The 144,179-nt window shown below is 41.4% G+C and overlaps 2 protein-coding genes across 11 annotated transcripts; one reads left to right on the top strand and one right to left on the bottom strand.

Moving 5' to 3' along the window:
- Positions 1 to 23,634: 23,634 nt before the first annotated feature.
- On the bottom strand, positions 23,635 to 32,464 carry ZPBP2 (zona pellucida binding protein 2). 2 transcript variants are annotated; one of them, XM_025362413.1, is made up of 8 exons: positions 32,214 to 32,464; positions 31,996 to 32,061; positions 29,975 to 30,100; positions 29,169 to 29,330; positions 28,300 to 28,518; positions 27,660 to 27,742; positions 25,310 to 25,490; positions 23,635 to 24,102 (listed from the first exon to the last, which is right to left on the bottom strand). In XM_025362413.1, the coding sequence occupies exons 1-8, from the start codon at positions 32,260 to 32,262 to the stop codon at positions 24,008 to 24,010; spliced, it is 981 nt and encodes a 326-aa protein (XP_025218198.1). In that variant the 5' UTR covers positions 32,263 to 32,464; the 3' UTR covers positions 23,635 to 24,007. The 2 variants fall into 2 exon arrangements, with proteins under 2 accessions (XP_025218198.1, XP_025218199.1); XM_025362414.1 differs by lacking the exon at positions 31,996 to 32,061 and having other exon boundaries at positions 32,214 to 32,424.
- A 3,807-nt stretch (positions 32,465 to 36,271) lies between these two features.
- IKZF3 (IKAROS family zinc finger 3) lies at positions 36,272 to 131,790 on the top strand. 9 transcript variants are annotated; one of them, XM_025362314.1, is made up of 8 exons: positions 36,272 to 36,526; positions 64,483 to 64,536; positions 67,653 to 67,754; positions 103,664 to 103,924; positions 105,008 to 105,175; positions 108,023 to 108,139; positions 118,947 to 119,063; positions 130,239 to 131,790. In XM_025362314.1, exons 1-8 carry the CDS (start codon positions 36,520 to 36,522, stop codon positions 130,940 to 130,942), a joined length of 1,530 nt encoding a protein of 509 aa, XP_025218099.1. In that variant the 5' UTR covers positions 36,272 to 36,519; the 3' UTR covers positions 130,943 to 131,790. The 9 variants fall into 9 exon arrangements, with proteins under 9 accessions (XP_025218099.1, XP_025218103.1, XP_025218100.1 ...); XM_025362315.1 differs by lacking the exon at positions 67,653 to 67,754 and having other exon boundaries at positions 36,464 to 36,526; positions 130,239 to 131,787; XM_025362317.1 differs by lacking the exon at positions 103,664 to 103,924 and having other exon boundaries at positions 36,464 to 36,526; positions 130,239 to 131,787.
- The last annotated feature ends 12,389 nt before the right edge of the window (positions 131,791 to 144,179 follow it).

Raw genomic sequence — 144,179 nt, 5'->3', positions numbered from 1 at the left:
TGTTAAAATGTTAATTCTTCTCAGATTGATTTATGGATTCAGTACAATCCCAATAAAAATCCCAACAGTTGAGTAAATGAGTGTGTTTGTGTGTGTGTGTGTTTATGTAGGTGTGTAATTTAATAAGCTGATTCTAAAATGCAAAGGGGCAAAAACAGCTATGAGGCTCTTGAAGAAGAATAAGGTGGAAAGACTTGTTCTACCAGATCCAAGACTGATTATGAAAGCTGTAATATTTCAGTGTGGCACTGGAACAGGGATAGACAAAAGCAGAATGAAAGAGAGATCTCAGAAATAGATCCCCATGTAAAAATGGACATTTGATATATGAGAAAAGTGTCACTGAAGATTAGTGAAGAAAGGCTAGACTTTTCAATAAACGGCGCCAAGACAACTGGATAAACATGTAGATAAAAAATGAAATTTGGCTGGGCATGGTGGCTCACACCTGTAATTCCAGCATTTTGGGAGGCTGAAGTAGGAGGTTAATTTGAACCAGAAGTTTGAGGTTACAGTGAGCTGTGGTTGTGCTACTGCACTCCAGCCTGGGTGACAGAGTGAAACTCTGTCTTTAAAAAGAAAAAAAAAAAATGAGTCAGCTGTGGTGGCTCTCGCCTGTAATCCCAATACTTTGGGAGGTCGGGGTGGGCAGATCACCTGAGGTCAGGAGTTCAAAACCAGCCTGGCTAACGTGGTGAAACTCCGTCTCTACTAAAAATACAAAAATTAGCTGGGTGTGGTGGCAGGCGCCTGTAATCCTGGCTACTCAGGAGGCTGAGGCAGGAGAATCGCTTGAACCTGGGAGGTGAAGGTTGCAGTGAGCCGAGATCATGCCATTGCACTCCAGCCTGGGTGACAGGTCGAGGCTCCATCTCAAAAGAAAAGGATCCCTATTACACAGTATACATAAAAATTAAATTCCAGATGGGTTATAGATCTAAATGTGAAAGGTAAAATGATAATTATATTAACATTAAAAACTTCTGTTCATCAAGATATATCATAAAGAGGGTAAAAAGCCCACGGAGTGGGAGAAGATATTTAAAACACATGCAACTTACAAAGGGCTAGTATCCAGAATGTACAAGGAACTAATACAAATCAATAACAAAAAGATGACCCATTAGAAAAATAGACAAAATATTTGAATGGCGCTTTCCATAAAGGAAAAGCCAAATGGCTAACAAATGTATAAACTGATGCTTGACCCCATTATTAATCAGGGAAATACAAATTAAAACCACTATGCAATAACATTATTCCCTCACCAGATTGGTAACATCTAAAATCTGACAATATCAAGTGTTGGTGAGCACCTGGACAAATGGGAACTTTCATACACTACTTCTAGGAAGGTAAACTAGTACAGCCACTTTGAATAACAGTTTGGCATTACAAATCAAAGATTTGCCTACCCTGTGATCCAGAAATTCAACGTTGAGGTATAAACCCTAGAGAAATGTATGCACGTGTCGATCAGTGGGATACACTCATAAGAAAGTTCTTTAGTAGAATGTCGTTAACAGCCAAAAACTGGAAACAACTTGAATATTCATCAACAATAGAATATGGATAAACAAACTAAGGTATATTCATACAATGGAATACTATACAGAAATTGATATAAATGAACTAAAGCTACACAAGATTAATCTTTGGAAAGAAAGTACAAAAGAATATATTCAATATTATTATCTCCACATAACATTCAAAAAAGTAACCATATTGTTTAGGGATCTACACTTTGGTGGTAAAATTCCAAGAAAGGTAAGGAAATAACTATTATGAAATCATCCTTTTTGGTGGAAAAGTGATATGATTAGGAGAATCATATCTGAAAGGGGTGGAGCATGTGAAAGGGGTGAGTTTCAAGAATGCTAACAATATTTTATTTCTTCACCTGGGTGGCAGGTAGCTCAGGAGTTTATTTGATAATTATTCATTAAGCTACAGTTTTATGTTAAATATACTTTTCTGTATCCATGATGTACTTCACAATATAAAAGGTGAAAAAACAAGAGAATGGTGATGCTTACTGTTCTCTTTGAAGTTTTTGTGTGTGTTGTGGCAGTGTAAACCCCTTCTCCATCTGCTTTCTGAAATCTTTTCTCAAGTCTATCACCCATATCTCCAAGGGACAGAGTCCTAAGCTGCCATCTAGGTTACAGTGGCATCTAATGAAACAGTACAGTACTGTGCTGTACTGACAAAAGGGATGAGAAAATGGTCTTTGCCAAAGATATACTGTACTAGAAAATGATAGAGCCAGGGCCCGGCATGGTGGCTCACGCCTGTAATCCCAGCTCTTTGGGAGGCTGAGGCAGGTGGATCACTTCAGGCCAGGAGTTCAAGACCAGCCTGGGCAACATGATGACATGATGAAACCCCATCTCTACTAAAAACACAAGACTTAGCCAGGTGTGGTGGTGCACACCTGTAGTCCTAGCTTCTTGGAGGCAGGAGGCTAAGGCAGGAGAATCGCTTGAACCGGGGGGACGGAGGCTGCAGGGAACCGAGATCACGCCACTGCACTCTGCCTGAGTGATAGAGCAAGACCCTGTCTCCAAAAAAAAGAAAGAAAGAAAGAAAGAAAGAAAATGATGGAGCCAGGACCAGAATCAGAAAGTCAGGGTCCTTCCATTTATGTTACAGATGTCTTCCTCACTTGCTTTCTGTCACCCAGGGTAGACATGCTTTGGGAGATGCTTTAAAAACCACTGGGGCCAGGCGTGGTGGCTCACGCCTGTAATCCCAGCACTTTGGGAGGCCGAGGCAGGCAGATCTTGAGGTCAGGAGATTGAGGCTGGCCTGGCCAACACGGTGAAACCCCGTCTCTACTACAAACACAAAAAGTAACTGGGCGTGGTGGTGCGCACCTGTAATCCCAGCTGTTTGGGAGGCTGAGGCAGGAGCATTGCTTGAACCAGGGAGTCAGATGTTGCAGTGAGCCGAGATCGTGCCACAGCACTCCAGCCTGGTGACAGAGCGAGACTCCATTTCAAAAACAAAACAAAACAAAACAAAACTAAAACATTGGATAGTAGGCTCAAACAAAGCTGGGCCATAAGGAAAGAAAAGGGAGGCACATGTACATATCTCCAGCTTCAATTTAGTCTTTCCTCTCCATTTAAAATTTGGTTCACTTCCTTCTAAGTGAGCCACACTCCAGGAAACCCCAGAAATAAGGTAGGGTCCAGGAATCTAAATTGGAGCTGTTCAGCCAAAGCTGTGCGAACTACATCTGCAGAAAAAGGACTTCAAGCTCATTTGGACTGAAGTGTGCTTCCTCTGCTCTCTGCACTGCATGCAAAACCTCAATGGTTGGTGTTAAAAACCTACTTTTGGCTGGCCGCAGTGGCTCATGCCTGTAATCCCAGCACTTTGGGAAGCCGAGGTGGGCAATCAAGAGGTCAGGAGATTGAGACCATCCTGGCTAACATGGTGAAAATTGTTTGGGTGAGGGAGAAGGGACAAGATGGAGGAAGGTGAACAAGAGGGCATAATCCATGTTGCTTCCAGGTTCTTCCTCACCAACTTTCCCGTGCACGGGAAAATGCAGCCTGTCCCGGGAAGATGCAGATCAACCAAGCATGCACCAGGTAATGTCAATCCGAAGAGATCGAAACTTACCCGGCCACGCCTACAGAGATGCCCCTATCACACCCTTATCCCGCCCACTGCCCTCCCCCTTCTAGTACCAATGCATAAAAGTCTGCCACTGGCAGGAGCCCGCGTGACTTCTTTGGCCCCTGCATTCGTGGACCGGGGAACCTCACCCGAGAGCCGGGCGTGACTTCCCTGGCCCCCCACACCTGAGGACCAGAGAACCTTGCCCAAGAGTGTGTGCATATTTGCAATAAAAGACTGCCACTTTCTTATGTACTTTGGCCTCATGTTTAATTATTTAGCTCTCCTAAATTAAATTAAATTAAACAAAACAAAAATCTGTCTCTACTAAAAATATTCTAAAAAATTAGCTGGGCGTGGTGGCTAGTGCCTATAATCCCAGCGACTCGGGAGGCTGAGCCAGGAGAATCACTTGAATTAGGGAGTCGGAGGTTGCAGTGAACCGAGATCGTGTCACTGCACTTCAGCTTGGTGACAAAGAGAGATTCCATCTCAAAAAAAAAAAAAAAAAGCTACTTTTAAACTTTTTTAATTTGTTGCTTCCTGTTTCCTTATCTTGTTTTCCAAACAGCTTCATTGCTCTTTATTTGCTTCTAGATTCTGATACCAGATATCAATGTGTCATTACCCTGGGATGATCCAAAGTGATAGCATAGCATCTGTTTATCAAACGCCACCTCACAGCTGACCCCATTGCAAGCAGTCTTTGTAACATGAGATCACTCTGGAACTGTACTTTCTTCTTTTTATTATTTTATTTTATTTTTTTGAGATGGAGTCTTACTCTGTCACCCAGGCTGGAGTGCAGTGGCGCTATGGGAGGAGACCACCCCTCATATCGTTTTATGCCCAATTTCTGCCTCCAAAGAAAGAAGAAGTAAAAACTAAAAGGCAGACAGCCCGGTGCCGCACCCTGGGCCTGGTAAAGATCGACCCCTGACCTAGTTGGTTCTGTTATCTATAGATTACAGACATCATATAGAAATACACTGTGAAAATCCCTATCTTGTTTTGTTCCGATCTAATTACCGGTGCACACAGCCCCCAGTCATGTACCCCCTGCTTGCTCAATCAATCAGGACCCTCTCACATGCACCCCCTTAGAGTTGTGAGCCCTTAAAAGGGACAGGAATTGCTCACTCCAGGAGCTCGGCTCTTGAGACAGAAGTCTTGCTGATGCCCCCGGCCGAATAAACCCCTTCCTTCTTTATTCCGGTGTCTGAGGAGTTTTATCTGCAGCTCGTCCTGCTACAGTGCAATCTGGGCTCACCGCAACCTTCGCCTCCTGGGTTCAAGCGATTCTCCTGCCTCAACCTCCCGAGTAGCTGGGATTACAAGCTCCTGCCACCATACCTGGCTATCTGTTAAATTTTTTTTATTATTTTTTAATTTTTGGTTTTTAGTAGAGGCGGGGTTTCATCTTGTTGGCCAGGCTGGTCTTGAACTCCTAACCTCAAATGCTCCATCCACCTCAGCCTCCCAAAGTGCTGGGATTGTAGGCATGAGCCACCATGCCCGGCCTGGAACTTTACTTTTACATCAACCATGTTTCTACAACTGCAGGGCCTTCAGACCTACAAAACTCCTTCTTGTGCCATAGCTGTCTAAAGCTATATTACCTCCTGGCAGCTACAATTCTCTGACTTAAGGAGAAACACAAGTGTTCTTTCTTTGACTATTTAATGTTCAATTCTGAGTAATGGATGACTGGTGAAATAAGCAGCTTGCTACAGTGAGACCCAGAATTTCCACTCTAGGCCACTGACATCTGCACAAACCTGGCAGTGATATAAACGTTTTCCCCCATTTATAACGTTAAAAATATTTTTTCTTGAGATCAGGTTTTGGTTTTGACTGTCAAGCTTTCCACTCACAGAGCTAAAGGTAATCACACTAATCTGACAGTTTATCTATGCTCTTCCTTCTAAGGGACTGAAGAAGCTTATGAAACACAAAAGGAGGAAGGAGGCAGGAGGGACCCTGAAGCACATTTATCAGATGCATGGGTATGGGTTGTGGGGTAAGGAAAGCTTGCCAAAGGGGAACACAGCTCAGATGCAAATAAAGCAGCAATTTAAAGAGTAAAAGGAAACTGGAGGATGAAAAACAAAAGATAGAAGGAGAAAACAGCTTCCTGGTTTAGGAAAAAGAGAAATTCACAAACTCGACAGCAGTGCCTACATTCTGTGGGATTTTCTAAGGAGAGGGGAAGAAAAGTCAAAGCAGAATAACATCAGACAGAGGCTGGGCGCGGTGGCTCACGCCTGTAATCCCAGCACTTTGGGAGGCCGAGGTGGGCAGATCACCTAAGGTCAGGAGTTTGAGACCAGCCTGGCCAACACGACGAAATCCCATCTCTATTAAAAATACAAAATATAGCCATACGTGGAGGCGGGCACCTGTAATCCCAGTTACTCGGGAGGCTGAGGCAGGAGAATGACTTGAACCCGGGAGGCAGAGGTTGCAGTGAGCCGAGATCGCGCCACGGTACTCCAGCCTGGATGACAGAGCGAGACTCCATCTTAAAAAAAAATAAAAAAATAAAAAGAATAACATTAGACAGGAGCAGGTGGCAATCTCTCGGAATGCAACACCATCAGTAGTTCACCCTTTGACCTACACTGTAAGTTTTCCCTCAAGGGTTGGTTAAATTTTGTATTTGGTTGTATCTTATTTACCTAACAGCCACTTCCCATTAAACTGCTTTGTTTCAGGAGCTCATGTGAAATGTTAGAAATAATTACTGGTGTTTAAGATAAAACTTACCATGAAAGACAGAATAGTTAGTAATGAAGACAGCCTAGATACTGGAGATATCCAATGACAGGTCTACCACATACCAGCTGTGTGACTTTGGGCAAATTACTTCCCTATTGTGCCTCCGTTTTGATGTGTATCACATGTGAATAATAAGAGTATCTGCCTCCTATGATGAACATGAGGACTACTGAATACATCGGAAACACTCTGTGAAGTTCCTGGCGTGTAGTACTATATGTACATGTGTTTGTTATAATGTGGGAGTACATGCAGCTTTTCCTTTTGAACTCTGTAGGCACGTCTGTTTTTTTTTTTTTTGAGACGGAGTTTCACTCTTGTTGCCCAAGTTCAATGAGTGATCTCAGCTCGCTGCAATCTCCATCTCCCAGGTTCAAGTGATTCTCTTGCCTCAGCCTCTTGAGTAGCTAGGATTACAGGTGCCTGCCACCAGACCCAGGTTTTTTTTTTTTTTTTTTTTTTTTTTGTATTTTTAGTAGAAACAGGGTTTCACCATGTTAGCTAGGCTGGTGTCCAACTCCTAACCTCAGATGATCCACCCGCCTCAGCCTCCCAAAGTGCTGGGATTACAGGCGTGAACCACTGTGCCCGGCCGGGCATCTGTCTCTTTAGGATGGTTGGGGTGGTAGTTCTACCTTCAAGAAGGAAACATTTCCTTCTTAAGGGGACAGAATCACTTTAGAATCTTACCATTAAAATGTTCATGCTCTCTCACTTTTACGAAGTTCTGCTGTTTCAAAATGAGACATGTTATTATCAAAAAAATAATGCATTAACCTATTTAAGGATAACCTAGTCATTAACCTGCCCATTTTTTTTTTTTTTTTATGCTGACAGAATAAAACTATCCGAACCACAGAGATTCATCCTCACTGGAATAGACACATATTTTGGATGTGGGTTTGCCTTCCCTGCTCATAATGCTTCAGCCGGCGCTGCCCCCCGTGGACTCACAGAATGCCTTATCCACCATCAAGGCATTCCACACTGCGTTGTGTCTGATCAGGGGACTCGCTTCACTGCAAAGGAAGTGAAGCAGTGGGCTCACAGCTGTGGAATTCGCTGGTCTTACTCCACTCCCCATCACCTAGAAGCAATTGGCCTAATGGAAAGGTGAAATGGCTCACTAAAATCTGTTACAGTGTCGGTTGGTAGACAACACCCTGAAAGAAATGGGTTCTGGTTTACAGGATGCAGTTTAGGTTTTGAATCAGAGGCCACTATCTAGTGCTGTCTCCCTCATAGCCAGGATAGTCTAGGAATCAAAGGGTGGGTGTGGGAGTGGCTTCTCTCACTATTCCACCCAATAACCCACTTGTAGAATGTTCGCTTCCTATCCTGGCAACTTTGAGCTCTGATGGTTTGGAGATTTTGTTCCCAAGAGGGGGATGCTTCCACAAGGAGACACCACAATGGTTCTTCCCTGGTTTGGAAGATGAGACTGTCACCTGGACATTTTGGGTTCCATATGCTATTGAACTAAGCAGGGAAAAAAGGGGATGAGGTGGGAAGGAGAGTTAATCTACTGGCTGGAGAGAATGATCCTGATGACCAAGGGGAAACTGAGTTGCTACACAAGGGTAGAAAGGAGGACTATGTCTGGAACCCAGATTCTCTGAGGTACCTCTAGTTCTTCCATCTCCAATAGTAAAGGTTAATGGAAAACTACATAGCAACCAAAAAACAGGTGCGGGGAGAAGGGGTAAGAACAATGAAGATTCAGACACTTTGGCAATAAAATGTCAGTCATTCCACCACATAAAGAACCCACAGCAACTGAAGTTCTGACGGAGGGCAAGGATAATATGGAGTTAGCTTCCTGCAGAAGGAAGTCATAGGTATAAACTACAACCTTAATGACCAATTACAGAAACAAAATAGCTCTGCATATTTTCTCTTTGCTTGTTGTATTCATATCTTTATTTATTTATTTGTTTATTTATTTTGAGACAAAGTCTTGCCCTGTCGCCCAGGCTAGAGCACAGTGGCACGATCTCAGCACACTGCAACCGCTGCCTCCTAGGCTCAAGCAATTCTTCTGCCTCGGCCTCCTGAGTATCTGGGATTACAGGCGTGCGCCACCACACCTGGCTAATTTTTGTATTCTCAGCAGTGACAGGATTTCGCCATGTTGCCTGGGCTGGTCTCTTACTCCTGACCTCAGATGATCCACTACCACCGCCTCCCGAAGTGCTGGGATTACAGGTGTGAGCCACTGCACCCAGTCAATACCTTTATTTTAATATGCTATCCTTCTTCTCTCTCCTTTCCATTTTTTAATATACAAATGGTTGGAAGATAATTTTACAGTTTAGTCTTTAGGGAAGAATATTCAGTGGAACTATGACTGAATTTGAGAAGTATTTAAAATAGCCAGCAATAGAAACAATGACTGTTGGGACTATGCATCTTTACATTTTGGGGAAACAGCAAGTACCTTTAAGATGGATAGATGTATCTTTTTTTTTTTTTTTTTTAAGATGGAGTCTTGCTGTGTCGCCCAGCCTGGAGTACAGTGGCGTGATCTTGGCTCACTGCAAGCTCCACCTCCCAAGTTTACGCCATACTCCTGCCTCAGCCTCCCAAGTAGCTGGGACTACAGGCGCTCGCCACCACGCCCAGTTAGTTTTTTCTATTTTTAGTAGAGACGGGGTTTCACCATGTTAGCCACGATGGTCTCAATCGCCTGACCTCGTGATCTGCCCGCCTCGGCCTCCCAAAGTGCTGGGATTACAGGCGTGAGCCACCAAGCCTGGCCGGATAGATGTATCTTCTTAGACAGAATATAAAATTGTGGCCAGGTGAGGTGGCTCACGCCTGTAATCCCAGCACTTTCGGAGGTTGAGGCGGGAGGATCACTTGAGCCCAGGAGTTTGAGAGCAGCCTGAGCTCTAGAGAGAGAACTTGTCTCCACAAAAACATTTTAAAAATTAGCTGGGTGTGGTGGCACATGACTGTAGTCCCATATACTTGTGAGGCTGAGGCAGGAGGATCACCTGAACCCAGGAGTTCAAAGGCTGCAGTGAGCTATGATCGTGCCACTGCACTTTAGCCTGAGTGACAGAGACCTTGTCTCAAAAAACAAAAATTGTTTTGCCCATGAACAAGAGTTCAAATGTGTATAGAAAGGTGCATGTGAAAACTGAATAGCCGAAAGGTTAGACTGTGACAGTTAGCAACTTATTGTCTCTCAGCTCCAAATTCATCCTTTTTGCCTGCTCTACGAAAATGAATCTGGGCTTTGAAAATATTTTTCCTTTGCCAGCTGGCACAACAATGAACTGTCAGAAAGGGGTGCTGGAGAGACACTGTAGGGTCTGAGTTCTTGCTTTGGCAGGCTATGGTAGCATGTTCAACTGCTCCATTGTTCATACCCTGCAGTGCCTGGTGGACAGCAGCATCATTGACAACTCCTCCTCCTTCTGTGGATTTATTTATTTATTTAGAGACGATGTCTCACTGTTGCCCTGGAGTGCAGAGGCATACTCTGGCTCACTGCCATCTCCACCTCCTGGGTTCAAGCAATTCTCCTGCCTCAGCCTCCCAAGTAGCTGGGATTACAGGCACCCACCACCGCACCCAGCTAATTTTTGTATTTTTAATAGAGACAGGGTTTCACTATGTTGGCCAGGCTGGTCTCGAACTCCTGACCTCAAGTGATCTGCCTGCTTTGGCCTCCCAAAGTGCTAGGATAACCGGCATGAGCCACCACGCCTGGCCTCCTTCTGTGGTTTTACCCCAGAGTGTCTCTAGTGAGAAACTTCACTATGTACAGCTTTTCCTGGCACCCCAGAGGGTGGGTCTCTGGCAAGTTCTAGAGAGTGCATTTTTAGCACTACAGTGACTTTTCTTCCATCTGGTGACCCATGGCTATGCTCATTTTAACAAGCTGGACCTCACCCCTAGGGGATGGTGGATTGTCTTAGACACTCTCAGTCCTAGTGGTATTGCCTTAAAAATATATGTATATCTGCTATTCCTCTATTCTTTAGAGTTCTCTTTACATCTTACTAGCCAATTCCTTAGTATTCCAGTCCCCTGTTATATTTAATAATTCCTCATATTAAACTTCCTCTAATCAAATTACTATGTATTTTCTGTCTCGAGATTGGACCCTGACTGATGCACATAAACTGTTAATAGGTGGAAAATAATACTTATTGCCATATTAATGTAGTGGAATAGAGGAGGAATGGAATCAAATCTTCACGTGTTAACAGAATGTTTTAAAATATGGGTAAAGAAAGTTGCAAAGCATACACATTACACCTTTGATGTAAAAATTAAATGATTAAAAAACTTAAGGCCAGGCATGGTGGCTCATGCCTATAATCCCAGCACTTTGAGAGGCCAAAGTGGCAGATCACCTGAGGTCAGGAGTTCGAGAGCAGCCTGGGCAATATGGTGAAACCCTGTTCCTAGTAAAAATACAAAAATTAGCTGGGCGTGGTGGTGCGCCCCTGTAATTCCAGCTACTCAGGAGGCTGAGGCGGGAGAATTGCTTGAACCTGGGAGGCGGAGGCTGCAGTAAGCTGAAATCGCACCACTGCACTCCAGCCTGGGCGACAAGAGCAAAACTCAGTCTCAGAAAAAACAAAAACAAAAACAACCCCCCGACCCCAGAAAAAAACTTAGATAGGAGGGATACCTACCAACTTCAGAGTAGTGATTAATTATTGGGGGGAATAAGAAAAATAGTGGTAGAAGAAAAGTATAAAGAGGCTTTAAATGAACCTGTAATGTTTTGTTTTTAAAGGTCTGAAGTAAACAAAAAACTGTAAGAATATAATGAAAATGAAAGGCAAGAGTCCATAATCTGCCACTGAAGCAATTTGGCAGGCAAAGGTCAGCCTAGATTACATTTGAACATCTTCTTTTCTGGATATTCTGAGCAGGTTAATACACAGGTAACCTAAGAACACATATGTTGGTAAGAATTTAAGGATAGTCTGCTTTGTAGTTGATAAGAAAGCCTAAGGTAAGATAAAAATGTCCAGTGACAACACACAGGCTCTTACAGGAGACTTTATTAATCATTGATTAGAAAGATACATAAACTATTAGTCTTTTGTTCCCCAATAATACCTCAGATAGGCTAGCTAATAAGTCCATAGAGGCTAAATGTTTGTGTTCTTGAAAGTTTGTAATCAGTGATTTTCTTATACTTCAATAAATTAATGTTTCACATATGACCAGAAAATTTTACTAAATCTGAACTAAGTAGATCCGTTAGTTTTTCTAACTGCTTCAGGAAGAAACATTTACAATACATGAAGATATGGCACTTGCAGTTCAAAGCATTAAGCTATTAACACCACATACATGCCAAAATGGTTGTTGAAACAAGCAAATGAAAACCAAATGTTCATTAGTTTATTGTTAATAATACATTAATGTTGGAAAACACTCTTGCAGAAGTACAAAATACAAAATTCTCAGTACTGATTATTTTGGTAGGTACAATCCTGTGAAATGTGACTTCTAAGTACTACAAATGTACACATATAGACTGAAGATGAAAAAGAGGGAGGCCAGGTGCAGTGGCTCATGACTATAATTCCAGCACTTTGGGAGGCTGAGGTGGGTGGATTGCCTGAGCTCAGGAGTTTGAGACCAGCTTGGGCAACACGGTGAAACCCCATCACTACTAAAATACAAAAAATTAGCCAGGCATGGCGGCGTGCACCTGTAACCCCAGGCTACTCGGGAGGCTGAGACAGGAGAATCACTTGAACCCGGGAGGTGGAGGTTGCAGTGAGCTGAGATCGTGCCACTGCACTCCAGCCTGGGCAACAGACAGAGACTCCATCTCAAAAAAAAAAAAAAAAAAAAAAGGGGAGAGGGTGGGATTTTTTTCAGCAGCAAATTGTAGGAATGCTGTTACAACTTCTGTTTCCATTGAATAAGTCAGAAGATGTAATAACTTTGTTGCCATTTTAGGGCTTTGTGTCTCTGCTAATGAGATAAAGAATATTACATTCATTTAATTTTGTTATTAATGGGTTAATATTTGCAAAATATTAATTCAACACATGCTTTTAATTCTGCTGTGTTATAATATTTAAATAGTTTACTATGGATCGGGGTTAGGGGATGGAAAAATAGTGTGAATCAATATATCAAGAGGCAAATATTACCTCTCTCTTTTTCTTTGTTTTGAGATAGAGTTTCACTTTGTCACCCAGGCTGGAGTGCAGTGGTGTGATCTCGGTTCACTGCAACCTCAGCCTCTAGGGTTCAAGCAATTCTCATGACTTAGCCTCCCAAGTAGCTGGGATTACAGGTGTGTGCCACCACATCTAGCTAATTTTTTTTTTTTTTTTAGTAGAGCTGGGGCTTCGCAATGTTGGCTAGGCTGGTCTCAAACTCCTGGCCTCATGTGATCAGCCCACCTTAGCATCCCAAAGTGCTAAGATTACAAGCGTAAGCCACCACACCTGGCCTTTTTTTTTTTTTTTTTTTTTTTTTTTTTGAGACAGGGTTGTACTTTGTTGCCCAGGTTGGAGTGCAGTGGTGTGATCTTGGCTTGGCTCATTGCAACCTCCACCTCCTGGTACCCAAGCGATCCTCCTACCTTAGCCTCATGAGCAGCTGGGACTACAGGTGTGTGCCACCACACCCAGCTAATTTTTGAATTTTTCTGTAGAGACACGGTTTTACCATGTTGCCCAGGCTGGTCCTGAACTCCTGGGTTCAAACCATCTGCCCGCCTCAGCCTCCAAAAGTGCTGGGATTACAAGCATGAGCCACCATGCCTGGCTGCAAGTATTCTCAAGGTTCAAAGTAAGTAGCAAGTAGGATATAACCACAAGTTTACCTCTGAATGCAGACTCAATTTAATCAGTTCAATTAATTATTACAGCTGTTTTATGTGTAGAAATGTGGGGGGCATTCAAAGGTTAGTATGAGGAAGTTCCTGCTCATAGGAGTTTATTATCTAGTAGGGGATGGTGGGGAAAAGGATACAGAAGATGGAAAAGACATTAAACCTAGATTCAGTGCTGGAAGATATATTATGGATTTAATATAATCCTTTCATTTTACAAATAAGGAAAGAGGCTTAAAAATGTTAAATACCCAGCCTGGGCAACATAGTGATGCCTCATCTCTACAAAAAATTTTTAAAATTAGCCAGGTGTAGTGGCACATGCCTGTAGTCCCAGCTACTCCAGAGGCTGAGGCAGGTGGATTGCTTGAGCCCAGGAGGTCAAGGCTGCAATGGACTGTGAGCATACCACTGCACTCCAGAGAACAAGATCCTGTCTCTAAAAAAAAAAAAGAGAGAAAATAAATTATAACAAAAATGTGATTTGCTAACATTAGCATTAGCAGACAATACATTAATGGAAGAAATTGATCAGCGTGGGTAGAAGTGTTGTGAATAACGTGGAAACAAAGATGGGAGGGCATTCTACATAGAGGAATGAGTATAGTCTGTCTAGGAGAAAGCAAGATGAGTGGTTACAGAAAAGGGTTCAAACTGAAAAGGCCTTTACATTCTTAGAGCTGGAAGAGAGCTTAAGAGATTTAGTCCAATCTGTCCCCCAGTGTAGAAATGACAGGAATCAAGGTGGAAAGGTCAATGGAAACCAGACCGTAGAAGGCTTTGGAAGCCAATTTTGGGTTTAATCTTTTATGGCAGGGGTTGCCAGCCGCTTTTCCCCTCCTTTATTGCCCTCCTTTAGGAAGCTTTTTTTTTTTTTTAAGACTTTCCCCTACAACTGCCTTCCCATGAAATTTTAATACCACAGATTAACTGTGCATCTGCTTATATAACATGTGATCCTTTTTATGTGTGTGTGACAGTCTCCCTGTTGCCCAGGCTGGAGTGCAGTGGCACAATCTCGGCTCACTGCAACCTCCACCTGCCGAGACTCTCCTGCCTCAGCCTCCCGAGTAGCTGGGATTACAGGTGTGTGCCACCATGCCCAGCTAGTTTTTGTATTTTTAGTAGAGACAGGGTTTCACCATGTTGGCCAGGCTAGTCTCAAACTCCTGATCTCAGGTGATCCACCCGCCTTAGCCTCCCAAAGTGCTGGGATTACAGGTGTGAGCCATTGTGTCCAGCCGCGTGTGACCCTTTGAAGAGCCACAAACATATGAAAAAATGCTCAACGTTACTAATCATCAGGGAAATGCAAATTAAAACCACACTGAGATAACACCTTACCCCAGCCAGAATGGTCATTATTAAAAAGTCAAAAGACAATAGATGTTAGTGTAGATGTGTTGAAAAGGGAACACTTACACACCACTGGTGGGAATGTAAATTAGTACAACCTCAATAGAAAACAATAGCAGATTTCTCAAACAACTAAAAGTAGACCTACCATTCAGTCCAGCAATCCCACTACTGGGTATCTACCCAAAGGAAAAGAAGTCATCATATCAAAAAGACACCTGCATGCATATGTTTGTTTGTTTGTTTGTTTTGAGATGAGGTCTCATTCTGTCATCCAGACTGGAGTACAGTGGCACCACAGTGGCTCACTTCAGCCTCTGCCTCCCAGGCTCAAGTGATCCTCCCACCTCAGCCCCCTTGAAGGAACTGGGACTACAGGTGTAAGCCAACAAGCCTGGATAATTTTTTGTATTTTTGGTAGAGACAGGGGTTTGCCACATTGCCCAGGCTGGTCTTGAACTCCTGAGCTCAAGCAATCCACCAGCCTTGGTCTCCCAAAGTGCTGGGATTACAGGGGTGAGCCACTGCATCCGGCCAGCATGCATATGTTTATTGCAGCGCAATTCACAATTGTGAAGATATGGAACCAACCTAAGTGCCCCTCAACTGACAAGTAAATAAATAAAATGTGGCATGTATACAGCATAGAATACTACTCAGCCATAGAAAAGAACAAAATAATGTATTTTGCAGTAACTTGGATGGGATTGGAGGTCACTATTCTAAGTGAAGTAACTCAGAAGTGAAAAACCAGGCTGGACACAGTGGCTCACGGTTGTAATCCCAGCACTTTGGGAGGCCAAGGCAAGCGGATCACTTGAGGTCAGGAGTTTGAGACCAGCCTGGCCAACATGGCAAAACACTGTCTCTACTAAAAATACAAAAATTAGCTGGGCATGGTGGTGCGTGCCTGTAATCCCAGCTACTTCGGAGGCTGCGGCACGAGAATCACTTGAACCAGAGAGACAGAGGTTGCAGTGAGCCGAGACTGCACTACGGCACTCCAGCCTGGGCAAGTGAGACTCTGTCTCAAAAAAAAAAAAAAAAAAAACACCCCAAAAAACCCCCCCAAATACTGGCTGAGTGTGGTGGCTCACACCTGTAATCCCAGCACTCTGGGAGCCCAATGTAGGCAGATCACTTGAGCTCAGAAGTTCGAGACCAGCTTGGGCAACATGGCGAAATCTGGCTCTATCAAAGAAAAAAAAAAATTAGCTGGGTGTGATGGTGCATGCCTGTGGTCTCAGCTACTCAGGAGGCTGAGGTAAGAGGATTACTTGAGCCTGGGAGGTGAAGGCTGCAGTGAGCCGAGATCGTACCACTGCACTCTGGCCTAGGTAACAGAGCAAGACCCTGTCTTAAAACAAAACAAAACACCATATGTTCTCATAAGTATGAGCTAAGTTATGAGTATGCAAAGGCATACAGAGTGGTATAATGAGTATCAGTATTGGAGACTCAGAAGAGAGGAAAGTGGAAGGGGGATGAGGGATAAAAAAACTATATATTGGGTACAGTGTACACTACTTGGGTGAGGGGTGCACTGAAATTTCAGACTTCACCACTATACAATTCAACCATGAAACCAAAACCACTTGTACCCCTAAACTTATTGAAATAAAATTAAAATAAAATAATGCCTAAAAGTAGCATCAACATGTCATCAGAAGTAATAAATAGCTCTATGCCAGAGTAAACTTGTCTATTTCAAGAGACAAAACTGTAAATATGTAACACACTTAGAAAACCATGGCAGGATACATAAGCAGTATAGGTAAAATTTAACCCCCAATATGTGGTGGAATTAGAACTGTTTTCTTTTGGAAAGCTACAGGTTGAGTATTCCTAATTTGAAAATCTAAAATTTGAAACTTTTCTAAGTGTCGACATGATGTTCAAAGGAAATACTCATTGGAGCACTTTCGATTTTGGATTAGGGATGCATTTTTTATTTTTGCATTAGGGATGCTCAACCAGTAAATATAATGCAAATATTCCAAAATCTGAAATCTGAAACACTGCTGGTCCCAAGTTTTTTTTTTTTTAAAGAGGGTCTTCCTGTGTCACTCAGGCTGAAGTGAAACGGAATAATCATGGCTCAGCCTCCTGAGTATCTAGGACTACAGGTACATGCGACCATACCTAGCTATTTAAAATATTTTTTTGTAGAGATGGGGTCTCACTATGTTGCTCAGGCAGGTCTCAAACTCCTGGCCTCAAATGATCCTCCTGCTTCAGCCTCCCAAAATGCTGGTACTACAGATGTTAGCCACCATGCTTGGCCCCAAGTATTTTGAATAAGGGATACTCAACCTGTATGGTGATTGGAAAAAGTAATCAGATATATTTATCAATGTTAATTAGCAATCTGTTATAGTTATGCAGGAAACAAAGACAACTGACAGTGAAAATAAAACATCACTATCTTGACAGAAAGTCCTCATTTCAGAATAGCTGATCTATTAGCAACTGGTTATCATTAGGTTAAAGGAAAAGAAAAAAGTATACCATGCTAACACTAATCAAAGGAAAGCTCGAGTAGCTATATTAATTATAAAGACAAAGTAGACTTCTGAGCAAGGAAAATTATCAGGGATGAAGAATAGTATTACATAATGATAAAGGGGTCAATTCTCCAGGAAGACATAACAGTCCTTTATAGGTGCCTAACAACAGAGCGTCAAAATAGGTGAGGCAAAAACTAACAGAACTGCAAAAGAAGCAGACAAATCCATTATTATTCTTGGAAACGTCAACACTCTTCTATCAGTGATAGACAAATGCAGCAGGCGGAAAATCAGTAAAGATACAGTTGAACTATAGCATCATCAATCAACTGGATCTAATTGACATTTACAGAATCTCCATCCAATAGCAGAATATACATTCTCCTAAAGCTCACATGAAACATTCACCAGGATAAACAACATTCTGGACGTAACAGAGCACCTGAGCAAAACATTTTTAAGAGGGGCTTATGTTGCCCAGGCTGGTCTCAAACTTCTGGCCTTAAGCAATCCTCCTTCCTCAGCCTCCTGAGTACTGGTCACATTTAAAACAATAAAAGTAAGCCAGGCCTGGTGGCTCACGCCTGTAATCCCAGCACTTTGGGAGGCCGAGGCGGGCAGATCACAATGTCAGGAGTTCAAGACCAGCCTGGCCAGTATGGTGAAACCCCATCTCTACTAAAAATACATAAAAATATTAGCCAGGCATGGTGGCAGGGGCCTATTGTCCGAGCTACTTGGGAGGCTGAGGCAGGAGAATCACTCGAACCCGGGAAGCAGAGGTTGCAGTGAGCTGAGATGGCACCACTGCACTCCAGCCTGGGTGACAGAGTGAGACTCTGTCTCAAAAAAAAAAAAAAAAAAAAGCCATACACAGTATGCCTGCAGACCACAATGGAATTAGACTAAAAATCAATAACAGAAAGATAGCTGGAAAATTAAAAAATATTTGGAGGTTAAACAACAGGCGTCTAAATAACACATGGGTCAAAGAAGTCTCAAAAGAAATTTTAAAATATTTTAAACTAAACAAAAATGAAAATACAACTTATAAAAACTTGTGGGATTCAGCAAATGTTTAGAGGGAAAGTTACAGCATTGAATGCATACATCAGAAAATAAGGAAAATACAAAATCAACAATCTAAGCATGTGCCTTAGATTAGAGGTACAAGTTTCTGGAAACTAGAGGACGAAGAGCAACATAAACCTAAAGCAGGCAGAAAAAAAGAACTAATTAGAATCAGAGCAACGATCAATTAAATTGAAAGCAGGGAATCAACAGAGAGAATCAAGGAAACCAAAAGCTGGTTCTTAGAAAACATCAATAAAATTGATAAAACTCTGGCCAGGCTAACCAAGAAAAAAAAGGGGAAGACACAAATTGCTAATATCAGAAATAAAACAGAGATTATCACTGCTAAACATTAATGTCATTAATGACATTAAAAGGATAATAAAGGAATATTAGAAATAATCCTATAATTTGATCATTGAGATGAAATGAACAAATCACTTAAAGGACAAAACCTACCAAAATGTACACCAGAAGAAATAGATACTCTGAATAGGTTCAGATCTATTAAAGAAATTGAATTTTTTATTTTTTATTTTTATTTATTATTTTTGAGACAGAGTCTTGCTCTGTTGCCCAGGCTGGAGTGCAGTGGCATGATCTTGGCTCACTGCAACCTCTGCCTCCTGGGTTCAAGCAATTCTCATGCCTCAGCCTCCCAAGTGGCTGGGATTATAGGTGCATGCCACCATGCATGGCTAATTTTTGTATTTTTAGTAGAGACAGGGTTTCACCATGTTGGCCAGGCTGGTCTCCAACAACTGAGCTCAAGTGATCTGCTGGCCTCAGCCTCCCGAAGTGCTGGGATTACAGGTGTGAGCCACCATGTCCAGCCAGAAATTGAATCTATAATTAATAACCTTCCAAGACAGAAAGCATCAGGCCCAGATAGTTTTTTGTTGTTGTTGTTTTGCTTTTTAGTGGCTTAAAACAACACAAATTCCCCAGGAGTTCAAGATCAGCCTGGGCAATATAGTGAGACCCTGTCTCTAAAAACAAAACAAAACAAAATCACAAAATTTTGCTATCTTAACATTGTGGAGGCCAGAAATCCAGTATGAGTCTCACTGGGCTAAACACAAGGTGTTTGCGGGACTTTGTTCCTTTTTGGAGGCTCTACAGAAACCATTTCCTTGTCTTTTCCAGCTTCTAGAGGCCACCCGCACTCCTTGGCTCATGGCTGTCTTCCTCTGTGTTCAAAGCCAACAACATAACATCTCTTTGACTCTGCTTCTGTCATCCCCATCTCTTTCTCTTTCTCATTTGTTTCCTTCTTCCTCTTTCATAGAGACCCTTGTGTTTACATTGGACCCACCAAGATAATCAAGTATAATCTCCCTATTTTAATGTTTAGCCACCTTAATTCTGCTGTAACTTTATTTAATTCACCTTTACATGTAATTTAACATATTCACAGGTTTTGTGGATGAAGATGTAGACATCCTTGAGGGGCCTTTATTCTGCCTACTACACTATCCCAGCCCCTTCACTATGATTTTTAAGTACATTCCAGTATTTGTTAGAGGCCCAGACAGCTTTACTGGTGAATTCCACCAAACATTTAAGAAAGAAATGATATTCTCTATAGTCTCTTCCATAAAAACTGAAGCAAAGGGAACACTTCCTAACTCACATCCTATGAGGCCAGCATACTCTAATACTAAAACCAGATAAAGATATTACAAAAAGTAAAACTCCAGACTAATATATCTCATGAACATAAATGCAAAAATCCCTAACAGAATATTAGCAAATTAAATCCAACAATGTATAAAAATATTTATTCACATAGCCAAGAAGGATTTATTCCAAATATGCAATGCTGGTCCAACATTTAAATATTAATTAATGTAATCCATAACATTAACAGGTTAAAGAAAAATCATATCATCATATCAATAAATGCAGAAAATGCATTTGACAAAGTCTACTACCAATTTGTGATAAAAATTCTCAGCAAACTAGGAATAGAGGGGATTTTTTAACTTAGCAAAGAAAGTCTACAAAAAGTCTGTAACTAATATCACACTTAATGGCAAGAAACTAGGTGTTTTCTCTTTCTTTTAGACTGGGCATGAGGCAAGGATATCCCCTCTCACCACTCTTATTCAACATTATACTCAAAGTCCTAGCTGATGCGATAAGAAAAGAAGGAAAATAAAAGGTATACAGATTGGAAAGGAAGAAATAAAACTGTCTTTGTTCACAGATGATATGATTGTCAATGTAGAAAATCCCAAAGAATAGGCAAAAAATTCCTGGAACTAAGTAATTACAGTAAAGTCACAGGATATAAGGTTAATATACAAAAGTCAATTGCCTTTCTATATACCAGCAATGAACATTTGGACTTTGAAATTAAAAGCACAATATCATTTATATTAGCATGAAAAAATTAAATATTAAGGCATAAATACAATAATATATGTACAGGATCTATATGAGGAAAACGACAAAACTCCAATAAAAGAAATCAAAGAATATCTAAATAAATGGAGAGAGATTCTATTCATAGATGGGAAGACTTAATATTGTTAACATGTTAATTCTCCCCAACTTGACCTATAGATTCACTGTAATCCCAAACAAGCTCCCAGCAAGTTATTTTGTGGTTATCAACAAAATGATTCTATGGTTTACATGCAGCAGCAAAAGACTCAGAATAACACCAAACTAAAGAACAAAGTCAGAGGACCGATGCTACTCAAATGTAAGACTTACTATATGGTAATCGAGAGAGTGTGGTATTGACAAAATAATAGACAAAATGATAATGGAGCAGAATAAAGAGCCCACACATAGACCCTTATAAACATAGTCAACTAATCTTTGACAAAGGAGAAAAGGAGCAAATGTTATTCAATGGAGGAAGAACAGTCTGCTCAGCAAATGGTGCTGGAACAATTGGATATCAATATGCAAAAAAATGAATCTAGACATACAATTTATACTTTTCATAAAAATTAACTCCAAATGGATCTTAGAATTATATATAAAACATAAAACTATATAACTTCTAGAAGATAACAGGAATATCTAGTTACCTTAGGTTTGGCAATGAGTTTTCAGATATGACAACAAAAGCATGACCCATGAAAGAAAAATTATTAAGTTGGACTTTATTAAAATTAAAAACCTTCTCTGTGAAAGGCATTATTGAAGGAATGAAAAGCTGAAGGAATAAAGAGAAAGAATTTCTTTTGCAAATTTTCACAAAGAACGTGAAAAGATCTTTGCAAACGTGTATTTAATTAAAAATTTGGGAAAAAAGAAAAAAAAGATGCCACCTCTATCACCTTGTCAGATGTCAGTCAGCTCGAGAGGGTTGATAATGTTGTCTATGTCTTCTACATCCTTTATGGCTTTTGTACCAGCTGTTCTATCAATTATTGAAAGTAAATTATTGAAATATTCAATTATTGTTATCAAGTTATCTATTTTCCTTTTTTTAATTCTTTACATTTTGACTTGAATATTTTGAAGCTCTGTTGTTAGGTGCAGATACATTATTTCTCCTTGATGTATTTAACCTGTGTTCATTATGAAATACCCCTTTCATGCTGAGTAGTACGTGTTTTAACATCGATTTTGCCTGATACCAATATATCACTTGAGCTATATTATGGTTACTGCTTGTACAGTGTCTATATTTTTTATTTTTACTTTGGGACTATTTGTGTCTTTGAATCTAATGTATGTCTTTTGCAGTTAGTGATGATTGAATTTTTCTTTTTACTCAGTCTGTCTGACAATTTTTGCTTTTTGATTGCATTATTAGAACTATAACATTTAATACAATGATTGATATGGTTGTACTTAAATTTACCATTTTGCTAATTGTTTTCTGTATTTCTCCTGTCTTTCTGTTGTTGTTGTTGTTCTTTCTTTCATCTTTAATTGGCCTCTTTTTTCTTAAATAATATTTTCCAGTGTAGATTTTTAGTGTTTCTGTTTTCGAGTTGTATTATTTCAGTTGTTTTCTTAGTGGTAGCGCCAGTGATTGCAATATGCATATTATCCTATCACAGTCTACTTCAGATTAATACATAAACTTAATTCTAGTAAAATACAGAACCTTGCCTTCAACATTGCTTCACTTTCTTTCTTGTCTTTTGTAATTTTATCGTCATATATATTACATGCATATATGTTGCAATCTGTTAATATAGTATTTAATTTATTGTGTTAATAAACTTAATGTCTTTTAAAGTTACTAAGAAAATAAATTGGAAGATTTATTAAAAAGAATTTGTATCCAAAATATACAAAGTCCAGCCTGGGTGATGGAGCAAGACTCTGTCTCAAAAAACAAAAAAATTGTGTAATATATATATATATATATATTCTTAAGAGTTCTTTGAGTCACTTCAATAGAAATCACTTCAATAAAAAAAGCACAGATGGCAAATAACCATATGAAAAGATGTTCAACATCAGATGTCATTAGGAAATTGCAAATTAAAACAATAAAATACCACCATACACCTATTAGAATGGTCAAAATAAAAAAAACTGACAATACTAAATGCAGGGAAGGATAAGGATAACAGGAATACTTTTTCATTGCTGGTGGTAATGCAAAATGGTAAGCCACTTTGGGAGACAGTATGGCAGTTTCTCATGAAACTACACAGTCACACTCCAGCAGTCACACTCCTAGGTTATCTACACAATTGGGTTGAAAACTTATGTTCATACAAAAACCTGCACACAAATGTTTATAGCGGCTTTATTCTTAATCACCAAAAACTGGAAGCAACCAAGATTTCCTTTAATGGGCGAATGGATAAACACACTGTGCTATATCCATACAATGAACATTATTCAGCAATAAAAAATGAGCTATCAAGTCACAAAAAGACATGGAGGAAGCTTAAATGCATATTGCTAAGTGAAAGAAACCAGTCTAAAAAGTCTATATACTGTATAATTCCAACCAGCTACATGACATTTTGGAAAAAGCAAAACTGTAGAGACAGTAAAAAGATCAATGGTTACCAGGGCTCAGGGGAAGGGATAAATAAGTGAAGCAGAGAGGATTTTTAGGGTGGTGAAACTATTCTGTATGAAACTGCAATGGTGCACATATGCCATTATGAATTTGTCAAAACCCACATAAACTTACAACACAAAGAAAGAACCTTAATGTGAATTATGGACTATAATTAATAATAAATTAATATTGGTTCATCATTCGTAACAAATGTGCCACACTAATGCAAGATCTTAATAATAGGAGAAATTGTGTAAGGAGGAATGAGGGTATGGGGTACGGTGGGTGTATGGAACTCTATGTATTATCTGTTCTATTATTCTATAACCTAAACCTATACTTTAAAAAATACAGTATATTAATTTATCTTAAAAATAAAATCATAGGGACCAAAATAAATAACTTTTTTGGTTCTAATACAAAGATAATATACACGCCTTTATATCATACGAGAGTGATTCCAAACAAATAAATATATGGAGAGTATAAAATTTTTATTTTATTATACTTTGATACCCTTCTTGACCTTACTATACTCCTAGGTACAAAGCAACATACTGTTTGTAAACAATAAAACATTTCATTAAAACTCATCCATTAATACTTCAAGTTTCCTTTGTACACTGGAGATATTGGATTAAATGCCTTCTTAGAAATGCCATGTTAACCATTTATTTTAAAGTTTCTAAAATGCATGTTTTCCAGTGGTTTGGTCTTAGTGATTTTACTTAATGGAATTATCTGTGATGCTCTGGGATGTGAAAATCATCTTGTGTCCCCCACTTCCACAAGTAAGTAACAATGCTTTCACCTCTAATCTTCATGTGGCTGATTTTTGTTTGAAGTTTATGGGCAAGATTTAGCTCCGTAGATAAGGACAGAAACGCAGGTCTGACAAGTTACATCAACATCAGGACTAAAAGTCGCAGGACTACAAACCACTGCAGAGGAAAACACAGGGAGTAATTATAATTTAGAGGTATTTTATGCCTCTACCACTTGGAGGTATTTTATGCCAACAATGTAAATCTGCCTTTAATGTCACACCATTTCAGTGCCTATATTATACCAAGTAATGTTCAGCTCATTTAAGTTGTGGAAGATTATTTACGAGTTTCAAACTTTATAATTTGATGATCTTAATAGGAGAAAGGGAGAATCCTATTTTTTCTTTTACTATCAGCATTTTACAGTATCTTCTGAGTTCCTATTTCTAGTTTTCTAGTTCCTATTTCCTAGTTCTCTGCTTTCTAGGTAGGACAATTCTGTTTTCCTTCATTGTACAGTAGCTTAAGACAGAACATTATAGAAATGTTTATAATACAAGAGAGTACATCAGGAAGAATTAATATACATTAAAATAGCTATATTTAAGAAATTTGGGCTTTGGCTGGGCGCAGTGACTCATGCCTGTAATCCCAGCACTTTGGGAGGCCAAGGCGGGCAGATTGCTTGAGCTCAGGAATTCAAGACCAGTTGGGGCAACAGGGCAAAACTCTGTCTCTACTAAAAATACAAAAATGTTTATGCACACCTGTAATCCCAGCTACTCAGGAAGCTGAGGTTGAAGGATGGCTTGAGCCTGGGAGGCAGAGTTGCCGTAAGCTGAGACTGCGCCACACTGCACTGCAGCGTGGGTGACAGAGCCAGACTCCGTCTCAAAAAAAAAAAAAAAAAAAAAAAAGGGCCAAGCATGGTAGCCCACACCTATAATCCCAGCACTTTGGGAAGCCAAGGCAGACGGATCATTTGAGGTCAGGAGTTCAATCGAGACCAGCCTGGTCAACATGGTGAAACTCTGTCCCTACTTTTTACAAAAATTAGCCAGCTGTGGTAGCTACTGGGGAGGCTGAGGCAGAAGAATAACTTGAACCCAGGAGACAGAGGTTGTGGTGAGCTGAGATCGCGCCACTGCACTCCAGCCTGGGTGACAGAGTGAGACTCTATCTCAAAAAAAAAAAAAAGAAAAATATTGGGTTTTTGTTTTTATTATTTTTTTTTTGAATATATATATATATATATATATATTTTTTTTTTTTTGGTAAGAGAATCACTGTAAAGATTCTATTCAGTTATGCCAAGTGAATTACTTATATATTCTTCTGACTCTATAACCTAAATATTTAGATATTTATATTTTATAGTTACCACAACAGCTAGCGCAATTACTGTGTAGACTTTCATCTTTTCCAAAGCCTGGTCGACAGCTATCCAGACGTACTACTTGCAAACTGTGGTCCACAAAATGCATTGCTGGTAGAGTTTTATTAAAGTTATGGTAGAAAATATATGCTTGGCTCCAGAAAAATTCTTCTATTCGATCTCTTGCCTAAGGTTGAAAAATACCAGAGAAAGGTACAATTACTAAACCATGAACCAAATTTATCCTGCAGTATCAGAGGCAATAATGTACTGTAAGCATGCCATACTTTACATAGAGAAATTCCTGAAAAGGTGTGTGCTAACACCAAAATTAGTCTAGCCTTGACCTTATCAATTGTTGTTAATTAATATGTGCAATGGTTAAGAAAAATTGGCTGGGCGCGGTGTCTCATGCCTGTAAACCCAGCACTTTGGGAGACCAAGGCGGGCACATCAAGAGATCAAGAGATGGAGACCATCCTGGCCAACACGGTGAAACCCCGTCTCTATTAAAAATTCAAAAATTAGCTGGGCGTGGTGTTATGTGTCTGTAGTCCCAGCTACTCAGGAGGCTGAGGCAGGAGAATCCCTTGAACCCAGGAGGCAGAGGTTGCAGTGAGCCGAGATCATGCCATTGCACTCCAGCCTGGGTGACAATGCGAGACGCCATCTCAAAAAAAAAAAAAAAAAAAACCCAAAATAAATAAAAATTAAAATTAAAATTAAGATTAGGCTGGGTGCGGTGGCTCATGCCTGTGATCTCAGCACTTTGGGAGGCAGAGGTGGGCGAATCACTTGAGGCCACGAGTTCGAGACCAGCCTGGCCAACATGGTGAAACCTCGTCTCTACTAAAAAATACAAAACTTAGCGAGGTGTAGTGGCAGGCACCTGTAATCCCAGCTACTCGGGAAGCTGAGGCACAAGAATCACTTGAATCCAGAGGCAGAGGCTGCAGTGAGCCGAGACTGCGCCACCACACTGCAGCTTGGGTGACAGAATGAGACTCCATCTCAAAAACAAAACAAAACAAAATGAAAAGAAAAATTAAGACAAAAAACTTGTTTTGAATTATTTGCAATGTCTATCCCATATGTAGATAATTGGGTGTTCATTATATCTAATTTCCATGATCATCAAAGAAAAAGAGTCAAGCAAAACGGAAAGTAAGACTTTTCTTGGCCGGGTGCGGTGGCTCACACCTGTGATCCCAGTACTTTGGGAGGCTGAGGTGGGCAGATCTCTGGAGGTCAGGAGTGAGACCAGCCTAGCCAACATGGTGAAACCCGTCTCTGATAAAAGTACAAAAAATTAGCTGGGTGTGGTGGTGCACACCTTTAGTCCCAGCTACTTGGGAGGCTGAGGCAGGAGAATTGCTTGAACCTGGGAGATGTAGGTTGCAGTGAGCTGAGATGGCCGCCACTGCACTCCAGCCTGGGCAACAGAGCAAGACTGTGTCTCAAAAAAAAAAAAAAAAAGAAAGAAAAGAAAAGAAAAGAAAAAAAGACTTTTCTTTAATCAGCATTATAAACTGATGATGTAAATTTTGGGTTTTTGAGCACAGAATTTAATAATAACTAATTTTAACTAAGTACTTCTCATAAGCCATGCACAGTATCAATTAAGGGTATGAGCTCAGGAACTAGACCAGAGAGTGAAGGGATTTTTAAGACTATGTCCTTAGCCTCTGAGGATGGTAGAGGGGAGAGCAACTATTATGACAAATGTAGATATAATTTTGGAAGCACCATTGGCTTAATGTAGGGTGACATGTTTGTGAAATTGTTCTTTAAGTTACTATTTAATCATCACTTGGGGAACAAAGACCGGGATCTATCCTTCTGTAATAGATAAAATACATAATACTAACCTTGGGAACTATCTAATATTACAGATGTGCTACTCCAGAATAACACATCTTGATACTCCAGCTCTCTTTTGATAAAGAAAAAAAAATCACACATTGAAATAACTAAGAATCTCACAATCTCAGTTTAAAAAACTGAAACCAAAAATCGATACTTGAAAAATCAGTATTTTTAATACTTTATATTTGTTTTTTAAAAAATAATTTATTTCCTCCTTTGAAATGTTTTTATTATTGATAAATATTCACAAGATGGAGAAATAGGTTTTTAAAGAAATGTTTCAATATAACAAAGTATTTACAAAAAATTTTAAAATAGCTTTATTGATTTTCAAATACTTCTTCCTTGGCTGAGGCAGGAAGATCACTTGAGCCCAGGAGTTTGAGTCTGCAGTGAGCTATGGTCGCACCACTACACTCCAGCCTGGGTGACACCCTGTCTCTAAAAGAAGAAAAAGACAAATACTTCTTCCTTACCATGAAATTCTCACCTGGAGGATATTACGATTAGTGATATCTTCACAGTCAACAGATCCATTGCAAGCACCTTTCCACCCTGGTGCAAAAGGATTAACTGAAGAAAAAAAAACCAATAGATTCACAAACGGATTCTGAAAAGTTCCAAACATTTCAATAAAGGTCCAAGTGCTGAATTCCTTGTGCATGCAGGCATGTGTTTAGTCCAGCTATCTAATCCTAGTAATAAAACAAGGTGCACAATTTGAATAATTTATACTTGATGGTTTCACTCCATCTGGGGGCTAATGTAAGTAACTACAAGGCTTTAAAATGAATAGAAATAAATGTGGTTTGGTTATTCACTTTTACTAAGTTTTCAAAAATGCAATTTAAAATTCTATAAGAAGTTATAAGTGAAATATTAGCTGCATAAAGGCTGTATTAATAAAATATTGATTTTAAAGAAGCAACAATATGTCATTTGAAAGTAATTACTTGGTGTGTTAAGTTTTAAAACCATCAACAGGCTAAGGTCAACTACATACTTTAGTGCTTAACAAACATTTAAGACCTATTACTTTAAAAATATCTTATATTAATACGGTAATTAATTTTGCAATCTATTGTGGTTCAGGACTAAATTCAAAATTAAAGAAATTTTTAAAATTTTACCTTGAAATGCTATAAATAGCTCATGTATGAGGCCATGTTCTGGAATTTCAACAGAATGGCATTTATATGATGGCTCTATGACATGGCATGACAAATCAGACATTAGATTATCCAAGATTTTCTTCAGCACTCTAAAGAACACATCATTGTATCTCCCTATGCAAGACTTTGTGGTAAAACGTACAGCCATCTGATATGAATAATCAGGTTCCCGATAGGCTTTAAAAACAGAAAGATGAGAGTAAAAGCAATGGTGCCTAGCATTAATTTCCTCTACCAAACAATTTTCAAACACTATGTAATACTCAATCCCACCAATCTTGCAATCAGCATAGAAACTTATCTAATAACATGTTTTATCAGTTAGTCCTCACAAAAATACACAAAACTGTTAACTTTAATGAAAAATGTTGTTTTCATCTGATATATTATCTACTTGGTACATCAAGAGAAATGGCTTCTGTGGGTTGGCTATATAGATAACAGTATCAAGAAAAAGAAAGACTTTTTGGGGAGGGCCTTAATTCACAGAAATTATTATTGCTGTCAGCACAGCCCAGTGAAAGGATCATTAACTTGCTTTTATAGAATTAAAGATCAGTTTTAAAAGTACCTGCTAAATTGTGATAAAGTAGATGTGCTTGTATATCTAGACAGAGGCAAGTAGGGAGTTGAAAGAAGATTATTTAGGATAAACTATCTTGATGTCAACTTAAGAGTTTGCTTAGTCAAATACATCCCGAAATATTTTGTAAGTCGTAATTGGTGATAGTCACCTATTACAGACTCTTTTTCATTAAACGGAGAAACCATACACTTAATTATGATCTGAACTAAATGTACAAGTTAAAAGGTGCCTAAATTCTTACCAAAAACCATAAAGTCATATCTCTTTTTGACTGTCTTTTCTTCTTGGGTTTCTGCTTTAACAGTCTTATAAGAAAGAGTACATGTGTAAAGTCCAGACAAAGGCTCCAAAAAATCTTTCACCATCAGCTGTCCAGTTTTAGTTATATTTATTCTATTATTTCCTAAACAGAATAGTAAATTACTTATTTAACATATAACATATCAAGCATTATTTAGTACACTTGGAGTTACAAATAGATACAAAATTTTAAAAAATTAATGAACTATCTCAACTTTAAGAATCCCACAAAATCTTAATTCTGTCATATTACTCTATGGAAGACTACATAAGTACACTTTTGAAATATATTTTGGTTTTCTTTGTTTCTTGGCATCTAGTTTCAATTGGCTCATACCAGTAATTCAGAAAAAGAGATTACATTGCTCTGTAGTACTATACAATTTCTTCAGACAAGTTGGAAGCTAATTAATAATATTTATGTTCCAAGGCACTCTTAACATCATGAAAAATTATATATTAGATATTTCATCTCCTATTACTGGTGCTACAATGATAAATTTTAGGTTTTATAAAGATCTTTGAATTAATACAGCTCTGAGAAGTAGGGCACAAAAATTACTGCTTCAGTTTTTGCATAAGGAGAAAATAAGGAAGTGGCCAAAATATAACATGATTTTTCTAAGTAGGGAGCAAGAGAAACTGCCATTAAAATTAAATTTCAATTTATTATTTCCAATAAGCAATAGTGATTTTCTAAAAATATGTTCACATCATTAAAAAAGTACATATTAAAATCAAATTTACCTGTTAATGTCTTTTCATTAGGCCCAATCCATAAGTAGGTGGGGTCCACTATTTCTTTTTTAGAAAGCTTAAAATCCATACAGATAAGGACTGGGCTATTTTGGTGTAACTTTACATATATTTTGCCTGTGATGAAATAAAATAATGTATAACTACATTATATAGCAAAATTAAATTAATAAATATACTCCTACCATTTTGTCCTGAAGACATGAATTAGTTCTTGCTGGATTTCACTATTTTAAAAATCAATATATAACATTTAGAACGCTAGTCTGAAGTCCTTTTTGCTTCTCATAGTACGCTTTTTAAAACTCTACACTATTAGTCATGAGTCATGACATTTTTCCGTATTACAGTTTTGTTTATAAAAATACACATTATACATTTAAAGTTCATTTTAATGTACAGATTTAGAACTCACTCAAATCATAATTTTTTGGAGGGTTGGTGGAAGCAATTCAAAGTTCAGAAAAGGCCTGGGCACGGTGGCTCATGGCTGTAATCCCAGCATTTTGGAAGGCCAAGGCAGCGGATTGCTTGAGTCCAGGAGTTTGAGACCAGCCTGAGGAAAATGGCAAAACCCCATATCTACTAAAAATACAAAATTTAGCTTGGCGTGGTGATGCAGGCCTATAATCCCAGCTACCCGGGAGGCTGATGGAGGAGACTCGCTTGAACTCGGGAGGCAGAGGCTGCAGTGAACCGAGACTGCACCACTGCACTCCCGCCTGGGCAACAGAGCGAGACTCCCTCTCAAAAAAAGTTCAGAAAAACACTTCAGCAACACTATTTTAAAGATGATCAGCCGGGAGTGGTGGCTCACGCCTGTAATCCCAGCACTTTGGGAGGATCACCTAGGTCAGGAGTTCAAGACCAGCTTGGCCAACATGGTGAAACCCCGTCTCTACTAAAAATACACAAAAATTTGCTGAGCATGGTGGTGGGCGCCTGTAATCCCAGCTACTTGGGAGGCTGAGGCAGAAGAATTGCTTGAATCCAGGAGGCGGAGGTTGCAGTGAGCCGAGATCACACCACTGCACTCCAGCCTGGGTGATGGAGAGAGACCCTGTCTTAAAAAAAAAAAAAAAAAAAAAAATATAAAAATATAAATATATATATATATATATATATATATGTACACACACACACACACATATATATATGCTGGGTGCTGTGGCTCATGCCTGTAATCCCAGCATTTCGGGAGGCTGAGGTGTGCGGATCACCTGAGGTCAGAAGTTCAATACCAGCCTGACCAACATGGTGAAACCCCATCTCTAACTGCAGATTTTCTCCATTAGGAACAATAATTAAGCCTATCTGGGGCATATAGGAAGATGTGCGATTACTCCTTGTTTCTGGTTGGGTGGACAGAACGATGGTATGCTTGGAATCACTGCAACCCGGAAAGATATTAATTTTAAAGCCTACTGAATGCCAGCCAGGCTCTGAGCACATAAAGACAACGTCCTACAATTTGGTTGGGGGTCAGGGAGAGAACCCAAACATACAAGGAGTCTAAACATGACACGTGCTATCAACTGACTCAATTTATCTAAAATTAGCTATGTAACTAATTTTCCTCGGGAAAGTTTCGCTGCAGAGATAAAGGACATTTGAGCTGAGCCCTGAAGGATGCGTGTGAGTTTTCCAGTTAATAAGGAGAGGATTAAAGATATTCCAAACAGAAGGCCTTGGAAATCACTCCTCTGCGTGGCTTTCCCGCGTTGCAAAGCAGCAGAGACACCTGGAAGTGAGATGGCATCAGAGAAAGAGATCTGGAATAAATCCCAGCCCCTTGTGAGCTGCAAGGCTTTAGAGCAAGGCGACACAATAGGAGTCGCTGTAAGGATGAAAAGATGCGACCGTCCTGAACTGCCAAGCAGATGCTTGGTATAATAGATGCTCAATAAAGGCTGGCTCGTTCCCCTTCCCTCCAGGTAAGGGAAGCTCTTCCGGGAAGAGCTTCGCAGTTCCGGCCCCTCCAATGGGCCCGCGTGTGTAGAGGTCCTTATTACCTGGCTGTCCTGTCTTGCCATAAATGAAGCCCTTCGTATTGAATAACGTAGAACGCGGGCATCGGACTGCGGAGGAAAGAAACCACTGACTTTTACTTAGAAGAGGAGCGGGGTTCAGAGTCGGGAAGGGCAGGGCAGGGCAGGGCAAGGCGAAGGAGGCAGGACCGGGAAGCTCGGGCAGAGGGAGAGGACTGGGCACCGGGCGGAGGGAGCCCCACCTCCTGTGAGGCACCAGAGAACCGCGGAGAGTAGGACCCACGTTCGCATCACAGTTCAGGGGCTGGCGTTGCAGGAGGCGTCGAGGGACAGATCCCTTCCTACCTCAGCCCCGGCCCAACACCTCCGCACCTCCCCACCTCCTACACAGTGCGGAGCAGAACGCCGGGGTCGCCTCCCCTACCCGTCCGTCGCCACCGCGGGAGCGGACGCGCAGGAGAGCGCGTGCGTGCTTCGATTCTCGCGCGCTGGGGCTGGGCGACGGCGAGGGAGGCGAGGCGAACGCCAGTTCCCCTCGCGCCCACAGGGCAGCAGGCCTGCGAATCTTCGCGCCTCGCTTCCGGCGCCATTTTCTCGCTCTCCTGGCCCCTTGTTCTCTGAGTGGAGCGGAAGAGAGGAAGAGAGTAAGGGAAAAGAAGCCACAGCGTCGCGTTCCGGGGATTCCCCAGACTAGGGGCTGAAGGGATCAAGGAGAGAACACCGCGAGTCACAAGGACCGTGGTGGGGTAGGGCGGCTAGGGGATGCGATGAGGAATCCCCTAGGAAGGGGACCTGAGGAAGGCAGAGACTTGTGACAATTTCCCCCTCACGTGAAGCAGAGAGGCCCGTGTGGGGATTTCCTGCGTCTCTCTTCTCATGAACACTGAAACTGTGTGTCCAATCTCTTTCAAACTGACACGCGATTTTTACCTAAATGCATTCTTTACCCGCAAGACCAAGACCCAGAAGAGCCACTACTGAGCCAAGAAGGCGCCTCTGGGCCTTCCCACTCGAGAGGAACGTTGAATCTTCATTTTCACTTCAAGTATGAGGCGATGTGAGAGACCTCCCCCAGTGCAAAGGTATCCAGGTTGATGAAGTGACCTTGCTTTAAAAATGGGCCCAGTTGTAAGGCAAGAGCCAGATTGGCTTTTTCTGTAGGGATGAATGATTAGTCAAGATCAGGGAGCTCCAAAGGGGATCATGCCCTCGTCTTTGATGGTTCCTTCTTGGCTACTAGTTTGGTGACCCGAAAGGCCCTGTGCGTTGTCTGTTTCTTAGCAGCGGGACACCACCCTCAGTAGTGGTTTTGAGTAGGCTGGTTAGTAGAGAGAGCCCAAGGTTCAGACAGGGTGCAGAATGGTTATTTTGGGTGAGATCAAGAGTTTTCGGTTTTATTTCCTTTGAGCCGAGTCAGTACTTGGACTATCTCATATGGTCCAGGAGCAACCTTTGTCAGTAATTTCATTTTTAGTCACTGTTAATTTTACCTATATAGCATAAGCCATGAAATGTGACTCAGTGAGTCAGATCCACCCATTGTCAGTTACCATGTCTGGATTCATGGTCTGGTCTCAACTGCTCTCTTCTTAAGGTGATGATAATGAAGACAGATTTAGGCATTATCTTGATTCCCTACAAGTTCATCATTCCAGTTTTTGTCAAAGTACATTATAAATCCACAGTGTGTTTTATTGGCTTCTCGGTTTTTGGTAAGTAATTGATCCTTGTAAATCCTATGTGATAAACTAAATCCTATGAGAGGAGACTTAACCAAATGAGTAATAGTTGTCTGTCAGAAGTACCCATCCACTCTTTTTATATAAACTTTTTATTTTAGAAGAGTTTTATATTTACAGAAAAATTGCAAAAACAGTACAGGGAGTTTTTACATACTCCCTCCCGATTTTCCCTATTACTGACATCTTACATTGGTATGGTACATTTCTTACAATTAATGAACCAATATTGATACATTACTATTAACTGAAGTCCAAACTTTATTCAGATTTCCTTACTTTTTTATTCAATGTCCTCTCCACCCCGTTTTTTTTTCTTTGTTTGTTTGTTTGTTTGTTTTTGCTCCAGGATCTCATGCGGGATCCCACATTACCTATAGTCATTGTATCTCCTTAGATTCCCCTTGGCTGGGTCAGACTTCTCTTGTTTTTGAAGGTCTTGACCTGGCTTTAACTGGTGACGTATTTTGTAGAATGCCTCTCTACTGGAATTTTGTCTTTCTGCATATTAGACTGGAACTATGGGTTCTTAGGATGAAGATTACAGAGATAAAATGACATTCTCATCACATCATATCAAGGAGACATACTATCAACATGCCTTATCACTTGATGTTAACCTTGGTCTGCTGGCTGAGGTACTGTTTGTTAGGTTTCTCCACTGTCAGTTTATTCCCCCGCTTTCATACTATACTCTTCGGAATGAAGTCACTTTGTGCACCCACACTTAAACAGTGGGGATTTATGCTACATCTCCTTGAAGATGGAGTAGCTACATAAATTATTTTACCAATCCACTTTCAATCCACTTAGGTATCACTCTCAGGAGTCTGAAATACTCAGTATTGAACTATTTACAGAGTACTAACACATTCTACTGTCAAATATACAGAGAACATTGTAATGGAAAATCATAAAGTTTCCTTACAACTTTTTTTTTTTTTTTTCTTTTTTTGAGATGAAGTCTCACTCTGTTGCCCAGGCTGGGGTGCAGTGTTATGATCTTGGCTCCCTTCAACCTTCGCTTGCAGGGTTCAAGCGATTCTCCTGCCTCAGCCTCCTGAGTAGCTGGGATTACAGGCGTGCGCCACCACGGCCAGCTAATTTTTGTGTTTTTAGTAGAGACAGTATTTCGCTATGTTGGCCAGGCTGGTCTCGAACTCCTGACCTCATGATCCACCTGCCTTGGCCTCCCAAAGTGCTGGGATTATAGGTGTGAGCCACTGCGCCTGGCCCACAGCTTTTTAATAACCAAATAAGTTTTCATCCTCATACCATCCTTGTGAAATTTTACAGTTCCTCTTCTGCTACTTTTGATGTGCTATTTTTGCTTCTAGAAACTAACAAACAACAAATTTCCCCTTTCAGTACTAAAATTAGACCTAGTGTTTAGAGTATTTCTCCAAAATTGATATCCTGCAGAACTCCCAACTCATGCAGTTATAGAGATGCTACTGTGGTGCTTAAAGCCAGTGTAGTTTTTCACCCACTTAAATGTATTTATATATACAGACATCACATAGACTGCCTATACCAACGACGTACTATTGTTTAAAACTACAATTCATAAAATTACAGCATGTATACTTTAACTTGTAAGTGTGGGTTTCTTCTGATATGGTCAGCTGATGCACAAACCCTCAACCTTAAGTTTCAAATATATTTGTATACACTCATATAATTTTCTAATAGCGGAGACGGTGGCCTTTTGAGACTCATTCATATATTGTCCAACACTCTGGGCATCTTTAGAGGGGCTCACCTGAACAATGTCACTTAAACCTCAATGTGAAGAAAAGTTCTGCTTTGAAAAACAGTTTTGTGGTCACTTCCCCTTTCCTCTCTCTGCAGTCAAATGTGTGCTTTACCTCTGGACAGTACGGAGGATGTTGGGAGAAGATGTTGACTGATACATATCTGTATACTAACATCTTTAAGTTAATTTTACTATCTTACTGCCCCCACCTTCAACCCTTAGCTCTACTTTCTTTGATTAATTTTCTGGTACATCCTGTACGTATTTTTGTAAGGTGTCTATTTGGAAGAAGGAAGGCTGGGAGAAAATCAACACACTCTATAAAACACTCACTCTATTTATATAGAGTGGGTAGTATTGTGTGAGTGGTGGCAAATAAACCAAGCAGTTCCCAGAGGGAAAATAAAAGTGAGATAATTGCTTCCAAAAATTAAAAAGTTGAATTGATAAAAGTGCCAAAATCCAACTGTCTTTCTGAAAACTTGGATCAAAAACTTTTACCATGTGAAATGAAAAAGTGAGGAAGGAAAAAAAAATACTTTGAAAGAAGGGAGTTCTCATTGATACTTTCCACGGCTGTTATCACCGAATCTAGACAAAAAGTTCCAGATCTCCCTCAATTTAAGATAAACGTCTTTGAACTTGAGCTTGCCAAGAAAGCGAGGCTGACCCCCCACGCTCCGTGTGATATTACTTTTCTCATCCATTATCCTTCTAAAATAGACATTTTGAGACAATTTAGTGATGCGCCATTTCCATCCTGTCGGGGTTCCTTGGGTTTGACATTCAAAAGGGGGCTGGAGGTGCGGAACCCGCCGCACTCCACGGCCAGCGTCCTTTAAAGCCGCCGCCAGCCAGCGCCGCTGTAACCCCGCGCACCGGCAGGTCGCCGGCTCCTGCCCCTTTCAGTCTGCGCCGACGCGGCGGCCGGATCCCGGGGACTCCCCGTGCCGGGAATCTCCCGCCAGCTGCGCGCTGAGTCCAGGCGACGGCAGGAGCACGTGGAGAGGCCGGGTAGCCACAGCGGCAGCTCCAGCCGGGCCCGGCAGCGACATGGAAGGTGAGCCTCCAGCGCGCTTCTTTTCTCCGGGGTCTTTGAGAAGCTTGGCCTGTGCAAGCAGCAGAAAGAGTTTCTTATGAATCTCGGTTTTGCTTCTATTTATTTCTTTTGTCAAAAGTAAATATGAGGTATTTCAGAGGACAAAGCGCGTCGGTTCTCGTACGTCTCTCACTTGTCCTTCCCCCGCCCTTTGGAAAGTGATAACTTCTTTGCAATTTTATTTCTAAAGGGTTGTCAGACATGGGGGGTCTACCCTACATCTGCAGAGGAAGAGCACTTAAGGGGTGTCCCTGAAACGGCTGCAAATCTGGGGGTGGAATAACCAACACTTTTGGATATTTTTTCCTTCGTGGCCTCAGTGTTCATTGGAATTAGGCTAATCTGAGTAACTTGTTTTCTTACAAGGGTAAATGGTGTCATCTGGGAAAGGTACATTTTAAAGCGGTTGGCACTTGCAGTTCCCTTGGGATTCGATCTTCTAATGAGTCTTCTTTACCCAACGCAAAAATCAGGTTTACTTTAGGAGTTTCATGTTAATTAATTTTGAAAGTCGTAACGCTATCCTCGCTTCTCAAACATTTTTCATTCTATACTTCCTTGGGATACCTAAAATTTCACACTGCTACTGTAAACTCTTCAGTGGTCTTTTCAACAAGTGTTTCTAAAACCTTGAAAATGGCAAATGCATCTCAACTGGGGGGATGGTGGGATTATGAAATTCAGAATTTCATTCTATTAAAAATGAGATATTGACACCTAACTAAAATGTTACTTTGATAAATATGAAGATTGTGAATATTTTCTTCATAATAATGGGAGGATCTCTAATTAACAATGAACTGATCTTTGGCAGCTTTATTTCTAGAGTATATTAAGTTATTAAAATATCAAAAAATTATGCTTTTAATTTTTTAAATTAGGGATTGAAAACTTAAAAAATTTTGCATTTTTAACATTTAAATAATGGTCTATTGAAGTGTAATTTTTAACAAAGGTTTTATTGGCCAATAACAAGGAAAAAAAGTCGGGCTGTTGTATACTATGGGAAAAATAATTTTTAAAAAGCTCTTATGCTTTAATTATTACAAATGATTAATTTGTTTTTATGAAATTATAAATCAGTACTCCGACACTATTTTTCCTAGCCTTAACCATACCACATAGCAAGGATAATGTACAGAATCATGTAAATCCATAGAAACTGGAGTATTTCTCTATAAATGTTAATACTTCCAAATTCATTTATTTAATGTAAAATTAAGAAACTAATCTTATTATATAGAATAAAGAAACATATCTTAGGTTATTGGTGTACTAACACAGATATTTAATAAGCCTGGATGAAGACTCGCTTAAGAAGAAAAGAATGAAAACTTGTGTAGAATTTAATTTACAATGTGTAGATTATAAATGGAAAGAGAATATAGATCAATAATTTTTAAAAGTTGTGTTTACATGATTAGATTAAATTTATAGGTCCATGGAGATAGTGTAGATTATGCTTAATGCAAAAACTTTAACATTTAAATTTTAAAAAGAGGTTAATTATGTGAATTTGGCTATATTAATGTCAGGTCCTTGAGGATAGAGTGTTTGATGTGGTAAAATACCTAGTTCATTATGGCTACCCAAAATTGACTAATCTGGCCCATGTTTTTGATATTTAAAATATTTTTATATCATCTTGTGGTTTTGATTTAAGTCTAGAATAGAGATTTGGTCTGTAGTGTATACCTCTCTTGGCAATGTAAGAAAGTAGAATACTTCATGGAATGCTTTTATTTTCTGCCCAATTTGGGGGTCACATTGATTCATAACAGTTTATTTTACAATGCAATACTGAATATAATTCATTCAACATATAAAGTCATTTAGCAAATTCATTTATCTTTTAATTAATGTATTGAGACTTTCTGTGTATGAAGATGTCAGATGAATAAACTTTTGAAATAGAAATCTTATAGAAATGAAGATTTAATGCATATACTAAATCAGAAGCTATAGCTTTTTAATTTTCTCACAATCTGTGACCTTAAATATTTTCTACCCAAAGACTGTTTATGAATCACTAAATTTTATTATTTGTATTATAACATCTCTTCTGTCTGTTATGGTCAGGAAATGAGGTGGTTCACAAACATGAATTTCACAGGTAATGGCAGACTTCTTATTTAATGTAAAACGTTTTTATTTTTAACAATATTGAGTAAAAATTTTTCTAAGTATATTTATTACACAGCCCCCTGCTTTATAAGCAAGGTACACAAGAGATAAGTTTATCTCCGCAACTCTGAGTTACTGTTCTGACCATCAGATCATGTATTATTCCATAATATATTCTCACAGGTGTTTTGAGTGATGTAAAGCTGAATGCCCCTACACCAAATATACCCAGGATATTGTACAATTTTTGTCTCCTTCTTGATGTTAGCTTATATTTCTTACCACATAGATTGTTTGGTAGTAGTTTTTTGTTTCAGGTCCCTTTCCATGTTCTGGATGGCTGAGATTAACGGACATAAAGCCTGTAGTTGATGGAATCTGTTTGTCCTCAGTTGTGAGCCTATGGAGGATGAAATACAAAGGTTTTAAGAAACAAAAGCCAGAGAAAGGCCATGGCGTCCTGGTAGAACATATTTTTTCAAAATTCCTGTTTGTGCTTCCTATAATCCAGTATGCTGTTTCATGCTTCCATGTCTTTACTATTATGTTCACCCATTCTCTACTTGGTTATGCCTGCTCATCTTTCAAGACTCTGTTCAGGCATCATCGCCATGAAGGCTCTACGATGACCTTCTTCTGATGACCTCCTCCTAGTGCCTTCTGGTGATCACCCCTACCCACTCTCTCATGTTCCTTCACCTTGGCCAAGGGCCTCTCCTTTCTGTGTATACTTCTACCACATTGTGTTGAAATTATTTATTGATTTAGGTGTTTATTGCGCCTCTGGTCTTTAAGCTTCTGGAGAGCAGAGACTGTGTCTTATTTTTGTACACTGAGTGCCAAGGACAGTTTCCGGTTCATAGAAGGCCCTCAGAATTTGTTGCATTCAATTAAAATAGTGCTGAAAAAGTACTTTTTATTATGTTTATTGTGATGCATTTTATTTAAATAAATTTTTAAAGTAGGAGATTGGGGCTAGTAATTATTTGATAAAACTCAGTAATTTTTTAACACTTAAGCTGTATAATTGAAAAAGAAAGCTTGGAAAACAAAAATGTTATTGGATATTTTTTGCTACACTGTCACTTAAAACCAATTTTAACAAAATTAGATTTAGGGGGTACATGTGCAGGTTTCTTACATAAGTATATTATGTGATGCTGAGGTTTGGGCTTCTATTGATCCTGTCACCCAAATAACAACCATAGTATCCTATAGGTAGTTTTTCAGCCCTTGCCCTCCTCCAACCCTTCCCCATTTTAGGGTTCCCAGTGTCTAATTTGGGGGTCACATTAACTCATAACAGTCTATGTGTACCCAGTATTTAGCTCCCACTCGTAAGTGAGGACATGCGGTATTTGGTTTTCTGTTTCTGTGTTAATTCACTAATAATAATGGCCTCCAGCTGCATCCATGTTGTTGCAAAGGATATGATTTCATTCTTTTTTGTGTAAAGTCAAATTTTAACTGTTAAATTTACATAAGCAGATTTCAGGATCACAATTAGTCTATTAAAATATCCATTGAATATGAGTAGAAATTTGTTTTCTCAGTTAGTAAGATATAGATGATGCCATAAAATTAGCATATATTTTCAAATGATACTTTTAAAATATATTGTTATAAACTTTTCATTCATATAAATGTATGTACTTACAGTTTTTTAGGACTAAAAGATTGTTGGTAGATCTTTTATCAGACATCCAGTTTTTTTGGTTTTTTGTTTTTGTTTTTTTTTTAGAGACAGGCCTCGCTCTGTTGCCCAGGCTACCACAAACTCCTAGGCTCAGACGATCCTCCTGCCTCAGCCTTCTGAGTAGCTAGGACTACAGGCATGCACCACCATAACCTGCTGATTTATTGTACAAACCACCATGACCTGCTAATTTAGTATCTTTTATTTTTTGTAGAAATGGGGGTCTCGTTATGTTGCTCAGGTTGGTCTTGAACTCCTAGCCACAAGTGATCCTTCCGCCTCAACCTTCCCAAGTGCTGGGATTACAGGAGTGAGCCACTGCACCTGGCCTAGATAGATGTCTGACGATAACTGGCTCATATGTCAAGCTATAGTTCCAGAACATGTATGAGAAGAACTGAGTGATTAACACAGAAATTTGCCTGTAGTAGGTGCTCAATAAATGTTTTTTGTCCTAAGGATTCATTAATTAATTTGAAAAGAGACCCTACACATCACAAGGCCATAGAATGTACTCTGCTATTTAGCCTTTATTAAATTTAGCTCCATATTAACTGGTACATTTATGATAATTAGAAATCATAAGGATGAGGCCAGGAGTAGTGGCTCACGCCTGTAATCCTAGCACTTTGGGAGGCTGAGGCGGGCAGATTGCTTGAGCCTGGGACTTCAAGACCATCCTGGGCAATGTGATAAAACCCTGACTCTACAAAAACTACAAAAATTAGCCAGGAGTGGTAGCACATGCCTATAGTAACAGCTACTTGGGAGGCTGAGGTAGGAAGATGGCTTGAGCCTGGGAGGTGGAGGCTACTGTGAGCCATGAGCGTGCCCCTGCACTCCAGCCTGGGCAACAGAGCAAGACCCTGTTTCAAAAAAAAAAAAAAAATCATAAGGATGACACCAAGGCCTTTTGGATCACTAAAAAAAGATTCAATAATGAAACAATACTTATAATTTATTTATAATATATGTAGATTGAAAAGTAATCGGTGTATAACTTTATTAATTAATATTACTATATAACTCATCAAAATACTTTTATCCCTAGTGATTCTGAATGGGATTATTTTTTCAGCCTAATTGAAATCTGGTTTTTGCATCCGAAATTAAAAGTTTTTTTTTTTTAGTTAAAAAGTTATTTAAAAAATTTAAGGAATGGGCACAGTGGCTCACACCTGTAATCCCAGAACTTTGGGAGGCAAAGGTGGGAGGATTTCTTGAGGCCAGGAATTTGAGACCAGCCTGGGCAACATGGTGAGGCCCTATTTCATAAAAAATAATAATAAAATAAAAATAAATTGGCCTGGTGTGGTGGTGTGCACCTGTAGTCCCAGCTACTTGGGAGGCTGAGGTGGGAGGATGGCTTGACCTGGGAGTTTGAGGCTTCAGTTAGCTGTAATGACGCCACTGCACTCCAGCATGGGCAACAGAGTGAGAACCTGTCTCAACAACAACAAAAAATTTAAGTCCAAAGTGGTATAGAGTAAATGAAAATAATATGGAATTACCATATTATATTAGATACCAATACCATATGACAATATTATGTTAGATATTTGTCCAATCCAGGAGATAGTTAATAGCTAGGTACTTGATGGTTGCAGGCGCCTGTAGTCCAGTTACTCGGGTGGCTGAGACAGGATAATTGGTTGAACCCAGGAGGCAGAGATTTTGGTGAGCCAAGATCGCGCCACTGCACTCCAGCCTGGGCGACAGAGCGAGACTCCATCTCAAAAACAAACAAACAAACAAACAAACAAAAAAAACAAAAAACAAAAAAAGCAAACAAACAAACAAACTAGGTGCTTGATAATGGATATGAAACAAAATACATTACTCTTTGCTTATTGTCAGTACTTAAAATCAGCTTACTGCGTGATTTTTTGTAACAGTGGAATTGGCAATATGTCACAAATTGTACTTAGTAGTATTCTTACAGATGAAATTTTTGGCACATTAGGTTATTGTGGGTTTACAAAGGAAAGTTTTCTTTCTTTCTTTTTTCTTTAAATAGAGACAAGGTCTTGCTGTGTTACCCAGGCTGGTCTTGAACTCCTGAGCACAAAAGATTCTCCTGCCTTGGCCTCCCAAAGTGCTAGGATTACAGGTGTGAGCCACCAATGCCCAGCCAATGAAGGAAACTTTTAAAATAAGAAATGGAAAACATTTCAATACTGTCACTCGTGAAACAGTACAGAGCTATTATTTTTCTACTCTGAATTATCTAAGGATTATTCAACTAGGTTTCTTGTTTATTTTGTTGATTAATACACCTATAGCCCCTTCTAGACTATTAATTTCCAAAGTTTAGGGGTCTCTCTTTTTTTTTTTTTAATTTTTGAGATGGGATCTCTCTACATTGTAGGCTGGTCTCAAACTCCTGGGCTCAAGCAATCCTCCCACCTCATCCTCTTGAGTAGCTGGGACTAGAGGCATGTGCCACCATGCGTAACTAGGGATCTTTTCATAACTGATGGTAACTAGTACCCAACCCAGTCCCCAGCACATAGTAGGCCTGTAGTCATATTTGTTTAATAAATTAATGAATGAGTTGCCTGTGTGTTTGGTCACTTGACTCTTTACTTGCCCAGCTTTTATAGTAAAAGGGAGGAAGGAAAATAGAGAGAGACATTCAAACTGGTAAATTTTGCTGGCTAATTTTTAAAGGTACTGTTAAAGGTTTAGTAGAAGAGATTGAAGTATTGGCTAAATCCAATGTGTGAATACTGCCATTTTTCTAATCCACACCCCCCACAAAATACAATGCCTTCTAACTTTTGGCTTTATTTAATAATTTTGGTACATTTTTTATTTCAGTGAAGCACTGCAGTTTCCACAATAAACCATTTCTTCACAATAGATGTTTTGATTCTTAAAATTGTTGAACATAACTTCACTTAATTTGAATACTCTATCACAGCAACATCAGTTCATTTAAGAAGTACTGTCTATTAGAGAGACTATTAATTTGCCAGAATGTTTGGCACATCAGAACAATTTCCTGTTTCCTAGAGGAGTCTGTGGGTATGAGAAAAAGATCACTCTCACAAACCTATAACATTTTTATGGATATAGAATTACATCATAACTGATGGAAAATATTGTCCAGTATGAAAACTGGAAGTAACTAATTTTATTTATTTAACAACTAATCATTTTTGCTGTCATCTACCTCTATTTCTTAGTTAAGAAATCCCTTAACCTAGACTGCTAAGAATCACTAATAGTTGATTTATATGCTTGCATACTGTGTAGGCAGTTCCACACATGTGCTTCACGGGCCAACTTGATTTAAATTTCATTTGAATTTCACATAAAATTCCAGACTTTAAAGTATTGAAGATGATCAGTGTATAAATTTATCCTCTGACCTCAGAATGAGACTTTTTTTCCAAATATTAAAATTTTTATAAATGTGATGAGTAAAATCATGGTACTGCTGGTCTTTTTTCTCCTGTGCATATTTTCACATGTAAAATAATAATAATAATAATTATTATTATTATTATTTTGAGACAGAGTCTGGCTCTTGTTGCCCAGGCTGGAATGCAGTGGTATGATCTCGGCTCAGTGCAACCTCCGCCTCCCAGGTTCAAGCAATTCTCCTGCCTCAGTCTCCCGAGTAGCTGGGATTACAGGTGCCCGCTACCGTGCCCGGCTAATTTTTGTACTTTTAGTAGAGACAGTATGTCACCATGATGGCCAGGCTGGTCTTGAACTCCTGATCTCAGATGATCCGCCCTTCTTGGCATTCCAAAGTGTTGGGATTACAGGCGTGAGCCACCGTGCTGTAAGTTATTTAAGTAAGAATATTATTAACAGTTTGTGACCAGCCTGGCCAACATGGTGAAACCACAGTGAAATCTACTAAAAATACAAAAATTAGCTGGGTGTGGTGGCACGTGCCTGTAATCCCAGCTACTCGGGAGGCTGAGTCAGGAGAATTGCTTGAACCCATGAGGCCTAGGTTGCAGTGAGTGGAGATTGCACCACTGCACTCCAGCCTGGGTGACAGAGCCAGACTCCGTCTCAAAAAATAAATAAATTAATTAATTAAAAAGAATATTACTAACTGTCTTATTCCCTGTACTTCATTAAGTGCTTGTAAAGGCTAAGGCTGAGGTGCTTGGGGCATGTTTCTGTCACAGTATAGTAATCAACTACTCACTAACAAGGACATGTAACATGTAACCTTACAAGCATTTAAAAGATTTATAATATACATGTTATATTGTACATATACAATATATATTGTATATTAGAATACATGTTACATCATCATTGTATACTATAAATCTTAAATGCTTATAATAAGGTTAGGGCAATTCTTTTTTGATTTTTATGTTCAGAATTAAATAAAATGAATGTTAAATATTTTTGCGATTCAACTTTGAAGCAAAGCTTACTTACATCCTTTCTCAAGTTTCTGGGAATAGTTTAATTAAAAACTGTTTGAAATAATAAGGTGAAGCACTCCTGCCTCAGCCTCCTGAGTAGCTGGGATTACAGGCGTGTGCCAATACTGCCAGACTTATTTTTCAGATTTGAATTAGTAGGGCTAGGAGACCAGAATGCACAAGCAAGTACATAGCTTCTAAATGTGCCAAGTCAATAGCACACTTCTCAATAGCTTCTCAATAGCACAATTCTCAATAAAAGGAATTTGGAGATTCTCAAAGGACTCTACAGATATCCATTACAAACATCAATGACCTAGCATGGACTTAGTTGCCCCAGACCTAAACAACTAGAACATGTTTACACATAATCCAATTTGGGGAGGGAGATCCAATCTATATAATAGGACAGATAATGATTGAACAAGTCGATATTAGGAATTCATGTAGTGCTTATAGATTTTATAACTACTGTAACTCTACACGGTGATACTTGATGATTATATGATGACCTTGAGGTGTTTCACCATTAGTCTCACATTTCAACAAGAATTAGGATTAGACACAAAAACAAGACAAAAACTTGTTTTTTTTGCAACAGAACACGGTTTATACCAAAATCTTATGTGGGATCAGATGCAAGTGTAATGTTCCAAATGAGAGATTGGAGAAGGAGCAAGAGACCACTGTTAAGCCCATCTTCCTCTTGCCATAGATCAGCACCTGTGGCAGCCCTCTGCAACCCTGGATTCCATAAAACACATTTTGAAAATGACTGATTTAGACCGTCACATGTTTTTCCTACTAGTAACCCTGTATCTAGACTTGCCTCTTTTAATCTGTTTTGAGGATTGCTGCCAGAATGATCTTCCTAAAATATGAAGTTATCCTCCTACTCAAACACCATTTAAAATATTTTTTAGTTGGACATTTAAGATACTCCACAACGTAGCTTCAGTACCTTTCCAGCAGTATCTTCTGTCCTCTAATGTGACTCTGGACTGCTTAGTATTCCCTGTTCAGGCATTGCTTTCCCTCACTCCCCATTTTTCTAATGCTGTTCTTCCAACTCAACAAGTCCAAAAATGAACTAATTTTCTCTCCATTACAAACCAACTTCTTCTGACTTCCCAGCACTGTGAATAGCACCACAATCATGCCAACTGAAATCCTCACTCATCCATTATGGTCTATTCCAAATGCCGTCTCCTTTAGGAAGCCATCCCTCATTCTAAGAGGAATCCTCCCTTTTCTGAAACATAGTGACATTTTGTGCTATCTAATGACTTCAAGGCTCTAACTCTGTTTTATGTTCAAACATGACGCATTTTTGCATGGTTTTAGTACACTGTAATTTGTCTAGGATTGCAATTACCATGTACATTGAGGGAGGATTTTTTTTGTTTAGTTTAGAGCTTAGCCTCTTTTACCGTTTTATTATTGTTTTTTATTTAATCCATGGTTTTATTTCCTTGTTTTTAAAATTTTATTTCCTTGTTTTTTTTTTTTTTTGAAATTGATGCAGCATGCATCCTTCTGCATTTAGCTATGGCATTCATGGTGATTCTATAAATATGTCTATCTACCTTATTCTGTCTTCTGGAATAATTGTGCTGGTGCATTTGCATTTTGAAATATAGAGTATTATTTACTCTCACTTATTTCACCTTTATATTACAATTGGGACTTTGTTTTTCTGGGTTTTTTGTTTTTTTTTGTTTGAGACAGAGTCTTGCTCTGTCACCCAGGCTGGAATGCTGTGACGTGATCTAGGCTCGCTGCAACCTCCGCCTCTCGGGTTCAAGCGATTCTCCTGCCTCAGCCTCCTGAGTAGCTGGGATTACAGGCATGTGCCACCACGCCCAGCTAATTTTGTATTTTTAGTAGAGACAGGGTTTCACCATATTGGCCAGGCTGGTCTCGAACTCCAGACCTCGTGATCCACCTGCCTCGGCCTCCCCAAAGTTCTGGGATTACAAGCGTGAGCCACCATGCTCAGCCTACTTTTTTTTTGACGGAGTTTCGCTCTTGTTGCCCAGGATGGAGGGGAATGGCACGATCTCAGCTCACTGCAACCTTCACCTGCCAGATTCAAGCAGTTCTTCTGCCCCAGCCTCCCGAGTAGCTGGGATTACAGGCATGCGCCACCACACCCGGCTAATTTGTATTTTTAGTAGAGACAGGGTTTCTCCATGTTGGTCAGGCTAGCCTCGAACTCCTGACCTCAGGTGATCCACCTGCCTTGGCTTCCCAAAGTGCTGGAATTACAGGTGTGAGCCACCGCTCCTGGCCTGTTATTTTTTTTTAAATAAAAAAAATTTTGACCAGCATTGCTTACAGTTTAAACAGTATCAGCAAAACCTATCATCACTCTGATAGCATACATTGCATCAGTGGTGGGTCGTCTTCACATATGTACTTAACATATGTTTTTTATTGTTTAAAAGATTTTAAAAGATAGTTGAAGAATGACAGTTTTATAACATTTAATTTTGAGGAATCTTGTAATACAACATTTATTATACAATATAATTCAAAAGTCAGAAATCTTCATTCTTCATTCTAAAACTATTTATTGAATACCTGTTTTGTGCCACATATGCAAAATACTGGCAATACAGTGGTGAACAAGGCAGGCAAAGCTTTGGCCCTTACAGACCAAAGAACAAGTAATAACAACTGAAATAATTAAATTTATACTAAGTGCTATGAAGGAAATAAAAAGAATGCTAATATGGAGAGTAATGGTAGGAGGCAGGCTCAGGAACCTCTCCTCTAAAGAAGAGGTCTGGCTAGTGATAGGAATTTGGCTTTGGCTGTCTTCTTGAGCAAATAGATGATTTTTTTTTTTTTTTTTTTTTTTTTTTTTGTGAGATGGGGTCTCACTCTTGTCACCCAGGCTGGAGTGCAGTGGCACAATCTTGGCTCACTGCAACCTCCGCCTCCGGGGTTCAAGCAATTCTCCTGCCTCAGCCTCCTGAGTAGCTAGGATTACAGGTGCACACCACCACGCCCGGCTAGTTTTTGTATTTTTAGTAGAGAACAGGGTTTCACCTTGATGGTCAGGTTGGTCTAGAACTCCTGACCTCTTGATCCGCCTGCCCCGGCCTCCCAAAGTGCTGGGGATTATGGGCGTGAGCCACCGCACCCAGTCAATGATATTTAAAGCCAAGGGAATGAATGGGATCACCTAAACAGAGAATATATTGAGAGAAGTGCTCTCAGGATAGTGCCTGGAGACATACCTCATTTGGTCAGGTAGAGGAGAAGCCAGCAAAAGAGAAAGAGCAGCCAGTGAGACAGGAAGAAAACCATCAGAGTGTGGTGTAACGGAATTCAAGAAAGGAGAGTATTTCATGAAGGAGTGGGTGGTCAGCTATGTTGAATGTGGCTGAGAAATCAAGCAAGATAAGGACAAAGAGTGTGGTTGGTTTTGGCAACATAACACTTGCTAGTGACCTTGACAAAAGTGGTTTCTGTGGAGTGGTGGGGATGGAAACCAAATCGAAGTGGTTAAAGCGGGAATGGGAATAGAGGAAGTAGAAACGTTGATTACAAACCATTTTTTCCAGAAGTTTAGCTATGAGGGTGAAGAAGAGAAATCAGTGGGATGTTGCTGGAGGGAAATGTGGATTAAGAGAGGTTTTTTGTTTGTTTTTGTTTTTCAAAGATAAGTGACATTTACACTATCTGTAGCTTAAGTTTATTGAAAGAAAAATACCGGGGCCGGGCGCGGTGGCTCAAGCCTGTAATCCCAGCACTTTGGGAGGCCGAGACGGGCGGATCACGAGGTCAGGAGATCGAGACCATCCTGGTGAACACAGTGAAACCCCCTCTCTACTAAAACTACAAAAAAAAACAAGCCGGGCGAGGTGGCAGGCGCCTGTAGTCCCAGCTACTCGGGAGGCTGAGGCAGGAGAATGGCGGGAACCCGGGAGGCGGAGCTTGCAGTGAGCTGAGATCCGGCCACTGCACTCCAGCCTGGGCAACAGAGCAAGACTCCGTCTCAAAAAAAAAAAAAAAAAAGAAAAAAAAGAAAAATACCGATATTGAAACATTTGAAATCCCAATTTGCAGGGAAGTTTGGGGAATTAGTGATCACTGAAAACATCTTCATATTTAGTTTATGCATGACATGTAAATCAATTTGATTTTTAAGCTATATATGGAACCCATTCAGTGAGTGGTTGGTGTAGATGCAACTTATAAAAATTCTGTAGCAGAATCATGAGAAACTCTTGAAATTCAAAGTTTTTTTCAAAAGCAAGAAGATACTGTTATAATTGCATTTCTTAGGTTTAGGATTTAGATATTTGGAGATGTGTCGGTGTTCAATGGATTTTCTTTAAATCAAGGAATAACATACAATTAAAGTGCACATATCTTTTGTATGTAGTTTGATTATTTTTCATCTATATACAACCTTGCAGATCAACATATGGAATATTTGCATCATCTCAGAAGGTTTCCTTGTGTCCATTTATTTTTAATTTCTCCCTTTGCCCGAAATTAATCACTATTCAGACTTCTATCCTCATAGGTAGTTTTCCTGTTGTTGAATTTCATATAAATTAATTGTACAGTATATGCTTTTCTGGGATCTAGCTTCTTTTCCTCAGTAGATTTTTGAGATCCATCCAAGTCATTATATTTATTAGTAGTTCACTCTCTTTTATTATTGAGTAGTATGGATATATCACAATTTATACCTTCTGCTGTTGATGGACAATTGATTGTTTCCAGTGTTTGGCTGTATTACAAACATTCTTTTGCATGTCTTTTGGTGGACATATATATATTCATGTCTCTTGAATATATACCTAGGTGGCCAGGCACGGTGGCTCACGCCTGTAATTCCCCCACTTTGGGAGACCGAGGTGGGCAGATCACTTGAGCCCAGGAGTTCAACACCACCCTGAGCAACATGGTGAAATCCTGTCTCTACAAGAAAAAGTACAAAAATTAGCCAGGCCTAGTGGTGTGCGCCTATAGTCCCAATACTGGGAGGTCAAGGCTGCAATGAGCCATGATCACACTACTCCAGCCTGAGTGACAGAGCAACTCTCTCTCTATATATAAATATATATATATAAAAAACATATATATATAAAATATATATAAAATACACACACACACACACACACACACACACACACACACACACACACCAGGACTACCATTTCTGGGTTCTAATGTAGGTGTATGTTTAGCTTTGATACATATTGCCAAAGAGTTTCCAAAGTGGTTGGATCAGTTTACCCTCCCACTAGCAATGTCTGAGAGTTACACTTGTTCCACATCTTTTTGTTAACACTTGCTATTATCAGTCTTTTTAATTTTTGCCATTCTTATGGGTGTGTAGGGAGTGGTATTTCATTGTGGTTTTAATTTGCATTTTCCTGATGAGTAATTACATTGAATGTCTTTTCTTACATTTATCGGCCATTTGGATCCTCTTTCCTGAAGTGTCTAAGGTCTTCTGGTCATTTAGGTTTTTTTTTTTTTCTTTTTTTTTTCTCTTGAGACGGAGTCTCCCTCTGTCGCCCAGGCTGGAGTTCAGTGGCGCAATCTTGATTTACGGCAGCCTTCACCTCCCAGCGATTCTCCTGCCTCAGCCTCCTGAGTGAGTAGCTGGGATTACAGGTGCCCACCACCATGCCTGGCTAAATTTTGTATTTTTAGTAGAGATGGGGTTTCACCATATTGGCCAGGCTGGTCTCAAACTCCTGACCTCAGGTGATCCGCCTGCCTTGGCCTCCCAAAGTGCTGGGATTACAGGCATGAGCCACTGCACCCAGCCAGGAATGTGTACTTTGTCAAATGTGTAATACAAAGACTTTCTCCCAGTCTTTAACTTGTTTATTTTTCTTAATCTATTTGATGAACAGAATTCATAATTTTAATGAAGATTAATTGATCAGTTTCTTTTTTGTGACTAAGTGCTGCTTATATCTTGCTAAAGAATTCTTTGTGGGGCACATTGGCTCCCGCCTATAATCCTAGCACTTTGGGAGGGTGAGGTGGGAGGATCATTCAAGGCCAAGAGTTTAAGACCAGCCTGGGCAACATAACGAGACCCCATCTCTCCAAACATTTTTTAAAACATTAGCTGAGGATGGTGATGCACACCTGTAGTCCCAGCTACTCAAGAAGCTGAGGTGGGCAGATTGCTTAAGCCCAGGAGTTCGGGGCTGCAGTGAGCTACGTCATGTCACTGCATTCCAGCCTGTGCAACAGAGTGAGACCCTGTCTCTAAGAAAAAAAGAAAAATCTTTACCTACTCCAGGGTCATGAAAATATTCTGTTTTCCTCTAGAAGTTTGATTGTTTCAACTTTCATATTTGGCTCTGTTACCCACTTCAAATTAATGATTTTATTTTTGGCTCCAGCTTTTTTACAGTTATAAAACTAGGCTTCATTTCAATATGTTGGATTCAATCATTTTACCAGAAACATCTTTTTAAAGTAGTAATGACTGGCCTGGCGCGGTGGCTCACGCCTGTAATCCCAGCACTTTGGGAAGCCGAGACGGGTGGATCACGAGGTCAGGAGATCGAGACCATCCTGGCTAACACGGTGAAACCCCATCTCTACTAAAAATACAAAAAATTAGCCAGGCATGGTGGCGGGCGCCTGTAGTCCCAGCTACTCGGGAGGCTGAGGCAGGAGAATGGCGTGAACCCGGGAGGTGGAGCTTGCAGTGAGCCGAGATCGCGCCACTGCACTCCCGTCTGGGCCACACAGCGAGACTCTGTCTCAAAAATAAATAAATAAATAAATAAAGTAGCAATGACATGAAATGCCCATTTTTCCTTTTCTCTCTGCATGTTCATTTGGTAGCATGTGATATACAAGGTAAAATTGGAATATACGTTTTTGTCTACAACTTAAGGGTAACTGACCTTTTCAGGAAAATAACACTAGACACTGACTTTGTTGTTTTAACTACAGTTGTCAGCAATTCCCCTGCGCCCCACGGTCTACGATTTCCTTATTAAACACATAATCTAGTAGAAAAAATGGAATGCATTATTTTTTTTAAAGGGGGAGGGTAGGAAGAACTGAAATAGTAACATGGTTATATTTGATCTGGTGTTTTTAAACAAGCAGTCTTGATGTTTCTTAACATTTACCTTAGCTCAAGGAAATAGGGAAGGAAGTATTTCATGATTGGAGGGATTACTCTCACTTTAACGCATGTCTTTGTTTTTGTTATCTTCCTTTCCCCCCAGTCAGCAATAGTGCACAGTCAGTTGAGGTGTTTGAAATTAACTGGATCCAAAATCTCTTCTAGTTCTGGCCTTCTAAAATCTATAATCTGTATAGGAAGGCATTTAAAACACGATTTAAATTCTCTGAAGCAACAGTAAAACTCAAGAGACAAATCCTGCTTCTCTTCTTAATGTGTCACTGACTTTGTGCCCTTGGGCAATTACTGGCCTTTATGTTTTTTGGCATTATTTGTATCTTGGATTTTGTCTGTAAAATGGGGAAAATAATAAATGCCATTGCCCCTATTTATCTTCCAGAAATGTTATGAGAAAAAAAGAAATCTCATTGCACTATTAAGCTGAGTGCTTGATGCCACGTTTTTGGAGAGCCACAGGCAAACAAAAACGGGTTCAGAAGACAGCTCTCACCCTGGTCAAGAAACTGAGTGGTAGCATCTGAGCTGTCCTGTTATACTTATCCTGTATGTTAATACTTATCCTGTATGTTCCCAGAAAGCTGAACTAGGACCTGAAATAGACATTTCGGAAATTTGAGTTCAGCTACATTTAAGAAAGAATACTTTTAACTACTAGAGTTTTTCTGAAATGGAAAGGAATAACTTCTGTATTATTCTAAGGATTCAAGCAGAGGCTGTATAACCCAAGTAGGGGGATATTAGGGGACATTCAAACATCAGATGGCAGAGGAAGGAGAGGTAAGCTAGTTACGATAATAATTTCAATTCTAATATGCTAATTTTATCAGTGATAGGGATCATTTTTCATCCTACAGAACTGTTCTTGTACTGATGGAATTTGAGGAATGATTATATATGATGGTGATAGGGAGAACTGGTAAAGGATTTTGCAGAAATGACAACTAACACTTCTCTGCCACATTTATGGACCCAGGTGTTAATGTTGCAATTATGAAAACATTCTAGTAATCAGTGCCTCAATTTCTGAAACTTTTACTTAAAAAGTAAAAGTGAACATTTTAGATAAGATAAACTTTTTCTTTTTTAAAAAGAGGTATGGGTATAAAGGACTCCACTTACTATTATAAAGAAGGAATGGAATATCAACATTCAGAGACAGCTTTCTGGCAGCTGTCAGGCACCAGAGGTGCCTGGCAGCTGGCAAACTCAATACAGGCTTCTTTCTGAGATTTGACATTTTGCTTTCCTTTAGTGCTTATACTTCCTACTGGGAAAACAGACCATGGAGTAGAAATATGATCTCTGAAATTAAGAGGAAAATTTTGTTAGCTAATATTCTTAATTGAATGGTAATTATTTAATAGTACAGTATTAGAAATAAAGGCAAGTTTATAACCATTAGAATCAAAAACATGATTGCACATTTTTGTTGCAAAGGTAATTATTTGGTTTTGTTCATAGATAATTTATATTTGAACTAATAGGTAACGCATTCATATGTGAACTTCCATGAAATCTCAGTTAACTAGACTCCTGCCATTTCCAAGTTTAAATTTTATTTATAATCTGCCCCTTTTCATTTTATAGCACATGAAATGTTAGAAACTCTGAAAAACAAAAAAGAACCTTGGTATCTTAAAAAAACTAACTGGTGAAAAGATTTATATAGTATCATTGTCAATGAAAAGAGAATCTAAAAGACTAAAAACAAATTTGAAATTGTCATCCCTCAGTAAGCATATGATGAAGTCTCATTTTCTATACTGGCAGAAAACAATTTGAGATTGCTAGAATGGCTATGAAGAGCTATGAATGGGAGAGTGCTGTGGAACACTGCAAAAGAAATAAGCTTTAACTTTTACAGTCTAATATATATGTCAGTATCTCAGTAATAGAATAGTTGTGTCCGTTAGAAGATGTGTTATTTAAGAGATAAGGTGTTAATGGAAAACACTTATGTTTTAATTAAACCTTAAAACATATCAGGAGATTGGTTATTTAGTTGTGGAAAGAGCAAAAAGACAAATGAAATAGGTGTTAACTAGAGTTTTCTGCTAGATTACAACTCTGGCTTTTAAATGAGATAAGAAAATGGTTTTATCTAATGATACCAAAAAATCCTGATGAAAACATGATGCTAAGTGTATATTTGTATACATACATGTATGTTCATTTTAAAATATTTTATCTGGATATTTGGCATCCTGAGGTGGATATTTTTACCCTCTGAAAAGTCACATTAATTTTTCAATCACTGACATTTGTAAAGTGCTTTGTATGAAAGGTGCTGTCTAAATGTTTTATTTCTTTGATTACTGCATCAATGAAAACCACAACTTTCTCTTCAAATTCCAATTGCAGGGTTTTGAAAGTAACCATAGAAGTATTAGTAATAGACCTAGAACAGGGCTCCATACACTGTTTCTGTAAAGGACCAGATAGCAAATGTTTTAGGCTTTGCGGGTCATATGGTCTCTGTCACACTACTTAGTTGGACTGGTGGAGTACAAAAGCAGCCACAGACAATATACAAATGAATGGGTTTAGCTGTGTTCCAATAAAACCTTTTTTTTTTTTTTTGGAGACAGAGTCTCGGCCTGTTGCCCAAGGCTGGAATGCAATGGGGCAATCTCGGCTCATTGAAACTTCTACCTGTCAGGTTCAAGCGATTCTCCTGCCTCCCCTTCCTGAGTAGTTGGGATTATAGGCACCTGCCACCAAGCCTGGCTAATTTTTTTTGTATTTTTAGTAAAGACAGGGTTTCCCCATGTTGACCAGGCTGGTCTCAAACTCCTGACCTCAAGTGATCACCTGCCTTGGCCTCCCAAAGTGCTGGGATTACAGGTGTGAGCCACTGCACCTGGCCTCCGATAAAACTTTATTGATGAACACTGCAATTTGAATTTTATAAAATGTTCAAGTGTATTCTTCGGATTTTTAAAAACCACTTAAAAATGTAAAAACCATTCTTAGCTCACAGGCAGTACACTAACTGGCAGTGAGCCATAGTTTGCAAAAACCTTGATCTAGTGTGTTTGTAGGGATCAACAATAGAGATATAAAACTTCACTTGTTCATTCAACAAATATTTATTCAGTGTCCATCATGACCTGACACTAGTGTGGGGGCTGAAGATACAGCAATACATAACAGACAACATCCCTGTTCTCATGGACCTTACATTCTTGTGGGGAAAGACAGATTTTAAAAAATGAGTGATGATGATCTGGGAGGCCGAGGTGGGCGAATCACCTGAGGTCAGGAGTTCGAGACCAGCCTGACCAACATGGAGAAACCCTGTCTCTACTAAAAATACAAAATTAGCTGAGCGTGGTGGCGCATGCCTGTAATCCCAGCTACTCAGGAGGCTGAGGCAGGAGAATCGCTTGAACTGGGGAGGCGGAGATTGCGGTGAGCTGAGATCATGCCATTGCACTGTAGCCTGGACAACAAGAGCAAAAAAAAAAAAAAACACTCCGTCTCAAAAAAAAATGAATGATGGTGATTAGGAAGAAATTTTATAAAGAAAAATAAAGCAAGGTAAGAGGAAAGAAAATGACAATGGAGGATGACATTTTACATAGGGTAATAGGTAAACCTTGTTTGAAAAGGTGACTTTTAAGCAGATACCTGAACGAAAAGAGAAATTGAGCCAAGTGGCTTCTAGAAGGAAAGCATTATAGTCAGGGGGAAGGGTAAATGCGAAGGCCTTGCGGCAGGAGCATGCTTTCCCTGTTCAAATAACAGGAGAAATGTAGACAATTGATGAGATTTATATTTCAACGAAATTAACCCACTCCAAGATTCTTCCATCATTTGCACCAGCTATGTATAAATGTCAGTACAGGAAACTGTATTTCTATCAAAAGCAACATAGGGACTCTTCCTACTTAACTTTGTAGAACATTCTTTTGGAAAATATTTCAAAGCTATGTTGACTGCCTACACATTAAAAAGACCACAGTAGACCCCATCAAATGGAAACTTTTTGTGGGTTTGTTAGGGGGGACTGAAGTGTAAAGAAGTTACAAAATGATCAATTAAAAACTAAGATGTTTTTGCTGCATTTAGAAATATTTAACAAGTTTCTGGTCTTCAACTGGGAGTTCCTTCACCATCTGTCCACTCCTGTCTTTGAATGGGCTTCATGCCCCTATAAATAGCTTGAAGTTTAGGAAGGGAAATGTACTTCAATCTATCTTGTTGTTGTGTTTTAATTTAGTAGTTAAGAAGAACATTCATGTGGCCCGATCATAGACCGTTTTCCTATCTCTTTTAAGTTATGAATGCTAAGGTAGTTAGAATCTCATTTTTCTCTTAGAAACTACACTCAGTTACTTCTGGTGTTATTTACAGTACACAAAGGACACTTTAAAAACATTGAGAGCTATTTAAATGTCAGAGGGTTTAAAATGTTCAGGGGACCAAGACCTTTTGCCTTTAGTTCACCAAATCAAAAGCCATCTTTCTGTGTAGTGACTAAAAGATGTTCCCACACGAAGGTTGCTCATGCAAAAGCTTTGAGCTAGTTTTCGGTCTTTCTTTTTTTCCCCTCCGTTAAGAATCCTTTCAGCATGCAGTTGAAAGTTTCATAGTTAGCGTTTTTAAAAAACACTATCAAACTTACAGAAAAGTTGCAATACAGCACAAAAAAGCTTTTTTTTTTCTGCAAGTTTTGAAAGTAATGTTGCTGACACGGTGTTCTATCCCTCCCCTATGCTTTAGTGTGTGTGCCCTGCCCTCACAATAAAATCATCAAAACCAGGAAATCAACATTGATACATTACTACCATTCAATCCTCAGACCCCATTCAGGTTTCTCCAATTGCTTCTATGATGTTCTTTACCACAAGAGATTTCGGTTCAGAATCACACATTGCTTGTCGTGTCATGTCTCTTTCCTCTCCTTCAGTCTGGAACAGTTCCTCAGTCTTTCATGACCTTGAAACTTTTGAGGATTATAAGCCAGCTGCTTTGTAAACTATCCCTGCAAATTTGAGTTTGGTTGTTTCTTTATGATTTGATTCGTGTTTTGCATATTTGGCAGGAATATCACAGAAGTGATGCTGTGTTCTACTCACTATCCCAAGGCACATAATTTTTGTTTGTCCCATTACTGATGATGATGTAACTTTGCTCAGTTACAGTGATATCAAACAGGCTTTTCCATTATATAGGTGCTCTTTTCTTTCAACCTTGTAATAAGTATTTTTGGAGAGAAGCACTTTGAAACTATATAAATATCCCATTTGTCATCAGACTTTTAATTTATTCATTTATTAATATCAGAATGTACTCATGAATTTCTGTTTTTTTTAATGGGTTATAATCTAATACTATTATTATCTTTATGCTCCCTTGTCCCAGATTTGGCCAATGGAAACCCCTTCAAGATGACTGCTCTGTCCTTTTAAGATATCCTCTTCATTCTGTGAGCACTTCCTTGCTTTCTGGCACAGCAAAATGTTCCAGACTCATGTTTTCAATTCTCATGTCTTAGCCACCCCAGTAGCTGGTACTAAGGTATGCGCCACCATACCTAGCTAATTTTTGTATTTCTAGTAGAGATGGGGTTTCGCCACGTTGGCCAGTCTTTTCTCAAACACTTGAGGCTGAGGCGGGCCTCAAATGAGCCACCCAAAATGCTGGGATTATAGGAGTGAGCCACTATGCCCAGCTTGGAGTAAACCATTTCCTCAGGGAGCCTCATTCCTTTAAATGAAGAATAATATTTAGAAGTTAATATCTTGAAGCTATTGTAGTTTCACTGTTCCTAGATGCTCTCAGTGAACAGGGAAAGGGACTGTATTTATGTATACCCATGTACACACATTTACATCTATATTTTGTATCTTTTTTTTTTTTTTTTTTGCTTTGTTGTCATCCAGGCTGGAGTGCAGTGGCACCATCATAGCTCACTGCAGCCTCGAACTTGTGAGTTCAAGTGATTTTCCTGCTTCAGCCTCCTGAGTAGCTAGGACTACAGGTGCACTTCACCACACCCTTCTAATTTTAATATTTTTTTGTAGAGACAGGGTCTCACTATGTTGCCCAGGCTAGTCTTAAACTCCTGGTGTCAAGCAATCCTCCTGCCTTGGCCTCCCAAAGTGCTGGGATTACAGGCATAAGCCACCTTGCCTGGCCTATCTTTTTATATATAGTAGAAGCCATGAGTTCATGCCGGTACATCCACTTCCAATACAGTACCACAGGCTTCCATATTTGTAACTCCCTTCTCTGACAGAAAAACCTGGCTCTCATTATCCTTATTATGTTTACTTATTTGACCAGTCCTCCATTATGTAATACAACCAGAACTATTGTTCTTGTATAAGACCTTTCATTTCAAAAAATACGAAAAAAAAAAAAGAAAGAAAATTAAAACAAAAAGGGCTGGGCATGGTGGCTCGTGTGTATAATCCCAGCCCTTTGGGAAGCTAAGGCAAGAGGATCCCTTGAGGCCAGGAGTTCAAGACAAGCCTGGGCAACATAGTGAGACTCTGTCACTACAAAAAACTTTAAGAGCCAGATGTGGTGGCACACACCTGTAGTCCTAGGTACTCAGTAGACTCAGGCAGGAGGACTGCTTGAGCCCAGGAGTTTAAGGTTACAGTGAGCTGTGATCATGCCACTGCTCTCAAGCCTGGGCAACAGAGAAAAATCCTATCTCTTAAAAAAAAAAAGTAAAACAAGCAAAGAAAAATTCCTACATGCTTCAGAGGAACACATAGAATTCAGAATTTATGTAATATATCATTCACAATGTCCAGCATACAATCCAAAATTATGTGGTCATATGAAGAAGCAGGAAAATGTGACCCATACTCAAGAGAAAAGGAAATCAATGGTAACTGACCTCAAAATGGCATACATAATGGAACTAGCAGATAAGAATTTTTATAAACCATAATAATTACACTTCTATAATTGAAGTTATAGAAGGAAAAGGGTGGGAGAATGGAACAGAAAAAATATTTGAAAGCATTTAGAGAAAAATGAAAAGGATGTAAAGGAAAATATGCTTTTAATTAACAAATAGAAAACCTCAGCAGATGAATTAAAATGAACTAAATGGAAATTCTAGAACTAAAAGTTACAATATCTGAAAAAGAAAACTCATTAGATAGGCTTAACAGCAAATTAAGATGACAGAAGAAAGAGTAAATTAACTTGAAAATATGAAAATAGAAATTATTCATTCTGAATATCAGAGGAAAAATGGCGTTTTTGGGAGATAAAGCAACAATGTCTCAGGGAACTGTGGGAAAATGTGAAAAGATCTAACACATATAATTGAAGTTATAGAAGGAAAAGTGGGGGGAAAGGAACAGAAAAAATATTTGAAGAAATAATGGCTGAAAATTTCTTAAGTTTGGTGAAAAACATAACTTTACAGATTTAAGAAGTTCCATGAACCCAAGTGGGATATATGCAAATAAAATTACAGCTAGGAATATTATGGTCAAACTGCTGAAAGCCAAAAGTAAAGAGAAAAATCTTGAAAGCACTTAGAGAAAAGGAACACATTACCTATAGGAAAGCAACAATGCAAGATATCACTGATTTCTCATCAGAAACAATAGAAGACAGAAGACAGTGGAATGCCATCTTCAAAGAGCTGGAAGAAAAAAAAAAAAACTGGGCCAGGTATGGTGGTTCATGCCTCTAATACCATTTTGGGAGGCTGAGATGAGAGGATGGCTTGAGGCCAGGAGTTCAAGATCAGCCTTGTCATCAAAGCAAATCCCTGTCTCTAGAAAAAAAAAAAAAAATTAAGAAAAAAACCCTGTAAACCCAGAATTCTATATCTAGTAAAAATATCCTGTAAGATTGAAGACAAAGTAAAGACATTTTCAAATAAGTGAAAACTAGGAAAAGTCCCTCAGATAATTGCACTACTAAAAATGCTAAAGTTCTTTAGACTGTAGGGAAATGATACCAGATCAGAACTCAAATGTTTATGAAAAAATGAAAAGCACCAGGCCAGGCACAGTGGCTCACACCTGTAATCCTAACACTTTGGGAGGCCAGGGTAGGAGGATCACTTCAGCCCAGGAGTTTGAGACCAACTTGGGCAACATAGTGAGACCCCATCCCTACAAAAAAAATTTTTTTTTTAATTAGCCAGGCATGGTGGTGCTTCTATAGTCCCAGCTACTTGGGAGGCTGAGGTAGGAGGATTGCTTGAGCCCAGGAGGTTGAGGCTGCAGTGAACCATGATTGTGCCACTGCACTCCAGCCTGGGCAACACAGTGAGATCCTATCTGAAAAAAAGAAAAAAGGCACCAGAAATGTTAAATATATGGGTAAATAGAAACTACTATTTTTTCATCTTAATCTTTAAAATACAATATGACTATTCAAAGCAAGAATTAGCATTATATTGTAAGGTTTAAAGTATATGCAGATGTGATACATATGACAACTATAGTATAAAGCTTGGAGGGTAGGAAATGGGCCTAAATGGTTGCAGGCTTTCTATATTTTATGTGAAATGTATGATTTTAACTCTAAGAAGACTGGAAAATTAAAGATGTATTTTATAGTCCCTAGAACAGGGAGAAATAGACAAATCAACAGTCATATTTGGAGATTTTAATATTCCTTTTTCAGCAACTAAACAACTAGTCAAAAATTAGTATATCCATAGATCTGAATGACATTGTCAACTACCTTGATTTAATTAACATTTATTAAACAGTACACTTGAGAACTGCAGAATACCTAGAAGCAGCTTTTCCACTCCTTATTGAATCTCCCCCTGGTTCTGCTCACCTGCCTTCACTCCTGCCTCCACCACGTCCATCAGGGTGACCCAGAAGTTCTACAGGGTGTCCACCTCTGGCCCCGGGACCTTCAGCAGCCACTCCTATGTGAGTAGGCCCAGTGTCTGCATCAGTTCCTCAAGCTTGTGAGCTTCTCCCAAGTAGGCAGTAGCATCAGTGTCCAGGGTGTCCTGGGTGCCAACGTGGGTCTGGGTGGACGCTATGGCCGAGATGGTGGTTGTAGGAGGCATCACAGCCATCATGGTCAACCAGAGCCTGCTGAGCCCCCTTAAGCTGGAGTTGGACCCCAACATCCAGGCTGTGTGCACTCAGGAGAAGGAGCAGATCAAGACCCTCAACAAGTTTGCCTCCTTCATCGCGGTTCCTGAAGCAGCAGAACAAGATGCTGGGGACCAGATAGAGCCTCCTGCAGCAGCAGAAGATAACTTGGAGCAGCAAGGACAACATGTCCAAGAGCTACATCAACAACCTTTCGTGGCAGCCAGACACTCTGGGCCAGGAGAAGCTGAAGCTGGAGGCAGATCTTGGCAACATGCAGGGGCTGGTAGAGGATTTCAAGAACAAGTACAAGGATGAGTTCAGTAAGCGTACAGAGATGGAGAATAAAATTGTCCTTATCAAGAAGGCTGTGGATGAGGCCTACATGAACAGGGTAGAGCTGGAGTCTCACCTGGATGGCAAACTGGTAAGATCAGCTTCCTCAGGCAGCTGTATGAAGAAGAGATCCGGGAGCTGCAGTCCCAGATCTCGGACACATCTGTGGGACTGTCCATGGACAACACCCACTCCCTGGACACGGATGGCATCATTGCTGAGGTCGAGGCCCGGTATGAGGAGATCACCAACCGCAGCTGGGCCCAGGCTGACAGCATGCACCAGATCAAGTATGAGGAGCTGCAGACCCTGGCTGGGAAGCACCAGGATGACCTGCATTGTACAAAGACAGAGATCTCCAAGATAAACTGGAACATCAGCCGGCTCCAATCTGAGACTGAGGGCCTCAAAGGCCACAGGGCTTCCCTGGAGGCCGCCATTGTGGATGTGTGGGGAGCGGTCCGTTAAGGATGCCAATGTCAAGGGGTCCAAGCTGGAGGCTGCCCTGCAGCTGGCCAAACAGGACGTGGCGCGTCCGCTGCGCAAGTATCAGGACATTGACCCTGGACATTGAGATCACCTCCTACAGGAAGCTGCGGGAGGGTGAGAAGAGCCAGCTGAAGTCTGGGATGCAGAGCATGAGTATCCATATGAAGACCACCAGGGTGGTCTGAGCTCAGCCTACAGGGGCCTTACAAGCCCTGGCCTCAGCTACAGCTTGGGATCCAGCTTTGGCTATGGCAGGGGCTCCAGCTCCTTCAGCTGCGCCCACTTCTTCAGGGCCGTGGTTGTGAAGAAGATCGAGATCGCGATGGGAAGCTGGTGTCCCAGTCCTCTGAAGTCCTGCCCAGGTGAATGGCCACAGCAGCCCCACCCAGCCTACCCCCTCCTGTGGCTGCCCCAGAGCCTGTGGAGGAGGCCGCTGTGCAGGGGAGTATAGGGAACAGGAGACCCACCTGAGGCTCAGCCCTAACCCTCAGCGCATGGGGAGTTTACTGCCTGGCAAGTAACTCCCTTGCCCATGACTCCAGTTACAAAACAATTAATCACTTTTTCTTCCTCCTAAATAAAGCCTGAGCTAGATCTGCAAAACAAAACAAAACAAACAAAACCAACAAAAAACAACACACATACATCTCAACTACACATGGCACATTCACCGAGGACACAAGTCTTAATCCTTTTAAAGTGATTACAGTCATACAGACTGTGTTCTCTGACTGACTGAAGTGCAATGGAATTTGACTTCAATAACAAGTTAGCTAAAGAATTTCTGAATTCCCCCAAATATCTGGAAATTAAACACTTATAAATCACCAGTGGATCAAAGAAGTCACGAGGGAAATTATAACTGAATTATAATTAAAATAAAACATCAGCATTTACGAGATGCAGCTAAAGCAATGCTTGCAGGAAAACTTATAGCTTTAAATGTTTATAATTAGAAAAGAAGAAAGGAATAAAGTCAGTCACTAAAATTTCACCTTAAGAGGGCAGAAACAGAGCAAGTTAAGCCCAAAGTAGAAGGAAGAAGCACTTTTGAACAAGTTCTAGTTTCACTGTGTTGAAACTAGATGTCTGCCTCCTACCCTATAACCCAGTAATTCCATACCTAGGTATGGATTCAAGAGACATGAAAGCACATGACCACAGAAATACTTGTGCAAGGATGATCATACTGCAGTCTAATCATGAGAAAAACAAACACATCCCAGTTGAGGGACATTCTACAAAATACCTGACCAGTACTTAAAACTGTCAAGATCATCAACACAAGGAAAGCCTGAGAAACTGTCCCAACCAAGAGGAGCCTAAGGAGACAAGATGACTAAATGTAATATGGGATCCTGGAAGGGATCTTGCAACAGAAAAAGGACATTAGATGAAAACTAAGGAAATCTGAATACTTAGATAGTAATAATGTATGAATATATGTTCATTAATTATAACAGATGTACCATACTAATATAAGATGTTAATAATAGGGGAAATTGGGTGTGGGGTATATGGGAACTCTCTGTGCTATCTTTGCAATTTTTCCATAAATTTAAAACTACTCTAAAATTTAAAAGTTTGTTATTTTAAAAAAGAATATCATAGTAGTTTGACTTATAAATAGCCCAAGCTGGAAACAGTCTAGGTGTCCATCAACAGGAGAATGGATAAACAAACTGGGATATTCATATGGAATACTACTTAGTAATAAAAAAGAATGAACTACTGATAAACACCACAGAATGGATGTATCTCAAAACATTATGTTGAGTGAAAGAAGCCTCAGGCAAAATAATGTATACCATATGTCTGTGTGATTCTGTTTTTATGAAGTTCTAAAATAGGCTAAACTAATCTATGGTGGAAAAAGTCAAAACAGTAGTTGTCTCTGGAGTATGTGGGTGGGAATTGACTAGTAAGAGATGTGAGGGAGCTTTTCTGGGATGATGGTAATGTTCTGTATCTTGATGCATGAGGAAAATGCATGAGGATGCATGAGGATGCATGAGGATATGCATGAGGATATGCATTTTTAAAAACTTATAGAATGTTACACCTAAGATCTGTGCTTATCACTGTATGTAAAATTTACCTTTTAAAATCTTGTAAACAGATATTGAATTTTAGTTAATAATAATCATGCTGAAATGTTAGGACTGAGGTAGACTGATATCTGCAACTTATTTTGAAATGCATCAAAAAAGCTGGATCGATGAATGGATTGAGTGGTGAATGGGTGGAAAGATATGTGATATTGCTGCAAATGACATGATTTTATTCTTTTTAATGACTGATTAGTATTTCATTTTATATATATTTACCACTTTTAACTGTTTTTTTTCTATGTGTTCAACAGTGTTCATAATAAAATATTGGGGGAAGAATAAAGAATATATGAAATTATTTCTAATGGGACCCACTTTTTACGTATTGTTCTTGGTGTAAGTAGATCTCTGGCAGAAGGTTTTTAGAGTAACGTTGCTGCATCAATATTTTTTTTTCATTCTCCTTGAAAGGCTTTTAGGCAGAGTATAGAGAAAGAGCAGTCTTGCTCTGAAAGAGGGATTCTGCTGCTAAGTTTTCTGAAATGGTATCCCTTATTAAATTTGAAATGCTCAAACCTGTAGAAATGTGCCCTAAGTAGCTAATATTTATAACCTCTTTCTTTTCAGATATACAAACAAATGTGGAACTCAAAAGCACTCAGGAGCAGTCTGTGCCCACAGGTAACATCAGGTCTTTTCTCTCTGGAAATATGCCTTTGCTAAAAATACCAAAGTAAGAAGATCATGCTTATTCTGGTTACAGTAAAAATGCTATGGAAATGTGTGTGTGTATGTGTTTTTAATATGGTTGTCTCTTGCTGATGAAAAAATAACTCATCCGTTTAGATCATGTAAGTTCTTTAGCATCTTAAGGCCAAACATACGCTACCTAATGTTGATCACTGTTTGTTTGTTTGTTTTTAATTTTTCAGCTGATTGCTCTGAAGACAGTTTTTGTTGAATAACATAGTAGCTTGTATTTGAACGACTTGCGATTTTTACTCTAGAAGAGTAGTCTGCAAACTTTTTTGTAAAGGGCCAGATAGTAAATATTTAGATTTTTCAGGCCACATATGGTCTCTGTCACATATTATTTTTTGTATGTCTTACAACTCTTAAAAAATGGAACAACCATTCCTACCTCCTGGGCTCACACAGAAGCAGGCTATGGTCAGACTTGTGTCTCAGGCCATAGTTTACTGATCCCTGCTCTAGAATAAATTATAAACATTTATAATAATTTATTTCCTGAAAATAACTTCTGTGTTCCCTCATTGATGAACTCACTGTGTGAATCAAAGCTTACATTATATCACAAAATTTATCACTGAAATGCCTTTTTGTGTTACTGTAAGTTGTAATCACATGTTTGTTTGTTTTTTTTTTTTGAGATGGAATTTCACTCTTGTTGCCTAGGCTGGAGTGCAATGGTGTGATCGTGGCTCACCACAACCTCCGCCTTCCGGTTTCAAGCGATTCTCCTGCCTCAGCTTCCCAAGTAGCTGAGATTACAGGCATGCGCCACCATGCCTGGCTGCTTTTGTATTTTTAGTAGAGACTGGGTTTCACTGTGTTGGTCAGGCTGGTCTCGAACTCCCAACCTCAGGTGATCCACCCGCCTTGGCCTCCCAAAGTGCTGGGATTATAGGCATGAGCCATTGCGCCCGGCCAATCACATCTTTTAATTGAACCTAAACCTCATATTAATTGTTTAGGTGTCCACTATATTTTAGTCATTTCAGGCTCGAGAAAAGTGAACCATTGTTTAGAATGGTGTCTTAGAGTTCACAGAGTATACATTATAATATGCAGAAATTAGAAACTTTAGATATTCATAAATCAAACACTGAGTCCATGGTGATCACATTTTCAGGGGCTCTTAGTGATGGGTTTTATGAAACGTGTTTCTCTTTCGCTCCCGCCTGTTTGGTCGTGGCTCTGCAGAAAGGAGTATCACTGCAGAGCTTCTAGTTACCTCCTTATTTCAACCCAGCCTCAGTGCCACGGGAATCAGTGTCTTTGACTATTTTTTGTGTTAATGGGAACTCAGCAAATATTTTGTTGAAGATTGGGAAGGAGTTAGATAAAAAGAGGGTAACTTTTTAGTTCATTTCTTCTGCTATCCTCTTTGTTAAGCTACTATGTTTGTATGTGAAACTAATTCCAGTTACATCGTTCCTTTTTCTTCTAGTATTATCAATATTTATTATACATTTCTGTTAAACTTATTTTGTAACAAGTTTGCTATTTATTTAAGCATGCTTTTATTATGTCTGCTCCCTTTCACTTATGAACTTTCATAACACTTTGTATTTCCTTTATTTAATCCCTTGTCTGAGCCTACTGTGCATTAGAGTTGTGGACTTCTCTTATCTGTATCTCAAAGTATGAGCTCCTTGAAGACATAATGACTTATTCATATCTGTAGCCTTGTCAACATTTAGTAAATGTTCAAACAAATAAAGAAAGTTGGGGTCCAATATGTTTTCCACAGAATCACATTTATAATGTGAACAGAAGGGAAAAACAGAATTTGGCATACAGAAAGCTTACAGATCTTCCTCCTAGGAAAGCATCTTTCCCAAATTAGGTTATACCAGTGTTTGCAGGCTTAGTATTTCTGGTCACTGCTTTGTCATAAATAGCAATGGCATCCTACTGAATATCGTGAGATATACCAGTGGAGAGAGAATTTTTCTCCAGAAGGAACCGGAGTGCCCTTTAACTCAGATGAAAGAAATATTCAAGAAAGTTGTGTGTATTCAGAGGGTACATGAACCCTGGGCATATTTCTTTTTCTTTTCTTTTTTTTTTTTTTTTGAGACGAAGTCTTACTCTGTCATCCAGGCTGGAGTGCAGTGGCACTATCTTGGCTCTCTGCAACCTCCACCTCCCAAGTTCAAGTGATTCTCCTGCCTCAGCCTCCCGAGTAGCTGGGATTACAGGCACACACCTCCATGCCCGACTAATTTTTGTATTTTTAGTAGAGATGGGGTTTCACCATGTTGGCCAGGCTGGTCTCGAACTCCTGACCTCAGGTGATCTGCCCACTTCGGCCTCCCAAAGTGCTGGGATTACAGGTGTGAGCCACTGTGAACCCTGGGCATGTTTCTAAACCTCAAGAGTTTTCATGTGGCCGGGCGCGGTGGCTCACGCCTGTAATCCCAGCACTTTGGGAGGCCGAGGCTGGCGGATCACAAGGTCAGGAGATCAAGACCATGGTGAAACCCCGTCTCTACTAAAAATACAAAAAATGAGCCGGGCGCATTGGCGGGCGCCTGTAGTCCCAGCTACTCGGGAGGCTGAGGCAGGAGAATGGCGCGATCCTGGCTCACTGAAAGCTCCGCCTCCTGGGTTCACGCCATTCTCCTGCNGGAGTTCTATTATCCCAGTTGTTTTCTGCAAGACAAAGCTCCTTTTCTTTTTAACATGTCTCCTCTTTCACATTATTATGAATCTCTTTACCTAAGTACTTAATGCGGGCGCCTGTAGTCCCAGCTACTCGGGAGGCTGAGGCAGGAGAATGGCGTGAACCCAGGAGGCGGAGCTTTCAGTGAGCCAGGATCGCGCCACTGCACTCCAGCTTGGGTGACAGAGCGAGACTCCGTCTCAAAAAAAAAAAAAAAAAAAAAAAAAGAGTTTTCATGTATATATCCCTTTTGGGTATGTGTGAGGGGGTACTGTCTGTCACTAAAGGATTGTGTGAAGCTGAAAGTTAATTGGAGGTCTACTTAATACATATTTATAAAAATCCTTTAACATTGAACCACATACTTAAAACTCCTTTTATCTTTTAGAAAGTCCAGCAGTTTTGAATGACTACAGTTTAACCAAATCTCATGAAATGGAAAATGTGGACAGTGGAGAAGGCCCAGCCAATGAAGACGAAGACATAGGAGGTGAGCCGTAGTGTGCAGACTAAATACTGATGGCTGTAGATATTGCTAAGGCTTAGTGTGGAGAGGAAATCAGCTCTCTAGGGAAAACTTGCATTTGTGGGTTTGGTTAGGAGTGATTCTGTTTTGCTAATTTCACAAATATTTGCATTTCATAGTTGTACGTTATCAGCAAATTTTGAGAATTTAAGGTGCTTATCCAGAGTTCCAATTATATTAACTTTACTTAAAATATAATGTTTATTTTACTATTTTCCATTATTAAAGTAATACATGTTTATTGTAGAAAGTTTGGGGTGTTTTCTGACACCAACAAACCAGTTTTCCAGTTCTGCAGACAATGACTTGGTGTCCAACAATTAAATTCAATTTTTTTTTTTTGAGATGGAGTCTCACTGTCACCCAGGCCAGAGTGCGGTGGCGCAATCTCTGCTCACTGCAACCTCCGCCTCCCACGTTTTAGTGAGTCTCCTGCCTCAGCCTCCCAAATAGCTGAGATTACAGGTGCCCACCACCACGCCCAGCTAATTTTTGAGTTTTTTAAATAGAGACAGGGTTTTACCATGTTGGCCAGGCTGGCCAGGAGCTCCTGACCTCAAGTGATCATCAAACTTAGCCTTCCAAAGTACTGGGATTATAGGCATGAACCACCATGCCCAGCCCAATTCAATTCAATTCTGATTCTAATTCCTGATGTTTGCGTAGACCCCGCAGGTTACAGGCTCAGTTCCACAATACTGCACAGTACTCTCTCCACTTCAGACACCAGTCTCAAGTACCAGGTCCCCAGATTACCTGCACTTCTGTCTGGCTTAGCTACAAAATTGGGGACTCCCCTCCACATGTTTAATAATTTGCTAGGATGACTCACAGGACTTGTTACATAACTCATTTATTCATTCCTTTACTCTCAGCTACTCTTCCTCCTTCTTACTGTCTATGCCCAAACTTTCCCACCTTTGGGAGGAACATTAGGTTTAGCCACTGCATTGGTCTAGATCATAGGCAGCAATACTAGTCTAGCAAGTACCTCTCCCTCAGTCAACTCCCATACATATAGGGTAGGGTTACAAAGATACAGAACTAGTGGGCTATTTCTACCACTGGCCAATATATCTGCATTCAATATTAACCCCAATTTTGCCAGATGGGGTAAAGGCACAGCCTGCCTCATCAGGCCCTTAGGAATTCTGACATAAAGGTTTAAAGCTATGGTTACAGTTTCTTGCTTTGGGAATCATCTCTGTTTCTGGCACTTGTAGGTTACAGTGCTGGTCTTGCAACCACTGCCTCTGATAGGAAAGAGAAAGCTGATGTGACGACATAGGGAAGGAAAAAAAGAATAGTCATCACACCAATATCCTCCTCTTTGGCAAGAATTGTATAGTCATATCAGCATCCTCCCCCACCTCCTCTTCCCAATCTACCAGAAAAACAGAGGAATCTACCTAGTGGGAACACTCCCTTAGCTCATGTGAGAGTGACCTCACACTTGTGCAAATGCATAAACCAACCCTTCATGCCTATGCCTCACCCTATTTTAGACAGTGTTTCAATTGGTCCAATTCTCTATCAAACTATTACTCTGAGGAGGATAGCTCTTTGTCCATTGTTTGACATTATGGGCTGTAAGTAGAGTGCTGCTAAGTATGAAGAAATGTGGCCCAGCCGTTCAAATTGGTGCAATATCTTCTGTTCCGGTTCTTTGATGGTACTGACCATTTTTGTCTACCACCAGATAAGCAAAGCCCCATCCAGAGTCAGTGTTTATCCCTGTCAAAACCAATCTGTAGGATGGGTGCAGTGGCTCACACCTGTAATCCCAGCACTTTGAGAGACTGAAGCAGGAGGATCTCTTGAGCTCAGGAATTCGGCCCAGCCTGGGCAACATGGTGAAGCCCCATCTCTATTAAAAAAAAAATAATTATAATAATAATACAAATAAATTAGCCAGGGGTGGTGGTGTGTACCTATAGTTCCAGCTACTTGGGAGACTAAGGCTGGAGGATCACTTGAGCCTGGGAGGTTGAGGCTGCAGTGAGCTGTGATCCCGCCACTGCACTCCAGCCTGGGCAATGGAATGAGATCCTGTCTCAAAAGAATAACAACAGGCAGGCCATAGTGACTCACACCTGTAATCCCAGCACTTTGGGAGGCTGAGGCTAGTGGATCGTTTGAGGTTGGGAGTTCGAGACCAGTCTGACCAACTGGTGAAACCCCATCTCTGCTAAAAATACAAAAATTAGCCAGGTGTGGTGGTACTCACCTGTAATCCCAGCTACTGGGGAGGCTGAGGCAGGAGAATTGCTTGAACCTGGGAGGTGGAAGTTGCAGTGAGCTGAGATTACACCAGTGTGCTCCAGCTTGGGCGACACAGTGAGACTCCATTTCAGAAAAAGAACAAAAACAAAAATGATTTGTAGCCTTTGGGACTACCAGCATTGGCTCTTCAATGTAATCCACTTGCCAACTATATGTGGGGTCTTTCCTCTGGGGAATCTTCCCCATAGTCATCTACAGTAGCTGTCTCTCTTATTGGCAGACAGAATAGTTTGTTGCTATTTTGTGCCTCAGGGGGTCCTAGAGAAATATGTCCAGATTCAACCCATCTTCTACAGTGGCTGTAGCACCCTGCAACCTGTCTACTCATTTCATGGACCCACATGCTTACCTCAAACAAGCACACTATGATACTTACTAATTGGTTCTGATCAGCTTCCAAATCTGGAAGGGGGGTCTTTTGCTGAGCATTGATATGTCCTACTTTAATGCACCCCTCAAATTCCTATAGTGATTTCCATAGGGCTTTGTCCCATATGAGAGTCCCTTTAATATGCCAAGTTTCCGTTGCACTCTTGCCTTACCACATGGACAGGCTGTTGGCCATTGCCCATGAATCAGAAACTGAAACATATGGGCATGTATCACTGCTCAGTTCTTCCATCACTTCTAGGAAAACAACAGATTATTCAGCTCACCGAGCTGATTTGTTTTTACCTTCTTTAATTACAGTTGTGGTGTTCCAAACAGGATGTTGTCCATTTACCTTAAAACTACCATCCACAGCCAGGCATGGTGGCTCATGCCTGTAATCCTAACACTTTGGGAGGCCAAGGCAGGAGGATTGCTTGAGCTCAGGAGTTCAAGACCAGCCTGGGCAATATAGTGAGACCTCGTCTCTACAAAACACTTAAAAATTAGCTAGGCATGGTGGCACATGCCTGTGGTCCCAGCTACTTGGGGGACTGGGGTGGGAGGATCTTTTGAGCCTGGGAGGTTGAGGCTGCAGTGAGCCCTGATCGTGTCACTGCACTCTAGGCTAGATGATAGAATAAGACCCTGTCTCAAAAAGCAAACAAAAAAACCTCCATCCACAAATCAAGCATCTCTCTGTTGGTCAAAGACTACTTTACAGGGCACTGTTTAAGTGATGATAGAATCCAGTAGCTCCTCATATAGTTCCAAAGTCAGTTGTAGAAGAAAAGAGGATCCCTACTCCCGAGTATATCGTCTTTTCATTCCCCAGGTAGCATGATTCTCTATAAACTATTTCTATGTTACTATAGAACTCTTCTGGGCACTGCCCTCCCCATTAGAACACTTCTCTGACATCACCCAAGACTTCATTCATATTTTAGGTTTTAAAATTATTTTTGTCCTTTAATCATAAGGACAATTTCAATTAATGTCCAAGAGCAGGCTAATAATTGCCCCTCAAATGGAAATTCTCTGGTCCAAAATCCAATTGTTGTCATCGCTGGGAAGCACTCACAAGTTTTTGCCATAAGTCATTATCCAACTCTCACACACCAAGCCTAAATTTCCCCTACCCTAAGTCATCCCAGGGCCAGATACCAGTCAACCAGAGACCATCCCTATGCCCTAAAGCCTACCAGAATTATTCAGACTAGCCAATCCTAAACTGTTTACCCAACCCTGCCTTGCCTTTTCCACAGAAACCCCAATTAAGGCTCTGACCTAAGCTTTTTCCTCATTCCTCTTTTCTGTCTCCTGACCAACACTGGTGCTTTCTCCTGTGACCTTGTATAGCACATAATAACCATCTCTCTGGGACCTGTAAATGTGACAAACTTCTTTCCAGGCCTTGTTCTTATTTTCTTTGTGTCCATACTGACTTTACCCTATCATATCTGACATGTACATTCTTAGACATCACTTAACTGAGGCATTTACCATGACCTGGTGTATTAGTCTGTTCTCATGCTGCTATGAAGAAATACCCAAGACTGGGCAATTTATAAAGAAAAGAGGTTTAATTGACTCACAGTTCCACATAGATGGGGAGGCCTCAGAAAACTTACAATCATAGCAGAAGGCATCTCTTCACAGGGCGGCAGGAGATAATGAGTGCCAGCAGGGGAAATGCCAGACACTTATAAAACCATCAGATCTTGGTCGGGCACAGTGGCTCATGCCTGTAATCCCAGCACTTTGGGAGGCTGAGGCGGGAGGATCACAAAATCAGGAGATTGAGACCATCCTGGCTAACATGGTGAAATCCCATCTGTACTAAAAATACAAAAAATTAGCTGGGGGTGGTGGCAGGTGCCTGTAGTCCCAGCTACTTGGGAGGCTGAGGCAGGAGAATGGCTTGAACCCTGGAGGCGGAGCTTTCAGTGAGCCGAGATCACGCCACTGCACTCCAGCATGGGTGACAGAGCAAGACTCCGTCTCAAAAGGAAAAACAAAACAAAACAAAACCATCAGATCTTGTGAGAACTCACTATCATGAGACCAACATGGTGGAAACCACCTCCATAATTCAATTACCCCATGATTCAATCCCACCGGGTCCCTCTCACAGCATATAGGGATAATGGGGGTTACAATTCAAGATGAGATTTGGGTAGGGACATAGTTAAACCATATCATTCTGCCCTAGCTCCCGCCCAAATTGCATTTCCTCACATTTCAAAACACAATCATGCCTTCCCAACAGTCCTCCAAGTCTTAACTCACTTCAACATTAACCCAAACATTAACCCAAAAGTCCAAGTCTGAGACAAGGCAAACCCCTTCTGCTTATAAGTCTGTAAAATCAAAAGCAAGGTAGTTACTTCCCAGATACAATGGGGGTACAGGCACTGGGTAAATATACTGGTTCCAAATGGGAGATATTGGCCAAAGCAAAGGGGATACGGGCCCCGTGTAAGTCTGAAATCCAATAGGGCAGTCATTAAACCTTGAAGTTCCAAAATGATCCCCTTTGACTCCATGTCTCATATCCACATCATGCTGATGCAAGAGGTGGGCTCCCATGGCCTTGGGCAGCTCTGCCCCTGTGGCTTTGCAGGGTATAGCCCCCTTCCCAGCTGCTTTCACAGGCTGGCGTCGAGTGTCTGTGGCTTTTCCAGGTGCATGACACAAGCCATCAATGGATCTACCATTCTGGGGTCTGGAATACGGTGGCCCTCTTCTCACAGCTCCACTAGAGAGTGCCCCAGTGGAGACTCTGTGTGGGGGCTCTGACCCCACATTTCCCTTTTGCATGAAGTCCTGCATGAGGGCTCCACCCCTGTAGCAAACTTCTGCCTGGACATCCAGATGTTTTCATACATCCTCTGAAATCTAGGCAGAGGTTCCCAAACCTCAATTCTTGAATTCTATGAACCCATAGGCTCAACATCACATGGAAGATGCCAAGGCTTGGGGCTTGTATTCTCTGAAGCAACAGCCTGAGCTGTATCTTTGCCCCTTTTAGCCACAGCTGGAGCAGCTGGGACACAGGGCACCATGTCCTGAGCCTGCAAAGAACAGGGGGACCCTGGACCCAGCCCAGGAAATCATTTTTTCCTCCTAGACCTCTGGGCCTGTGATGGGAGGGGCTGCTGTGAAGGTCTCTGGTATGCCCTGGAGACATTTTCCCCATTGTCTTTGTAATTAACATTAGGCACCTCGTTACTTATGCAAATTTCTGCAGCTGGTTTGAATTTCTCCTCAAAATGGGTTTTTCTTTTCTATCACATTTTCAGGCTGCAAATTTTCCAAACTTTTATGCTCTGCTTCCTCTTGAATGCTTTGCTGCTTAGAAATTTCTTCCACCAGATACCTTAAATCATCTCTCTCAAGTTCAAAGTTCCACAGATCTCTAGGGCAGGGGCAAAATACTGCCAGTCTCTTTACTGAAGCATAGCAAACGTTACCTTTGCTCCAGTTCCCAAGAAGTTCCTCATCTCCATCTGAGACCACCTCAGCCTGGACTTCATTGTCCATATCACTGTCAGCATTTTGGTCAAAACCATTCAATAAGTCTCTAGGAAGTTCCAAGCTTTCCCACATCTTCCTGTCTTCTGAGCCCTCCAAGTCTCTAGGAAGTTCCAAACTTTCCCACATTTTTCTGTCTTCTTCTGAGCCCTCCAAGCTGTTCCAGCCTCTGTCTTTTACCCAGATCCAAAGTTGCTTCCACATTTTTTGGTATCTTTGTAGCAGTACCCCACTCTCTCTGGTACCAATTTACTGTATTAGTCCACTCTCACACTGCTATGAAGACATACCCAAGACTGGGTAATTTATAAAGAAAAGATGTTTAATTGACTCATAGTTCTGCATGGCTGGGGAGGCCTCAGGAAACTTACAATCGTGGCAGAAGGTACCTCTTCACAGAATGGCAGAAGAGAGAGTGAGTGCCAGCAGGGGAAATATTGGATGCTTATAAAACCATCAGATCTTGTGAGAACTCACTCACTATCATGAGAACAGCATGGGCGAAACCCCTCCCATGATTCAGTTACCTCCCACTGGTTCCCTCCCATGACATGGGATTATGGGGCTTACAATTCAAGATGAGATTTGGGTGGGGACACAGCCAAGCCATATCACCTGGGTAATGGGCATATTTAGTGTGTGAATCCTGATTATCACAAAGCCAGTTCCACATGGCTTGCATATGAAGCATATCAGCTGCTTCATCTGGGGTTGGCATTGAAAGGGGAAGTCAGATAGTTCCCCTTCTCAAGGTAAATAGACCTTATAATGGCTCTTATCTGGTCCACCAGGTCAGCTGTTCCCTTAGGAATGACCTGCTGTGTGTCTGGATCATGTGTAGCCATCTGTGATTGTTCCATAGTGAGCTGTGGATCCTGTATCAACCCAAACATGCTCTTCCGCTCTGAAGCATTTAAATGCCAATATACTGCCCCTAAATTATTTATTCTTGCAATTCATTGTAGTCAAAATTCTTTAGGAAGCTGATGGTACTGACCTACAAAATAAAGTAACTCTTTTACACTCTACCCCCTGGTTTCAGTAGTTTCTTGGTTTTTCCCTCCCCTACCTGGACTCTCTGTTTGGTGACCAGAGATCTTAGAGATATTTTCTGCTTTTCTTACATATTTTTTCCCATTAGAGGCAGCTTTGAGTCTAGTATCCGAAGTTCAGGCCCACCGGAATCTGAGCGTGGTTCAACATCTTTTTAACTTTCATTTCACCAACCCAACACTCTTTTTAACTTTCATTTTAGCTGTTACAGATAACAATAACCATTGGATTGTGTATTTCACTTTTTTCTTATTAGTTTGCATTTCCTTAAGTATTCAGTGAACCAACTCCCCAGGAGTTGGGTTCATCTTTAAATTTCACTGGTAACTTTTACCTTTAGTAACTGATCACAGCCCAGTTGCTGCTCCATAGGTGACGATATGGCCACTCAGGAATCAAAATTTCCTCATTCCCTACCCTTTTATTTTTATCCTTCCAAACCACATGTTTCTGTGAGCCAGGGCTGATCTAGCAAATCCTACTCCTGACACCAATTCTGGGGTGTCTTCCATCCACAACCAAGTCTCTAGGCAATTCATTTGTTGGGTGTCCAACAATTCAATTCAATTCTGATACTAACTCTGAGAATTAGTACAGACCACACAGGTTAAGGGCTCAGTCCCACAGACTGCCCCTACTTCAGACACCAGTCTCAAATACCAGGCCCTCAGGTGACCCACACCTCTTCCAACTTGGGCAAATTTGAGTGTTCCCACATCCTTCCTCAGGTTTGATAATTTTCTGGAATGACCCACAGAGCTCAAAAAATGTCTTTACTTATCATTACCAGTTTATTATAAAAGATACAACTCAGGAACAGCCAAATGGTAGGGAGGCACAGAGCAAGGAAGGGGTGACATGAAGCTTCCACACTTTCTCTGGGCATGCCATACCCCCAGCTCCTCTCTGTATTCGCCAACCTGGAAGCTGTCTGAATCTTGTTCAAGGACATTTACAGGACTCAATCTCCAGCCCCCTTTCCTCCTTCTTCTTCCCTGAGGTCACTGGGTGGGGCTGAAAGGTCCAGCTCTCTAATTACCAGGTCCTTCTGGTGAATAGCTGTATCCTGAGGCTGTCTAGTGGCCCATGCCTCAGCTACCTCATTAGCATAATCTAAGGTGCTGTTGAAAGGGGCTCTTTATGAATACATAAGACACTCCTGTCCCTGCTACTTGGAAGCTGAGGCAGGAGGATCTAGTGAGAAAAACAAAGCAAAACAAAGCAAAAAACACAAAAAAACACTTCTATCACTTAGGAAATTCCAAGGGCTTTAAAAGTTCTGTGCCTGATCCTGGGAGCAGGAACAAAGACCAAATATGTTTTTGTATTATACCACAGTTTGGAAAGTTCATTGAAATAGAAAGAGAAAAGAAAACCCCACCTCTATCCTACCACCCAAAGATAGTCTCTAATAGCATTACAGAGTACTTACTTCCAGGCTTTTTTGTGAGTTTTGAGCATTATATTTATATTAATATTGCTCACATTTTATGGTAACATTTATGTTGATAAATCTAATCACTTTTACTTTATGAATGTTACTCTGTTACTCAGATCTCATCTTAAATGTCATTTCTTCAGAAAAGCTTTTCCTGACAATTCAGTCACTATTTTAACACAGTCCTATTTTAATTCATCACACGACACTGAACACAGATAACTTTGGAGTTTTGTTTAGTGTCTGCTCTCCTTCCAGTCTTCATTAACCTGGATCTTGGGCTATTTTTTTCCTTGCTAGATATTTACAGCACCTAGAACAGTACCTGGACCTACTGTGGTAGGTGTGCAATAAATTTTGTTGAGTAAGTAACTAAATGAAAGCCCTAGGTCAGTTATATGTGTGTGTATATGAGTTTCTTAAAGGAAGAAAAGAAAATAGGCCGGGTGCAGTGGTTTGGCTCATGCTTGTAATCCTAATACTTTGGGAGGCCAAGGTGGGTGGATTACTTGAGGTCAGGAGTTCGAGACCAGCCTGGGCAATATGGCAAAACCCCATCTCTACAGAAAAAAAAATTTTTTTTTAAAATTAGTCGTGTGTGTGCCTGCAGTCCCAGCTACTTAGGAGGCTGAAGTGGGAGGATCACTTGAGCCCAGGAGGCAGAGGTTGCAGTGAGCCAAGATCACTCTGTGCACTCCAGCCTGGACAGTAGAGTGAGACTCCTTCTCAAGAAAGGAAAATCATTGCTCAGAGTCTTCTTCTTTTGCCTTAAATGTCTTAAGAGATCAGGAAATGGAGTTATTTGTCTAAAACTTCTGAGATTCAAATCACAGCTTCAACTAACATTCCAGCTGTGCCGAACTATACATTAATTTGTACCAGTTTTTAACCACAGAGACAGAAAAATGCTGCCTGGCACAGGATGTGGTCATTTGTGCTGAGGAAAGGCATATGATGTATCAGCTTCATGCAACTTCTTGAAGGTGACATCCATGGAGTCTCACTCAGAATGAGGCAAATGATAGCTGTGCTTGTGGCTTGTTTTTTTTCTGAGTTATGGTTTCTGAGTTCTGGTAGGTAATACCATTAAGTCTGTAGTTGAAATAGTGATCCCTATGCCACTGTTGGTTTGGGAATTTATAATTTATGTTACAAATTTACTTTGGGTTCAGGAGTAGCCTATGAGTTTTATATTTTCAGGTAGTTTGGGATAAAAAAAACAGATTAAATACTGAAACATAAACAAGAAACCAATAATTTCCATTCAATAATAGGAATTTAAAACAAATATTGTAAAAACCCAAGTGGTGAAGCACCTTGTTAGGAACCCATACAATAGTATCACCTTACCTCCAACTACATGTCAATGGGTTAATAGGATGTCTGTGTAGAGAAATTATTTTTCTCAGTTGCTCAGGGTCTAGGAGTATCATGCAGTTCTTGATAGAGAATGGAAGATATGATCAATCCCTCTAAATAACTTGGGAAAGAGAAAAGAAACAGTTATTTACTTTAAGCTTCATTCAGAAAGAAATGAATAAGCCAGTTTTGTTATTGTTGTTGTTTTAGTTGTTGCTTTGTTGCCCAGGCTGGAGTGCAGTGGTACGATCTCAGCTCACTGCAACCTCTGCCTCCTAATTTCAAGTGACCTCTCGTGCCTCAGCCTCCTGAGTAGCTGGGACTACAGGCATGTGCCATCATGCCTGGCTAATTTTTATATTTTTAGGAGAGACGGGGTTTTACCATCTCTACTGGATGGCCAGACTGGTCTCGAACTCGTGACCTCAAGTGATCCGCCCGCCTTGGCCTCCCAAAGTTCTAGGATTACACCACTCCTGCCTGAATAGGTTAATTATAATGTTGAAAGATCATTCCATTATTTTGTGATTAATCTGCAAACAGATTATAGTAGTCCCCCTTCTATGCGGTTTCACTTTCTGCAGTTTCAGTTCCATGGTCAACCATGATCCCAAAATAGGTGAGTTCAGTACAATAAAATATTTTGAGAGACAGTCAACAATCACATACCTTTTATTATAGTATAGTGTTATAATTGTTCTATTTTATTGTTATTATTACTAATCTCTTACTGTGCCAGATTTATAAATTAAAACTTTATCATAGGTGTGTATGTATAGGAAAAAACACAGTATTCAGTCATATACCACATAACGTTTTGGTCAATGATAGACTGCAAAAACAGTGGTGGTCTCATAAGTTAAGACCTATTTTTACTGTATCTTTTCTGTTTAGATATACGAATACTTACCATTGTGTTACAGTTGCCTACAGTATTCAGTACAGTAACATGCTGTACAGTCTAAGAGCAGTAGGCTGTACCATATACCTGAGGTCTGTAGTAGGCCATACTGTTTAGGTTTCTATAAATAAAGTGTGCTCTATAATGTTTGCATAATGATGAAATCACCTAATGATCCATTTCTTAGAATGCATCCCCAAGCCTGTAATCCCAGCACTTTGGGAGGCCGAGACGGACGGATCACAAGGTCAGGAGATCGAGACCATCCTGGCTAACATGGTGAAACCCCGTCTCTACTAAAAAATGCAAAAAAACTAGCCGGGCGGGTTGGCGGGCGCCTGTAGTCCCAGCTACTCGGGAGGCTGAGGTAGGAGAATGGCGTAAACCTGGGAGGCGGAGCTTGCAGTGAGCTGAGATCCGGCCACTGCACCCCAGCCTGGGCGACAGAGCAAGACTCCGTCTCAAAAAAAAAAAAAAAAAAAAAAGAATGCATCCCATCGTTAAGGAGCATGTGACTGTATATAGGGTTTGGTAATATCTGCAATTTCAGACATCCACTGGGGGTCTTGGAAAGTATCCTCTGTGAATAAGGGGGGACTACTCTACTGTACTATTAACACTGGCACTTAATCTGGGTCATATATGTTTGGAAAAGGTGGTTACCAGGACCCTGCTTTTATAAAATATATAATATGATCAGTATGTATAAATTATAGATACTAAATTATAAAAGTAATAGAATGTAAAAACAGCATTGCCCAATAGAAGTTATACCTATTGCATAATAAGGTACCACTGCCATATGCAGCACAGGAAAACATTAAGACTAGAGTTAGGCCCGGTGCTGTGACACAAGCCTGTAGTCCCAGCTACTCAGGAGGCTGAGGCAAGAGGAGCACTTGATCCCAGGAGGTTGAGGCTGGAGTGCGTCATGATCGCACCTATGAATAGCCACTGCACTCCAGCCTGGGCAATATAGCAAGACTCCATCTATAAAAAAAGAAAAGACTAGAATTAGAATTATACTTTTAAAGGTAATTAGGGGAACTTAGCTATAATGTAATAACTATTTTAAAACGTGCTTTAGAGAATTCTATTATGTTTAAGTTTAATGGAAGCATTTATTTTTTAATGTCATTTGAAAGATTTTAGGAACCAAAGACTTGTCTGGAGTGTTTAAAATTCAGAATAATTGCAGTCATGTTTAATTTATATGTTAAAAAATGAAATATCATGTGCATCTTTATAAGTTTCCAGCTCTTAGAAAATTGTTTTATAGAAAATTTCACACCCTGACAGAAACACTCACTTTATTTTTTCTCTTGTGGAAAGACAGACTAATTTCTAGGGGAAAAGTTTTTACCCAACTAGAGTTGTTTGGAAAACAAAACAAAAATACTTGGAAAAAACTTTTAAAAAATGTTAACAGTGGCCGGGCACAGTGGCGCACACCTGTAATCCCAGCACTTTGGGAGGCCCAGGCAGGCAGATCGCCTGAGGTCAGGAGTTCAAGACCAGCCTGGCCAACATGGTGAAACCCCATCTCTACTAAAAACACAAAAATTAGCTGGGCATGGTGGCGCATGTCTGTAATCCCAACTACTCGGGAGGCTGAGGCGGGAGAATCTTCTGAGCCTGGGAGGCCAAGGTTCCAGCAATGAGCTGAGATCCAAAGTGCTGGGATTACAGGCGTGAACCACCGCGCCTGGCCTATATTTACATCTTTCTAAGCATACTTACCTATGAAGTGGTATAATCCAACCAGACTGGAAAGCACAAGAAATGAAGAAATTCAGAGTTCTTTTTCTAACCGGCTCATTCACTCTTACGAACAATTATTATTTGTCTTCCTCTTAGTGACCAACCGTAACTATCTTCAGACTAATCTTGAGCCATAGGAAATAACCCAGAGATCCCCAAGTCTTTATTTTTGTTTAGCATCCAATGAGTGCTGGGATATCACAGGCACTTTACTAAATACAAAAGATTTGGGACCTTCTACTTGGATCTAAAATGTCAGCGAGATACTGTGATGTCAAAAGCAAGAGTTAAAACAATTTTCTAACGTATCATGAGAAAGAATATTCTTGTTGCTTATATCTTGGCCTGTGATCACAAGCAACTAACAATAAAATAAAAACCTCTGAGTATCAAGGCTAGAGGGAAGGTGTGTTTCATGCTAGTGTACTGAGGGATATTAACTAGGTAGAGATAAAACTCGAGATGGTGGAATGTCATCCCAGCAAGGCAATTGTCATGCACAAACAATTTCAGATAGAATGTAATTAGGTGCTTCAATTAGTGGAAAAGACACGGCCTTAAGGCCTGAATGACTGAAATAGAACTCTTGCGGCTTTTTGTTTCAGTCCTTCTTCCTCTGAGATTGGATTCCTGTCTTTGCCATTTCCCACTTAGAAAATGGAAGTAGCCGGGCGCGGTGGCTCATGCCTGTAATCCCAGCACTTTGGGAGGCCGAGGCGGGCGGATCACTAGGTCAGGAGATCGAGACCATCCTGGCAAACACGGTGAAACCCCGTCTCTACTAAAAATACAAAAAAATTAGCCAGGCGTGGTGGTGAGCGCCTGTAGTCCCAGCTACTCGGGAGGCTGAGGCAGAATGGCATGAACCCAGAGGGGCAGAGCTTGCAGTGAGTGGACATCATGCCACTGCACTCCAGCCTGGGCGACAAAGTAAGACTCTGTCTCAAAAAAATAAAATAAAATGAAAGGAAAGAGTCTGTTATGAGCATGTATGTTATGAGGGTATGATGCATTTGCCGATAGTATTTTTTCCTCTTTGAATAGTTGAGGAATAAAAGTTGGGGTACTGAGCCCCTGTATTTAACACTCCACTGTCCCCTCAGTTTTCAGTAGCTCCCATCAGCCACTATCTCTATTTACACAAGCCATTTGTTCTGGAGCTGCTGTAGGGGTAAAAAGTACACAATATACCTCGATACCCATAAACTCTAGCTGTTTCCCTGCCTGAGCTGCACATTGACCCCTTGTCTTAGTTTTCCAGGGCTCTCATAATAAATTACCACAAACTGGGTGACAAAACACCAGTTTGTCACAAAACAACAGAAATTTTTTATCTCACTGTTCTTGAGGGTAGAAGTTCAAAATTAAGGTGTCAGCAGGACCATGGGAAGGGCCTAGGGAAGAATTCTTTTTTGCCTCTTTCTGGCTTCTGGTGGCTTCCAACAATGCCTGATGTTCCTTGGTAGTGGCAGCATAACTATAATCTCTGCCTCCGTTGTCACGTGGGCTTCTTCTCTGTGAGCATCTTGTTTCTCTCCTCCTTTAGGTAGACTAGTCATTGGATTTAGGGCCTACCCTAATCCAGTGTGACCTCATCTTAACTAATTACATCTACTTTGACAATATTTCCAAATAAAGTCACATTCTGAGGTTCCAGGAGGACATGAATTTAGGAGGAACACTATTCAACACAGTACACCCTTCATCTCCTGGCTCTACAACTAAATATCAAATAGACCAGATACCCATCATGAAATCGATTTCTTTTTTAATTAATTGTACAGTGGTGATCAATCGGTGTATGTATTTAATTAATTCTGTCCTGTACGAGCTATGGGTCTTGCCTGATTCCATGTGAAAAGTTGAATTTGATCATTTTTGAAAGGCCTTACATTTTCTCTATTGTGACATCTTGTGCAGTGTAGATGCTTAGATCAAAGATAAGAACTTTAATTAGAAAGTTTGCTGAAAAAAATAATTCTTCTCCCCCTTAGGAGACATAGCTCCCATCTTCAGTAGCTTTCCATGGCATAGTCTCAGTCCCTTTTGAGGTGTACAACTCTTTGGTACTTGTAAGAAGTACAAACTACTTTGATGCTTCTGAAAGGTGAAAAAAAAAAAAAAAACTAAGCCACATGTGTGGTTTATGGATGTTAATTACCGCCACATTTAGATGTGTGAAGAAAGGTGGCTGGAGCGAGCTGGGAGAGACCGCGTCAGCCTCGCTTAGGCACTCGCTGAGGCTCCCGCGGTACTGCTCAGCACACGCAAATATATGCTTCAAAAGGAAGTGCCATTTTTTATCAAAATATTACATCTCTCAAGCCCAGATCAAGACCTGTCACTCATGGGATGCAGGGGTTATCTTACAAAATCAGCAGTGCTCTGCTGCAGAAGTTCACTCACAGGGGATTTCTGTAAGTGCTTACCATGGGCCGAGCTTTACAGCTTGTACTGTGTCAAACGGGTAAGTTCTGTTGGTGATAAAACCAAGACATCTCTCCCTGAATCTTTTTTTTTTTTTTTTTAATCACGCTGTCACCCAGGCTGGAGTGCAGTGGCATGATCTCGGCTCACTGCACCCCCAACCTCTCAGGCTCAAGTGATCTTCTCACCCCAGCCTCCAGAGTAGCTGTGACTACAGCTGCATGCCACCACGCATGGCTAATTTTTTTTTTTTTTCTGTAGATACAGGGTCTCGCTATGTTGCCCAGGCTGGTCTCAAACTTTTGGATTCAATCCATCCTCCTGCCTTGGCTTCCCAAAGTGCTGGGATTACAAGCGTGAGCCACTGTGCCTGGCCCTTGAAACTTTTTAACAGAAAACATCTCTGGATTTTTTTAAATATATATATAACTAAGCTGCGTATCACAGCAAACTAAAAGGAATGTGTAGGAAGACATTTGACATCTGCAAAAGAGCCATAGACCATTGCAGTGGTTCACAGAAAAATGGGGCTGCCCACTGTCCTTAGTGGATCCTCTGGAGAGTTTTCTCCCTTCTTTTTGCTTTTTTTTTTTTTGAGACGGGGTCTCACTCTGTCACCCAGGCTGGAGTGCAGTGGTGCGAACTCAACTCACTGCAAGCTCCACTCCCTGGGCTCACGCCATTCTCCCACCTCAGCCTCCAGAGTAGCCCTCCACTACAGGCGCCCTCCACCACGCCCAGCTAATTCTGTTTTTGTAATTTTAGTAGACACGGGGTTTCACCGTGTTAGCCAAGATGGTCTTGATCTCCTGACCTCGTGTTTCACCCTCCTTAGCCTCCCAAAGTGCTGGGATTACAGGCGTGAAGCCACTGCACCCGGCCTCTTTTTGCATTCTTTGTCCATCAAGCAGTAGTGTTGGTGCCTCCTTCCAGCTGGGTTAAGAGAACGCATGAAACACCCTTATGTGCCTGCTGACTTTCATAGCAGATTTTCTTGCCAAGTGAGTTCTGCTTCTCAAATAAACTTTGGCACCAGGCACGGTGACCCAAGCCATTGTGTACCTTGGTGCCGTTTGATAGCTACAGGAAGGTACCCTGCTGGGGGATAAATGAGGAGTCCTAGTGGTGTGCCAAAATCAGCTCATAGCTGCTTGTTAAATTTTCAGGTATTTTGTATGCTGGCTGACTCCATGTCGGTAGCTTGAAATTGGCCATGGTGGAGTATTTATACCACTGAAATCAGCAAATGCCACAAATAAGCCCTTCCCCCGTCCTGAGCTGGCTTTTAAGCAATTACCAGCACACCACTGGACTGAAGACAACAAAATCCTGTCCTGGCTCATGAGAACTATCAATTTTTTTGTAATTTGTCAGCCCAAAGGGATTTTGGGTTTTGGGTGTTCTGTTTTGTTATTGTGTTGTAGTTTGCATGAAAGAGAATAGTGTTAGAGACAGAAGAGTACATGAGCTCCCCCCACTTCATGTTCACAAAAATAACTATATTAAAAATTCAGCTCTGAGACCACACTGTGGGAGGTGGGATAGTAAAAAAAGGTCTCCTGGAGGAAATAAACTTGAGTTGATGTAAATATTTGCCAGTGCATTAGCTTGTTAAATTTAAATTTTCAGGAATAAAGGAGAAAAGGCAGGGAGAGAAAGAAAAAGAGGGAGAGAGGGAGGAAGGGAAAGAAAGAGAAAGAGAGAAAGAGAGAGAGAGACCTGGAAATTGATTCTTTTAAAATTATCTACTCCCATTCAATCCTTGGAAAGTTTTCACAGCATTTGAAGAACACTACTAAAGTAAAAGACCCCAATGCCAAAATGTACTCACATGCTGTTCTTCACTTTAGTTAATGAACCAATAATTTTATTTAGTGAGCACTTGTGAACACTGCAGAGGATAAATGGATGAATGGATGGTTGGATGGAAAGGCAGAAAGAAAAATGGATAAACACTAAGCATTTACTATATTCCCAGAACTTTGGCATAAAAGAATACAACTATAAAAGACTGTCCTTGCCATGTCTTTGGGACACAATCAAGTACAATAACACCCTGCCACAATACAATGTGTACAATTGGATGTAACAGGATTGCTGATTGCCTCCAGTTGTCTACCCTTGCCCACTTCTTAGACAAGAGCAAGCCAAAGTTCTTACCATAATGGATAGGAAGTAACTGCCTCATGATCATTTGGGTCTTTTAAGGTTTAATGTATGGTCAACTGTGTACAGTTTAAGCTTCACTGTCATTGCTTTGTACTTTTTGTAACAGTATATTAAAAAAAAAAACACCCACCTACTATATTTCATTTTCTTGCAATAATGTGACCCCCATATTTTACAAGATAAAATTTCAGGATCCCATCTACTATGTTGTGGAGGGAGCTCATGTACTCTTCTGTCTCTTTCTCTTTCTCTCTCTCTCTTTCTCTCCCTTTCTTCCTTTCTTCCTTTCTTCCTCTCTTCCTCTCTTCCTCTCTTTCTCTTTCTCTCTCTCTCTCTCTCTCTCTTTCTCTCTTTCTCTCTTTCTTTCTTTCCTTTCTTTCTTTCTGGGTCTTGCTCTGTTGTCCAGGCTGGAGTGCAGTGGTGTCATCATGGTTCACTATAGCCTTGACCTCTTGGGCTCAAGCAATACTTCCACCTCAGCCTCCTGAGTAACTAGGACTACAGGCATGCACCATCATGCCTTGCTAATTTTTTAACTTTTTGTAGAGGGGTCTCACTGTGTTTCCCAGGCTGGTCTTGAACTCCTGGGCTCAAGTGATCTTCTCGCCTTGGTCTCCCAAATTGCTGAGATTACAGGCATGAGCCGCCATGCCTGAGCTTCCTTCTTCACTTTATAAAAGAACAGAACATTTCTCACCCACCTCTAAGGTGTAAGTACTTCCAAGATGCCAAACAAGGGATCAATTAGATAATTTCTTCTATCAAATTTTCATAAATTATTTCCTCTCTATCCTTCTCATTAGGAGATACATTCCCAATAAATTTTACTTTTTGTATTTGGTAATTATTGATCAAAAATCATAATATACCTATATTGTTTTACTCAATTGTATGTTAATAATTGTAATGCTAATTCAATCCAGAAGAAAACACTTTGACACATAACACTTCATGTTCACAAAAATAACTATATTTTATTGGGGTTTTTTTTTTGGTGCAGATACATATAATGGTATGAACAATAGATGACTCAAGCATACAAGAGTACTACATTAGGATAAAATTCCATGGGGGGAGTGAAATGGAAATAGAAGTTCAAAGAGAAATTTCCTGATTTTCTTGAAAAGCTTATTTATATATTTTTAAATTTATGATGGAGTAAATTAAATCACAAATATGTATATATTCCTAAGTAGATACATTTGAAAGGGTGTGGTAACAGCTTAAACTATCATTATTTACAATATACAAACTGTATTCTTTTGTTTAAAAATAGTTAAACTCATGATGAAAAGTTATAGATATCAACTTAGTGTGTACTTAACGTCCACTATGTATAAGAGAGATATATAATTTTTCAAAATTCTTTTGAGGGTGCTTGAGCAAAAAATTTGAAAAATGCCAACCACTATTGTATGAAGTCTACAAAATACAGCACAGAGGTGTCTTTAAGCCTGAGCCTGTTTGAAGGCCTACAGCAGAGATTTTCAACCTGAGATCTCAGGGTTTGAGAAATCAATCAATAGTATGTGAAATTTTGTGTTTATGGGCATGTGTACCTTTTTCTGGGCAAAGAGTACAGTTCTCAAAGATGTTCACAACCTAGAAAAGATTAAAAAGATCTGACCAAAGCATGTAAAGTCCTAAGACACTTGACTTTGCTGTTTTCATAATAGTTTCATATGCACTGGCATGTGGAATTGCTTCCAACATAAACAATTTTGGTTCAGTTGTTTGTATATAAAATAATACTAATTATGAAAAATAATGAAATAGATTAAATCCTGCTTCCTTCATCATCATCCTGAAATCTATCCTATGTCAATCTGTTAATTTTATTCTTTGCTTATTCAGGGGCCTTTTCTTTTTCTTAATTTTGATGGAGAAAATTACAGGTGCTTCATCCATAGAAAAATGCTAAATGGAAATGTGGAAAACAGTTTTTAAAAGAATAAACATCATCTGCCCTGACAGTTCTGTTCTGTGGTTTCTTCCAGGATCTAATCAGCAGTCTAGCAATAGGTTGACATAGTATTCAGGCTTAGAATTAGGAAAACTACATTTGGAAGTGACTAATAACACAGTACTTTCAAAGCTTTGGATTTTAAAGTGTCACACATACACAGCAGGTGAATGAAGATGTCAGAGCCAGGCCTAAAGGAGGACCCTGGTAATCCAGCCCTTGGTGTATAACCTTCAAACACCAATAAACAAGATTATCTGGATTTAACATGTGACCTTTCTCATTTTGACTGGTAGGTCCAGATGTTTTCTTATTTAGCTGCCTGGTTGAAATCTGCTTTAACTGACTGCATTTGGATCTAGATTTGAGGTTGCAGGAATGACAGTCTTGAAAACTACATTCTGCACTGGGTGATGCTGTCTAAACAGTAACATATGGAGACCTATGGTTTAATAATTAAAAATAATTTGTGACCTTACCCCTAATAGATTTGCTGATTATGTCAACTGAATAAGTAAAAATGGGATCACGATAGATATTTCACTATATTCATCAGTCTGGTGGCATTAAAGACATTGACAAGATGTGTTAGAACCAGCCTTTTCTGCACCTGCGTCTACAGAAGCAGAAATCTCAGCCAGGGCCTTTGTTATCCTTTCTTACTCCTCAAGTAATTTCATAGCAGCCCTTGAGAAAATAGGAAAGGCTCTTTGTTAACTTCTGTTAAGTCAGCCTAGGCTGTGGTCATACCTCCCATCCACCAGCATTTGAACAAACACTGCTTAATGGTCCATTATTACTCTCTTCAGTACTTGGAGCCCAGAATGCTCTCTGGCATTTTTATATGACCTATTCCTTACTTACCATCAGCTTGATTTTCTGGTTCTAGTCCTTCAGGTTGTACTAGTTCTCTCTCTCTCTGAGACTGTATAGAAAAGATAATTCTTTATTTTCTTATTTTGTCTCATGAGAGAACTCACATTCCTGAATGAACCCTCAGTGAACTTCCCCAAGTGCATTTATACCACTGCTGCTTTGCAGTCCAAAGATAGTGCTGATTAACTGATCAATAACCATAGCCTAGTAAAGCACACTAAATTATTAACAATAGAAAGTGAGACAGTATGGTCTCACTTACACAAAATATGACAAAATATGACACAAAATATGACAAAGAAGTAATATATCCTCATGTATCTGGATCCTTATGGATTTTAGCCCGATTTAGAAAGAGCAAAAATCAGTAGTTAGGTATTTGTCTTAAACTGATAATAAAATAACTAAGTGTGGGAAATGTCCAATCAGGCCAACTCTTTTATACTTGATTTTTTAACCCTCCTTTCCTACTGTCAAGTAGCAGGTGCCCTTGTGTTTTTCAACAAGCTAATTCTTGTTAATTTTGTTGAAAGGGAATGAAATCAGTTGCACAGGCACAAAAGGAGTTAAAAATAGTTAAATAGTTAAAAATAGTCTTCTGAGCATTTGTCATATGGAAGTAATCATAGCTCAGAAACTATACTTATCATGATGCTTCTTGTAATCGTTGGTGAATGGGTAGCTAAAGATTGCCATTTTGAGACAGAGTCAGTATCAGAGTCAGTATCAGAGCTATCAATTTTATTTTGTTTTGTTTATCTGTATAGACTTATTTTTAAAATAGCTTTAATGTGGTTATAATGTACATACTTTAAGTGTTCAATTCAATGACTTTTCTAGTAAATTTACAGAGCTGTACAGCTACCACCATGTTTTAGAACATTTCCATCACCCTAAAAAACCCTTTATACTTGTTTGTAGTTGATCCCCATTCCTGCCTGCAGCCTCAGGCAACCACTAATATTATTTCTGTCTCTAAAGATTTACTGTTTCTGGGTATTTCATATAAATGGAATAATACAATATGTAATATTTTGTTTCTGGCTTCTTTTACTTAACACAATGTTTTTGAAGTTCATCTGTGTTGCTGCATGTATCAGTAGTTTGTTTATTTCTTTTTTCTTAAAATTTTTGATATGGTATCTCACTACGTTGCCTAGGCTGGTCTCCAACTCCTGAGCTCGAGTGATCCTCCCACCTCAGCCTCCTGAGTAGCTGGAAACATAGAGAGGCCCCATCTCTACAAAAAAATAAAAAAAGAGTTTTAGTCCCAGCTACTCAGGAGGCTGAGGTGGGAGGATTGCTTGAGCCCAGGAGGTCAAAGCTGCCTAGTGAGCCATGATCATGCCACTGCACTCCAGCCTGGGCAACAGTGAGACTCTGTCAAGAAAAGAAAAAAAAAGAATGCCATTGTATTCATGTAGTACATTTTGATTATCAGTTCACTGTTTGATGGACATTCAACTGTTTGCATTTTTTACCTTCTATGAACATTTATGTACAAGTCTTTATGTGGACATAGGTTTTCACTGCTTTTGAGCAGATACCTAGAATTGTTGGCTTGTATGGTAAATTTAAGTTTAATTTTATAAGAAACTTGCCCCTATATTAGTTACTGATTGCTGTGTGACAAATGACCCCAAACCATAGCAACTTAAAACATATTATCTCAGGAATACAGGCACAGCATATCCAGGTTCTCTGCTTCAGTCTCTCCCAAGGCTGCTAACAAGATATTGACCTGAACTGTGGTCTCATCTGAAGACTTGACTAGGGAAGGATCAGCTTCCAAGCTCACTCATGTGGTTGTTGTCAGGATTCAGTTCCTGAAGGCTGTTAGACTGAAGGCCTCATTTCTTCACTGGAGGTTGGCCAGACGCTACCTTCAGTTCCTTGCTCTCCAGCTTACTTCATCTGAGAAGCTTGCGAGAAGCACCAGAGAGAGAAAGAGAGAGAACAATGGAAGTCACAGTCTTTTATAACCTAAACCCAAAAGGGATACCTTCCATCACTTTTCCATGTTTTTTTCATTAGAAGCAGTCACCTAGGTCCAAACCACACTGGAGGGGAGTATTACACAAGGGTGTGAATGCTAGGAGCTGTTTTAGAAGGCTGCCCACCATACTGCGAAACTGTTTTCCAAATGACTGTATCATTTTACACTCCCACCAGCAACGGATGAGGGTTCCATTTTCTTCACATCCTTGCCAACGCTCTTTATCATGTCTTTCTTATAGTAGCCATTCTAGCAGGTGTGAAGTGGCATCTCATTATGGGTTTAGTTCACAGTTTTCTAATGACTGATGATGATGAGCATCTTTTCATTGGTCTGTCGTCCATTCATATAATTTCCTTGGTGAAATGTTAATTCACATCTTTTGTGCATTTAAAAAATTTTATTTATTACCTTAGAAAAGCTAAAGACTACTGTTGTGCATTTTAAAATTGAATCATGTTTTCAGTGTTATATCTAAGAAATCTTTGCCTATCTCAAGGTCATGAACATGTTATGTGCCAGCTACTATGCTATGCCTGTATATACATTATTTTGCTTGATTTCATTCCTGTAATAGCCCTATTAGGTATAGATATTATCATTACTGCAACACAAATGAGAAAATTCACAGAAGTCAGATTACTTGCTGTGGTCACACAGCTAGTTAGTACAACTTGAACCTGGGTTCTGTCTTACACCAAAGCCCATGCTCTTTTATCAGAAACTTTAAAAAAAAAAAGGCCAGGCACGTAATCCCAGCACTTCGGGAGGCTGAGGTGGGTGGATTGCCTGAGCACAGGAGTTTGAGACCAGCCTGGCCAACATGGTGAAACCCCGTCTCTACTAAAAAAAAAATACAAAAAAGTTAGCCGGGTATGGTGGCGTGCGCCTGTAATCCCAGCTACTCAGGAGGCTGAGGCAGGGGAATTGCTTGAAGCAGGGAGGTGGAGGTTGCAGTGAGCCAAGATTGAGTCACTGCACTCCAGCCTGGGTAACAGAGTGAGACTCCATCTCAAAAAAAAAAAAAAAAAAAAGGCATTCAACTCTATTTTCAGTGGAAAAAGTAAGTTACATACTATATTGTTCCTTCCCTGTAATTACCAAAACCCATCCAATATTACTTGAATATTGTTAGTAGAAACCTCTCTGTGATCATTAGAAGTTGCTGTTTGAAATAGAAAGGACATAGATTCCAGTTTGTTGGCCAGATTCCATTCTAGTTTTGTTCTGCCAGACAATATTCCCTCTGCAGTTTCCGGCAGAGCTAGGATGCATCTTTGCTTGCAGCCTTGAAGTATGTTACTGGGCAGCTGTTAAGCAGTTGTTACACTTCACCCCCAGGGATAAACATGTTCCAGTGACAAGATAGCTTATTCCCTTGTGTGCTTTTCATGTTGTACATTCACCCAGGAGAAGTCAGTGCTGAGTTTCTTCTATTATTTCTCAGTGCTCTATTTCCATTATTTGAGAACCAGGGAAGAAGGAAGGGAAGAACCAGAGAAGGGTAAAAGTCTAAATAATATGTTACAGATGGGAAATGTTAATTTTTTTAATGTTTTGTATTTTAATGTAATGCTAAAAAGCACAAGAATCTTCTAATTCTTAATCCTTATACTCATTTCCTTCTCCTCCAAGAATCCTTTATACCCTTTGGGTCTGATTGTTATATCTTAAGTTAGAAATACAATTTATTGTTTCCCTCTATCCTGGGCCAATATGCTAGCTTTAGGCAAAATTGCAATCTGTACAATTTTTAAAAACACTGTCAACCCTAATTTTGTACTTGAATGAAACAATAGTATAGTTGTTCATGCTTTCCTTTCTTCCTCCTTATATTCTTTCCTTCCTTACTTCCTTGTTTGTTTGGTAAGTAGTCACTGAGCTCTGTATCAGGCACGTGCTAAATGTTGATAGAAGCAGCATAATATACAGACATTGACATCAAACAGTCACTATGGAGAGAGGACAATGGGGAATATTATAGGAAGAGCAGATTTGGAAAGAGAGAAGAAATGGGAGAGATAATGAGCTTGTTTGCAACTTGTTGAGTGTGAGATAAGTGTTGTATATGTCTGCGGCTTTCCAGGTCTACTGGAAATACAAATTTGAGAGTCAACAGCAATGAAAACTTGGATCAGAAGACAGAGTATGTAAAGTGAAAAGGCAAAAGTTTCAAGAAATAGGCCCCAGGAAATCATTCACATCTAGGAGACAGAGAAAGAGGAATAAACAGGATATAAATAAATAAGTGAGGTAGGAGTGGAACCAGCAAAGAATAAGCTAAGGAAAGAGGTTTAAAAAGCAGGGACTGGCCAGTGGCAACCTATTGCAAAATGGTGGAGTAGGACGGGCAGAAGCCAGACCACAGTGGGCAAACAAGTCAACTAGAGGACTGGCTAGCACTGTGGGGCATGGGCCTTATTCTGATGCATCAAGAGAAACTACATAATGCATGACAGCATCAGAATCTTGTAGACAAGTTAGGGGTATACTGTGATTTACTACTTCTTCTCTGCCTGGCCTGGTTATTATCACTAAATTGGTTCAGGCTACCCAAGGAGTTCATGCATTCATTCATTCAATTTCTTTTTTTTTTTTTTTGAGACGGAATCTCATCACCCAGGCTGGAGTGCAGTGGAGCTATCTTGGCTCATTGCAACCTCTGCCTCCCGGGTTCAAGCGATTTTCCTGCCTTAGCCTCCTGAGTAGCTGGGACTACAGGTGCATGCCACCATGCCCAGCTATTGTTTGGATATTTTTAGTAGAGACGGGGATTCACCATGTCAGCCAGGCTGGTATCGAACTCCTGGCCTCAAGTGATCTACCCGCCTTGGCCTCCCAAAGTGCTGGAGTGCTGGGATTACAGGCATGAGCCACCGCACCTGGCCCATTCATTCAATTTCTAAAGTAACTAGGCCCTTGTTAGGTTCTGGGGACACGAATATTATTTAAACCTGGTCCCCACCTTGAAAATACTCCTAGTCTATATGGGAAATAGATACACTAATTGTGATATAACACAAAACATGCTGTATACACCAAGAACTACTTATGCTCTGGACATAGAAGACTTTTTCATTCCTTCCTTTACCTGTGACCCTGAGTTTGGTATTGTAACAGTCAGAATGTTTTTTAGCCAATTTAATTGTATTTGGATGACAGTTTTTGAATTTTACTAAGAATTGTATTTTAATACGTTTTAAACTTTTTCATTCCTGTTTTAAAAAAAGATAGAGTGAATATTCTATGCAAGGGAATTTTGAATGAAAAAGGAAGTTTTTTTTTCTTTTGGATTTATAAATGAAGTTTCTACCAGGTGCCTACTTTCGTCTATGCTTGTTTAGGCACCATCTAAAACTTCAACCTCTTTAAATGTATTTTCATCCATTATTTTTTGATGGGTAGCAGTTATTTCTCAAAAATATAAATACAAAAGAGTTTAATATGTAGATGAAAATAATCAATAGAAACAATATACTTGTAGACTCTTTGTAGTTTAGAAAGACATTTCATACATCATGGCCTTCAGTCCTCACAATTCTAAGGAATTATACCTGGCCCCATGACATTTGAAGAGCTTAGCCCAGCTGAGCAGCTGGAACCTTACCTACTGCTGATGTGTAGTGTATTTCTGTTGTAAAAGTAGTAAATCTCCTCTTGTTCTAATGGGGAAGCAAAGGATTGCAATGAAATTATTAAAACAAAATTATTTTTATTATTATGCCCATGAATGAGCTATTTGATAGTCAGATAAGGCAAAGATTAATGTTATCTGTAGAACTGAGGGTGGTTCCTTTACAAATGAAGCTTTTTACATGCTAATGCTCTTGCATTTGAAGTTATGTGATTTACTGATGGCCAGTTTAGATTCTCTTTTTTTTTTTTTTTGAGACTGGTCTTACTCTGTTGCCCAGGCTGGCTGGAGTGCAGTAGCATGATTACAGCTCACTGCAGCCTGGACTTCCCCAGGCTCAGATGACCCTCCCTTCTCAGCCTCTTGAGTAGCTGCAACTACAAGCATGCTGTATTCCCAGCTATTCCCAGGTATTCTACCATACCTGGCTATTTTCTGATGACTTTAATTTTTTCTTTTCTTTTTTTTTTGAGATGATCTCGCTCTGTCTCCCAGGCTAGAGTACAGTGGCATGAACACAGCTCACTGCACACTTGACCTTCTGAGTTCAAGGGAATCTCCTGCCTTAGCCTCCTATGTAGCTGGGACAACAGGCACACACTACCACACTAGGCTAAGTTTTTGATTTTTTGTAGAGACAGAGTCTTACTTTGTTGCCTAGGCTGGTCTCAAACTACTGGGCTCAAGCGATCCTCCCACCTCTGCCTCCTGAAGTGCTGGAGTTACAGATGTAAGCTACTGCACCTGGCCAAGACTGTATTTCAATGAGAACTTAAACCTATAGAATTTTATCCAAACCTGTACTGAGATATCAGTATTTCATCTCTTGTTAGCCTGATTCACCTTTTCCAGTTTTTTCCTAATTTAAGAATAGGCATTTTCAAGAATAACAGACGTTCATTATTTTAAATTTTAAGAGGAAAAAAGAAAACAACAAATTGTATGAATGTCAAAAGTTTAGTTTGCATTGAAGCTTTATAATTTTACTGGTTAGCAAATATTAAAACTTTCCTTACTCTTTTTTTTTTTTTTTTTTTTTTTTGAGACGGAGTCTCGCTCTGTCGCCCAGGCTGGAGTGCAGTGGCCGGATCTCAGCTCACTGCAAGCTCCGCCTCCTGGGTTCACGCCATTCTCCCACCTCAGCCTCCCAAGTAGCTGGGACCACAGGCGCCCGCCACGTCGCCCGGCTAATTTTTTGTATTTTTTAGTAGAGACGGGGTTTCACCGTGTTAGCCAGCATGGTCTCGATCTCCTGACCTCGTGATCCGCCCGTCTCGGCCTCCCAAAGTGCTGGGATTACAGGCTTGAGCCACCGCGCCCGGCCTAACTTTCCTTACTCTTTAGTTCTAAAAATATCATCGGTTTCTCTGTCTCGTTACTTTACATACAAAAATGTAAATTAGAAAACGAAGATGACCCGTCGTTTCAGTGTTCTTCTTCCTAATACAAAGAGGTCACTGTGGGAGAGAAGTATAGACATTAATTTTATAAGGAAAACTGTTCTAGTTCATCTGTTTGCGCTAGATTGGGTGACAGTAACAAACTTTGTAGACTGAATACCTACAATACATATATTTCCCATTTTGCTCTTTAGTGCTTCAAGCTTCTAAATCCTATTAACAGCTGTCAAAACCTGGTAAACTATTTAGATGCTTTCACAATTTGTTTAATTGGATAGTTAGAAAATGGCATGCTAGAAAAGCCCACCCCCCCTTTCTTTTAGCCTGGCTGAACATCTGTAGCATTAGGGCCTCATTATCTCTGAATTGGCATAGCAAATCAGTGGCATCATTAAAATGCCACATTAAGATGATTAAGCTTCTTTGTTATCCAGTTGACTTTTGCATGTGCTGAAGATTTCATGGTTATGACCCCCGATCCTTGTAAAACACTTAAATAACATCACCCTTTTGTGCCTTCCCTAACAGCCTCTACCTCATTTTGTCCCTTCTCACAATATCTCTGGCAAACCTGAGGATATTACTTCCAACTTTGTCCTTCTTAGAGTTGGATTCTGAGATCTTATAGTTTAAGGTGGAAATTCAGAATCTCTTTTTTGCACTGGGAAATTCCTAGTACCAACATGCTCTCCAAGATACCCAAGTTGCCTGTTCTGTTTGCCATCTTTGACAGGTTCTTCTCTCCAACTGAGCATTTTATGTGCCTGTAAAAACAAACTGAGACACAGTTGGCTGAGACTGCTATTGCCCCTGAAGGATTCAGATGTTGGATCCTTTCCAGGACCTATTGTTTTTGCAGTGTCTCAGGTGAAACCAAAAATGTCTACTCTGGAGTACAAGCCTTTCATGTGATAACCATCACCCCAGGAAATGAAACCATGTGCATCAGCTCCAGTGAGCCAAACCTTTGTTCTCTTCAGCCTACAAAATTCTCTCTGGGGTGTGTGTGTGTTCGTGTGTGTCATCTTCCTAAGAGGCCTCCAAAACATAGACAAAGATGGGAACAATTGTGCCCTAGAGTAGCTCCTTTAGAAAGAAGTTTAGTTTAATCTAATTTCCTATGGGTTAGATTCAATTTAGACATCTTTTCCCCACCTCTGGGAATGTATAGCAATTGCCTTTATCAGCAATTTGTGCTTTGGTATATTCTTTTCTCCACAAGTTCAGTTATTAAAAAATGTATTCAGGAAGCCTTTAACTTTCTTATTATAAAATAGATCATATATGCAAAAAGGCAAGTATAATTACATGTGTAGATTAAAGACTAATAAGAAACCATCCATACACCCACCACCTGACTTAAGAAATAAACTTCCACCAGTGTCTATGAGGCTTCTTCATAATTTTCTAAGTGTCAACTTAAGATGTATGTCTAAGAAACCTGATATATATTATAAGAAGATTAGAATTTACAAAACCAAAACATGAGATTATTCATACTGTAAAAGGTTTATTCACTTTACAAAAGAGTTCAGGATACTATCAGGCAGTTCCCTAAATATATTCAAGTATTTGTTGCCAGGTCTTTAAGATTTTCTGCCTTTATTAAATGAATGGGTGTTGCCAGTCACTGACAACTGAAGTCAGGGAAAAATCAACATTTCTGAATGTAGAATGTTAATCAGCGGGACAGTGTTATTGGTTTTGCATGAAACATTTTATGAACACATCAACTACATAAAAGCAGATCTGTAGCAGTGTAATAATATCATACTGAATATAAAGCAGAATAAGATGGGTGTATGAGAACAAAGAAACATAGTTTTTTTTCTAGTTAAGGGTATCAAGGAAGACTGCATGGAAGAAGTGTCATTTAAACTGCATGTGGAAGTTTGAATACACTGTTGAAATGGTAGAAGGATATTTTAGGTGTGGGAAAGGCTGGAGAAGAGGCTTGGAGAACTGTGATTAGTCAGGGTGCTGCTGTGCTTCTCAGACTTTAATGTGCATAAGAATCTTTGAGGATCTTGTTAAAATGCAAATTCTGGTCCAGTAGGTCTAGGTTGAGGCCTGAGCACCTGTATTTCTAACAAGCTCCCAGGGGGTTGCAGAACCGCTTATCCAAGGACCTCACTTTGAATAGTAAAGTTCTAATACAGAGAGAAAGGTGATTCAAGAAGACTGAGAAATGAGATGATTAAGTAGTCCTGGGGCAAGTTCTGGACAGGTGCTTGAATGCCTCATTAAGGAGTTTGAACTGTATTCTATAAGCAAATTAAATCATTGAAAGTTTTAAACAAGAGTTTCATTCTACAGCATGATTATTCTGGCAATAGGATGCAGTATAACAGAGGTCACATGTACCATGGGCCAGTTAGGAGGCTAATGCAATGATATATTCATATACCAGAAATTTATTGGATGTCTACCTTATGTAGGGCACTGTGTCTAACTCCAAGCAGTGGCTGTCAAACTGCATTGTACATAAGGTTTATGTGGAGAGCGTGTTTTTAAATGCACATTTCCCGTCTCTACCCCCAGATTAGTAGATCTATGGTAGGAGCCCAAAAATTTCTATTTTAAAACCACATAACCTCTGGTCTTACAGACACAGGTTAAGCAGTGTCATAGGGAATGCTGAGTTACACACACACACAATCTGTATAGCTTCTGCCCTCAGCTAGCTTACATATTTATGGGGGAGACTAGGGGAGGTGAGTTTATAAGTAACCCAGGAAGAAGAAGCAGGCTATTTTCCAGCTGGGGGGATCAGGGAAGGCTTAGTAGCTGGGAGATAGCATATTAGTTTGACCTTAAAAGATATGTAGGACAGTGGCCAGGCGCAGTGGCTTACACCTCTAATCGCAGCACTTCAGGAGGCTGAGGTGGGAGGATCACGAGGTCAGGAGATCGAGACCATCCTGGCTAACATGGTGGAACCCTGTCTCTACTAAAAATACAAAAAATTAGCTGGGCGTGGTGGTGGGCACCTGTAGTCCCAGCTACTTGGGAGGCTGAGTCAGAAGAATGGCATGAACCCGGGAGGCAGAGGTTGCAGTGAGCTGAGATCGCGCCACTGTACTGCAGCCCAGGCGACAGAGCAAGACTCCATCTCAAAAAAAAAAAAAAAGATATGTAGGACTTGGACCTGTGGCCATGTTGGGGAAAGATCTTTTAGGCAGTGGAAATAAATTTGGACAAAACCAAGACCACTTAGAAGTTCTTTAGTTAAAGATCTAAGTAGTCGAAATTAATATGCCAAAGATAGGTTGGGGCCAGATCCCAAAAGTCCTTTTAAATTCTTTGTTTCTGAGTTTGGAATTTATTTTGTTGGCAGTGGAAAATATTGAAGAATTGTGACAGGGCTATAATATGACCAGAGCTAGAATTTAGGAAGAACAATCTTGTAGCAATGAACAAGATGAGCTGGAAAGGAGAAAGAAGAGAGGCAAGGAGAACAGTGCAGGTGCTATAGCAATAAGTAGATCATGGGAAAGTCATAGGGTCTGAGAATTAGGTAATGGGCATGCAAAATACTAGAGTGGAGAAACAGATTAGAGATTGGACAGACAGACAGAACCACTGAATGATTGAATGTGGGGCCCAATCAGGAGAAAGGAAAGATGACCGTAAGGATTCTAGCCTGAGTAACTGGGAAGATACCTAGGAAGCCTTCAGAAACAGAGGACTAAAGAAAGGGAGAGACATTACACCTAGAGTTATATATATAAGAATTAATCATATAAGATGTTAGTTGAAGCCTTAAGAATGAATGAAATTGCCATGCAAGAGGGGTATAGAGGGAAGAAAAAAGAAGGTTAAGGACAGTATTTAGGATGCAGAGGGAAGAAAAGGGGCAAGAAGGAAGCAATCAGAAAGGCAAGGAAAGAAGGTACAGTTTCATTGAAGAAATAGGAGTGCAGGGGCCGGGCACAGTGGCTCACACCTGTAATCCCAACACTTTGGGAGGCCAAGACAGGTGGATCACCTGAAGTCAGGAGTTCGAGACCAGCCTGGCCAACATGGTGAAACCCTCTCTACTAAAAATACAAAAATTAGCCAGGTGTGGTGGCACCTGCCTGTAATCCCAGCTACTCGGGAGGCTGAGGCAGGAGAATCGCTTGGACCTAGGAGGCAGAGGTTGCAGTGAGCCAAGATCACACCACTGTACTCCAGCCTGGGCAACAGAGTGAGACTCCGTCTCAAAAAAAAAAAAAAAAAAGGAGAGAAAAGAAAAGAAAAGAAATAGGAATGCAGAAGAACAAGGAATGGTGAGAGGTCAGTAGTGTTGAGGACTACAAAGAAGTTGGGGAGAGTGGCATACAGAAAGGCATTGAATCTAGGAATCAGAAGATTATGGTTGGTGATATTCAACGGAGCAGATTCAGTGAATTGTGGAGGCAGAAGCCATATTATGGAGAATTCTGAGGCCTTTTTGAGGCTGTAGAGGCAGTAAGCATAGCTTACCTGTGTCTCTTTTTTTTTTTTTTTTTTTTTTTTTTTGAGACTGAGTCTTGCTCTGTCGCCCAGGCTGGGGTACAGCGGTGCGATCTCGGCTCACTGCAACCTCCGTCTCCCAGGTTCAAGCGATTCTCCTGCCTCAGCCTCCCAAGTAGCTGGGACTATAGGCATGCACCACCATGCCCAGCTAATTTTTTGTATTTTCAGTAGAGATGGGGTTTCACCGTGTTTGCCAGGATAGTCTCCACCTCCGGACCTCGTGATCCGCCCACCTGGGCCTCCCAGAGTGCTGGGATTACAGGTGTGAGCCACCGCGCCTAGCCCACCTGTGTCTTAAATCTGTCTAGAAAGGATTGTTGAGGCCAGGTGCGGTGGCTCACGCCTGTAATCCCAGCACTTTGGGAGGCCAAGGTGGGTGGATCACGAGGTTAGGAGTTCGAGACCAGCCTGGTCAAGATGGTGAAATCTCGTCTCTACTTAAAAAAAAAAAAATAGCCAGGCATGGTGGTGGGCACCTGTAATCCCAGCTACTCAGGAGCCTGAGGCAGGAGAATCGCTTGAACCCGGGAGGCAGAGCTTGCAGTGAGCCGAGATCGTACCACTGCACTCCAGCCTGGGCGACAGAGTGAGACTCTGTCTCAAAAAAAAAAAGAAAGGAATGTTGAGAGAGGATGAATTTAGGTATGATGTGATGAAAGGTGAAACCAAATTGCAAAAGGAAAGGAAAAGAGGAGTTGGCACCTAGAGAGCCTGAAGACATACAGTTGATAGATCTTGGAGATCGATTTGATGTGGAGATTGAAAGAGAAAAGGTTCCACAATTTCACGACTTGGAGACTGGAAGAAGGGTGATGCCATTTGTCAACAAAAATAAGTCATAAATTAGAAGTAAGTTTGGGTTCAATGATGACAAGTTTGACTTTAGACACATTCATTAGTATTTTCTAATAGAATTTTCTAAGTAGAACACCCCTTTTCTCTGCTCCAATAAGTCTTTCGGAATGGGATGAATCCCTTCATTAGAGCAGGCTTGTGCCTTTCCTGGTTTTGGTGGACTGTATTTGGAGGCTAAGTACTGAGCCTAATATCTCTCAGGAATCTCATTCATACCTTAGATTCTAATTTATTTTATTTTATCTTTTTTGAGCTGGCGTCTTGCTCTGTCGCCCAGGCTGGAGTGCAGTGGTGCAGTATTGGGTCACTGCAACCTCCACCTCCCAGGTTGAAGCGATTCTTCTGCCTCAGCCTCCCCAGTAGCTAGGAGCCACCATGCCCAGCTAATTTTTTGTTTTAGTGGAGATGGGGTTTCGCCCTGTTGACCAGGCTGGTCTCAAACTCCTGAACTCAGGTGATCCACCCGCCTTGGCTTCCCAAAGTGCTAGGATTACAGGCGTGAGCCACCACACCTGGCCAACAATTTATTATGACTTACCTTGAGAAGGTAACAGAGTTGAATATTAGAATAAATTAGAATCTGGTTGGGCACAGCGGCTCAGGCCTGTAATCCCAACACTTTGGGAGGCTGAGGCGGGTGGATCAGTTGAGGTCAGGAGTTCGAGACCAGCTGGCCAACATGGCGAAACCCGGTCTCCACTAAAAATGCAAAAATCAGCTGGGCATGGTGGCACGTGCCTGTAATCCCAGCTACTTGGGTGGCTAAGGCAGGAGAATCACTTGAACCTGGGAAGCAGAGATTGCAGTGAGCCGATCGTGCCACTGCACTCCAGCCTGGGCAATGGAGCAAGACTATGTCTCAAAAAATAAAATAGAATAAAATAAAAATAAATTGCTGATCTCCAGTAACTAAGCAGAGAGGTCATTGAAGTCATTCATCTAAAACTGGTAAGACTCCAAAGGCAAACCAGCAACTATGTAAGCCCAGAGGACTTCTCTAATACCCTGTCCCTGTGTCCTTATGTCCCTGGGTCTCAAATACTGTCTTCCTTGCTCTACAGCTGGCTCCTAAAGGACTAAAGCTAAGATCTACTCTTGAGCCAGGATGGTGTAGTATTGAGTTCCAGGTCAGACCAACTAAAGCCAAAATCCTGAGGGAAAGGAGCAGCTCTCTTTTGTCCTCTGTTTTCAGAAAGACCCAACACATTGATCTTACTACATTTTAAAGTTCAGTGACCATGGAGTGTGGCCTGAGTCTGGTCATGTTCACATTTTCTAACCAAAATGGAAAGAATCCTTTTCTGCTGGCCTTTTCTATCTGCTGTTTTTGGTTTTCAGTAGCTGAAATTTTCCGTTGAGGTTCTTTTAAACGCCTACATGCAAACTGAAGCGCACTCAAGCTTTGGTGGGATATTACCCACAGCTGGAGTGATGGAGGAAGGGAGGCGGGTACAAGCCTCAGGTGCATCCTTCTCTTTAAAAAAATTAAAAAAAAAAAAACACTTAAGTAAACAAATTCCATTTGAAAGCAGGGAAGACCTATCCAGAGAAAGAAGGAAGTGAACCTCTTTCCAAGTAGGAAACAGATATCATTTCTTATATAACCCAGATCCATAGGGTGGCCAAATTTGAAACATGTTGGATTTATCCTACAGTCCTACATCTTTGCTAGTCAAAGAGTGAAACGTTGTGAACCATGAACTGTGGTAGGAAGCAGTGGAACGGTGTGGCAGCCCTGGCTCCTCTGATGGTGGTTAGGCCCTGTCTTGCTCTATTAAGCAAACACAGTTAATATAGATGAAAGGTAACCTTGATAGAAGTGAAAATTGAAACTTGGGTTCAAGGTAGCAAGCCAGGCACAGCTGCAGTTGTACTTCCTCCTATGTGGCAAGAGGAGCAACACTTACTGATGTTTTTTGGAAGGGATGTAGTTTTTTAAAATATCTTTTTTTCAGAGTGTTTTGGGTTTTAACATTTACACCACTGATGGGAGGGTGTGGAATATAGTTGGTAAGAATCCACTTAGGCCTTATATGTCTAGTGCGTGAGGTCAAATCCAAATAATTCATAGTTCAAGGTTAGGTTTTGCGTTCTAATCACACCTCTGCCAGTAACTAGACATGTAACCTTCGACGAATGACTGAAAACGTCTCTGCTCCCAGATTTCCTCATCTGAGAAACGAGAGGGTTGGATTAGATGACATTTAAATTCCCTTCCAGTCCTCCACTCCATTGATTTGTGATTCCTCATGGGGAGGGACAACTTTCGATTTCTAGGGACCAATGTTTGAAAAAGTAAGCATTTATGTAGCATATTTTATGTATGACAACTCCCTTACAAGTGTTTATTATTCTTACATCAGGCAAATTTTTAGTTTTACTAGTGTCAATGCAAGTACATAAATTTGCTTCTTTATTATGTTCTTCATATTTTTCCCATGTTCTTCATATGTTCTTAGACTCTTCATGAAGAGTATGATAGCTGTTCTTTTAAATTTCATTTATTTACATTGCAGCTCTTAAGATAGTACTTGGTCAGCCAACTCACTTGAGCCAGTCCCTCCTCTCCTATCCAGTCCTATTACACAATCCTTGAGTCCTTGAGTTTAGCCCTCCCTAACTTGGGACCTAAGGGTCCTTCCCCTTATTTAGATTGAGCCCCATTTACCTGTGTCAATGAAAGTAACTCCTTAGGTTATATGAAAGAATAACTTTTCCTTTTGTCTTTCTCAACACTATTTCATTAGTACTGACAGCTTCCTCTACAGTCAATGTTGTGCCTTTATCAGCTCCAAGAGAGACAGAGATAAGATGTGTTTTAGCAATTCATATATGTGGAAGGGGAAGAGGCAGAGCATGGCTTAAAATTAGAAAAACTACGTTAACTATTCAACTCTTAATCTGAATGGCTTACATTGCATGCATTTGAAGGAGTCAAACAATATTTTCTCCTTGAAACCTAAGAGTACATCACCTTGCCTTTTTAACTGCAGCCACCAAAAACAGTACTAGATCTGAGAACCCTTCCTCTCCCCTAGTACTGGAGAAGAGTTGCTCAATGTTTGTTTCATGGCCACTTTGAGCAAACTTAGCTAAAATCTATTATCTGTAATTTTCTGGATAGCCTAAAACACTATCGTCTGTTTTTATGTGTAAGTATGTGTGTTTTCCTCTGACTGTGGTTCTGAATTTAAATAACGTGCGGTCATGCTAATGGTGCCTTCTTGTTTTGTAGATGTACAGTGTTTTGTTAGCTTCATTTGGTATTTAATTGTCAGTTGTGGGTCTCTGCTGTTTGAGCTGCTTTGATAGCTTCAAGTACAGTCATTCATTTCTTGCATTTTCTTCCCTGCAGATGATTCAATGAAAGTGAAAGATGAATACAGTGAAAGAGATGAAAATGTTTTAAAGCCAGAGCCCATGGGAAATGCAGAAGAGCCTGAAATCCCTTACAGCTATTCAAGAGAATATAATGAATATGAAAACATTAAGTTGGAGAGACATGTTGTCTCATTTGATAGTAGCAGGCCAACCAGTGGAAAGATGAACTGTGATGTGTGTGGATTATCCTGCATCAGCTTCAATGTCTTAATGGTTCATAAGCGAAGCCATACTGGTAAATAGTCTGCTTTTTTCATTCTTCTGAAAACTATCCTAATGCAGCCATGTGAGAAATGAAGTGGTGGAATTTGGAACTTTCGGTTACTTTCATTGATTTTTGCTATAATGCTGATGTGTCTCTCTCTCTCTGCATTGCCATTTACTCAGTGCTTTTTATTCCTGCCTCACCATGCATCTGGCAAACATATTGCAAATGCTATGAATAAAAAAAGACTGTAGAGAGCACAGTGTTCTAGGTCAGCCAAATACTTTTTCTTCAGTTTCTAAGTAGGAGTTGAATTGTGTGATTTGCTTCTTAGCCATCTTTCATATATTTTTGCATAACATTTTTAATAAGAGCAAATCTTCTTATTGTATTGGGTTCAAATTTGGTAAATGAAAGGGCATAGTTTTTATTTCCAGTTTAAAATAATGTATCTTCAGACAATAAACAGGTAGTCTGTAGAAATGCATACAAACACAACCACTGCACTTGAGCCAGTCGATTCCATTCTGCATCTCATATGAAGACTTTAAAAAGGAGAATTTCTAGCCCTCAGCACCTTGTAAGGACTTTAGTTTCTGGCTCTTTTTTCAAAAGAGATTAAATTTAAAAGGAATACTAAAAAATTAGCCAGGCATGATGGCAAACAGTTGTAGTCTCAGCTATTCTAAAGGCTGAGGTAACAGGCTCACTTGAACCCAGGAGGTCAAGGCTTCAGTGAGCCATGATGGGACCATCGCACTCCAGCCTGAGCAACAGAGCAAGAAGACCCTGTCTCAAAAAAAAAAAGAAAGAAAAAAGGAATACCAAGTAATATAAAAACTTAGATCTAGAAAGCACTTCTAGAGCTACTCTTGTTTCTTTGCTCTGATTCAATATGATACTTAAAATAGCCTTGCTAGTGGGTGCTTTTTCTCTTCTAAAGAGGAGATTTCATAAGTAAGTCTTAGGCTTGCCTTGAAATGTAGCTCCAAACTGATCCCAATGTGAACAGTAACTGTCTAAAAGATGAGCTTTTGCCCTAGGCATCTAATCTGTGCATATGTTTCTCCACTTGCCTGTGATCAGAAATCTCCTTTTTTGTCCTTTTTAAAGGTGAACGCCCATTCCAGTGTAATCAGTGTGGGGCATCTTTTACTCAGAAAGGTAACCTCCTCCGCCACATTAAACTGCACACAGGGGAAAAACCTTTTAAGTGTCACCTCTGCAACTATGCATGCCAAAGAAGAGATGCGCTCACAGGGCATCTTAGGACACATTCTGGTAAGTGAGAGAAATGAGCACTCCATGTCTAGGAACTGCATTCCTCAGAGCCCAATGTGGAAACTAGAAAGAGTTAAGTAGGAAGGTTTCAATCTGTCGTTCTTGTTCTGAAGGGTTACAACAGCAGAGACCTCTAGGGCTAATTACACTGCCATTAAGGCATTAATTGCCCTCCGTCTGCCTCAGTGGAGATGATCATCTCCTCGCCATCCTCGCACCCCTGGAGAACAACACAGTCAGATAGGAAGAGCCCACCCTATAAAAAATGTCTTCTTAATTTTTGTGAGAAAATTATAGCCATGAGTATTTTCTTCTGGTAAACTTTATTAGATTGTTTTCCTAACACACATACTCTTTCCATTCAAAAGACGAGACAAGCAAATGATGTACAGTTTGTAAATTATGAAAAACTGTAATTTGGATATAAATAATTGTTTGGTGGCTACTTTTTGGCCATTCGGGATAAATTTCTTAAATCCAACTTTCCTCTTGATCAGCCCACTTTTTAAATCAACATGAGGTCTCACTATGTTTCTCAGGCTGGTCTCAAACTTCTGAGCTTGGGCATTCCTCCCACTTTGACCTCCCGAAGTGCTGGGATTACAGGCATGAGCCATCATGCCCAGCCAGCCTACTTATTTTAAATCTCTAAAAGATGAACAACAGTAAGGATTTGGAAAAAGCTATGTGCTGTCTTGATGTTTTTACTCCTTATTTTGACCAAGATAATACTTTTTTTTTTTTTTCAAGATTTAGAATTTCCTTCCTAGAAAAATAAGACTGAGTTTATTTTCAAATTTCGGACCTCATGTTCTTGATGTTATCTGGCAAATTTTAATTGGAAGAAAAGGTTTGTTTTCATGTCAGTTCATATCTACTGCTTTGATTAAAACCTAGCCCCAAACTCAAAACTTGTTATAATTCAGCCACTAGGATTAAAGAAGTCAGCCCCAACAAAACCCACCACGAGAGATCGTAACTGGCAAATGAAGGGTTTCTCTCTTTTACAACTCATTTTTCAAAGTAATGAATTAAGGATGAGTTTGGTTCGAAAAAATTAGAATAGTTCTCTACTGTTGCCTTTTTCAAGTAAGAAACAATAGTAGGCTTTTTAAAGACAGATTCCAGAGAACCCAATTTATGCAGAAACGTAACATTTTTAGCCCTAGCAAACCTGCATTTGTTTTAATTTAGGATTCCATAAGGATCTTTTAGTGCTTTAAATCCCAAAGCCTCTGTTTTAAACAGAGCAAGAGGAGTTAGAAAATAAGAATTTTAGCCCCTAAAACTGACAAATGCATTGAGTATATTTTATCAGCAATCAGAAAGACCAGCCTTGCACAGATAGTTGAAGTTATTACTTACATATTTCAAGCAATAAAGCATTTGGGGAGTTGGCAGAATAAAGGTTGCATGAATTGTATGGATGAAAGTTTTCCTTCATCTTAGACATTTAGACGAAGTCATTTTCACAATTCATTTTTATTTCTTTTTCTTTTTTTTTTTTTTTTGAGACATAGTCTTGCTCTGTTGCCCAGGCTGGAGTACAGTGGTGTGATCTTGGCTCACTGCAACCTCTGCCTCTCAGGTTCAAGCAATTCTCCTGCCTCAGCCTCCCTAGTAGCTGGGATTATATATGCCTACCACGATGCCCAGCTAATTTTGTTTGTTTGAGACAGAGTCTTGCTCTGTCGCCCAGGCTGGAGTGCAGTGGCACGATCTCAGCTCACTGCAACCTCCGCCCCCCAGGTTCAAGTGATTCTTCTGCCTCAGCCTCCTGAGTGGCTGGGACTACAGGCGTGCGCCATCACGCCCGGCTAAGTTTTGTATTTTTAGTAGAGATGGGGATTCGCCACATTGGCCAGGTTGGTCTCGAACTCCTGACCTCGTGATCCACCTGCCTTGGCCTCCAAAAGTGCTGGGATTACAGGCATGAGCCACTGTGCCTGGCTCATTTTTGTATTTGTAGAAGAGATGGGGTTTTGCCATGTTGGACAGGCTGCTCTCGAACCCCTGACCTCAGGTGATCCACCCACTTTGATCTCCCAAAGTGCTGGGATTACAGGTGTGAGCCACTGCGCCTGGCCTATTTTTATTTCTATTATTCAAAGATATCCTGGCTGGGTGCAATGACTCACACCTGTAATCCTCTCACTTTGGGAGGCCAGAGTGGCCTTTGGGAGGCCAAGGCTTCACCTGAGCCTGTGAAGTTGGGTCTGTAGCGAGCTGTGATTGAGCCACTGCACCCCAGCCTGGGTGATGGAGTGAGACCCTGTCTCAAAAACAAAAAACCAAAAAAATCCTTAATTAGCTCAGTTTTTATTGTTTTAGCCTAGACTTTGCTATAGCCACGTGGCAAGGATGAACTAAATTTATCCAAATATGTCAATGTTATGCAAAGGCCATCAGTTTCTCTAACTCCCACAAACTACAGCAATCTCTACTTACAGCCAGATGGATGTCCAAACTAAGGAATCCTGTCCTGTTTCATTGCTTATACCACATTAACCTCCTTGAAGAATAAAAGGGCCCTATTTTTTTCCCCCCCAAAGAAAACAAGATTTGACCTGGAGCCAAAACACTGTGCTGAATGGTAATCACTAAATCCAAATTCTTCCATTTGTGATAGGAGGCGACCCTTTCAAAGAATACTCTGACATAATGATTAATCATAGACTATAACCTTATTTAAGCTTACCAAATTTAAAATATAGATTCAAAAGTATCCAAATACTCTGGCTTCACTCAGCAGTCTCATTTCTAGTGAACAGTTGTCACAGAGCCCCAATACCTGACCTGTATGGAACCCCTGAGGGTCACTGCGTGTGCCTTATGTTCTCCTTCTAGTGGAGAAACCCTACAAATGTGAGTTTTGTGGAAGGAGTTACAAGCAGAGAAGTTCCCTTGAGGAGCACAAGGAGCGCTGCCGTACATTTCTTCAGAGCACTGACCCGGGAGACACTGGTGAGTTCACACAACACACATTTAGCAAGCATCTGCTGTCCTAGGTGGTGAGATACAATAGTAAGTAAAAAGACTCATGGAATTTATATTTTACTGGGGGCAGACAGATTATAAAGAAAGTAAATGAGCAAACTGTAAGTTGAGAGATTAGAGGCTGGTAAGTGCTATTGAGAAAAATGAAGCAGTTACTGAGGAGCGAGGGTGAGAATCAGGGTAGGCTTTGATGAGGTGACATTTTAACAGGCTTCTTAACAGGGTGAGCAAGCCCTGCAGATAACTAGGGAACAGCAAGAGCAAAGGCCCTGGGGCACAAATTTGAAGAAGTGTACATAGTCCTGTGTGTGCGAGTAATGGGACCTGAAGCCAGAGAGGAAATGGGAAACCAGATCTTATCAGGCCTTGCAGGCTATTGTAAAGGCTTTGGCTTTTACTCTGAGTGAAATTGAAAATCTTTAGAGGGTTTTGTACGAAGAGGTGACATCATTGGCCTTCTCATTTGAAAGAATCACTCTACTTGCTTTTGAGAAGAGATTGTATTTGGGGCAAGGTTGAAAATTGGGGGATCCAGTTAGGAGGCCATTGCAATAATTCAAGCAAGAAAAAATTATGTGTTGTTAGTGGTAGAGGTGGTGAGAAATATTCTAATTCTCTGTATATTTAAAGGTAGAATCAACAAGATTTCCTAACAGATTGATAAAGAATGGAGTTGTCAAAAAATGGCAAAAATTGAGGGTAGAGGAGGTTGGGGAGTGGCTAGGGAAGAGTCAATTAAAACTACAAGGATTTTCTTTGCACAGGGCCCAATTTATATCCTTGTCTACTCATATGATTTATTGTGATGCTTCTATTTGGCTTTGGGGATTGCTTGTTTTATTCAGTGATTTGAATTAGATACCTACTGGCAATTGGTTCAAACACTAGATGTTCTTCTATATCTCAATTGTGGTTTTATTTCCTTTTCATTCTTTAGTTGAAACAGCCTGAAACTTTTTTGTGTCACATCTCTGCTGCTGTCCTTTGTCCCATTGAGTTGGCTGTCAGCCTGGTTCTGCAGCTTGGGTTGTCTGACATTTTTATTTGATAACTTGAACCAATTACTTATTTAGCATAGGTACAAACCCTCATGGGATTTAGTGTTTGACAGCAATTGTTGCAGTTGAGTAGTTTGAATAGCCTAAAACAGAAATATTACAAAAATATCACAGAAATAACATGAAACTCAGGAAAAATGGAGTAGAAATGACTACTTAAACTGCCCTCATTTTGAGTAAGAGGAAACTTTTGTTTTAGATAAAACCTATTGTATAATGTTAGGAGCTGGCCAACTGAATTCTGTTGGCTTGCAGTGCTTCTGCTTTTTATCCTAGTGGCATCTTTGGTTTTATCAAGGAGTCGGATTTCTAACTTGATAAAGGAAATCCAACTTATTTGGATAAAGCTTATCCAAATAAAAAGAAATGTTTACTCCCTTATAAAAAACAAACAGGTCAGACACAATGGCACGTACCTGTAGTCCTAGCTACTAAGGAGACTGAGGCAAGAGGATTGGTTGAGGCTAGGAGCTCAAGCCCAGCCTGGGCAACAAAGCAAGACACCATCTCTAAAAATAATAATAAAATAAAAAGAAAAACCTAACATTTGGGTTTTGACATCTTCTTCTCTTTGTTTTGTTTTGCTTTTATCTGAGTCTGCTTGCTAGGAAAGGTTTCGACATCTTAAGTGACATGCTTCATGGCAGTCAGGCAGTACTTGCTCAAGGACGGAATGTAGGCATCTCTACTTGCAGTTCTGTATTTCAGACAATAGGCAAAGCTCCTACTGTAAGAGATTCCCAAGCTATGAAAATCTATCATATTCCAAGTAGAATCACTAATATTTAAAGCTAGAATGAAAGAGAGCATCTGACCCTAATTCTTCATTTTACAGATGACAAGACTGAGACTCACCCAAAATTCAGTGACCTACTTAAAATTCACCAGAACTTTAGTTGTTTTTGTGATTAGTCATATTTTTTAATTTTCAAAAATTTGAGATATAACTCACATACTATAAAATTTACCTTTTTAAAGTGCACATTTCAATAATTTTAGTATATTCACAAAGTTGTACAACCATCACCACTATCTAATTTCAGAACATTATCACCATCCGCAAAAGCAGTGCTGTGCCCATTAGCAGTCACTCCGTATCCCCCCTCCCTCTAGCTCCTGGCAGTCACCAATCTACTTTCTGTCTCTATGGATTTGCCTGTTCTGGACATTTCACATAAATGGAATCATACAATATGTGGCCTTTTGTGTTGGCTTCTTTTACTTAGCATAATATTTTTGAGGCATTTATATATGCTGAGGCATTTATCAGTACTTCATTCCTTTTTATGGCTGGATAATATTCCATTGTTTGGATTTGGCACTTTCCATTTATCCATTCATCAGCTAATGGACATTTGGGTCTTTTACACCTTTTCCACTTTTTGGCTTGATTAGCTATATTTCTTAAAGGTTATATATTATCTGGTTTGCAAAAGAAATATAGTAACACACATACTAATAGACACACACATATATGCATATATGTGTGTCCTGATTCTCCTGGAAGGAGGGGGGAAAATCAGAAAACTACACTCTATAAACAGTAAGTTCAAAATTATTGATTTTGAAGTAAGGTCACCACCTTACTTCCCATTCTCACAATCTTTTTTAGGAATTCCAAATAAGGAAAAGTATCAAAAGTAATATTTTAGCTATTCTCAGTGATATTAGGTGATTCAGGAAATGCTGAAATACAGAGGTTGAGTTAATTTGCATTTCATAGGGTGGTTTGGTGGATATGTGCACCATACTTTAAGTCTCAGCAAAAAAAGATAAAGGGTTAACTAAGTCAGCAAGTTTTGATTTTTTTTTCAAACAAATATGTTGTAATGGTGGTTTCAGGTTATAAATGTGTAAATTCACAGCTTAATCAAGTTGCTGCATCTCAGTTCATACATTATTCTTTTATATTTCAAATAGTTCCTATAATTTTTCCTGAGGCCAAAATTTACAGAATATTTAATCCAACATAAGCCAGTTCTTTAACTATTTTGCACCCTTGCATGTATGGTTTCCATTTCTGTTTCCTTCTTAGAATTGGGAGTCCATTGTGGACATGGGGTTCCATTCTGGGCCTGAGCAGTATAGCACATCTTATGCCTCATCCCTCACTTATAAAGAGATGATGCTTCGTTGCTGTTGTGCCTGCAGCACTCATTCTTCAAGTGCTTATTGTAAATTGAAGTGCAGCCTGGTGTGGGAGCCAAGCCTGTGGACAAACCTGCCCTCAAGGGGAAGCAGGACTTTCTGGAAGCAAGCAGATGAATAAAAAGGCCTTGGAGTGAAGACCTGCCTGCAAAAAAATGCAGGTATTGGGCAACAGGACTTCTGGCCTTGCTAATCATTTCTTTTATCCAGATAGCACTTGAGTTCTCTATATGCCAGGCTCCGTATCAAAGCTGTTTGTAAAGATGAGTTAAGGTTAAGCCCCTACACTTTAGGGATTTACCATCCTGGCTGGGCACGGTGGCTCACTCCTGTAATCCTAACACTTTGAGAGGCCGAGGTGGGCAGATCACAAGGTCAAGAGATGGAGACCAGCCTGGCCAATGTGGTGAAACCCTGTCTCCACTAAAAATACAAAAATTAGCTGGGTGTGGTGGTGCTCACCTGTAGTCCTAGCTACTCAGGAGGCTGAGGCAGGAGAATCACTTGAATTGAGGGGGTGGAGGTAGCAGTGAGCTGAGATCGTGCCACTGTACTCCAGCCTGGCAACAGAGCAAGACTCTGTCTCAAAAAAAAAAAAAAAAAATTTAAAATCAAAATTTAAAAAAAAAAGTCACAAGTGATATTTAGTCCAAGTTTCTACACCAGGCATCACAAGTGACACCATCAAAATATTCCAATTCTGTCTTAATGGAGTATATATGAAAAGAAGGAAAAATACAGAAGACCATGGACTGCATTTTCTCATTAGCTTGACTATTATTTCAGAAAGAGACTAACAGCTGGTATAGAGATTCATTTAGTCTCATTTCACACAAATTATGAACACTTGGAGCAGGAAATATTTTTGTGTAACAATGAGTTCTAGCAATAGTAATATTTTTAAGTAATTGAATAATCACATCTATTTATGAATCTAGGACTCCAAACCTTTCATCTTCGATAGCTCTTCAAGCTAATACAAGCATGAGGGCTTCAGAATAACCTTTTATTTTTACCAACTTAGCAGACCAAAGAAAATGTTTAAAAATTTTTAAGTTTGCTTCCCAGCACTTTGGGAGGCCGAGGCGGGTGGATCACGAGGTCAAGAGATGGAGACCATCCTGGCTAACACGGTGAAACCCTATCTCTACTCAACATATAAAAAAAATTAGCCAGGCGTGGTGGCGGGCGCCTGTAGTCTCAGCTACTCGGGAGGCTGAGGCAGGAGAATGGCGTGAACCCGGGAGGCAGAGTTTGCAGTGAGCCGAGATTGCGCCACTGCACTCCAGCCTGGGCCACAGAGCGAGACTCCGTTTTAAAAAAAAAAAAAAAAAAAAAAAAAAATTTAAGTTTGCTTTCCCAACCTATTCTTTTTTTTCTTTTTTCTTTCTTTTTTTTTTTTTTGAGAGAGAGTCTCGCTTTGTCACCGAGGCTGGGGTGCAGTGGCACGATCTCGGCTCACTGCAACCTCCGCCTTCTGGGTTCAAGCAATTCTTCTACCTCAGCCTACCGAGCAGCTGGGATTACAGGCACCCGCCACCACATCCAGCTAATTTTTGTGTTTTTAGTAGAGACAGGGGTTTCACCATGTTGGCCAGGCTAGTCTCGAACTCCTGACCTCAGGTGATCCGCCACCTTGGCCTCCCAAATTGTTGGGATTACCACACTTGGCCAAATCTATTCTTTTTAAAAATCAATACTGGCTGGGCACGGTGGCTCACACCTATAATCCCAGCACTTTGGGATGCTGAGGCGGGCGGATCTCGAGGTCAGGAGTTCGAGACCAGCCTGGCCAAAATAGTGAAACTCCATCTGTACAAAAATTAGCCGAGCGTGGTGTCATGTGCCTGTAGTCCCAGCTACTTGGGAGGCTGAGGCAGGAGAATTGCTTGAACCCGGGAGGCAGAGGTTGTGGTGAACAGAGATCATGCCACTGCACTCCAGCCTAGGCAACAGAGCGAGACTCCATCTCAAAAAATAAAAAATAAAAAATACTATCTCACAGGTAGTATTCATTTTACTTGTTCAAAAAGGCAACAGTTTTATGAAACTTTTTTGTTAGAACCTGCCTCTGTCTTTGATACCAATCTCTTGTTAGACAATTCCTATTGCGTAATAACACCACTTTGTTTCACTCTCCTTTAGCTACTGACTGACCACACCATAGAAGAGACAGGAAGCAATACCTCTTGTTTAAGCTCCACTTAACGCTTCAAGATCTAATGAAGGATTTTGAACAAAAACAAAAGCACAGCACAATTACACAGTTAAACCTCCAATGACTTTCAGATAGAAATTGTATCATGGAAACGGTTAACTAAAACCAAATATTAAGACTTATACAGGGAATAAAGGTAGTAACTTATTCTGTAATTGTGACTTTGTACTACATTTTATTATTTTTTCAGCACGTCTTTAAAATAACTTTTCTAATGAAAATTAGTATATCTACTATTTAGTAGGCAAGCGATGTGAAGGGAATTTGATCCACAATGACAGTCTTACTCATTCTGTTCTCACTCGTGAACCAAATGTGCAAATTGTTCCTTGCCACCATTCCATATTCCCCACACCCACCCCTTGCAGCATTAAACCGCCAAACACCACCCAGGACGGATTTCCTATTTCGTCATTTAAACCCATTATCTTGTTCCCTTACTATCTTGCCAAACTGGTTTCCCTCCACTTACATTTCTGAGACATGATGTAGCAAGATAACAAGTCTAGACTGTTTGTATAAATAGACAGTTGGGTCCTAAAGTTGGAGAAAAGGACCAAAAGCTAATAGTCCTCTTTTGTTTTATTTTCAGTGCACTGCCTAAACCACTCAGTAATCCCAAAGAGCTTGTCCAGTTACAAAGCATTTCCTTGTGTATGTGTGATGTGTGTGTGTGTGTTGTTGTTATTGTTGTTGTTGTTTAGAGACAGGGCTCACTCTGTTCCTCACACTGGAGTGCAGTGGCAAGATCATAGCTCCCTGGGCTCAAGCAATCCCCCTGCCTCGGCCTCCCAAAGTGCTGGATTACAGGCGCAAGCCATGGCACCTGGCTCTCTGTGTTTCAAAGGGCGCTCATTTTATAGTATCGTACATCAGCTCTTCAATGAGTGTGAGGCAAAAGACTAAGAGTTTAGGAAAGAAAATGAGAATGCATCTTCAATTGAGAACTAGCCTTTGCCTAACTTATCAACTAGAAAACAAGGTTAATTCAGTGAAGATCAACAGAATCACTAGAGTGTGTTCACATGTATAATGAAGGTGGAGCTCTTGTAGTTAATATGTCGAGTGAATGACCCAGAAAGAGGGTGTGGGTGAACAGGAGTCCTCTAGATTCATTTCAGAGGATTTCTTTCAATCTCATCAGAGTTGTAGAAATGGGAAAGTCTCCACCCATGCCTCAAATATGCCCATCCATGAACGCTGCAGAATTTTATGTTTTTAAATGTCAGGCATTTGGTCACTGATTTACAGAGTAATGTTTATCTGGAAATGACTCTCAAGACCAGTTTGGTGGGCAACGAGGAATAAAAGGTGATGTTATCTCAAAAGTCTGCCATTTAGTGACCTGCCCTAATTACAGTTATTTAGGTCAATGTGTCCACACTTCAGCATCCTCCCAAATAGAGGATGTTGATTACGTGTCCTCAGAAGGCTGTTTGTTGTAATTGACATTGACTTCAGTAAAATGTAGACAGCAACTGTTGGGAAACAAATGGGAAAACTAGATGGGTAGCACCATGCTTGGGGTAATTCCCGGGTAATGATTTGGCAGTGAGAGGAGGGACCACAAGACAGTAATAAGAACAATGGTAAAATGGGCATAAAAGGTAAACATTCCCAGAATACTGTTTTTCATTCTTTTTTCACTATAAATCTTTTTGTTGATAACTGCAGGGTTGAGGGGAGGCTTACTTAGATTTAACCTTCTCAAAATTGCTGGAACCAGGATGAATGTTCCTAGTCAAAGCACAAACTTAGCTACCTCTCCCCTGATTCTAAGAAAAAAGTCTCCTTCTAACAGCCCCAGGAACTTACTGCAAATCCCAAGCTTTGTCTTTCATCTCTCTACTCTTGGGGCTCTGGGTAGTGCCACATCTGGTGGTGGTTTTGTGTGAAAGGAAATAATATATATAAATAATTTCCTGTTTGGTCATTTAAACCTATCCCTGTGCTGGACAGAATTTGACCCACTTCACTCAATAGCAGTGTCTTGTGGCTGAAGTGCCCGTTATTTACAACTGCTGGTCAGCCGGAGTCAATTGAGTACTTTCGCACTAGCCCGAAAGCCACTCAGGCCCCCTATTCTGACCCTTACTGTTTTCATTTACACAAACAGTTGTTAATAGCTTCACTGAAGGCTATGATTTATTTCTTTAGAGCCTAGAATTATTTTTGACAAGAAACTCACTGTCTAGTAAATATTGTCATTATTATCACACTATTATCGTCCTCTTCTCTTTCTCATTTTTTGAAGCTGGATTTCTTTTTCTTTTTAAGAGATGGGATCTCACTGTGTTGCCCAAGCTGAACTTGAACTTCTAGGCTTAAGCCATGCTCTCACCTCAGCTTCCTGAGTAGCTGGGACTATGGGCTAGTGCCATCACACCTGGCAGAGGCAGATTTTATTTTATTCCGGAAAAAAAAAAAAATGCTGAGCTTTGGCTGGGTGCAGTGGCTCACGCCTGTAATCCCAACACTTTGGGAGGCTGAAGTGGGAGGACTGCCCAAGGCCAACAGTCGGAGACCAGCCTGAGCAATATATTGAGACTAATAATTTTTTTTTTTAATTAGCCAGGCATGGTGGCTTTAGACTGTAGTTGCAGCTATTTTGGAAGCTGAGGTAGAAGGATTACTTGAGCCCAGGAGGTTTAGCCTGCAGTGAGCTGTGATCTTGCCACTGCACTCCACCCTGGGTGACAGAGTTGAGACCCTGTTTCAAAAACAAGTAAATAAATTAACTAATGAAAACTGAGCTTTATAATGTATTGTATAATGACTAACATATAGTTTTTTAATGCCACTAATAAAACTAGAAATATTTAATACTTTGGGGCTTGTTTTCTTTTTAGACAGAGTCTCACTCTGTCACTCAGGCTGGAGTGCAGTGGCACTATTAGGTTGGTGCAAAAGTAATTGCGGTCTTTGCAGTTACCTTTAATGGTTCACTGTAACCTCAAACCCCTGGGCTCAAGGAACCCTCCCACCTCAGTCTCCCAAGTAGCTAGGACTACAGGTGCATGCCAACATGCCCGGGTAATTTTTTAAAATTACTTTTTGTAGAAACAGGATCTTGCTATATTGCCCAGGCTGGTCTCGACTCCTGGCCTCAAGCAATCCTCCTGCCTCAGTCTCCCAAAGCACTGGGATTACAGGGGTGAGCCACTGTGCCAGCCACTACTTGCTTTTTACTCTAATCCCTTAAACTAATTTCAATTTATTCTTCCTTAGACATAATAAAAATGTATGGATAATTCATTCTAGTTTGGATCTCCTGAGGTGTTTTTGAGAAAACAGAGACAAATGTTTACAGCATCACAATATGTTTGCCCAGGGCAGGTGTGGGCAAACTGTGGCACTCTAGGCAAAGGCAGCCAGTGACCTGTTTGTGTACAGGGGTTTTTATGTTTTTAAAAGGCTGTGGAACAGAAAAACAAAACAAAAACAAAGAATATAACATAGAGACTATATGTGTCTGACAAATTTTTGAAATTTACTGTCTGGCCCTTTATAGAAAAAGTTTGCTGATCCTGGCTCAGGCTAGCATCATGTGTTAAAATGTCAAGCCTCGTATTTAGAGCAGCTGGTATCTCTTTGAACTTTATTTTATTTATTTATTTATTTTTTGGAGAGAGAGTTTTGCTCTTGTTGCCCAGGCTGGAGTGCAATGGTGCAATCTCAGCTCACTGCAACCTCCGCCTCCTGGGTTCAAGCAATTCTTCTGCCTCAGCCTCCTGAGAACTGGGATTACAGGCATTCGTCACCACACCCGGCTAATTATTTGTATTTTTGGTAGAGATGGGGTTTCTCCATGTTGGTCAGGCTGGTCACGAACTCCCGACCTCAGGTGATCTGCCTGCCTCGGCCTCCCAACGTGCTGGGATTACAGGTGTGAGCCACTGCGCCCGGCCCTCTTTGAACTTTAGACATAAATTTGGGCACTGCCTGCTGAATTGAGGTAAATTATATTGATTACAGTTTACTATTTTAGTCTATTAGATATTGCCACTATTTATATACTCTTCTTCTAGTAGTTCTCACTTCTGGCTGCATTTTAAAATCACCTGGGGAGCTTTAAAATATTCTTGCCTAGGCCCCTGTATCAGAAATCCCGATGTAATTGATCTGAAGGGGGGCCTGGGCATAGGTATTTCTTACATGCTATTCAGGTGATTCTAATGTGCAGCCAGGTCTGAGAACCATCACAATATGTTTGGTTCACCATTCACAGGTCTATTTGTGGATGGGCAATTAGCCCATATTCATAGGCAGGATTTTTTGTGTTTCGTTCGTTTGTTTCTTTGTTTTTTGAGACGGAGTTTCGCCCTTGTTGCCCAGGCTGGAGTGCAATGGTGCCATCTCGGCTCACTGCAACCTCCGCCTCCCAGATTCAAGCCATTCTCCTGCCTCAGCCTCCCGAGTAGCTGGGATTACAGGCATGCACCACCATGCCAGGCTAATTTTGTATTTTTAGTAGAGACAGGGTTTCTCCAGGTTGGTGAGGCTGGTCTCGAACTCTGACCTCAGGTGATCCACCCACCTCCGCCTCCCAAAGTGCTGGGATTACAGGCATGAGCCACCGCGCCCAGCCCATAGGCAGTTTTTATTCACATTTGTATTAGAAATTCAATAGAGATGCGTTATACAAATTGTTCTTTAATTTCAAGGCAGAAGTGTTGCTTAGGGAAATTTTAACTGAGACTATTTTCAAATGGGAAGAGCATATGAAACAGATAATACAGAGCACAGAGAAACAGAATATGAAAGATAGGAACTGAGAGGAGCGTGCTGAAAAAAAAAAAAGAAAAAGAAAAAGAAAGAAACCACTCAGAATTTCAATACACAAATCACTGAGTAGATGTCTTGCTATCTGTGTGAGTGTATCTGTTTTCAAAAGTGCTGTTAACATAAACAGAGCAGTAAATCTGGGGCACCATGCTTTTTTTTTTCAAAGTTGTTAAGAAGAATTATATCAGTCTGCAGGTGTCACACGCAGTTACTCAGAATCAGAAAGAAGGCTGATCGGGGGTTAGAAGATCTCCATCTATCTATCTTTTTGCAACCAACCACGTCCAGGCTGTTTATTTAATACTTCCTCTTGCTAATGAAGGTACTGGTTGGGGATGGGTCGAGCTTTCCCATCTCGGCATAAGACTGCAAGATTTGAATGTGCCCTGGTGTCGGCTTCACTGACCACAGCAGGTACCCCAGGCAAGAATCTGAGCAGTTATAACAGGTAACAACAGTAGAGTGTGCATCCAACTTCGGACACTTCTCCTTCCAGTTTATTTCCTTTTCCCCCCATGTACCAATGTGTTCTTTTCTCTCTTCTTTTTATATTTTTCCAAACCAGCAAGTGCGGAGGCAAGACACATCAAAGCAGAGATGGGAAGTGAAAGAGCTCTCGTACTGGACAGATTAGCAAGCAATGTGGCAAAACGAAAAAGCTCAATGCCTCAGAAATTCATTGGTAAGAATACAAACCTTTTTCCTGCTGCTGTTAGCAGATAGTTTGAATGAAATAACATAGGATGCTTGCTACACAAGTCCCTTCCTAACTTAACCTCTGTTAAAATAATTAGTTTTTCATTGCGTACTTTTATTCTTCGTGGTTCATTTTGATAGCTCTAGAAAATGGAATAAAAGATATTAACTAAAGCATCATCATGACAGAAGACCGGAGGATTTGATATATAATTTCCTAAATGGACGTGATGTTCAAAATCCTGTTCCTTCCTCTTTACTCTGAATGACATATGTTGCATGAGAGAGTTTATGTAATTTATACCAGTAAGATGTTCAAGATAGCATTTTTGTAATCTTTTGTAATTATATTTTACAAGTTGGTTCGTTAGCATGCTCAAACTTTTTTCATGCTCTAAAACATATTGCCATATTTTCTTGAATTTGATTGAGAATTGGCTTTCAGGGAAAGTGGTTGGGCAAACATAGATTTATATAACAAGGTTTGATTTAATCATTTGTCTTACTGGAGTTAATTTTTATGCCATTGGTTTTCACATTGTCAAAAAATACAGCAGGATGAGATGGCTACGAAATAATTATGTTCATGAAGTGTTAGGACCTCCAAATGGCAGAGATATTTTGCTGAACTCTCCCAGATGTTTACATAAATGTGACCATGATATTTAAAATAGATTTGTATTTGTGAAGTAGACGACTGAAATTGAATATATCCGTTTTGCTATAAATTGAAAGTTGGTGATATTGAACAAAAATAGTTATCACATGAAAATAGACCTCCCTCAACATCAGTAATATTTTAGAAACCTGTCTCAGTCTCTTTTTCCAAAGCTGCTTGTAGCTGTTGATTTTTTATTTCAGTCCTTTTGTATTTATTCTTCTCAGTAGCTCTTACAGATAATAAGTTGCCTGCCTAATCTGACTAAATTTGATTCTGGTATAGATAATGTTTTTACAAGCAAACATTCTATGTGAATTATAGAGGTATATTGAAAGAACACATATATTTCAAAATTACTTAATTTGGTATTTCTGCCTATTTATTTTATTTTGACTAGCTGAGAGGTTTTTGTGCACTTTTAGTCACTTTAAGAATAAATTGTGTCAGAGTAAAGTTGGTGTATTTCAGTTGAGGGAGATCCCCTCCTCCTTGCTGTCCTCCCTCCCCTTGGTGAAAGATGTCAGGGGAGCATGTAGTGACTTCCATTTAGAGTTTAGGCACAGTAAACAAATGGTGAGTTTAAGACATTATCTAAAACATTGCCCATGTATCTTTTGGGCTTTACTTATGTGAAGAGGTTCTGACTGGAGTACAAAAAAAGCTTGCCTCATTATTCTGAGTGTATTTTAATTTGGAGAAAGTTGTGGGTTTTGTTTGTTTGTTTTGAGATGGGGTCTCACTCTTCGGCCTAGGCTGGTGTAGAGTGGTGCAATCATAGCCTCGAACCCCTGGGCTCAAGAAATCCTCCCACCCCAGCCTCCCAAGTAGCTGGAACTATGGGCACGCACCACCAGGCTCAGCTAATTTTTAAACTTTTTGTGGAGATGGAGTCTCTTTATGTTACCCAGGCTGGTCTGGAGTAAGTTTTGACTCTAGAAATGACTGAAGCCGACATGAGGAAGGACATCACAGGGAGAGCTGGGCAAGAAAAAAATGTAAAGCGACTTAATTTCTTTTTGTTGTTGTTGTTGTTGTTGTTGTTGTTGTGACAGAGTTTCACTCTTGTCGCCCAGGCTAGAGTACAATGGCACAATCTTGGCTCACGGCAACCTCTGCCTCCTGAGTTCAAGTGATTTTCCTGCCTCAGCCTCCCAAGTAGCTGGGATTACAGGCATGCACCACCATGCCCAGCTAATTTTGTATTTTTAGTAGAGACGGGGTTTCTCCATGTTGTTCAGGCTGGTCTTGAACTCCAGACCTCAGGTGATCCGCCCACCTCCACCTCCCAAAGTGCTGGGATTACAGGCATGAGTCACCGCTCCTGGCCACGACTTAATTTCAATCCAGTTGTGGTCAATGCATTTTGGTCTAAGAGAACTAAGTTTGAGAGACAGTCCCTAATATTTACAGTTGCCCCAAACCTATAGTTTAACTAAAGCCCTACTTAACATAATCCAAGTTGCTTTGGTATTTCATGGGTTCAAAAATACAGCATGCTTCCTATGTGCAAATTCATGCCATTTTTCCTGCTGCCTCGGGGATCTGTTTCGTTTGTTTGCTACTATTGCAACCCAGAGGATTTTCACTTCACCACTTCCAGACTTGTGAGAGATGCTGATCTTGTAGGTGCTGATTTCTCTCATCTTCTGAACCATCGCATTCTCTCTGTGCTGGAGTCAGAAACCTAGGAGAGTTAGCTCTTGATTGAGCTGAAGTAGCAACTTCGGGGCTTCAGGGCCCAGAATAACCGGGGGATTTTTTTTTTTTTTGTAAATTGTGGTGTAGTGCAATAAGAAGAGTACTGGATTAGAAGCTAAAAGACCCAGGTTCTGATCCTAGCTCTGTCATTTCTTAACTGTGTGTTTAGACAAATCACGTAACCTTTCTGGGGCTCTCTTTACTCATCTGTGAAATGAGGAGACTGAATAGGTGATGAAGTGACCAGGAAGGTTACTCCCATGTACAAGTCTGTGAGATTAATTAGAAAGGAAATAAAAGGCAGCAACTATTGATACCACTGTGTGTTTAGAAAGCCCATGTGTGTAACTTCAGATAACCTTTTTCTCAAGGCGATACAGATATGGTGTATATGTTATACACCATATCCTAGGTTTTTAGGGTCTTTTTTTGTTTTTTTTTAGGAAGATGGTATAAATCTGAGAATCTAAAACACAGTTGCATTAGCCCGACATTCATCTGTTTTACTTAGGGCAGTACTACTTGTTCATTCACTCTTTCGTCCATTCATTCATCATACAGAAGGTTAAGAGTTCCTATCGTATATATGGTATTCTTGTTCTTGGGCACTGTTCTAATCTTCTTGCATTAACTTGTATCCTAAACTTTTGTTTGAAAGGTTTTTTAAAAATAAAAATAAAAGAAACCCCTTAAATTATTTAACTGAATAAACCTTTGTGATAGAAAATAGTAATGTCAGCGGAGGGAAAAATGAACATTATCTGTGACACTGTGCAGTGTATTAGATGAAGTGATGTAAAACGTGGGGCTACTGTTTTCTCTCCATCTCCCCTTGCCTCGCCTCACCTCTCCTCTCCTGTCCTCTTCCCTCTCCTTCCCTCCCCTCCTCTTCCCTACTCTCCTCCTCTCCTCCTCTTCTCTCCTTTCTCCTATATTTCCTCTCCAAGGCACTGTTTTTTGAAGATTCAGCTGCCAGAGTAATGGCAATGGGTAAGGTGTGAAGGAAGAATGAGTCATTCCCTTTAATCCTTGCTGACAGTTGCACAGCACTCAGACCAGCCTTGACTTCCCTGACCTCTTGAACTGTGAGGGTAAAGGTGAAATTAGACCATCAGGTCAGCCCGCTTCTATCTCAGGCAGGCTGGAGATAATTACCAGTAGAGAACACTTTGCATCCATTAGAGATGAACTGGGGAAGAGGGACAGATTGGATCAAGTCTAAATGTATTTTGAGACACAAACATGCTCTCAAGTCAGAGAAAAATAATTTTTTTTTTCTAATTCTCCAAGAAATTTTGTATGGCTTTGTTTCAAATGGGAAAAAAAGTGGACACACATCCATCAGGAATCACCATCTTTACACTGTCAGAATAATTCTGTTTAAGTTGTTGTTTTCAAAGGACAAGAAGACATTCCTTTGCACATACTGTCCTTTAGGGGATTTCCTTTCTCTGAATCTTGTTCTTCTGTTATAAACTTGTTTGACTACACTTCAAACTAGGCCATCCTCAAATACTTGGCTCAAAATGGATTTCTCTCTTGGATGGAGAAGAAAAATGACTACATTTCTGCATATTTCTCCTGATTTTTATTCTTTCCCAAAAAAACAGATGTTATTCAGACCAAAGTGGTTACCATAGCATCTCCTTATTTTAAAAGTTTTATGTATTACTTTATTAAAGGAAGTTTTCATATCGAAAACATGAAAAAAAGATCTCACTCACCTGTGGTAAACATGTTAATGAGGTTTTGACACTTCAACAAACCATCGGATCTCCCTGTGAAGTAACTAATGAGAAATTGCCTGCTTTGGTTGACAGCAACAGGAAGCAGTTTTAATACCTGTTTCTAAGAGAAAAAAAAGTATTTTTCCAACCCCTTCCCAAAGGCCTGATGTCCATAATCCTGTAAGCTTTACAATGTCATAGTATTTTAGGGATATTAGGAACCACCAGTGAGGCTCTTCCATGGAAGGAAGGAGGATCAGAGAGGTGGAGTGACACAGCTGCAGGTGACAGAGTAGCGCCAGACCTAGGCCTATAAGGCACTGCAGTCCAGGCCCTTCCTTCCCCAGGAGGTGACCAAGAGCAGTGCATATCATGTAGGGGGCTTTGGACAGCGAGGAGTCTGGTCATTGAAAGTTGGTGGGAGAGGCCAGGTGCAGTGGCTTACACCTGTAATTCCCCACTTTGGGAGGCCAAAGCAGGTGGATCACTTGAGGTCAGGAGTTCAAGACCAGCCTGGCCAATATGGTGAAACCCTGTCTCTACTAAAAATACATAAATTAGCCAGGTGTGGTGGTAGGTGCCTATAATCCCAGCTGTTTGGGAAGCTGAGGCACAAGAATCGCTTGAACCCAGGAGGCAGAAGTTGCAGTAAGCTAAGATCGCATCAGCTTGGGCAACAGAGCAAGACTCTGTTTCAAAAACAAAAAAAAAATTGATAGAAAAAACCCCTTGAAGAAGGGCCATTGTTCTCCCTCAAGGGTGATCCTCTTTAGAAAAGAACAGTCTTCCCTGGTGACTCCATGAGAACAGATGACATCCACACAGCACTTCTCAGTGTCTCACAGAGGACAAAGACTTCTGCAGCGACCAAATGTGGTCTCCAGATCAGCTTTCCCCAGCGCCACCCCCACAGCTCTCTCTGTTCTTTCCTCCTTCCTGTTTCTTCTTGTTCTCTGGCTCCCCTCTGTTTTCCACCTCCTGCAAGAAGTGTTAGTTTCACTTAGGTTGAGATCAGAGCCATGATGATGATTGGATATTCCATTTTCCTGCCTTTTTTGTTCATTTGCTTTTGGATGTGTGCTGATAGTAAGAGTGAGGGAGAACACTAGTGGGAAATTATATGACGCAGCAGCAAACACATTTAAGTGACCTGAAGAACTTTAAGACTTAAAGCCTGAATCTTTCACCTTACCGCATCATGGTGACTATAAATACTGGATTTCTGTTATTTTTCTAAAGGTTCGATCATTTTGCCCACCTCTTCAAAAAACCTTTCAATGGCTGCCAATGGAATCAAATCCAAACCATTCAGTCAGGCCTTCTGAGCCCTCCACAATCCGTCTCCAACTTTCCTCTTCTAATTTTATCATTTCAGTCAACCAGTCCTTTGCTTCAGCCACAGTGAACTCCTCCTCCCTCTTCTGTGTAATATCTCACTCCTGTCTGAATGCCCTCCCTCATGTCTGCCCTTAAAATACACATTGTAGGCCAGGCACAGTGGCTGTAATCCCAGCACTTTAGGAGACTAAGGCGGGAGGATCACTTGAGCTCAGGAGTTTGAGACCAGCCCAAGTAACATAGTGAAACTCTGTCTCTGCAACAAAAAAAAAAAAAAAAAATCAAAAAATTAGCCAGGCATGGTGGCATGGGCCTGTGGTCCCAGCTACTTGGTGGGCTGAGGTGGGAGTATCGCTTGAGCTCAGGAGGTTGAGGCTGCAGTGAGCTGTGATCACGCCACTGCAATCCCACCTGGGCAACAGAGTGAGACCCTGTCTCAAAAAAAAAAAAAAAAAAAAAAAAGCACACATTGTCCACATTCCCATACCCCTGTGTTCTCTCTCTGCTCCATCCTCCCTCTGCACTCCAGGAAAGTTTACTAGTCTGCTTCTTCTTATAGATATGACTGTCTCCACCACCGTCACTACCACCACCTCTGATTTCAAGGAGACTTTAAAGAATAGATGAATCTTTGCCCCATATTAAGTGTGGCATATTTGAGAAGTAGTTCAGTTTTCTCTTTCCACTCTCTTGGCTACTCTATGTTTTGTTCTAGCACGTAGCATTAAGGATACTGATTTGTCATGAAATGGTGTAAATGCTGCATCTCCTCTGTTGGATTGCAATTTTGTTGTATTCCTCAAATCACCCAACATGGTGCTAAGCAAATAATGAGAATAGAGTGCTCACACATGCCTGGCACTGTTAAACACCTTATAGACATCATAACAACTCTGCGCAGCACATACTTCTTGAATGCATGTGCTGGTTCATATGGAAAAAAGCAGTTGCTGCCACTAAGCCCTCTTTCTCTCTGCTATGGGAACCGTTGCAGCAGAAAACTTAAAGTCACTGCTGGTGGTGGGGCTGTGCAGCCACGGGCAAGGTAGCAGCCATGTTAACAGCAGTTAACACTCAAACATATACTGGGATATGTGGGCTCTTGGATTACATCCTGGTTCTCTGTTCACCAACTGAGCAATCTTGGAAAGTGAATCAACCTGTTTGTGCTTATGTTCTTCATCTAAGCGATGATAATTCGTACCTTAAAAGGTATCATACAAAAATTAGCCAGGCACATGCCTGTAGTCGCAGCTACTTGGGAGGCTGAGGCAGGAGAATCACTTGAACCCGGGAGACAGAGGTTGCAGTGAGTCGAGATTGCACCATTGCACTCCAGCCTGGGTGACAGAGCAAGACCCTGTCTCAAAAAAAAAAAAAAAGGTATCAACCCCTAACAGGCTGGTAAAATGAGACAGTATGCAAAGTATCTAGGATGGCAAGGTAGATACAGCAAGGGCTCAATAAGTAGTACTTATCATTATTGGGATTATTGTATATAAGGCATAGTGCAAGGTACTGTGAAATATAAAGACCGGAAGTAAACATATTAGGGTGGTGGGTCTTCCCCCTCAACCCTGCAGACAGCGTTCTGAATCCACTTGTTCAGTTAAGGGCCCCTTTAGCTCTAGCCTGTGATTCTGTACTTCCAAGTTGGCACTTAGAAGCCAACAACCATATGTCCTCACCACATTGCATCAGTTCCGGTCAGGTGGTTTCTTAGTTTAGAGTTAATAAAGCCAAGATATGAGAGACTGACACCTTTAAAAGGAACCACAGGTAGGGAATGGCCCACCCAGGCAACCTTAGTTTCTAAACTTAGGACTTGCTGTTGCCGTGTGTATTTTTGTTGGAAGAAGACCTCTAATTCAGCCTGAAGCTGGTATCATGAATCATTCAAAGGCGTGGTGTGATTTTGACTAGAAGCTGGACCAGATGCTCTGTGCAGGTTTGGAAGCAGTTACACTTTTGTGGTTTGACTAACCTTTTTTATGAGTGTGTTACTAAAGAAACGTGAGCTGTTGGCTTTTCAATTACTGTAGTTTACCCTTTCTGAGTTTCATACACATTGAGTCATCGTGTCTACAGGTGACTGATAATCATCTGCACTGCTCAAGTTACCGTAACTCGGAGACGAGGGGATCTGATGATTGCAAGTTGCATGCACGTGAACATCTGAGGCTGCCCCGTCTCCTTAACAATGAACAATGGTCTGTGTTAACTACAGAATTTAGTCACGTATTTCCACTCATCCAGGGGTTTATTTTCCTCTTAATGTTTTGCCTTTTACAATTTTAGCACTCAGCTGTTTTCGGACATATGCTGCAGGTGGTATAGATTATGAAATTGCAGGCCTCGTTAAATAAAGCAAACCCTTGGGAGAAAGGATAAAATCAGAGTTTGCGATGGGCCTACCCCACCCAGAAACCTTCTGGAGCCTGTTAGGTGAAAAGAGAAGTTTCTCAAGGACCCCTGGTATTTAGGGAGTTGAATAGAGACGGCCACACTGGAAAATAACCAATAACCTTAAAAAGGCCAAGAAACCGAAGTTCATCATTTCTGTGTCACATTCTAGGGAAGGAATGTCTGTGACCTTAGCTGGCTTTCATGTTCTCAGTCTTCCAGATGGCCTTGACCAAAGATATATCCAATCTGGAAACTGAAAATAAAAACCATTGATTGCTTTGGCCAAGGTCTACTCTGCTGTTGCTTCTCATTGAGTTTCCAAGACAGGGTGTTTTTCTTTGCATAATTTTTTTTGCTCTCAGGTATTTATCTGGAAACTATCAGGTTGGCCTTAAGGTCAGCTGCTTTCAGGGATGCAAAGACAAATTCATCTCATGGGAATAGATCTTTTAGCTGGTTCTTTTGGCTCCAATTTCTCACTGTTCTGGTCCGTCTTACACATTGCTGTTACGTTAACCACAGCCTGCCTTTCTCAAGGGCAGGTAGCCTTGGCTTTTTGTTCAGATTCACACCCTGCAGTGGGCCATTCAGAATGCCCACCATTCGGTCTTACCGTGCGTTATCTTTTTTCAGTGTTTCCCCATTTTCAGTGTTTCCCCAAATGTAGGATGCAAATTGCCAGCAGGCACACGGGGCGCTTAAAACCTGGGTCCACACAGCAGGACAATTATTTTCTTTCCAGTTGTCTTTCAGTCTCACAGTATACTAAGGAGAAAAATTTAGACTTAATTTGATGCCAGTTGTCTTTAACACTAATCTCACACTTGGTAATCTCTGTTTCTAACAAAGGGGGAAGGGATCTTAGTCTCCAAGTACTCACAGTAGTATCCGATCAAAATTTAATGAAATGCTGTCTTTCATTGTCTTCATTTTTCATAATTATCTTCTACTTGTGGAAAGTGATTCTGGTTTTCCGTTTATGTTAGTGATATAAAGTTTCCTTAAAAACCACATTTATTTTAGAAAAAAAAAAAGAAAGAAAATGTGAGCCAAATCAAACAAAGAAAAAAACCCAGGCATTTACCAAGTGTTTTCCATGTGGCAGACCCTGTTCTAAGTGCTTTCCAGTGACCCTGTGAGGTACATACGATTATCTTCACTTTACATGAGGACACGGAACACAGACAGGTTAAGTGATTTGCCCAGGGTCACACAACTGGTGACCAATGGAGCCAGCATCAAACCCAGCCCGTCTGACAGCAGAGTTTGTTCTCTCAACCACCACACTGCCCTGGTGTGTGGATATTGCAGAATGTGAAGGAAGAGCGAAGCCTGAGAAATACTGTACTTCATACTTCTTGATCGCGTTTCAGCCAGACTCGCTTACTGCACGTCCTGTGTAGTCCCACCTCTCTGCCTTCATTCCCGCACTCCCCCTCAACTAGGATGTCCTCTCCCCCTTCTCTGAAAATCTAAATTCTTCCAGTTCATCAAGACCCTTCTCAAAATTTAGATTTTCCAAGAATGTTTTCCCTTCCCCAAGTACTTCTGAAGTTTCTGCATTCCCTTAATGCCTAAATACAATTTATACCAAATTGTCTTGCCTGTGCCTGTATGTTACCTTATTATTCTTTTTACAGAACACGTTACTTCCCTGCCTAAATGCCTCAAATGTGAACATTTAGAATAAAAAGACCTCCATAGAGCAAAGCAGTCCTTTTACAACTTTTTTTTTTTTTTTTTTTTTTTTTTTTGAGATAAGATCTCACCCTGCCACCCAGGCTGGAGAGCAGTGGCATGATCTCGGCTCATTGCAACCTCCACCTCCCAGGCTCAGGTGATCCTCCCACCTCAGCCTCCTGAGTAGCTGGGACTACAGGTGCTTGGCTAATTTTTGTACTTTTTTGTAGAGACGGGGTTTCTCCATGTTGCCCGGGCTGGTCTCAAACTCCTGGGCTCAAGTCATCCTCCCTCCCCGGCCTCGCAAAGTACTAGGATTACAGGCTTGAGCCACCGCACCCGGCCAACTTTTAACTTATATTTTTTCTCCAGTCCCATATGTATAGTTCTTATCTTTTATCCACTAGGTTAGAGATACCTCAAGAATAGGAACTGGTTCTTCCAATCCTTTTGTTTTCTCCTGTTTTTTTTTGTTTTTTCTTCTTTTTTTATTCTTCTTCGTCTTTATTTTCATTGCTGAATCCTTTACCATATGGCAGTGACACATTTTGGAATCTCAACATGCCTAGGAAACATTACAGAAGGATATGGTTTGGCAAATCTCTCCAGAATCCAAGCTAACAGAATGGAGAGGCTCAACAGTGACCTCAGCCTCACCTCCAGCACTCGGCTCTCCTTCCTTGCTTTCTGTCCCCTCTCCCCACCACTTACCACTGAGCACATCTGCCCTCACTGCAGCCCCCATCCCTGCCTTCCCTGTGACCAGAGAGCCTCTGTTTTCTAACACACAACACCCACACACCCCAAAGGTGGCTAAACTCTGTTTTCAAAACTTCTCAGCAGTTTGACATGAGAAATAGGAGAGGGTGACCACAAGTATATTTTTTCAGTTAAGTGTGAGATAGACCCTAATGATCACATGTGTATCAGAGATATACTTGCCAAGCAAAGGAAGAGAAACACACTTTAGGAAAGGGACAAAGACCATGATCTCTTCTCAAGAAAACTTTTCTCAAACTTTCTACATTTGAAGCTCTTTCACTTCAGTCTCAGTCAGCCAGGACTGGTGAGTTTGGGGAGTAGCCAGCTGGAGTCTGGGGAGCTATTTTCTCTATCTCTGTAGCTATTTAAAAAGCTGCCGAGGTGAGGGACTGAGTGTCCCCACTCTTTGCAGCACTTCCGTCCCCCTGGCTACCTAATATTCCTGGCAGAAAATAACAAGCAAAAGCAAAATAAGAGTTGGGAGTTGACTGTGTCTTAAGAGATCGTGAACTATAGCAGAAGCCCCAGGCTCCCATGGGCTGGTAGCTCCCTTGTCCCTCTAGCCCCATGCTAGCGTCCTGCTTCTTTCCCTCCTTTCTTGAGGGCTCCCCTCTGACATGCAGAGTGGGCATACCTTACCATGTGGCCTTCACTGAACCACATCTCTGCCCCTCCCTTCTGCCTGCTGGCTTTATTTTAACCATCCAAACACGTTGCTGCCAACCAGTGTCCCCTGAGATAGCACAATGGGAAACCATTCTGCCAGACTTGGTCTTCTTGAGCAGCAGGCAGCTTAACTTTTCTCCCTTTCTGAGGTCTCTAGAAAATATTTACAAACTCTCTGCCTTGACAGTGTTCCCTTTGTAACCCTTTCTGTCACTTGTTCCAGGTGAGAAGCGCCACTGCTTTGATGTCAACTATAATTCGAGTTACATGTATGAGAAAGAGAGTGAGCTCATACAGACCCGCATGATGGACCAAGCCATCAATAATGCCATCAGCTATCTCGGCGCTGAAGCCCTGCGCCCCTTGGTCCAGACACCGCCCGCTCCCACCTCGGAGATGGTTCCAGTTATCAGCAGCATGTATCCCATAGCCCTCACCCGGGCTGAGATGCCAAACGGTGCCCCTCAGGAGCTGGAAAAGAAAAGCATCCACCTTCCAGAGAAGAGCGTGCCTTCTGAGAGAGGCCTCTCTCCCAACAATAGTGGCCACGACTCTACGGACACTGACAGCAACCATGAAGAACGCCAGAATCACATATATCAGCAAAATCACATGGTCCTGCCTAGGGCCCGCAATGGGATGCCACTTCTGAAGGAGGTTCCCCGCTCTTACGAACTCCTCAAGCCCCCGCCCGTCTGCCCAAGAGACTCCATCAAAGTGATCAACAAGGAAGGGGAGGTGATGGATGTGTATCGGTGTGACCACTGCCGCGTCCTCTTCCTGGACTATGTGATGTTCACAATTCACATGGGCTGCCACGGCTTCCGTGACCCTTTCGAGTGTAATATGTGTGGATATCGAAGCCATGATCGGTATGAGTTCTCGTCTCACATAGCCAGAGGAGAACACAGAGCCCTGCTGAAGTGATTATCTGGTCTCAGGGATTGCCCCTAAGTATTCAGCATCGTTTCTAAAAACCAATGACCTCGCCTAACAGATTGCTCTCAAAACATACTCAGTTCCAAACTTGTTTTCATACCATTTTTAGCTGTGTTCACACGGGTAGCCAGAGAAACACTGTCTTCCTTCAGAAATTATTCGCAGATCTAGCATATTATTACTTTTGTGAAACCTTTGTTTTCCCATCAAGGACTTGAATTTTATGGAATTTAAAAGCCAAAAAGGTATTTGGTAATCATTATCTTCTACAGCAATGGAATGAGTGGTCCTGGAGATGTGCTACATGAGACATTCTTTCTGAGATATATCAACCATATGTGGAAAAGCCTTTCGGTCATACATGCAAATCCACAAAGAGGAAGAGCTGACCAGCTGACCTTGCTGGGAAGCTTCACCCTTCTGCACTTCACAGGCTGAAGGGTTATGATCTAATCTCCCTAATCTAAATGACAGTCTAAGAGTAAGTAAAAGAACAGCCATAAAATAAGTATCTGTTAGGAGTAACTGAAGACCCCATTCTCCAAGCATCAGATCCATTTCCTATCACAACATTGTTTTAAAATGTCATCTGATGGCACTTCTGCTTCTATCCTTTACCCTCCCATATCCAGTGAAAAGCTGAGCTGCTTTGGGCCAAACCAATTGTCTATAGGAGAAAATCTATGCCAGAAGAACTGATGGTTTTAAATATAGACCATCACCGAAACTCCAGAAATTTGTCCACTGTGGATGATGACATCGCTTTCCTTTGGTCAAGGTTGGCAGAGCAAGGTTATAAAGGGGGAAATGGTTTGGCAGCACCAACAGAAAACAAACAACCAAAAAACAGCTACCTAAAACTTCTTCAAAGAGTTCGTGGAGAATTGGTGATGCAGACCCAAAATAAATTTGCCAATGATTTTTTTCCACACACACACACAAAAAAAATCCAAAAAGTATGGCTTAGCCTCCCCCTCCCCACAGGAGAGGAATTGGAGATAGATGCCACGTGTGTTTAGATTGGAGCTGAGCTCCGAGATGGGGTGAGGAGGTATACCTCTATTGGCATCACCAATTCTCCATGAACTCCATGATCATCTCCTTGATCAGACAGGCTTCGGCCCTTTTTTTCCCATTTATAATGGAATTGCTGTATTCCATGAAAATTCCTGAAAGTCTGATCACGGTTCTGCAGATGTATAAGTCATCCTTGTCACTCATAATGTGTACATACTATCAGGAGGAGTGCTGTTATCATTGTAAAATTAGCATTGGAATAGGAGGTCACAAAATCTGTTTGCTAATTAGCTATGTGACTTTGAGTAAATCATTTAACTTTTTTTTTTTTTTTTTTTTTTTTGAGACAGGATCTCACTCTGTTACCCAGGCTGGAGTGCAGTGGTGCAATCATGGCTCACTGCAGCCTCAACCTCCCCAGGCTCAGGTGATCCTCCCACCTCAGCCTCCTGAGTACTGGGAAAACAGGTGCACACCACCATGTCTGGCTAAATGTTGTTCTTTTTGTAGAGACAGGATCTCACTATGTTGCCCATGCTGGTCTTGAACTCCTGGGCTCAAGCAATCAGCCCACCTCAGCCTCCTAAAGTGCTGGGATTACAGGTGTGAACCACCACACCCGTCCTCATTTAACTCTTAAAACTCAGTTTCTGGCTGGGCTCGGTGGCTCACACCTGTAATCCCAACACTTTGGGAGACTGAGGCAGGCGCATCATTTGAGGTCAGGAGTTCGAGAGCAGCCTGGCCCACGTGGTGAAACCCTGCCTCTACTAAAAATACAAAAATTAGCTGGGCAGTAATGGCACATGCCTGTAATCCCAGCTACTCGGGAGGCTGACGCAGGAGAATCGCTTGAGCCTGGGAGGCGGAGGTTGTGGTGAGCAGAGATCGCACAACTGCACTCCAGCCTGGGCGACACAGTGAGACCATGTCTCAAACAAAACAAAACAAAACAAAACAAACAGAGACAAAAAAAACCTCAGTTTCTTCATCCATAAAATAGGAATTGGACTTAAATGTTCTCTTAGGTCCCTTCTAGCTTTAATTCTGATGTGATTATGCAGTAACCACAAGTTATTTTTTAAACCTCCTAATGTATGGATATTAAGCAGAGGAGTATTTATATGAATACACGTTTCACATTCCTTTGGTATGAAAATGGTGTGTTAAGTTTTTCCTTTAACTACTGAGTTGTGAATGTGAAGAAGGTGGTGGAGAGGAACAAAAAACAGAAAGGTATTTTGATCTTGCCCCAAAGCGTACACACAAATTGGCACGTGCAGCTGTTTGCCAAAGCCTTTTTTTTTTTTTTTTTTTTCCTTTTTAAGAAATTATGTTAGGGAAAATAAATTCTGCTTCCAGGGACAACTTCATAGAGCCTATTTACAAATTAAGAGTCAGCTTTGTGAACATTTCTACCAGAGCCAAGAATCCCAAATTCCTGGTAGATTAGCGTTTTATTTCTAAAGGGCTTATGCATTCGGCTCCAACTCAACTCATCTATGTGCTGCCAGTAATTAAAATGTTCCACCTCAGACTGCACAAATGGCTTATCCTTCTTTGTGGCATGGCGTCTGTCTCAGGAAAAAAGGTTTTATGAAATTCCATGGCAACAGTCCCAACATGTTTGAGACTTCAGCTAAAGGAATGGATGTATTTTGGTGTGTAGTCTTCAGTATATCACCGTATTTCCGTAATACTAGACTCCAAGCTATGCCAGATTGCTTATTCCCTTTGTGAAAGAGAAGTTGCTCATTATGTTCTTGAAATATCACACATCGTGTTGGTTCTTCAAGGGACAAGAGAAAGAGAATTTGGAAGCAGGGATTAGTAGAAGAGAAAACAAGGGAAAGGAAGCTTTTCCACTAGATTACTGTTCAAGTCTTTGCAGAGGAGACCAACTTTTTTGGTTTTGTTTTGAGACAGAGTCTCGCTCTTATCCAGGCTGGAGTGCAGTGACACCATCTCGGCTCACTGCAACCTCTGCCTCCCAGGTTCAAGCAATTCTCCTGCCTCAGCATCCCAAGTAGCTAGGATTACAGGTGCCCACCACCACGTCCGGCTAATTTTTGTATTTTTAGTAGAGACGGAGTTTCACCATGTTGGCCAGGCCAGTCTCGAACTCCTGACCTCAGGTGATCTGCTCGCCTCGGCCTCCCAAAGTGCTGGGATTACAGGCGTGAGCCATCGTGCCCAGCCTGAGACCACCTTTTGCATCTCAAGATTGTGAAACCGAGGCCCATTCCACCAGCCTGGGGACTCTTTATAGATATGATCCTCCTTTTTCCTGTGACTAATTAATTTGCTGCATGATTTCTGTTCTTCTGAGGTTAGTTTTCTGAGTAAGGTGACCACTCACAAAGGCATTTTCTTTGTGGCATTCTGAGCCTAGATTGGGGCCCATCAATTCCAGAAAAAAATCTATGTGTGGAAACTCTGCATCCTTAAGCCTTGAAGTTGAACCAGATATGCAGTGGTTATCATCACACAGATAAACGCTTCCTTCTGTACATACCCCTTATGCTGTACTAATTAACCAACCCCTTGCCGGGGCTGGGGGAGTGAGGGTGAAGGAGAATCTTAGCAGAAGGGCAGAGTCAGGAATTGCATCTGCCACTGCTGGGCACTGAAGCCCTGGACCAGCTTCAGGCAGTACCTGTACTTTCTCATGCAGACTCCCGCTGAACACAAGCCTTGTAGGCCCCTCTCCTTCATTTCCCACCAGCCTCTTATCAGGCAGGCCTTCCACCATACACCCAGGAGGCCATGGTCTGAGGAACAACCAAACCCATGCAAAGGGCCAGGCGTGGTGGCTCATGCCTGTTAATCCCAGCACTTTGGGAGGCTGAGGCAGGCAGATCACCTGAGGTTGAGAGTTCGAGACCAGCCTGACCAACATGGAGAAACCCCATCTCTACTAAAAATACAAAATTAGCCAGGTGTGGTGGCGCATGCCTGTAATCCTAGCTACTCGGGAGGTTGAGGCAGGAGAATCGCTTGAACTGGGGAGGTGGAGGTTGCAGTGAGTCAAGATGGCACCACTGCACTCCAGCCTGGGCAACAAGAGTGAAACTCTGTCTAAAACAAAAACAAACAAACAAACAAAAACCCATGCAAACTTTCCTTGCAGCCAACGTGACAGAACCGGGCTGACAGTGGAAAAGAAACAGAACCAGTGCTCCAAGAGTTTTTAAATCTATTTTTATATTTTGTGTATATATATATTCTTAGAGGACCAGGGTCTCACTATGTTGCCTAGGCCAGACTCAAACTCCTGTGCTCAAGCAATCCTCCTGCCTCAGCCTCCCAAGTAGCTGGGATTACAGGCATGCACAAACAGTGCCCAGCTCTCCAAATGTTTTCTGCCACTACCTGAAGTGTTGCATCGGTACTTCCTACGGAGAGACGACTAAATAGAAATGTCTCTCCCGTGAGTCCCCACCACGACCACCAGAAAAAAAAAAAAAAAAAGAAAATGAACTCATCAGTCTTTAGTTTCCTCAAGTTATTCTCCCAAAAAGACATTCGCCCTGGCACAGATAAGCCAGCTAATCTTTTTTTTTTTTTTTTGAGACGGAGTCTCGCTCTGTCATCCAGACGGGAGTGCAGTGGCGCGATCTCGGCTCACTGCAAGCTCCGCCTCCCGGGTTCACGCCATTCTCCTGCCTCAGCCTCCCGAGTAGCTGGGACTACAGGCACCCGCCACCTCGCCCAGCTAATTTTTTTGTATATTTAGTAGAGACGGGGTTTCACCGTGTTAGCCAGATGGTCTCGATCTCCTGACCTTGTGATCCACCCGTCTCGGCCTCCCACAGTGCTGGGATTACAGGCGGGAGCCCCCGCGCCCAGCCTAGCCAGCTAATCTTATGCTTTGTGACCCATTCTGAGCTGTTCCTGACACAGCTTCTGACTTTGTCAGTGACCAAATTTCTCACCTTTTAAATGCAGTGCTTAACATTTTGTTAGGCCCATACTCAAAATGGTCCAGATATAAAATGGCCTCAGATTTTGACCTCCTAGGCTCAAACAATCCTCCCACCTCAGCCTCCCAAGTAGCTGGGACTATAGGCACACCACCATGCACAGCTAATTTTTTGGGGTTTTTTTTGTTTTTTTTTTTTGCAGAGATGGCTTTCGCCATACTGCCCAGGCTAGTCTCAAAATCCTGGGCTCAAGCAATCTGCCCACCTTAGCCTCCCAAAGTACTGGGATTACAGGCAAGAGCCACTGCGCCCAGCCACAACCTCAGATTTCTTTGGCAAACAAAAATGTTTAAAAACACAAAACCTTGCTCAATTGAAACACTGTGTTACTATCAAATCTCATATCCACATAAAGTTTTTCTTTTTGGCTTTGTTTTGTGGGAAACAGATAGAACATAAAGTTTTTCCAGGTAGCATCTGTATCACTAGTATTCTCCTATTTCCTGCCCCACCCCCACCTCCCCAACCCTTACTGAATGTGAGGTTTAGAATGTTTTAAGGAGGGCCGGGTGCGGTGGCTCACGCCTGTAATCCCAGCACTTTGGGAGGCCAAAGCAGGCGGATCACCTGAGTTTGGGAGTTCGAGACCAGCCTGACCAACATGGAGAAACCCCGTCTCTACTAAAAAATACAAAATTAGCCGGGCGTGGTGGTGCATGCCTGTAATCCTAGCTACTTAGGAGGCTGAGGCAGGAGAATCACTTGAACCCGGGAGGCAGAGGTTGTGGTGAGCCGAGATTGTGCCATTGCACTCCAGCCTGGGTGACAGAGCGAGACTCCATCTCGGAAAAAAAATACAAAAATTAGCTGGGTGTGGTGGTGCACACCTGTAATCCCAGCTACTCGGGAGGCTGAGGCAGGAGAATTGCTTGAACCTGGGAGGCACAGGTTGCAGTGAGACGAGATTGCACCATTGCACTCCAGCCTGGACAACAGAGTGAGACTCCATCTCAAAAAAAAAAAAAAAAAGCAGTACTGTTACATATAATCCCAAGTGATAAGACCACAATGGAAATGTTCCTTTTAAGCCCTCACTTTAAAGTGTACCCCACTGAGAGGAGGTATGTTGGACTCTAGCAGAGGTTTGGAAACTCTGGGACACTCAAGATTTGTGAAAGAGCTTGGCTATCTGAGGACTCAAAGACTCAGCTTTGGGACTTGTGAGCTCAAGAAAAGAAAAAGGAGTGGTGAAACTTTGTCCTAAAAGTTAGCACCAGGAACAGAAGAAAAAAAAGCGATATATAGCGATACCTCATCTTTTAGAGAATTGGAAGCTATTTTTGTGTTCACACAGAAAGTATGTTCAAAAAGCCTCTATATCCAGAGTTCAGACAAGGAGAATGATTTGAGATATAAGTGCCAATAAAGGAGGACAATTTTGATCTGAAACCAGCAGCGGGACCTGGGCCACCTCAGGAAAAGGACTGTTCTCCAAGGCAGCACAACTGAGTGGTTCTGAGAATGAGCCCAGGGTTCGGGACTCCTGACCCTTTAGGACCATGGACACAGAAGAGCCTGAAGGAGAGTTGTGGGCTTAAAACTTCTGAGGCTTATAAAGTAACACAAGACTGTGCCTCTCCCTCGCTCCAGCTGTAGATAGTCTTTGCCCCACCATGGTCATGAAGATACACAGGTTTTTGCACTTTGAATAAATTGGACACAAGTTTCCTCTTTTTTTTTTCCTTTTGAGACGAAGTCTCGCTCTGTTTCCCCAGGCTGAGTGCAGTGGTGCAATCATGGCTCACTTGCAGCCTCAACCTCTTGGGCTCAAGCAACAAGCAGAGCGATCCTCCCGTCTCAGCCTCCCAACTAGCTGAGACTACAGGCATGGGCCACCACACCCAGCTAATTTTTGGACTTTTTGTAGAGACAGAGTCTCACCATGTTGCCCAGGCTGGTCCTGAACTCCTGGGCTCAAGTAATCTGCCCACCTCAGCCTCCCAAAGTGTTGGGGTTACAGGCGTGAGGCACCGCGGCCGGCCTGAATTTCTTCTTAATACTGTATCACAATAGTGGGCTGTCTTATGTGTGGATATCGATTGAGCTATTTGAAATAGGAATGTTGATGGGTGTATTAAATTTTTGTAAGGATATAACAATATCTACCTTCCAAGGATGTTGTGAGGTTTTCCATAATTTTGTATATGAGCTAATGTTACCATTGAGGGGTGGTGTGGATTATGTTGGATGGTTGTACATTTTCAGTGGAAAATGTACTGTGTCATAAATTTAAAGACATGAAAAATATCCCAAGACCATACTAGATCATAATAGTAATTCCTTTACAAATGAATTATGGAGGTAACTGATCTCTAACACAGTTTCCTTCATGTTGTTTTAATGCACAAGGGCAGAGGATCTACTGACCCTTGGAACCAACCTGAGCTAACCACGTGCTGTAGACACTTCATGGTGTCGCACCCAGGAAAGTCAAAGCGCTTTGCTCCCTCACTGTCTATGAGTCCTCAACCATTAGTACCCCACCCCCTGCCACTTCATGAGTTTCTTCAAATGCTTCTCACTGTTCATCTCTCCACGGACCCCACTCCAGAAAGCCTGGAGACGAGACCCAAGATGCCACCCAGCTTCCCCAAGCCCTTGCCACACATCTGTGAGTCTATCTCATGCTCTTTAAGTGCTGCTTTGCTTCTTCCTCCCTTGAAAAGACTGAGAACACACATTTTAACATGTTAGGAAAATGGCGCAGCCTTAAAAATGACTGATCCCACCACCAGTGACTCATGTACACTCCAGGCTAGCAGACAAGGCCCTTTTCGGTGGGCCTGCTTCTGTGGGTTCACAGAAACCAAATTACTGTGGGTTGCAAAGAATTAGCAGGTCATTTACAAAGCAGACATCCCTTCACCCAGACTGTGGTTTTGCATGCTCAGGTTCTCAGTCTATGAGCTTTGGTGCAGGATCATTTTGGCTTCTGGAAAAAACATAGCTTATTTTAAATTTCTGGTTGCCAAAGCCACCACACATGTGGTCTGTGGATGACCATTGTCTGCAGAATGACGAGGAAGGAACAGAATGTGGTTTGGGGCTCAGGGTGGCCTTCCCACTGGGAGGGAAGGCGGGAGGGAACCCTTGCCCTGGGTTTTGACACAGCCTGTGCTCACAGCCTCTCCTCTCATCTGCATTTCTCAGAAATGCCCTCCCTGCCCAGTGGTGACTTTCCCTCGTCACTCCTATGGAGTTCTACCCAGAGCCCAGCCATGTGTGGCACTGTGAAGTCTACTCCTCTGTAAAGACGGTTTAAAGAAAGTCAGCTTCTGAAATGTAGCAATGCTAACCCTTGCCAGAATCCTGTAAGAAGTAGCCCTGCTGATAGTTTTCTAGGTTTATCATGTTTGATTTTTACACTGAAAAATAAAAAAATCCTGGTATGTTTGAAATTAGTCCTTGTTCATCCTTATCATTTGTAGCTGCTGGTGTCAGGATGTAGAAGGGTTTCATCCCACCCCAAGGAATACTTTCTTAATTTCGCCCCTATATTTCTCAAAGTCCAGTTATCAAGAAAAATGAATTACCACTGAAATCAAGGTTCTCACCTGACGCCTTGCTGAGCCTACCACTGTGATCCTGCTGCTGGCCCCTGTACCCACATGATAGGGTTCCTGGTTCCACTGGTCCTTAGTTCACTAAGAAAACTGGAGGAGGTTGGGGACCTGGACTTAGCACAATCAGCACATTCAGCACAGTGCACCCCTATTCCAAGTCACTGCTCTGCCTTCCTCCCTCAACAGAGGTTCTTCTTAAAATATAGTCAAGTTCTGACTTTTTCATGTGTCGGGGCTCATTGACATCCACATTGGGAAACTGGAGTTGCAGTCCTTAAACTCCACCATATTTAACTAGTTTTTAGATACTTGGAGACCCAAACCGAAGGTGTTAGGGGGAAAAGTCCTAAGAGAATGGCATAGGGATGGGGCTGCTTTCTGCCCATCGTGATTGTGTTCTCTCTTAGAAAACATTAGAGAAGGTAGAGAGAGAGTCTGGCCTTTGCCAGCCTCATCTAAAGCACCCTCCATTTTCCCTCTTCTGTGGAAGAGGCATGAGAAAGATGGTCTGAAGTTTTAAGACTAGCAAATGTGGGGCCAGGCTGGCACCAGCGTCCTCTGGCTCCAAGTTCAGCACCATCTCCCTCCCATCAGTACCCCAAAATGTCCGAACTGGTTGAGGGTCTCCTACTGGTTTCCCAGTCTTGCTCAAGCTGAGGAGGAGAAAGGAATGGCATGGCACCCTGCCTTTGCATTTTAGCACTGAATACATTCAAAAACGGCCCTTCAGTAGCTGGTTTTCAGTCCTGGAGAGAAGATTATATGGCCTTCTCCATCCCCAATCCCTTCCCAAAGCAGAAGCAGCTCAGGCAGAAGAGAGAGAGACAGGGAGACCCTGACCCCCTTTGCCAGCAAACAGTGACTGGAGACCCAAGCCGGCGTTGGGGTTGAATGGACTCCCGGGCTGAGAAGAGTTTTCCTTCCTGATTCTTGGTAGGTAATTCGATGCCCTAGAGGGTGGTGGACCTGGCAGTGGAGGCCACCCCACACCTGCACCCTCCTCCCCCTCCTCCATCACTCAAAACCCAGGAACATTCACTTAGGCTGCTGTGCCCAAACCTCCACCTGCAGGCAACTGCCACCCGAGGGCAGGCAGGGGGAAAGGACCTAGCTCCTTGCCCTCATATCCTGTCCCTCAGAATCCAGGGTCTGAGGAAGAGTGGAGGTGACAGCTCCAGGAAGACCAGAAACACTGGCCCAAGGGATGGTGGAGGGGTGCATTCAGCCCAGGCCACAGTTTGGGCTGTGGAGCATTCCCGGATCAGACGGTTGTTTGCATAAAAGCCAAAAGCCACTGCACCTGGGCTGGGGAGGCCCTCTGGGGAGGTGCTCCCTGGCTTGGGGGAGAGGGGGGAAGGAAGGTGTCATGGAAAGTCCCTGAAGGACACGGGGTGTTGAATTTGCTGTGGTTTTGTTTTTAACTCTGTCTTGACCTGTGAAGTAGGCAGCTGCCTCCCTTCCCCCCAAATAACAGACCTTCCCCCAGAATAACACACACATACCCAAGGAAAGGGCTGCAGTGGAAAGGCCTGCGGGTGATGGCAGCTGCCCCCCTTCCCCAGGAGTGAGGGGGCAGGAAGCCCCAGAACAGCTTTTCCCATCACCTTGCCTCTCCACCCCAGTCCCCTGGCCCCCTGGCCCAGAAGAGCTGCCTAGGCAAATAAACCACAGCACTGGGGGTGGTGGTGGATGGGAACTAGGGGGGCGATGCCACCTCCTCCCCCAGGCTTGTCCTTCCACCGCCCAATCCCCATCCCACCCCCACTGGAATTGCATTCTCAGTGTCTCCCTGAGAATGTCTCACTCACAGACCTCAGCTGCCCCGCTAGACTCCTGGGGAGCTGTGTGTCTCTTTGCGTGTGAGTGTCTGTCTCCATCTGCGCCTGTCTCTCTCTCTGCATGTCTGTCTGTGTTTGTGTCTGTCTGCCTGTGTGTCTGTGTGTGCGTGCACATGTCTCGTGTGTGTGTGTGCGTGTGTGTGTTTGTGTGTGTTGGGGAAAAGCAGGCAGCGTCAGTGAATCCAGCAAAGCTCTGAAGTCCCAAGCAAAAGACAGTCGCAGACTCCCGCGAGTATTTGGAGTCCTGGTTCCAATCCCAGCGCTCTCCCGCTCGGCATGAGCCCAGACACTTGACTTTCCCTTCTGGGCGTTGATTTTCCCCAGAGTCAGGGATCTCTGAAGGGCCTTCCAGCTGGTACTCCTAAGACTGGCCTCAACCTCACTGCACCAGCCGGGCTCTAGGTCTTCCCTCTCCCTCCTCTCCTCACTGGGCGCTGGAGCTAGAGTAACAGTGGCCCGGCCCGTGACTCTCTCTCTCGAGGCCATTTTCCTAACTGCTCTATCAAATTCCAATCCTGGGCCCCAGGGGTAGGGGACAGGGTCCCCTCACCTGTGGAATTGTAGGAGGCTCGGAATATGCGCGCTGAGGCTGGGTCTGAACCCTTGGTCCCTGCCCTTTCTCAGGTTCTCCTCTTAATTCTGCGTGGACCCAGACCCCAGATTCCCGGCTGGGGTGCCTGGGAGAGGAAAGCGAGGCTGGCGGAGAGGGGGCAGGGGTGCGGCGCGCGGTGGGAGTGAGGGGGGTGTGAGGGGAGGGGCAGCTGCACTTCTGAGAAACAGCTCGGCGTCTCAGCAGCCCGCAGCCTAACCCCCTGCCTGCGGCTTCACAGCTCCCTCCTACCGCCGCCCACGCCGCTCGGGGCCTCTCCGGGGGTCGGCAGCCCCGGCGGAGGCGGTGGCTGCTGGGGAAGAGCGGCAGCTCGGGGGACAGCAAAGTGGAACCCATGGGGGGTGGGAGTGGACATGGAAGAAAGTGTGGGTCGCGTGACACCCCGGGAGTAAAAGGCCTCCCCTCATCGGGGTCCCGAGCGCCGGATCTCGGCATGCCCGCGTGTCCCCCCGCCGCCCCCACGCTGTACCATCACAGCCCAAGGGGGATCCAGAAGTGAAACTGCCCGGGTCACAGCCCAGCGCCGCTACTGCACCCCGCCCCGCCCTTCCGGGCACTGCCGTGGCGCAGGATCTCCCGGCGCTCGGGCGCCTGCGGGGAGGAAATGGGGGAGGGGCAGGGGAAGTGCCCCGCGGGCATCTGCAGCGCGCGGCTGCTCTCCTCGGGGGTGCCCGCGCGTAACCGGGGTGGGAACCCGGAGAGACCCAAGCCCGGGAGGCCAGGCTGCGGCGCCCGCACTTCCCGCGACGGCCGCTGGGTGTCACTGCAGCCGCGCGGCTGACCCGGCTCGGCGCCTGCGGGAGTGGGAGACGCTGGGACGCCGGGACTAGGCCGCCGCGCCGCACGCCAGTCTCGCCTGCCGGCGCCTGGAGGCCCCGCGACGCTGGGATGCGGCGCCCACACCTCCCTCCACCCGCCTGGCCAAGGGAGCACCCCCCGCGCCGCCCACCTACTCGCAGCGAGGCCCGGACTAAGCAGAGTTCCGCAGCGACCGGCTCGTTGCTGCGGCGCCACGCAAGCCACGAGACCGATGGCGCGTTCCCCCCGACCTCGCGGGGCCCAGTTCAAAGAGCCGCGACCCCGACGCGCGCCCCCTGGCGAAGCCAGCGGCCTTGCCTCCGCAGAGACGCGAGGGGCCGCCACGACCGCGGGTGGCTTGGTGAGGCCTGGCGCCTGTCGGCCCCGGCACGCGCGTGCGACCCGGGTGGTGGCGGAAGGGCGGGCAGCGGGGCAGATCGCCTCCGGCACAGGCCCAGACCGGCTGAGAGACTGGTCCCCCATGCATCCTCCCCTACCCCAGCCTGCCCTGACAATCCAGCCTTACCCAGTCACCCACTGGCCCCAACACTAAGCTCCTTCAGTAGACGTGTGGGGCAGGGTGCCTTAGCCTGGGAGGAAGGAACCCAAAGATGGGGAATCTGTGTCGGGACTGACAGGTGGAAGAGAGCCAGGGTGGGCCAAGGCCGGGCAAAGAGATTCCCTGGATGGATGGGTGCGGTGACTCAGGCCTGTAATCCCAGCGCTTTGGGAGGCCAAGGCGGGGGGGATCACTTGAGGTCAGGAGTTTGAGATCAGCCTGGCCAACATGGCAAAACACCGTCTACTAAAAATACAACAATTAGCTGGGCGTGGTGGCGCACGCCTGTAATCCCAAGCTACTCGGGAGGCTGAGGGAGGAGAATCGCTTGAACCCAGGGGGCAGAGGTTGCAGTGAGCTGAGATCAGCCAGTGCACTCCAGCCTGGGCGACAGAGTAAGACTTTAAAAAAAAAAAAGAGAGAGAGATCCCTGGAATCTTTTGGGAGATTGGGGCAGTGCCAGTAGGAATGCCCTGGAGGACAGGACTCAGGGCACGGGAGTTGGGCAGGGGAATGCGGATGACAGTGCCTGTTGGTCACAGCTGTGTGAGGGTGCGGGTGGCTTACAGCTTCCCCTCCAACTCCAAGGTCAGAGGGCCCAGTTCCACTACCCAGACCCTAAGGAGATCCACGTGGTTGTCCTGAGGGGGTGGTTTCTGCCTTCCATTCTCCCTCAGTCTGCCCCAAACCACCCTAAGATAAACCTAATCCAAGTAAGAACAAAGTTCTTACGACAAAAACACAGCTCCAGTCTGGGTGCGGTGGCTCCCACCTGTAATCCAGCACTTTGGGAGGCTGAGGTGGGCAGATCACCTGAGGTCGGGAGTTCCAGAGACGAGCTTGACCAACATGGATAA

Source organism: Theropithecus gelada, chromosome 16 (genome assembly GCF_003255815.1).
Source record: "Theropithecus gelada isolate Dixy chromosome 16, Tgel_1.0, whole genome shotgun sequence".
Lineage (NCBI taxonomy): Eukaryota > Metazoa > Chordata > Mammalia > Primates > Cercopithecidae > Theropithecus > Theropithecus gelada.
This window is presented reverse-complemented; position numbering and strand designations above follow the sequence as displayed.

Coding starts and splice junctions, on each gene's coding strand:
- ZPBP2 (XM_025362413.1), bottom strand. CDS start 32,262: ATGCGAACGTGGGTCCTACTCTCCGCGGTTCTCTGGTGCCTCACAGGA. Junction 30,101..31,995: donor TGGCAAGACAGGACAGCCAG/GTAATAAGGACC, acceptor ATTTCATCACAG/GCAAAATATATGTAAAGTTA. Junction 24,103..25,309: donor TAATTGCGCTAGCTGTTGTG/GTAACTATAAAA, acceptor TTTCCTCTGCAG/TGGTTTGTAGTCCTGCGACT.
- IKZF3 (XM_025362314.1), top strand. Junction 67,755..103,663: donor TGAAGACGAAGACATAGGAG/GTGAGCCGTAGT, acceptor TCTTCCCTGCAG/ATGATTCAATGAAAGTGAAA. Junction 119,064..130,238: donor AATGCCTCAGAAATTCATTG/GTAAGAATACAA, acceptor CACTTGTTCCAG/GTGAGAAGCGCCACTGCTTT.